This window comes from Lygodium microphyllum, chromosome 19 (assembly GCF_053477565.2).
Source record: "Lygodium microphyllum isolate KBCC chromosome 19, Lygodium_microphyllum_v1.1.10, whole genome shotgun sequence".
Classification (NCBI taxonomy): Eukaryota; Viridiplantae; Streptophyta; class Polypodiopsida; order Schizaeales; family Lygodiaceae; genus Lygodium; species Lygodium microphyllum.
In genome coordinates this window covers 142,137,251-142,281,429 of record NC_141153.1, presented here as the reverse complement: position 1 = coordinate 142,281,429, position 144,179 = coordinate 142,137,251, and the positions used below count along the sequence as shown (strand labels likewise).

Below are 144,179 nucleotides of genomic sequence, written 5' to 3'. Positions count from 1 at the left end.
CCTTTGCGACACCCACAAGCCCCCTAGCCCGGGCTTTGAAGAGAAGAAAGCTACGAGCCTTCTCACCAATCACCCACAAAGCCCTTAGCCCGGACTTTGAAGAAAAGAAGGGAAAGTCTACAAGCCCTTCCCACCAATCATCCCTGGGCCGGGATTTTGAAGAGTAAGAGAGGAAGCCTATAAAGGCCCTTCCCACCAATCACCCACAAGGCCGGTCCTAGGATTTTAGGGAAGGAGAAGAAGAACTCTAAAGCCTCCATTCTTGCAAGGCCCATTCGCAAGAGCCCTTTCCGCGAACATCCTCGTAAGGCCTCAATTGTTGAAACTCCATTCATAAAATCCCCATTTCCAAGAATTTTATAGGAGCCCCATTTCCACAAACCAAGCTCCAACCCCGCAAGGCCTTCCATAAGGCCAAATTCCGCAAGCTGGTATTCTCAAGGATCCACATTTTGAAAGGGATCTCCTGCGTACCAGGGAGAAAAGGGCAAGATCTTGAGGCTGCGTACCAGGGCGAGCAAATTCACCGATCGGGTAAGGGGAAAGGCAACCTGGAAGTCCGTAATTATGTAATGATGGCCCCCAAAAAGTCACAAGACGCGCCTGCGGAAGGATCTTCTCCTAGTATTTACGTGGATATTTCCCGGAGTCCACAAGTCCAGGTTTTATCTATTTGGATTCCACACAAAAGTATTGAATTAATCACGATAACTTCATGGATTAGGAAGCACTCATGCATGTTCAAATTCAACTAGTCAAGTTAAATGCAATTGGAAAATGAATTGGCTATTTGAACATTTACTAGAAATAGCTTAAGATATGAAAAATGATCATTGGTACGTTCAATGGAATGAATGAAAAGAGCATAAGGTGTCTATGCATTTGTAGGACCTTATCAGTAAGTTTCCTTTTGTGCATTCAAAAGTGACGAGCCTAGGACAACTGTTACCTCATTACAAGGTTGAAATTATTGAGGTACACCTTTTTACTAGGCATGAAAAGATTAATGGCATGTCACATTTTTAGATAAATCTTCCTTGTAATGATTCATGAGGAAAAGTTAACACCCATAAGATGTTATCCGAAAAGAAATAGAAGAGCACGAAAATGATCTATGGACTTGCAAGTGGCATGTAAAATGGAATAAGTTAACACTAGCTTTAGTTTTGTATGAACTTCAGTGACTACATTGTAGCTAGGAGAAAGTTGCGTATTGCATAGTCGTCATGCAGAAATGTCATTCATCAGGAGCCGCATTTAGGAAAGGTTGCATGGTTTATCAAAGCATAAGAGTCTAAAGTGTAGACAACAAGGTTGTAGGCATGATTATTTGATGTAAGTCCTAGTAGGACCTAGGAAAGTTAGTGTCCAGATTATCAGGCATTTTTACTTTACCAAGGAAAGATAGGGTTATTGTGAACCATGTGATGCGTAGAAGCAATGAATCGCATGTTTACATGTATTGGTGTAGTTGTAACTATTTTTCCTCCTTTAGATCTAGTTTATTATCCCTAGGAAAGGTTCATCCTTGTCGCAAGACAAGTATATTGAGTTGTCTAAATCACCTAACCCACAAGGGATTCATATGGGCATGGTTCAGTCGACATGACAAATATCCCAAGTGCTAACTAGGGTCTAGCGCGATAAGGATTCGACCTAGTTTTACACTTGTTGCCAAGTCAAAACCCTCAAACCCAAAGATCATACCCACATTCACGAAATGTTGAGTCAATTGGATGCTCATGCATAAAATGATCTAAGGTTTCCATCCTAAGGATCACTCGTTCAAATGATGAAACTCCGACTGAGTTGGAAATTCCTAGGACCGTGGCCCAATATAATTAGGAATGGGTTGGGTAAGAGGACACCCTAAACCCTGGTACTCGGCTGGAGGTAATTCCGTGACCAGAAAACGCCATTCAATGGGTGAAATGATCCCGTGGAATAGATGCAACACATGTGCAAAAAGTTGCAACATCGCATAGACTTGTGATTTGTCCACAAGAGAGTTTTGACATTTCTTGAAATGAGGTTGGCAAGTTATTGCGCAAATTTAACTTACAAGAGGATGAGTAATCATCCTATTACATCACCTTTCTTGGGGAATAATTGACAAGAAAAAGGAGAGTTAGGTATTTGCCTGGAAGCAAATGACCAATCAATAAATTGAAGCGACATGGTCGCCAGGACTTACTATTAATAAAACCTAAGGTATTGGCTAAGTTGGGTTAACAGGGTATGGCCCTAACCCAAGGACAAAAGGTGAACAAACAAACCCTTGGGAATCTTGCCAAGTCGCAATTTGATCCCAGATCGAATGCTGGATGCATTCGGAGAGAAAGATTCACTTTTTAACAGTTGGCCAAATAAACGATCACTGAAATTGATTGTGCTTGTAACAGTTTAGAAAGCACTGTTTGCATTGTTTGCTCAAGGAACTAAAGGATGGAAAGATATATAAATGCTTCAGGTTGAAGGCCTGAAGGGAGAGGCAGCTTCAGTTACCCCCGACTGCCTGCCTGACCCTAACCAAGGGGGTTGTTGACCGCGCCGGGAACGTGGACCGAACCCGCCGCGAGAGGTCTTTCCGTTGAGCTCTACTTGGAGCAGGAGGACGCTTGGGTGCCAGGGGGGGCTCTGGCCGTAAATCCCTCGCCTTCTGGGTCCTGCACAAGAAACTAACGTGACTCGGGATTGGATCTCGAGGCCCGCATACTAGTCTACGGGCAGAAGCTTGGAATAGTGATCCCTAGCGGATTACTGGATAAGCCTTCGGGCGGATTATAGACAAGCCTACGGGCGGAACTCCTTGTATTTCAAAGATAAATGATGATATGATAATAAAGAAGTTGTTTGATATTGTTTTTCTATGTCACGTGATAAAATTACGTGAAGGAACCAGTGCCTAACAGGGTTAATTAAAGAAGCTGATTGTTATATGTCAAATTAATGTGTTAGATAATTACATAACTAAAACAAACCGGGAAAGTGCGGAGGATGGACCATGGGTCCGTCCCACGGATGGGTGGTCCTGGTTAGCCGGGAACTTTTCTCAAAAAAATCTCGAAGAACAGCGGGATGATCATCATCACCAAAGCGAATAATGAGAGCAATAACCTAGAGTTACGTCTTACCCGATTTACGCTGTTTTAGGGGAACGGAATGGGACTATGCCTTATGGCAGAGAGGTTGAGCCTTGCATCCCTCTCGTTTCCCATTCTCCTTGAACCAAGTGCAGCGTGAATCCGCTTCGGACTTGGCATTTCTGCGTAAAGTAATTCGCTCGGGTCTGACGCTAGTTGCTGCTAGCTAATGACCAAACAAGAAAACCCAAATTCAGGTCGATCCTAAGTGGGAACGGCCAAGATACTTCCGCTACGGGGCAGACACGGGAAGACCTAGATTGCAAAACCCGTAACATTCCATGGGAGTGCCGGGCGGAGTTTTCTAGACATCCTTTCCGATGGACTGCTAAGACGTGTCCTGGATGATCCTAGTGGACACGTTACAGTTGGTATCAGAGCAAACCAACAAAGGACTTGTTTTTAGGAAATTTTAATAAGACGAAGTAAAGAAAATGTTACTGTCCCAAACATTTCCTTACTTTCAATGCTGTCTTGCAGAATTATGAAGCATGGAACAGGTATTTAGTGTTCCGAGTCATGTTTATGACCGCGATGCATTCCACGGATTATCGACAAAGGGTTGAGATGATGAACATCCTAGACCGCATTTACAATCCATCGCCTGTATACATGGAACGGAGATGGATGGGTGTTTCAGGGATCTATTACATAACTGCCTATCGACCTGCGTACCTTCAAATTAACTTGAAGAGAATCAAGTGGATGGAGGATTTGAAGATCGTGAAGCTGTTCATCTTTGTTGAGGCTCACGTAAACGCGACCCTACAGGTCGGAGGTCGAAGGGTTAACCAGAATAAGTATGTGTACGGGGAAGTGATTCAAAGAATCCCTGCCGACCGAATCAAGGTTTTGGGGCGTCATGAGAAGAATGGATATCGAAGGAAAAGATACCCTAATCTTTCAATGAACTATCGATTCCTGAAAATCGATGACCCCAATCCGTACTACTACTCAGTTCCTGTAGCTGAATGCAATAATATCTTACTCTCTTCGAATTAATGTATCAACTTGTTCCATCGCCCCAAGAAATAATTGTACCTCGAAAAAGTGCTATGCTGATATGAATGGAATAAAACTTTTCCTAAAAAAAAATTAAAAAAAAATAAAAAAATCAACGATTGTCTTGATTGTGAATATTGATAGAGTAGTAAAGTGATTTGGTCACTTGGCTAAAGGAATACGCGGACGTAGTTCCTGAAGAGTTAACAGAACTCTCGCTTCAAAGTGAAGTAGATCATGAGATCAAGCTAGTAATAGGAGCTGTGCCAATTGAGAAGAGATCCTATAGAATGTCTATACCGGAAGCAATTGAACTGAAGGAACAACTCAACAAGTGCTAGATCAAAGGGCTACATCCGTCCTAGCAGTTCACCATGGGAAGCACCAGTACTGTTCCAGAAAAAGAAAGATGGAACACTTCAACTATATATTGATTACAGTGGGTTGAATCAATCAACAGTCAAGAACAAATATCATATTCCTAGAATAGATGAGCTTCTTGATAGTCTTCAGGGTGCCAAAATCTTCTCCAAGATTATCTTAGGTCTGGCTACTATCAGATAAGAATCAAGGAAGAAGATATCCCAAAGACGACCTTCAACACTAGATATGGACACTTGAGTTCTAGTTATGTCATTAGGGCTTACGAATGTGCCTGCCACATTCAATAGGTTAATGAAGGATATCTTTAGACCATATCTTGATAAACTTTGTGCTCGTCTTCTTTGATGACACTCTAGACTATTCCAAACAGGAAGGAGATCATGAACCCCAACTTCGGATTTTCCTTGAGACAAGGAGGTCATACAAGCTGTATGCTAAGATGACGAAATGTGCATTCCTCAAACATCAAATTGGTTATCTGGGATTCATCATATCGGTAGAAGGAATCTCAGTGGAGCCAGCCAAAGTTAGAAATGTTCTAGGATGGCCAAATACCAACAACTGTCAAAGAAATACTCAGCTTTCTTGGATTGACAAGATGGTATGGGGTCTTCATCAAAAACTATGCTTTGATTGCAGCACCTTTGACAGAATTATTGAAGAAGCAAACGTCCATTGCATGGTCAACTGCCGAACAAACTAGCTTTGATAGGTTGAAGCAAAGTTTGGTATCAGCACCGATCCTAAAACTTCTAGACCACAGTAAGGAGTAGAGGAAGTAACTGATACTAGCATGCTTATATAGAAAAGTCATCCTATAGCCAAATCTTCAAGAAACTGAAGATCCATGAAAAGAATTATGCTACCCATGATCTTGAACTTTTAGTTGTCAAGCTTTGGAGACACTACTTGCTGGGTAACAAATTTACACTAGTGACTGATCATAAAAAGTCTCAAGTGGAACTTTACCTAGAACAAGCTCAACATGAGGCAATGTTAGTTGAAGTGCTGGAGGAGTATGACCTTAAGATCAAGTACCGAACTGGAAAGGAGTATGTAGTTGCTGATGCACTCAGTCGCAAGGCATTCCTTAATTCTCTAAAAATCCATCAATAGCTAGATCACTAGCCACAAAGGTATAAATGCCGAACAACCCCATACTTGAGCTAGCTAGAGAGGAAGGATGCAATGATCTAGCCTATCAAAGGATGCCAAGGAAAATCTCTATTGAGGACCAGGAACAAAAGCTAGAGGCTAAGTATCATGAATTCTCTATCAATAGTGGACTTGTCTACTATGGGACGAGAGTATGTATACCAGCAAGCCAGTCACTTAAGTAGAAGATATTGTGAGAAGCTCATGATTCCCCTTTCTCAGGACATCCTGGCTATGCCAAGACTCTCATTACAGTTAGGAAAACCTAAAGGTTCATAATGTATTCCCTATCAGTCTATTGAAGAATGAAGTATGTACCTAACCCTAACCATGTACTTGATGACCAACAAATTGTAATATTTAGTCAAGGAGTCCTTGAGCTACGGCCTGACGGGATCTTAGATGCTAGGGGAAAAACGACTAAGATCTAGAACCTTGAGCGAATGCCTTGTCCAGTGGAAAGACTATCCTGAGGAGGATGCCACTTCGATCGATGAAAGCACTCTCAAACCATCAATAACCCAGTTCATCTCGAGATGAGGACATCTCGATTCCTCCAAGGGGGAGAGAATGTAATATTTCCGTTTAAAATATTACTAGACCAACCTCCCGCATATCGTAAATTTGTGAAAAAGTTATCTCCATTTCCGGTAGCTGATTTATGATCGTACGCGAGAAATGGAGTACTCCGCATTGGTAAATCGGGTCCAAAGAATCATGACCTCTCCACTGGCAAAACGGGACCGAGGGTTAAATAAACCGCATAACCATAGGTAAACAGCCTCTTGGGAAGAGTCAAGAGGATAAGGTAATTGCAAATTTTTTTTTATTACTTCCCCCAGCCAAGCGTGGCTGAGGGAAGGGGATGGGCTATTATGGCAATTTAAGAGGTGGAGGGGAAGAGGCCATGCGAGGGGCCACGTAGGGGGGAGGTCCTCCCTCCCCTCACCTATATAACCAGGGGGGAGTCGTGGAGCAGAAAAAGGGGGGGAAAAAAAGGAAGGAAAGGCTGCGTGGAGAGAGAAGGCTGCGTGGAGGAAAGGAGTTAGGCTACCATAGCTGTTGCCGTGCAACATGAGGGTCGCCGCCTGTCCAGAAGAAGCGCCATGACGTCATGCTACAGCCGTTGGAAGACGCCACCTTGCCGTGTTCCGCCATGCCCAGACCTGCCGACCAACATTGCTGCCGCCATCCCACCTGATGGCCACCATCAAGGCCTTCCAGCTCATCGATGTCCACGTAGCCATTATTCCTCTCTTTCCACGTGGCCCTGCACACCCCAGAAGCTTCTAAGGGGGCTTCTCTAAGCCCCCTTCCTATTGGATCCACCACAACTCCATATTAGCCCGATTTTTAAGGCCTTTTCCCATGGATTTCCCCACACAAGTCCATATTACCCCCATGGGTTCCTTTTAAACCCCTTTTCCTTTGCGACACCCACAAGCCCCCTAGCCCGGGCTTTGAAGAGAAGAAAGCTACGAGCCTTCTCACCAATCACCCACAAAGCCCTTAGCCCGGACTTTGAAGAAAAGAAGGGAAAGTCTACAAGCCCTTCCCACCAATCATCCCTGGGCCGGGATTTTGAAGAGTAAGAGAGGAAGCCTATAAAGGCCCTTCCCACCAATCACCCACAAGGCCGGTCCTAAGATTTTAGGGAAGGAGAAGAAGAACTCTAAAGCCTCCATTCTTGCAAGGCCCATTCGCAAGAGCCCTTTCCGCGAACATCCTCGTAAGGCCTCAATTGTTGAAACTCCATTCATAAAATCCCCATTTCCAAGAATTTTATAGGAGCCCCATTTCCACAAACCAAGCTCCAACCCCGCAAGGCCTTCCATAAGGCCAAATTCCGCAAGCTGGTATTCTCAAGGATCCACATTTTGAAAGGGATCTCCTGCGTACCAGGGAGAAAAGGGCAAGATCTTGAGGCTGCGTACCAGGGCGAGCAAATTCACCGATCGCGTAAGGGGAAAGGCAACCTGGAAGTCCGTAATTATGTAATGATGGCCCCCAAAAAGTCACAAGACGCGCCTGCGGAAGAATCTTCTCCTAGTATTTATGTGGATATTTCCCGGAGTCCACAAGTCCAGGTTTTATCTATTTGGATTCCACACAAAAGTATTGAATTAATCACGATAACTTCATGGATTAGGAAGCACTCATGCATGTTCAAATTCAACTAGTCAAGTTAAATGCAATTGGAAAATGAATTGGCTATTTGAACATTTACTAGAAATAGCTTAAGATATGAAAAATGATCATTGGTACGTTCAATGGAATGAATGAAAAGAGCATAAGGTGTCTATGCATTTGTAGGACCTTATCAGTAAGTTTCCTTTTGTGCATTCAAAAGTGACGAGCCTAGGACAACTGTTACCTCATTACAAGGTTGAAATTATTGAGGTACACCTTTTTACTAGGCATGAAAAGATTAATGGCATGTCACATTTTTAGATAAATCTTCCTTGTAATGATTCATGAGGAAAAGTTAACACCCATAAGATGTTATCCGAAAAGAAATAGAAGAGCACGAAAATGATCTATGGACTTGCAAGTGGCATGTAAAATGGAATAAGTTAACACTAGCTTTAGTTTTGTATGAACTTCAGTGACTACATTGTAGCTAGGAGAAAGTTGCGTATTGCATAGTCGTCATGCAGAAATGTCATTCATCAGGAGCCGCATTTAGGAAAGGTTGCATGGTTTATCAAAGCATAAGAGTCTAAAGTGTAGACAACAAGGTTGTAGGCATGATTATTTGATGTAAGTCCTAGTAGGACCTAGGAAAGTTAGTGTCCAGATTATCAGGCATTTTTACTTTACCAAGGAAAGATAGGGTTATTGTGAACCATGTGATGCGTAGAAGCAATGAATCGCATGTTTACATGTATTGGTGTAGTTGTAACTATTTTTCCTCCTTTAGATCTAGTTTATTATCCCTAGGAAAGGTTCATCCTTGTCGCAAGACAAGTATATTGAGTTGTCTAAATCACCTAACCCACAAGGGATTCATATGGGCATGGTTCAGTCGACATGACAAATATCCCAAGTGCTAACTAGGGTCTAGCGCGATAAGGATTCGACCTAGTTTTACACTTGTTGCCAAGTCAAAACCCTCAAACCCAAAGATCATACCCACATTCACGAAATGTTGAGTCAATTGGATGCTCATGCATAAAATGATCTAAGGTTTCTATCCTAAGGATCACTCGTTCAAATGATGAAACTCCGACTGAGTTGGAAATTCCTAGGACCGTGGCCCAATATAATTAGGAATGGGTTGGGTAAGAGGACACCCTAAACCCTGGTACTCGGCTGGAGGTAATTTCGTGACCAGAAAACGCCATTCAATGGGTGAAATGATCCCGTGGAATAGATGCAACACATGTGCAAAAAGTTGCAACATCGCATAGACTTGTGATTTGTCCACAAGAGAGTTTTGACATTTCTTGAAATGAGGTTGGCAAGTTATTGCGCAAATTTAACTTACAAGAGGATGAGTAATCATCCTATTACATCACCTTTCTTGGGGAATAATTGACAAGAAAAAGGAGAGTTAGGTATTTGCCTGGAAGCAAATGACCAATCAATAAATTGAAGCGACATGGTCGCCAGGACTTACTATTAATAAAACCTAAGGTATTGGCTAAGTTGGGTTAACAGGGTATGGCCCTAACCCAAGGACAAAAGGTGAACAAACAAACCCTTGGGAATCTTGCCAAGTCGCAATTTGATCCCAGATCGAATGCTGGATGCATTCGGAGAGAAAGATTCACTTTTTAACAGTTGGCCAAATAAACGACCACTGAAATTGATTGTGCTTGTAACAGTTTAGAAAGCACTGTTTTCATTGTTTGCTCAAGGAACTAAAGGATGGAAAGATATATAAATGCTTCAGGTTGAAGGCCTGAAGGGAGAGGCAGCTTCAGTTACCCCCGACTGCCTGCCTGACCCTAACCAAGGGGGTTGTTGACCGCGCCGGGAACGTGGACCGAACCCGCCGCGAGAGATCTTTTCGTTGAGCTCTACTTGGAGCAGGAGGACGCTTGGGTGCCAGGGGGGGCTCTGGCCGTAAATCCCTCGCCTTCCGGGTCCTGCAGAAGAGACTAACGTGACTCGGGATTGGATCTCGAGGCCCGCATACTAGTCTACGGGCAGAAGCTTGGAATAGTGATCCCTAGCGGATTACTGGATAAGCCTTCGGGCGGATTATAGACAAGCCTACGGGCGGAACTCCTTGTATTTCAAAGATAAATGATGATATGATAATAAAGAAGTTGTTTGATATTGTTTTTCTATGTCACGTGATAAAATTACGTGAAGGAACCAGTGCCTAACAGGGTTAATTAAAGAAGCTGATTGTTATATGTCAAATTAATGTGTTAGATAATTACATAACTAAAACAAACCGAGGAAAACGCGGAGGATGGACCATGGGTCCGTCCCACGGATGGGTGGTCCCGGTTAGCCGGGAACTTTTCTCAAAAAAATCTCGAAGAACAGCGGGATGATCATCATCACCAAAGCGAATAATGAGAGCAATAACCTAGAGTTACGTCTTACCCGATTTACGCTGTTTTAGGGGAACGGAATGGGACTATGCCTTATGGCAGAGAGGTTGAGCCTTGCATCCCTCTCGTTTCCCATTCTCCTTGAACCAAGTGCAGCGTGAATCCGCTTCGGACTTGGCATTTCTGCGTAAAGTAATTCGCTCGGGTCTGACGCTAGTTGCTGCTAGCTAATGACCAAACAAGAAAACCCAAATTCAGGTCGATCCTAAGTGGGAACGGCCAAGATACTTCCGCTACGGGACAGACACGGGAAGACCTAGATTGCAAAACCCGTAACATTCCATGGGAGTGCCAGGCGGAGTTTTCTAGACATCCTTTCCGATGGACTGCTAAGACGTGTCCTGGATGATCCTAGTGGACACGTTACATTGATATAGAAAAATAGTGTCAAACAAGTTCCTTTACAATAGGTTATCTTATATATCTTTGGAATACATCCATAAAGTCTAGCCAGCAGGCTAATCCATAATCTGCCCGCAGGCAATCCATAATCTGCCCGAAGGCTATCCAGCAATCCAGAGGGATTACTAATCCAAGTTTTTGCATGTAGACTAGTATGCGGGCCTCGAGATCCAATCCCGAGTCACGTTGGCCTCTTGTGCAGGGCCCAGAAGGCGAGGGATTTACGGCCAGAGCCCCCCTGGCACCCAAGCGTCCTCCTGCTCCAAGTAGCGCTCAACGGAGAGACCTCACGTGGCGGGTTTGGTCCACATTCCTAGCACGGCTAACAACCCAGTTGGTTAGGGTCAGGTAGACAGTCGGGGGTAACTGAAGCTGCCTCTCCCTTCAGGCCTTCAACCTGAAGGATTAAATATCTTTCCATCCTTTAGTTCCTTGAGAAAACAATGCAAACAGTGCTCCTAAACTGTTACAAGTGCAATCAATTCTAGTGGTCATTTATTTGGCCAACTGCTAAGGAGTGAATCCTTCTTTCCAAATGCATCTAGCATTTGATTCAGGATCAATTGTGACTTGGCAAGATCCCCAAGGGTTTGTTTGTTCATCCTTTTGTCCTCAGGTTAGGGCCATACCCTATTATCCCAACTTAACCAATACCTTAGGTTTTATTAACAATAAATCCTGGTGACCATGTCGCTCCAATTATTGATTGATCCTTTGTTCCCAAACAAATGCCCAACTCCCTTGACTTGGAAATTTTTCCCAAGAAGGTGATATAACAGGATGACTACTCATCCTCTAGCAAGTTAAACTTGTGGAAGAACTTGTCAACCTCATTCCAAGGAATGGCAACTCTCTTGTGACCAAACCACAAGACCATGCGGCATTGCAACTTGTTGCACAGGTGTCGTATCTATTTCATAGGATCATTTCGCCCATTGAACGGTGTTTTCTAGTCAAGGAATTATGATTAGATAAGAAACAGGGTTTAGAGTGTCATCTTACCCAATCCATTCCTAATTGCACTAGGCCGACGGTCCTAGGGATTCCAACTCAATCCGAGTTTCATCATTTGAACGAGTGATCCTTAGGGTAGAAACCCTAGATCGTTTCTTGCAAGAGTATCCAATTGTCCCTACATTCCGTGAATGTGGGTAGGACCTTTGGGAATGAGTGTTTCGACTTGGCAACAAGTGCAAAACTAAGTCGACTTGTGCGAAAACCTAGTTAGCACTTGGGTTATTTATCGTATCAATTGAACCGACCTATGCGAATCCCTTGCAGGTTATGTGATTTAGGTGATTCGATCTACTTGTCTTGCGACAAGGACGAACCACTCCTAGAGATGTTAACTTGATCTAAAAGAGAAAACAAGTTGCAACATGTCACAATTCACATAAGCACGCGATTCATTGCTTCTACGTAGGACTAAATTCACAATCCCTAACCTTTCTTGTTAAGACCAAAACGCATGTTAAATTGCGGCATAACTTCCATTGATCCTACTAGGACTTGCATTCAAGAATGTTGCCCACAATTCTTTTTCTAAACTTTTAAAGTTTCATGCTTTAATGAACCATGCAGCCTTTCCCTCAATACACTCTTGATGAATGAAATTTTTCATACGATGAATGTGCAACATGCAATCATTTCCTAACTACAATGTAGTGAAATTCATGCCAAAAAAATCTAGAGTTAACCTATTCAATTTACAATCACATGCCACATGCAAATTCATAGAGTCATTTCCACGCTCTTCTATTTCCTACGGGGTTAATGACTTCCCCTAATGAATCATCTAATGAAGATTTTTGTAAAAATGCGACATGGGATTAAACTTTCCATGCCTAGTCAAAGGTGCACTTTAATAATTTTCGACCTTATAATGATAGGTATCACTTGTTCTAGGCTCGTCACTTTGCAATGCACAAAAGGAAACTTACTAATAAGGTCCTAAAATGCATATACAATTTATGTTTTTTTCGTTCATTCCATTGAAAATACCAATGACCAATTTCATATCATGAGTTAATTATAGTAAATTCTAAATAGCAAATCTTATTTCTAATTACATTTTAGCTAGGTGGATTTGACATGCATAGCTGCATCCTAGTCCATGAAATTATCGTGCGTAATGAAATACTTCTACGTGAAATCAAAATAGAAAAAAACCTGGACTTGTGGGCTCGGGGAAATATCCATGTGAATACTAGGAGATGAACCTCTTGCAGGCACGCCTTGAGACTTTTTAGGGGCCATCGTAGGCGTGAATTCGGCTTCTTGTTTGCCTTCGCAGTCTACGAATTCACTGGCCTTGGTATGCAGCCTCAAGATCTTTGCCCTTCTCCCTCATATGTAGGAGATCCCTTTAGAAGTACGGATCCACTGAAAAAAAATACCGGCTTGCAGGATTTGGCTTATGGAAGGCCTTAGGGGTTGGAGCTTGGGTCTTTTGCGGGAGAGCTGCGAAAATGGATCTTAATGAGTGCTTGCGGAATTAGGGTTTCCACGAGCAGGGTTGTGAAAATTTAAGCTTGTTTGCGCGAATGGGACTCCTACAAAGTTCTTGGGAATGGGGCTTCTATGAATGGAGTTTTTGAAATTGAAGCCTTACTAGGGGGTTCGTGAAAAGGTCTCTTGTGAATGGGCCTTGCGGGGATGGAGGCTTTAAGAGCTTCTTCTTTTTCTTTTAAAATATCGGGGCTAGGAAGGGTTTTATGGGGGCCTTGCAGGACTGGGTGTTAAGGAAGCCCCTTAGAAGCTTCCTAAAAGAAGCTTCTAGGAGCTTTTGGCTACAGACAATAGCCACGTGGTGGAAGATGATGTCGTTCGAGGCGGGGGAAGAAAGATGGACTTGATAGGGGGATGGTGGTGGCCTGATGGCCTATGGCGGAGCTGGCGGCCATAGCCGGCGGCCTGCGGGGAGGACAACGACGGCCTCCTCCTCTTGCGGCGACGACAGCAGCTTCTGAGCTTCACGCAGCACGGCAACTCCTACCTCCTCCTTCTTACCCCCTAGGGGGGGGTTTATAGGTCAAGGGGGAGAGGGGACCTCCCCCACGTGGGTTGTGCATGCAACCCACGACTCCCTCATGTAACCACCTCTCCCACCTAGCCCATCCCCTCACACTCCCTCTCCTCCAGCCGTGCATCGGCTTGGGGAAAGGGATAAATATGTAAAAAAAAAATTGCTTTGATAATATCCATTTTTGCCCCTCCCAAGAGGGTGTTTACCCGTGGTTTGCGGATTTAACCTTTGGGCTCGGTTTTCCAATGCAGAAGTCACGATTGCCACGCATGCGGGTTACGGAATAAATTTTCGGCAATTTCCATACGGAAGATGCCCTTGCTCATGGTTTACGCAATGTGTGGGAAGTAAATATTCACGAGCGGGAATATTACATTCTCTCCCCCTTGGAGGAATCGAGATGTCCTCATATTGAGATGAACTGGGGATATTGTTGGTTGAGAGTGATTTCATCCATTCAAGTGGCATCCTCCTCGGGATAATCTTTCCACTGGACGAGGCATTCTCTCAAGGTTCTGGATCTCAATTGCCTCTCCCTAACATCTAAGATCCTGTTAGGCCGTAGCTCAAGGACTCCTTGGCTAGGCATTACAACTTGTTGGTCATCAAGTACATGGCTAGGATTAGGTACATACTTCTACAATAGGCTGATATGAAATACATTATGAACCCTTAGGTTCTCAGGGAGTTGTAGTCTATAAACATTGGGTCCTAGGCACTTGAGGATCTTGTATGGTCCACAATACCTTGGACTTAGCTTCTTGCAATCTCCTAAGGATAGGGAACTCTTCTTTGGATGGCATACGTGAATGAAGACCATGTCTCTTTCCTCAAAGGTTCTATCTTGACGTTTCAAATCTGTGTATGCCTTCTGTCTATCCTTGGCGGCTTGGATGTCCTATCTAATTGACTTCATTTGGTCTTCCATCTCTTCCAGCATCTGCCTTGAAGATTCAACCCTCAAGGTTGGATCTGAGAAGTTTAGGGGACTTCGACAGTCATGCCCATACAATGATTGAAAAGGGGTCATATGAATGCTTTGTTGGTAAGAAGCATTGTAGGCAAATTCAACCAAAGGCAAGTATTGAATCCACCTTTTTGGTTCATGGCAGCAGTGTGCTCTTAGCATATCCTCGATGACTTGATTGACTTGCTCCGTTTGGCCATCGGTTAGCATACCCTCGATGACTTGATTGACTTGCTCCGTTTGGCCATCGGTTTGGGGATGGTAAGTTGTACTAAAATAGAGTTGAGTCCCAATGGCTTCAAAGATAGCTCTCCCAGAAGTGTGATGTGAAGAGGGAATCACGATCACCAATGATTCTTCTAGGCAACCCATGTAGCTTGAATATCTCCTTGATGAACAACCTTGCAATTTTTGAGGCTTTATAGTTCGTCTTAACATGATCAAGGTGTGCAACCTTAGTAAGCATATCAACCACAACCATGATGGAGTTGTATCCTCCCTGAACTTGGGGTAGGCCAACAACAAAGTCCATACTGATGAATTCCCATTTCATTTGGGGAATGTCAAGTGGTTGCAACTTTCCTGGCATTTTGACATGTTCGGATTTGATACGTTAACAAGACAAACACTCGGTGACATATTTGAGAATGTCACCTTTAAGCCTCTCCCAAAAGTAGCTCTTCCTGACTACATTGAGAGTCTTGGCATAGCCGGGATGTCCTGAGAAAGGGGAATCATGAGCTTCCCACAGTATCTTCTGCTTGAGCGACTGGCTTGCCTGTATACATAATCTCATTCTATAGTAGACAAGTCCACTATTGATAGAGAATTCATGATACTTAGCTTGTAGCTTTTGGTCCTCATCCTTGATAGGGATCTCCCTTAGCATCTTTTGATAGGCTGGATCATGGCATGCTTCTTCTCTAGCTAGCTCAAGTATTGGGTTGTTTGGCATGGATACTTTTGTGGCTAGAGATCTAGTTGTTAATGGATTTTGCAAGATTAGAGAATTGAGGAATGCCTTGCGACTGAGTGCATCGGCAACTACATTCTCCTTTCCAGGCCAAAATTTAATTTCAAAATCATACTCTTCCAGCACTTCAATCCACCGACGTTACCTCATGTTGAGCTCGTTCTGGGTAAAGATCCACTTGAGACTTTTATGATCTGTCACTAGAGTAAACTTATTATCCAACAGGTAGTGTCTCCAAAGATTTAGAGCATGGATGACAACTAACAGTTCTAGATCATGGGTAGCATAATTCTTCTCATGGCTCTTCAGTTTCCTTTAAGAGTATGCTATAGGATGACTTTCTTGCATGAGCACACATCCTAAGGCAAGTGTGCTAGCATTAGTTACTACTTCGAACTCCTTTACTGAGGTCTGGAAGTTTCAGGATAGGTGCTAATATCAAACTTTGCTTTAACCTATCAAAACTAGATTGTTCGGTAGTTGACCATGCAATGGATGTTTGCTTCTTCAGTAGATCTATCAGAGGTGCTGCAATCAAAGCATAGTCTTTGATAAAGACCCTATACCATCCTGTCAATCCAAGAAAACTGCATATTTCTTTGACAGTTGTTGGTATTGGCCATTCTAGAATATCTCTGACTTTGACCAGGTCCACTGAGATTCCTTCTGCTAATATGATGAATCCCAAATATTCAATCTGACGTTTGAAGAATGCACACTTCTTCATCTTAGCATAAAGCTCGTGTGCCCTCATTGTCTCAAGGACAATGCTAAGCTGGGGTTCATGATCTTCTTCTTGTTTGGAATAGACTAGGGTATCGTCGAAGAAGATGAGTATGAAGTCATCAATATATGGGCTAAAGATATCCTGCATTAACATGTTGAAGGTGGCAGGTGCATTCGTGAGCCCGAATGACATGACTAGGAACTCAAAGAGTCCATATCTTGTGTTGAAGACCGTCTTTGGGATATCTTCTTCCTTGATCCTTATCTAATAGTAACCAGACCTGAGATCAATCTTGGAGAAGATCTTCGTACCCTAAAGACGGTCAAGAAGCTCATCTATTCTAGGAATAGGGTACTTGTTCTTAACAGTTGATCGATTCAACCCTCTGTAATCAATACACAATCGAAGAGTTCCATCTTTCTTTTTCTGGAATAGCACTGGAGCTCCCCATGGTGAACTGCTGGGACAGCTGTAGCCCTGATCTAACAATTGCTTGAGTTGCTCCTTCAGCTCAATTGCTTCCGGGATGGACATTCTATAAGGCCTCTTTGCAATTGGCGCAGCTCCTGGCACTAGCTTGATCTCATGATCCACTTCCCTTTGAGGTGAGAGTTCTGTCAGCTCTTCAAGAAATACGTCCGCGTAATCCTTTAGCCATGAAGGTCCTTCACTAGATTCTTGCTTCTGATCTAGCTTATTGAGTTTAATCAAGTAGACAGGTAATCCCTTTCTAACTCTCTTCACAATCCGAGATGCTTTAGCCAATTGAATTTTCAGCTTTCCAGCCTCTCCTTGAGTTGTGACCAATTCCCCTTCAGAGTTTCGAAAGGAAACTTGGACCTTTCCACAATGAATGTGGGCATCATTAGGTTTAAGTCAATCCATTCTGAGCAAACACTCATGGATACCTAGGTTCATGACCCTAAATTTGATTGAAGTCGACTTTCCTCCCAGAAAGAATTCCACCTTAGCAGTTTGTCTGGTACAAGTGACCTCACGACCATTCGCTAATTCCACAAGCAAGGTAGGTGCTTCTACTATGGCTATTCCTAATCTTCTTGCACAAGATAGTGAGATAAAGGAATGCGTATTGCCACAATCAATCAAGGTTTTGAAGCCTTTACCTTGATAGTCTGATGGTGTCTGAATCACCGAAAACTGGCGATTCGGGCCTTTCTTGTGAAGAGCGGCATGGACTGTTGCCCTCTCAAACTTTACTTCCATGGTGAGGTCTTCTTCTTTGCACATTTTCCTGTTGGCAACATAGGTGGTTTTTCCTCTGCCTCGGGTGGCGGCTCCCTGGCCACGGCTGGTTCCTTGGAAAGGAGCTGGACGTTGTCCTATGCGAAGCTTGGGACATTGCCTTTTGAAATGATCGGGCTCGTTGCAGTGGAAGCAATGGAGATTGCAGCCATTGCTTTGGGTAGGGACAAAGTTATTGACATTATTGGTCCTCGCTTTCTTTCTTTGTCCCCCATTTTGACCTTGAACTCTCTTCGCTTGGGGCCTATAGGCTCCTTTGTTGTGATCATTATAAGACCAAGTCTTGTTACTTCTTGGCCTAGCCTACACCTCCTGAATTATGGGCGCAGCTTGAATGAGTGCATCTTGTAGATCTGTTGGGCGCATAGATTCGAGGCAGGTATTTACTGGTGGGTTTAAATCGGCACAAAACTTTGACGCTTGTTGTGTCATATCCATCTGTGGCGCATACTTCAGAAGTGAGACGAATTTTGAGTAGTATGTGTCAAGAGACAAACCTAGTTGTTTTAGCTCGTAGAACTCATTCATTTTCTGCGTGCGATACGCAGGTGGTAAGTATCTTCCTTGCACAACTTTCTTCAACTTTTCCCAGGTAACGAATCCTTCCGAGATCCCTTGGTCTCTGCACCATTGCTTCCACCAAAGCCTGGCTTCGCCAATGAGCTTCAGCTTGGCGAGCATTGCCTGGTTGGCGGGTGCAGTACCAGTCGCTTCAAAGTAATCTTCCATGGACTCTATCCAAATCTCAACATCAGCATGGACCGTCCTTCCTTTTCCATCAAATTCTGATGGCTTAATATACTTGAGAAGAAACTTCTTCTCCTCGATCATGGCCATACTTGATGTAGGGGGCGGACTGGAAACTTGTATCTGGGGTTGTGCCTGGATAGAGGATTCTTAACGTTACAACTCGCTAATTGTTATGATTATATTTCATATCCAATTCATATTTCATCCAAGAAACCTAGCCACTTAACTTTCTATCAATTCTCATAGACAAGACAAACATTGATAAAAGAAGTCTTATTTCATTTATATGGGCATAGCCCTTTCGGAATACAATATTTCTTGGGATGGTAGAGCAATTGGTACATTAGTTCGGGAAGAATAATGTTGTGTTACATTTAGCCACGGGAACTGGATAATAGTATGGTTTCGGGTCATGGATCTTCAGGAATCGATAAGTCATCGGAAGATTAGGGTACCCTTTCCTTTGGAACCCATTCTTCTCGTAGTGTCCCAACACCTTGATCATGTCGGCGGGGATTATGCGGGTCACCTCCTCGTATACATATGAGTTCAACTCAACCCTCTGACCTTCAACATGTAAAGTTGAGTTTACGTAAGCCTCCATGAAAATGAACAATTTCACGATCTTCAGGTCCTTCAACCACTTGATCCTTTTTAGGTTGGTTCGAAGGTATGCAAACCGGTGGGCAGCTATGTAGTAGATTCCTAAGTCACCCTCCACCTCCGTTCCACGTACAAAGGCATTGGATTATAAATACGGTCTAGTATGTTCATCATATCGATCCTTCGTCGATAATCTGTGGAATACATAGCGGTCATAAACATGACTTGGAACACTAAGAACCTATTCCATGCTTCATAGTTCTGCAAGACAGCATCAAAAGTAAGGAAATGTTCTTAACAACAGCATTTGCTTTACTTCCTCTTATTAAGATTTCTTATAAAGACAGATCCTTCGTTGGTTCACTCTGATACCTCGCTCTGATACCAACTGTAAAGTGTCCACCTATTCCCTTTCAGGACATGTCTTAGTAGTCCATCGGAAAGAGAGTCTAGAAAGCTCTGCCTGGCACTCCCATGGAATGTTTCAGGGTTTGCGATCTAGGACTTTCCACGTTTTCCATGTAGCGGAAGTATTCCGGACGTTCCCACTTAGGACCGACCTGAATCAGGGCTTTCCCTAATAGTCATTTTCCTAAACGGCACCTAGCATCGAACCCCAAGCGAACTACTTTACGCAGAACGCAGGGGACAAAGCGGATTCACGCTGCACTTGGTTCAAGGAGAATGGGAAACGAGAGGGATGCAAGGCTCGACCTCTCTGCCATAAGGCATAGTCCCATTCCGTTCCCCTAAAATAGCATAAATCGGGATTCTAATAACCTAAACCTAGGTCAGTGCCCTGGCTGTTCATGTCCTTTGAGAAGATCTCCTTGCTGTCCGTTTCGATTGAGAAAAGTTCCCGGCCAACCGGGACCACCCATTCGTAGGACGGACCCATGGCCACATCCACCACACTTTCCTCAAGGTTGCTTTAGTTGCTTAATTACCTACAACATTTAGTTGGACAAGCATCAAGGAGCTTCCTTAGTTAGCCCGTTAGACACTGGTTCCTTCACATAATCTTAGTACTTGACATAGAAAAACAATGTCAAACAAGTTCCTTTGCAATAGGTTATCTTATTTATCTTTGAAATACATCCATAAAGTCCAGCCAGCATGCTAATCCATAATCCGCCCGAATGCAATCCATAATCTACTCGAACGCTATCCAGCAATCCACAGGGATTACTAATCCAAGTTTCCGCCCGTAGACTAGTATGCGGGCCTCGAGATCCAATCTCGAGTCACGTTGGCCTCTTGTGCAGGGCCCAGAAGGCGAGGGATTTACGGCCAGAGCCCCCTAGCACCCAAGTGTCCTCCGGCTCCAAGTAGCACTCAACAGAGAGTCCTAACACGGTGGGTTCGATCCACGTTCTTGGCACGGCTAACAACCCCCTTGGTTAGGGTCAGGTAGACAGTCGGGGGTAACTGAAGCTGCCTCTCCCTTCAAGCCTTCAACCTGAAGCATTAAATATCTTTCCATCCTTTAGTTCCTTGAGCAAACAATGCAAAAAGTGCTCCTAAACTGTTACAAGTGCAATCAATTTGAGTGGTCGTTTATTTGGCCAACTGCTAAGTAGTGAATCCTTCTTTTCGAATGCATCCATCATTTGATCCGGGATCAATTGCGACTTGGCGAGATCCCCAAGGGTTTGTTTGTTCACCCTTTTGTCCTCGGGTTAGGGCCATATCCTATTATCCCAACTTAACCAATACCTTAGGTTTTATTAATAGTAAATACTGGCGACCATGTCACTCCAATTATTGATTGATCCTTTATTCCCAAACAAATACCTAACTCCTTGGACTTGGCAATTTTTCCCAAGAAGGTGGTATAACAGGATGACTACTCATTCTCTAGCAAGTTAAACTTGTGCAAGAACCTACCAACCTCATTCCAAGGAATGGAAACTCTCTTGTGACCAAACCACAAGACCATGTGACATTGCAACTTGTTGCACAGGTTTCGCATCTATTTCATAGGATCATTTCACCCATTGAACGGTGTTTTTTGGTCAAGGAATTATGATTAGATAAGAAACAGGGTTTAGGGTGTCATCTTACCCAACCCATTCCTAATTGCACTAGGCTGACAACGTTCGGTCCTAGGGATTCCAACTCAATCCGAGTTTCATCATTTGAACGAGTGATCCTTAGGGTAGAAACCCTAGATCGTTTCTTGCAAGAGTGTCCAATTGTCCCTACATTCCATGAATGTGGATAGGACCTTTGGGAATGAGGGTTTCGACTTGGCAACAAGTGCGAAACTAAGTCGAGTCTTTATCGTGCTAAAACCTAGTTAGCACTTGGGTTATTTATCATATTGATTGAATCGACCTATGCAAGTACCTTGCGGGTTAGGTGATTTAGGTGATTCGATCAACTTGTCTTGCGACAAGGACGAACCATTCCTGGAGATGTTAACTTGATCTAAAAGAGAAAACAAGTTGTAACATGTCACAATTCACATAAGCACGCGATTATTGCTTCTACGTACGACTAAATTCACAATCCCTAATTTTTCTTGTTAAGACCAAAACGCATGTTAAATTGCGGCATAACTTCCATTGATCCTACTAGGACTTGCATTCAAGAATCTTGCCCACAATTCTTTTTCTAAACTTTTAAAGTTTCATGCTTTAATGAACCATGCAGCCTTTCCCTAATTACACTCTTGATGAATGAAATTTTTCGTACGATGAATGTACAACATGAAATCATTTCCTAACTACAACATAGTGAACTTCATGCCAAAAAAAACTAGAGTTAACCTATTCAATTTACAATCACATGCCACATGCAGATTCATAGAGTCATTTCCGCGCTCTTCTATTTCCTACGGGGTAAATGACTTCCCCTAATGATTCATCTAATGAAGATTTTTCTAAAAATGTGACATACGATTAATCTTTCCATGCCTAGTCAAAGGTGCACTTTAATAATTTTCGACCTTATAATGATAGGCATCACTTGTTCTAGGCTCGTCACTTTGCAATGCACAAAAGGCAACTTGCTAATAAGATCCTAAAATGCATAGAAAACTTATGTTTTTTTCATTCATTCCATTGAAAATACCAATGACCAATTTCATATCATGAGTTAATTCTAGTAAATTCTAAATAGCCAATTTTATTTCCAATTACATTTTAGCTAGGTGGATTTGACATGCATAGCTGCATCCTAGTCCATGAAATTATCGTGCGTAATGCAATACTTCTACGTGAAATCAAAATAGAAAATAACCTAGACTTGCAGGCTCGGGGAAATATCCATGTGAATACTAGGAGATGAACCTCCTATAGGCGCGACTTGAGAATTTTTAGGGGCCATTGTAGGCGTGAATTCGGCTTCTTGTTTGCCTTTGTGGTCTACGAATTCACTCGCCTTGGTATGCAGCCTCAAGATCTTTGCCCTTCTCCCTCGTACACAGGAGATCCCTTTAGAAGTATGGATCCACTGAAAAAAAATACCGGCTTGCGAGATTTGGCTTATGGAAGGCCTTAGGGGTTGGAGCTTGGGCCTTTTGCGGGAGAGCTACGGAAATGGAGCTTAATGAGTGCTTGTGGGAATTAGGGTTTCCACGAGCAGGCTTGTGGGAATTTAAGCTTGTTTGCAGGATTGGGGCTCCTATAAAGTTCTTGGGAATGGGGCTTCTATGAATGGAATCTCAGAAATTGAAGCCTTACTAGGGGGTTCACGAAAAGGGCTCTTGTGAATGGGCCTTGCGGGGATGGAGGCTTTAAGAGCTTCTTCTTTTTCTTTTAAAATCCCGGGGTTAGGAAGGGTTTTATGGGGGCCTTGCGGGACTGGGTGTTAATGAAGCCCCTTAGAAGCTTCCTACAAGAAGCTTCTAGGAGCTTCTAGCTCTACAGACAGCAACCATGTGGTGGAAGTTGACATCCTTCGGGGCAGGAGAAGAAAGATGGACTTGATGGGGGGATGGCGGCGGCCTGATGGCCTATGGCAGAGCTGGCGGCAATAGCCGGCGGCCTGCGGCTAGCACAACGGCAGCCTCCTCCTCTTGCGGTGATGACAGCAGCTTCTAAGCTTCACGCATCACGGCATCTCCTACCTCGTCCTTCTTACCCCCTAGGGGGGGGTTTTTATAGGTCAAGGGGAGAGAGGGGACCTCCCCCACGTGGGCTGTGCATGTAGCCCACGACTCCCTCATGTAACCACCTCTCCCACCTAGCCCATCCTCTCACACTCCCTCTCCTCCAGCCGTGCATCGGTTGGGGGAAAGGGATAAATATGTAAAAAAAATTACTTTAACAATATCCATTTTGCCCCTCCCAAGAGGATGTTTATATGCGGTTTGCGGATTTGAACCTCGGGGCTCGGTTTGCCAATGCGGAAGTCACGATTGCCACACATGCGGGTTACGGAATAAATTGTCGGCAATTTCCATACGGAAGATGTCCTTGCTCAGGATTTACGTGGTGTGTGGGAAGTGAATATTCACGAGTGGGAATATTACACACTCCTCATGTTGAAATGATAGATCAAGCACTCGTTCCATAACTCACATAATTCAAGGGATAAATTGAAACCCATATCTCACATTCAGTTTAGGAATCGACAAGAGGGATGGTTGAGGGAGTATGCCAATGTGCACAATTCTTGGTGCACCAACGCATCCCAACCCATCTAGCATAGGTGCAAGAATGAAGGCCAAGAAGCCTTATTGTGTGCAATGGACCAAACAGAGTGAGATGTGTAGTGATGATGGAGGAGGCATGTCCCATGTGTGTATAGGGAAATGAGAACGTACTTGATTTTGAATGTTGTAATGTCTCTCAATCCTTACCTCTTAGTTTATGAAAGGGGGAATCAATCATGCTTATAACCCCCCCTTGTCTCATGCTTTATTGATGATTACGAGAGGGAAACCCGTTCCTCACACCCATTGATTAAATCCTTACTACCACTTGTACAAAGGTTGTATGCCTTGTGCACATGATAGTGCAATAGTGCATCCTGCCTTGTGCTAGCATACAATGCAAGCAGGAAGGCCAAGGATCCTTATAGTATCATACACAGTAACAAATCATGCTTTATGCATTGAGAGACCCATTGTGTGTGCATGCAACACTCCATTCACACATCTCACCTCTCATTTGAATATAAAGGCAAAAACTGGTCACTCATCCCACCTTGATCTATCTCACACTCGCCTAATAAATACAGAGGGTAGCCCATACTTACATCCCCATCTGGTTAGGATAAAAGCTCATATCACTCAAGGGTTGTCGATGAAGATCAACTTCATCTGGTTGATGATGTCAACTGGTATTGGTTTATGAAGAGATGTACCTAGGGATGTAGCCAATAAGTCTAGTACTTGGATTGCATGTTGGAAATGTCATCTACTGTAGGAGTCAAAAACACTAATGGGGTTGCAGGATACAATGCACCAAGGAAGGTAGCGTGGAAAATTCATTCTAGAAGAGTGCAACTAACAAGTCAGCTATCTTGGGTTGCACAGTGCTACCACTTTTTCCACAACCATCTTCCCGTGTCAAAGAGTGGTGGTTGCCACCTTGCCTTGGAATGAGGCTTGTTATGACATGGAATTTCTTTCTTTTCTCCCATTATGGATTTGATTTTTGTTTTCTTTTTCTCTCTCCTTTTTATTTTTCTTTCTTTTCTTTTTTTCTACTCTCGAGTGTGTTTCCATCTTTTCTCAAAGAATAGGCCAGCATGATAGGGACTAAAATATTTTTCTCTCATGACCAATAATATATTTTTATGTTTTCTTTTCTTTTTTTTCCAAAAAGGAGAATGGTAGGAGTACCATGTATCAGAACCATCCACACCACCTTTGCTAGATCAGATGGCAAAAGAACAAAGGATATGTGGGAGGTGGCTATGAGGGGTTAGAAAAACGAGGCCACCTCATCAAGATAACCAAGAGGGATATCACAAGAAATAAGCAAAGCCTTACTGATCACAACACGCAAGGGATGAAGGGACTATCAGTAGCACACTGATTGTCAGGATCCCCAGGGAGGATAATACTTCTTGAGGAAATAGCAATTAATCAAGAAGGGATCATCGTAAGCATCTATTGTCTACACTTAGAGAGAGCCATTAAGGTTGATAGTAAGTACCTTGTAAGAGCCCATCCAACATTGTTAAAGCTTGCCAAAATGGAAGTCATAGACTGGGACTAAGTCATCCTCCTTAAGCTCCTTCTGCTTAACGAAGGTATGATAGGACTTTCATTGAGCTTGCATCGCTTCCATGCACTATAGGGCCAACCTGGAAGTCTCATCCAGACATTCCAAGTGCGAGAGATGGTGCTATAGGGAGTCATCATCTCCCCAGCGCTCTTTGATAGCCACACACAAAGAGGGGGTAGCACCAGTTCAACAAGGAAGATAACCTTTATGCCATACATTAGTTGGAAAATGGTCTATCCTATAGCAACCTTAGGGAGATTCTCTATGCCTAGAGGGCCTCTATAATTCAATCGTCCTAATCATGATGATGTGTAGCAATCATACTTATAAGGATTGAGCAAAGGATGCGATTGGTTACTTCAACTTAGCTTTTGGCTCTGGGGTAATAATGCGTGGACTTGCAGTGGCAGATCTTATATAACATATCAATTATTCCATGATCTTGTTGAGAAAGTGAGTACTTTTATCACTAGGGGACTGCCAAAATGGGTGATGATGTTCTTGTACAGGAACATGGCCATGCTATTGCCATCATCATGCTTGAGAGCTTTGGCTTTACACCACTTTGTCACATAGTACGTACAGACTAAGATGTATCTATTATGCTTCCTTTTGGTTTTTGGAGGATCAATGTGACCCAGAAGTTGATTCCTCATTTCTAGAATGCCTTTAGGGGAAGGATGGGTTGCAATGCTATAGCGCTAGATTTGGTAGCCTTTCCCATCTGCTAACAAGCATCACAATGTTTGGAGTAGTTATAGGCATCCTTGTAGAGGGTCGACTGGCTATCACTTCTCCTACAAAGTGTCCTCCACAAGGCTCATCATGATATGCTTTTGGCACTATTCTGATCTCATCTCCTGCAATACATCTTCTCAATACTTCATCCTTTCCTTTCTTGTACTAAGTGCCACCTAAGAGAGTATAAGGGGATGATTTCAATAGAAGCTTCTTTTTCTGACAGTTGGAAATATAGAGGGGATATTGTTGAGTAGCCTCGAGGCTAACTGTGTCTTCTTACCATGGAGTTACAAGTTGGACTAGAAAAAGGGAAACATTAGGAATGTCTGGGTCATCCTACTCCTCTTTGTTGCTCTAAGGGATCCACGATAAATGATCACCCAAGACCTAGGAGTGATCGGGTTTAGTAACCACCTCAAAGTCAAACTCTTGAAACATAAGGAGCCATCTCATCATTCTTCCATTTACATTTTCTTTGTTAATCAAGAAGGACAGGGCCTCATGGTCCTCATAGAATTTAAAGTGAGTCGACAATAGTTAGTGTGTCAGAACTTCTCTAGGGCAAAAAACACCATTGTTAGGTGCTCAAGCTCTTTAAACTGTATAGTTTCTTTCTTGATTAGTTACTTTGAGCTTACATAATAGATAGGTTGCTCTAACTTTTAGGAGATATTTTGGCATAAGACTACTCCTAAACCCTCTATAGATGCATGATTGTGCACATGGATTTGCTTTGTCCAATCAAGAGGCTACAGGATGGGAGCTTCAATTACACACTACTTCAGGGTGTTGAACGCTTCATCACAATCAACAGTCCATGTAAACTCTGCATCTTTTCTCATGAGCTTATGCAGGGGGCTGCCTTTTGCAAAGTGTGCAATGAACCATCTATAATAGTCCGCATGACCAATGAATCCCCTCAATTGTTTAAGGTTGGTTGGCACTTTCAAAGCTTTGATCTTCTCAATCTTGGCAAGGTCTGTTGTTGCTATCCCTATCCCTTGTGTAGAGACAATGTGGCTGAGAAAAACTCCTAAAGAGACTTCAAGGATGCATTTGTCAAGATTGAGAGACATTCCACATTGTTGACATCTATCAAAGCACTGCTCTAGGTGTCCCCAATGCTCACGGATTAGGCTCTAGACACATAAGTCATCTAGGCAGACCTCAGTGAAATGATGCAGATGGTTTTTGAATGTAACCATCATCACTCGTTGGAAGGTAGAAAGAGCATTATAGAGCCCAAACCACATCACTCTATAAGCATAAGTTCTCCAATCTATTGTGAAGGTTATTTTAGATTGATCTTCTTCTACGATTTGGACTTTGTTGAATCCAATGAATCCATCCAAGAGAAAATAGAGCTCATGGCCTACCACTGTGTTGAATAGTAGTTGGTCTGTGAAAGGGATAGGGAAATTATCCTTCTTGGTCTTTGTTGTATCCACTGAATCCATCCAAGAGAAAATAGAGTGCATGGCCTACCACTGTGGTTGGTCTGTGAAAGGGATAGGGAAATGATCCTTCTTGGTCTTGGAGTTCAACTTTCACAACTCCACATATATTTGTTACTTTCCATTCTTCTTGAGTACTACCACGATGAGCGAAACCCATTCACTATTGGTCACACTGGATAGATAAACTTATCTTTAAGGAGTTTCCAAATTTTGGCTTTCACTAGGATGGAGTAATTTGGATTAATGTGTCTCTATCTTTGCCTTACAAGCTTGGTATCAAGCTCTAGGTCTATGTGATGCTGGCATACCCTGGGATCAATCCCCTTCAGATCTTTGTACAACCATGCAAACATGTCCAAGTTCTCTTTTAGAAGATCATACACAATATCGATAGCTCTTCTATTGGAAGACGATACCCACCTTCAGGCGCCAGACTACGTTATTTAGCTTGTCATCAATATTTCCATGACCAATCTGACTAGGAAGGGGACCTTGAGTCACCATGCGGACTTCTATAAAGAGTGCTGCTAGGGTATCAAAGAAGGCTTTTTATGTACTAGCTCATTCTCAGCTTTGATTTTTTCCTTCTCTCTTCACACATACCTCTGGATTTTCTCTAGTGATTTCCTCTTGATCGCGTCATTCATCAGGGAGTTAGATCAACCTAGTTTGTCTCTACTCCATAGCATAGAATTAGAAGAGCTTCAACCTTCTTTGGAGAACTCTTTTGCCAACATTTCTTCTACTTCCTTATTTTCAACGTCTCTGAATTCATCTTTCAAACCACTAATGAGGGGAAGATATTCAATTCTGAAGGTATCAAAACTCATTCTTTTGAGCAACGTTGTGGTGCCATGATCATAGTAATGCCGGCTTCTTATGGTTCCAAGAGTGTATATTGTAAAGAACACTCTATCTACTAGCTTTGAGTGGGTTGCTAATTGGACAAAGAGAAGGTTGTTAGTGCACCACGCATCCCACATATCTTGTTGTTGAGCATCCACCAAAAAATTTAAACTATTTTCCTTCTTGTTCTTGTGAACTTCAACCTTTGACCACGACTCTTGAAGCTTCTTCACAATCTTCCACTTGATGATATTTGGAAACTCTTCAATGGAGGTCAAATCTCCCATGGATGTCATTCTCTCTATTTCTACTCTTTAGTTTGCTCTCAAACAATTTTCCACCAAGATGTATGTCTCTATTTCTTCAACAGCAGATGGTAGGAGAGGAAATAATCCACCACATAGAGTGTGCATCAGAATGGTAATATGTTTCTACCATTGTCGGATAATTTTCTTGTAGAAAGTGGCTTTAACAATGAAGATTTCCAATTCTTCACTGGTTAAAGAAACTTTGCAAGAATCCATTGAATTCTTCTCCTCTCAACAGGAATGCCATTTCCTTCATTTTTAGCCCCTTCTCATGACTCTTGATGGAAGTTTCCCGGGATTGTGTACAGAAAACGTGGAGCCCTTGTTGAGATTTACAATCACACCCATTGTGGCCTCTTTGTATGAGGTAGTTTAGGCTTAGGACACATAGGCAGATTGAATCCCATATGCAAAGAAAGAGAAAATGCTACCCAACAACTATAAAGCATTGTACTTGACTACCACTTTAATATATGATGAATGCAATATCATGATGCTTTTCCATTTCAGTTTTAGTGTCTTGGTCCTTGTCAGTCTTATACACAAGATTGTGCTTATGAGTCCAAGTCTTAGTATTGGAACCTAATTCACTTGTGTAATAGGTCAAGTCAGGTATGCATCATCATGAGCTTAATCTTCCTTTTCGATCCACCATAGCCACTGCCATGCTCTAGATCCCATGTCTTTTCACATGGTATCAGAGCCCAGTCGGGCATGGCTCAACGGGCATGGATTAGCTCAGCCTAGCTCTTCTCTACACTCTCTCAGTACCTTTTTAACTTTGGTCAGCTCAGTTCTAGCCCATGACTTCATCTCTCAACTCTACCTTCACTTGAGCTTCCATGGCAACCATAGCCAACTCCACCTTGTCAGCTTGAAGCTCTTATTTCTCACTCCATAGGTCAAATCTCCTAAATCTTCCTTCTAGAAAAGTGTTATTCTACTTCAAGATCTTCTTCTTGTTACCTCAATCATTGACATCAAGTAACCATAGGCTCAGCATTGTAAAAATTCTCAGTCGCTGCTATAGCTTGCAGTTGTGAGAGTAGGACACACCCTACTTGGAGTCCCTAGATCTCTCAATACAAAGCATATATCCTCTTGCTTTCTTCTAGACGATCATTTCTGAACTCAAGGTGCAGCATGTATCACACAAATCATTAGCATTACTGCTCCCTAGCCATGGCATTACAAATTTTTTAGATCGCTGACAAAAATGTGCATGTCTCCGTTTTGCCCTTGTATTTGTGACGAGCTGTAACCAATCTTCAAGATGCTCATAGGGCTTTGATAGAGCATCAATTCAGCTTCATTTTCATTAAAAATTTTCAAAAATCATCAAGTATAGCACCTTCAAAATGTCAAAAAAACTAGGCTACTGTCAAAAACCCTAACTGTGACTCCATAGCCATTTTCACCTAAGCTAAAAAATCTGATCATTTTCTCTCTCCTACCACCTAGAGCAACCCATTGCCACTCTGATCTATTGTGCCAGTATCAAATCAACGAGGGGAAGGACCTAGAAAGATGGAAGAAGGATCGACGACCTCGAACTAAGAAGATTCAAGTTCGACATCAACTCAGACATAGTCTTTACATAGTGTGTTTTCACATTGTCATTACTTGTGTCTCTCGACACACAGTAATATGCTCTTTGCACTAATAAAATCTGAGAGTTCTGGAGTTTATTTGCTGATGATCCTTGGTCATGACAATGATGAGCAAGAATATCTTAATGCAGATGCAAAGCAACTTTACTCTTGTTTCTCACTTGTAGTACATAGACGTCTTGTTTGCGTCACTTGTAGGTAATGTTGGAGCTGTGTATACCAAAGAGCAATCAATGATCTTATCTAAAGACCTTGAAGATGCTCCAGACACTCTACTCAACATGCTAAAGAATGAGATATCTTTGCTTAAGGGGGACATGGACATGAAGATTGAAGCTGCAAGCAAAGTGAAGAACAAGTACAAAGATCAAAGAGAGCAAGTTGGACTACACCGACAAGAAGACTTGCAATGAATTGAAGATCTATGTAAAAAGAAATGCTGAAAATTGCAAGGACCTCACAGTCCTTGACCCAATTTTTTACTGATTTTTTTAGTCTTGTATTACCTATCCCAAAATGCTCCTATCATAAGCTTGTAAACTCCTCATGTAGCCTTGTACTATAGCCTATGTGCACTTTGTGAGGCCCTTGTTACAGCCTCTGGATGTCCACCATGATTGTGGTACCCACACTTAGCCTTTTCTATGACAGCCTGTGGTGTTTTGCCATGTTTATAGTGTGCCCACACTTTGCAGGTGTTGCTTTTACTAAAGCCTCTACACACTTTGTACTTTCTAGTTGTGATTGAGGAGGGGTGTTGAGATTTACAATCACACCCATTGTGGACTCTTTGTTGACACCCATTGTTGAGATTTACAATCACACACAGGCAGACTGAATCCCATATCCAAAGGAAGGGAAACTGCTACCCATCCAACAACTATAAAGCATTTCACTTGACTACCACTTTAATATATGATGAATGCAATATCATGATGCTTTTCCATTTGAGTTAGTGTCTTGGTCATTGTCAGTGTTATGCACAAGATTGTGACATTAGTGTTAGTGTCCATGGTTCAAAAATATTAGATTTTTGGACAAGTTTAGTAAATTTTTGATATTTTAGATATTATCTCTTGTAAAAATCCATAAAACTATAGAGAACTTCCAGATTAGAATGACATGTAAAATAAAGTAGGTAGCTCTCAACCATTTTGAGAGGATGTTATGTAAAAAGGGGGATTGGCAAAATCGCGCGATGCCCAAATGTTGTTTTCAAGAAGTGAACAACACTCCGAAGTGGGAGATGAAGAAGGAGGGATCATGCAGAATTCTGGCCAATTGTGCTGGTATTTTACCCCCCTTTGGAAGCCAATGGAAGCATGATATTGGCAGCCTGAGCAACATAGAGGAATGCATTTTTTAATACACGTTTTTGTGTACAAGAAATGTGCTTCTCATAATTCAAAAATAAACTGAGAAGCTTCTACTCTATGAGTATTTTTCTACATCTCCTATTTCTTTTTGTGACTATTCTTTTAGTCTTCTATTTCTTCGAGCCCCTCTCTTCCGTCTACTCCACTCCTTGAATTCCCCTTCACCTTACTATCTCTTACCCCCATAATAGACTTTCGACCCCAAACGTTCGGATAGTGGTGAACTTGACATGAAAGTCGGCAATAGAGGTGTGTAAAGATGGGGGATTCTACTAGATCAAGTGGTAGTGATGCTTTACAACAAATGATTGCTTTGTTGCAGCAACAACAATATCAATATTTATCGCTACAACAACATATGCAAACTCAAGAGGAAACACAAAGAATTGATTCCTCAACCATGAATGCATTGTAGGCAGTGGGATAAGAATTGAAGCACTTCAAAGGTTAAAATGTTTTGGCCTTCATCCGGTTGTATGAAGAAAAGATGTTATTTGATGGAGTACTGTAGTATGCATGGAGTTGGTATTTCTCCTGTTTGGCCATGCATGCATTGCATGATCGGATTGATGAGTTACATAGAAGAGATGATGATTGGGTAGCTTTTAAGAAAGCTTTGAGAGGAGAGTTTTTCTTGGAAGATGCAGGATTGGTAACTAAAAGGACATTTATAGATTTGATTGAAAAGCCCAATAAAGGGTTGGATGCTATTGCTTTGCTCCATGAATTTGAAAGTCGATATGCGTAGTTGGATGTCGATGAGCAGCAATCATTGGAGAGTCAAAAAATTGATTTGTTTCTGAAGGCTATAGATCCTGTCTTGCGGGAAAAGATGATTGATTATTTAGAAGATGCCTCTTCTAAAACATGGCTAAAATGAGATTGGGCTAATGTAACTCAAGCAGTACATATGTTGGTAAAGAGAGAGCAGATGAAATTAAGATAAGGTACAGGAACCACACCTTCCAGTGCTTAGAAGGGGGCCGAAATTGGAGCCTAGGCACCTGTAGTTATGGCAGAACAACCAGTTATACCTATTGGTCCGACTCTTAAAGGTGATATTGTGGATGAATTAATCAAAGGCATGCGTGATTTGAGGTTGATTTTGATGGAAATCTATGCTAAGGTTGAAAAGTTGGATGTCAAGATAGAAGAGAAGGGTCGGGCAACAACCCAAAGACTGTATAGAGAAGGATACAAGAGAATGTGTATTTGGTGTGACATTTTTCAGCATGAAAAGTGAGATTGTACAAGTTTTGGTGAAGTGGAAGGAAAAAGGTTAGTCTTTTGGAAAGATGGAAAAATACATGCAAAAAATTTCGGTCTTCCAATAGAGCCAAACTTTGAAAATGGGGGCATGTAGAAGAGGTTGGAAGATATGGTTGCTAGGACAACATTTGTTGCCATAGATACAACCACATATGGGTTGAGGATTGAAAGAACGGATGAAGCTCGTAAAGGAGGCATGGCCGAAGCAAAATCTTGTGTTTGGATGCAAGCATTACATTGCATGGAAAAGGGCAAAACAACAAAGTCTGAATTGGCTTATGCAAGTCAGAGTATAGAGGGAGAACAAGATGGAGTGCACCAATGGATTCATTTTCAGCGTGTGTTGGCTGAGGTTCATAATCAAGAAGCTCTTGTGGAAGAAAAGAGAAGAAGAGATGAGGACACTACTAGTCCTTCCTCTTCAGGCACATCTAAACACATAACATGAAGTGAAATGGAGCAGCAAAAAAAGGCTGAAAAAGCCATACCTGAGCATGTTATGGAAGATGCATCTCAAGAGAAGAAACAAGAAGGAAAGAAAAGGGGCAAGTAGCCCGATTACAGGTTACAATCAGATCTTATGACTGCCACAAACCTTAAAAAAGTCTTGGAAGATCGCATACTTGGTAGTAGAGTGGAATTCACACTTGGCAAAGTTCTTGGAATCGCAAAACGCGGATTTCATGATGCAATCATTGATATGATGAAATGAAAAAGATAGTTTGATGGTGAAATTTTTCAAGCATTGATGCAGGTTGACAAAGACATAGAGAAACATCTTCAAAGGGAATATGATGATCCATGTCATGCTATTTTGGAATAGGATGATGCTGAAAATGGGCTAAATGGGAGTAGAGACAACAAGCTTGTGGCTAAAATTGATCTTATGGGTAGCACTAAGCATATAGAGAAGGTTATGTATAATGGGAATGTCCATCAAAAAGCACATGAAGAAGAAAATGCTCATTTTATTCCAAGTAGTCATTATTCACGAACACATTGGACTCGTGCTACAACAGAGAAAATTGTTAAAGTGGGAGAAAGAGAGATGCATTGCATAGCTCTCTTGGATCATGGTTCTAAAACCAATGTTATGGCACACAGTTTGTATGAGAATGGAGGATGGCCGATTGATGTAGATCTGGGATGGCACATGCAAGCAGGAAACAATTCATCAGGGATCTTTATGCAATGTGTCCAAATGTACCCATGACTATTGGAGATGTTAGGGATTAATATCATTTTTTTGTGTACGATTCATGTAGTTATCTTGTGATTTTGGGGCAACCCTATATTTCAGAATCAAGGCTGGAAACAAAAGCCTTGGATGATGATTCTTCATATGCTTCGGTTTGGAGTAAAGACAATACAATGGCGGTATCGTTTCTCACTGCTTGTGTGAATCATCTCCACAATCGGGATAGGCTAGGGGATAATCCCATGCCACCTAATGCATGAGAGTTTAAGGGTTTTTAGATAGCAATGCTGTAAGTAGAGGCTATGGCAGTGCCTGTAGGAAGATAATTCTGTCTCCAAGAAAGGGGGAAACTGTGTTTGTATCTGGACTGCAAGAATGGACAACATGTAGTCTTGGAAGTTTTAAAAATATTTTAGCCATGTGTAAGGCTGCAAAGAAATATGTAGGATGGGCTGAAAAAGAGCTAAAGACATATGGTTTGATGGTTGCAAATGAAGGTATTTCAGGGCTATTTTTAAGGCTGGTTGATGTTGATACAATGGATGAAATTTTTGTAGCAATTAATGCTAAAAACAAGGCAAAAAAAAGGTTATTTATGTTGACACTTTAGAGATGTATGAAGTCATTGAGGAATTTGCTAAGCATGAATGTTATGGGCTGCAAAACAAGACTGAAAAAAGGGTGGATACGAAGTACAAAACAATTGCAAAGAAGGTTAAGCTTGTGGCTTTTCCTTTACCACACCTGAAAGTGATGGATTGGCTTAAAAAGTGACTCAACAGCCTAGTTTACGGAATCCACATGGAGTACGACATAAATTTACAGCAGAAACTTTTCAAAAGCTGAGAATTGGTGATACAAGCTTTATTTTACCTAGAGAGAGCTTGTTTCTTGTAGATGTTGACAAGGCATGGAAAAGCCGTTGCATTTTAGCTAGATGAAATTGGATGTGTTGATCCAACCATAGTTGCACCTATGGTGATCTTTACAATACCTCATGTGCCATGGAATTTAAAGCCTATTCTAGTACCTCGGGCGTCTAAGCTATCAGAGCTTTTGAACAAGAAGATCAGTATTTGGATTTTGGAGCCCTCTTCAACTCCATATTTGAATTCATGGTTCACTGTTCCAAAGAAGAATGGTTCTTTTAGGTTTATATAGGATTTACAACTAGTGAATAAGGTCACGATAAGGAATACTGGATCAAGCCTGATAGTGGATGAATTTGTAGAAGCATTTGCAGGAAAAGCAATTTGTTCTATGGGAGATTTATATTCAGGATATTCTATCTTACATTAGAAAGCCAGGATATCACTACCATGAAGACACCACTTAAATTGGTTAGAATGTATACACTTCCACAGGAGTAACCAATTCACCGACATATATGATAAACCCTTTCTTGATGATGTGCTGATCAAAGGATGTGATATCCATGGAAAGAATGAAGAGTTGAATGAGCAGGGATGTAGAAGATTTATGGTTGATCATATTGCTGATTGTGACATGATTTTGAGCCATCTTGAAGAAGTGCATTTGACTCTGTGAGGAGAAAAGTCGGCTTTTGGAGTGGAGGAAGTATTAGTTGTTGGGCACATGTGTAGACTATATGGAAGAAATCCCTTACCAATAAAGATTGATGCCATAAGCAGGATGCAGGAGACATGTTCAAATGTATCCGAGGTGAGAAGATTTTTGGGTGCATGTATCTTTTACTTGATATGGATTTGGTATTTTGCTCATATGGCTAAAAGTTTATATCAAATCTTGAGAAAAGAGCAAAAGATTTGGTTGGGGAAACAGCATACGAAGGCAATTCAAAAGTTTAAGAGCTTATTGATTTCAGCCCCAACACTAAAGAGAGAAAACTATGAGAATGGGCAACCTATTATTCTCACTGTGGATATAAGAACAATTGGAATTGGTTGGGCCGTGGGTCAAGATGATGTTGATGGGAATAGATATGTCATTTTCACCATGAATACAAGACCAATTAGCATTGGTGGGGAAGTGGGTCAAGATGATACTAATGGGAATAGGTATGCCATTCGGTTTGGAAGCAAAGGTCCTCAATGAATGGCAATGGCGGTATTCTCAAGTCAAAAGAGAGCTTGGCGTTGTAGTGATAGTCCTTAAGTGTGATAGGGAGTATTTTATGGGAGCTCATGTAGTGGTAGAGACTGATTGTCTACCTCTATTGGGCATGATAGTGAATTCCTCAACTCCTTATATTGCCATGTTATGGTGGATTGCATATATAAAGTCACTTAACCCTGATTTTCAGCATATTGCAAGTATAGAAAAACTCATGGTTGACATGCTTTCAGGAGCAAGGTTTGAAGATGAAGAGGAGTTGATGGAAGATGAAGAAGATGATGTGATAAGTGTTGAAAATGACTTTACAACAATAGGAAATGAGTATGCTATTACTATAGGCACAATTGTTGCAACAGGGATTTTACAGTAAGAGAATAACCGACAGCCATGAAGAAGAGATGGGCAATAGAGAGAAAGCATCATCAGTGTTATGCTTCAGTGAGAACACAATTTTTGGAAGATTTATATGAGGATGATTGGTCGAAAATAGGCCAATATCTCAGCCTCATGACAAAGAAGACTGAATGGTCTGAAGCTGAATTCAAAAGGATTAAAAGAAAAGCTTATGGATTTTTCTTAAAAGATGGATATTTATGGAAGCATGCAAAGAAAAAGAGAGGAGCTCCAACGGGTGTATTGGGAGATAGAGCTTCTCAACAATAGGTGATGTAGGATTTTCATGAAAGCTTATGGGTTGCTAATAGAGGAGTTTGGGGCACATTTGCCAAGATCAAAGAGAAGTATTGGTGGCAAAACATGTATAAAGATGTGGAGCATTATGTGGAATCATGCAATGTCTGTCAGATGTATTCCATGGTAAAGCATTAAGATGGGTTGCAACCAACCTATCCATTGTAGCCGACTGACGAGCTGGAGGGGGAGGGAAATAGAAGGAGTTGTAAGCTCCTTGGTGGAGCCTGTGGAGGGAGGGAGGACATGCGAGCCGACACGCCATGAGGAAAGATCCCCCTCCCTCCACTATTTAAACAAGGGGAGGGGGCCGCTGTACAGTGGAGAGGCGGAGCCGTGAGAGAGGTAAGTGCTGCCGTGCTGCATAAAGAGTGAGGGAGGAAGCCGCCGACGTTGCCGCACTGGAGAAGGCGCCGCTGGGGAAGCCATTAGCCGTCGGACGAGGGGAATGCCATCGCCTGTGGCGTCGACAGCCGCCGCCATCCCTCATGCCGTCATCTTCCACGTTGATCTGCCGCACTAGAAGCTTCTTAGAAGCTTCCTTAAGAAGCTTCTAAGGGGGCTTTCTTAACCCCCTTCCCACTAATACTCCTTAAGCCCCTTGTTCTTCCCCCCCCCTCCTGGGGTTTTAAATCCCCCCTAAGCCCCTTGTTCTCCCCCCCCCCCCCCCCCGGGGTTTTAAATCCCCCCCTAAGCCCCTTGTTCTCCCCCCCCCCTCCCAGGGTTTTTTTTAATCCCCCTAAGGCCTAGTTTTTTTCCCCCCTCCGGATTTTTCTTTAGACTATTCAAGTCACACCCATAAGCCTACTTTGTCCTTAGGCTACCTTGCAGACTTCCATTCTCTTGCATTAATTCCTTCACTCACTTTTTAGATCTTTTTGTGAAATTGCTCCCTTAGTTGAGCTCTGTGATCTTAGTTTTATCAAACAAACCGGTGTCCACACACTCCCATGTCCTAAAAATCCAATTCATCATCATGGCCTCATATGATATCCCGTAAGGAAGAAATAGTCGTGAGATAGAAGATAGGGAGGGAAGTAGAGGGAGTGAAAAGAGGGAGTGAAGGAGGAAGAGTGGGAAAAAGGTAAAAGAAAAGGAAGGAGAAGACGGTGGAATTCCAAGAAGAAAAAGGAGAAGGCTATCTCACATTCGAACTATGATGCCGCCGAAGAAAGTCCAAGGTGTAGCTGCGGGAGGGTCATCTCCTGGTATCCATGTGGATATCTCACCTCAAGGCCAGGTTTTTCTTCTTGGTGTTAATTCAGTTTTAAGTCAATCATGCAAAGAAAAAAATTGTTAAAGAAAGATATATTTGTTCAAGTTATTTTTAACGAAGGAGTTAGCTTATGAATGACAATGTATACAAATTAGCTTTCTTCAAATTGCATCAAGCATTATAAAATTATAGGCAAGATTAACCATTTACTATAGTAATATATTCCTAAAGTGTAGAAATTATATCTTGCACCCTTAGTCTCATTCCTTTCGCAACGAATCATGGTAAAATGGCTAAATTCATGAAAGGTTTCTTTCGATGCTCAAATTACTAGGGAGTTATCTTTGCTAGTTGCACATCTTAGCAAGGCAACTGTTGTTATTTGGCATGAGTTCATCTTTAAAGAAAACGGAAGTTAAATGTTAGGAATTAGCAAGTATAAAAATTAGATATACGAACTCATTTGGAAAGAAAATGTAATGGGGAATTGCTGGATGACACTCTATTAATACTTTTCCCCTGCTATTTGAGGACTTGGAACTAATAAAGTGTGTATACACCAATTTCTCAGCTAGGACTTTTGTCCCAAGGAGTATTGTCGTCTTTGTATCATCTTGGCATTATGCTATATGCCAAATTAAACTGTATTGATTAGGAAGGTTAATTGTCACAAGGATAGTAAAACCGTGACAAGACGAGTAAGATTACCTTCCAAAAGATAACCAAACCAATCTAAACATAGAAACATTCATACCCTAAACACTTGACTACTTTCCTTACCGTAGGGACAATAAATTCATAAAGATAAGAAACTAGGGTTTGTCCCTAAGGTTCTTAAATGAAGAAACCCTAGGCCTGACATACGTCAGCTTAAGGAATCTAAACAGATTATTCCATCGCAGGACTTGCGCAACATGTATGAAATCATTTTGTGATCGATTCACAAGGAGAAAAGGGAAAAACCCTCTTCAAGGACGGTAGATCCTTACGCAAGTTATCTTGCAAAAAGACGTAGTTTTGGATATCCTTCTAAATAAGGAAAGTTGTAAAATAGAAACTAGCATATCTAAGGTACCTTAGGGTTAACCAAGTTGGGTATGCCCTACACTGGAATATAAGGGATCTTGCCAAGTTACAAGACACCTTGAGAACGAGTGCTGATACACTCAAAAAGGAAAGAACACTTCCTTAGCAGTTTGCCATACAACTGGGTTGATTAATGGAAATGTTTGTGCTTGCTAGAGATTTTAGGGCTCTGTTTGAATTATGAATTACAAATTAAATAAGTACCTATACTTCAGGTTAAAGGTCTGAAGGGAGAGGTAGCTTCAGTTACCCCCGACTGCCTGCCTGACCCTAACCAAGGGGGTTGTTGACCGCGCCGGGAACGTGGACCGAACCCGCCGCGAGAGGTCTCTCCGTTGAGTTTCTACTTGGAGCAGGAGGACGCTTGGGTACCACGGGGGGCTCTGGCCATAAATCCCTCGCCTTCCGGGTCCTACACAAGAGGCTAACGTGACTCGGGATTGGATCTCGAGGCCCGCATACTAGTTGACAGGCGGAAGCTTGGAATAGTGATCCCTGGAGATTACTGGTTAGCCTTCGGGCAAATTATGGACAAGCCTACGGGCGGAACTTCTTGTAATTCAAAGATAAAATGATGAGATGTTAAAAGAACTTGCTTGATATTGTTTTTATATGTCACGTGATAAGATTACGTGAAGGAACCAGTGCTTAACAAGATTAATTAAAGAAGCTGATTGTTATATGTCAAATTCATGTGTTAGATAATTACATAACTAAAACAAACCGAGGAAAGTGCGGAGGATGGGCCATGGGTCCGTCCTACGGTTGGGTGGTCCCAGTTAGCCAGGAACTTTTCTCAAAAATCTTGAAGAACAGCGGAATGATCATCATCATCAAAAAAGAATAACGAGAACGATGACCTAGAGTTACGTCTTACCCGATTTACGCTGTTTTAGGGGAACGGAATGGGACTATGCCTTATGGCAGAGAGGTTGAGCTTTGCATCCCTCTCATTTCCCATTCTCCTTGAACCAAGTGCAGCGTGAATCCGCTTCGGACCTGGCGTTTCTGCGTAAAGTAGTTCGCTCGGGCCTGACGCTAGTTGCTGTTAGCTAGTGACCCATTAGGAAAACCCTAATTCCGGTCGATCCTAAGTGGAAACGGCCAGGATACTTCCGCTACGTGGCAGACGCGGGAAGAACTAGATCGCAAAACCCGTAACATTCCATGGGAGTGCCGGGCGGAGCTTTCTAGACATCCTTTCCGATGGACTGCTAAGACGTGTCCTGGATGATACTATGGGACACGTTACAGTTGGTATCAGAGCAAACCAACAAACAGAATTGTTTTTATGAGATCTCAATAAAATGAAGTAAAGAACTTGTTGCTGTCCAAACATTTCCTCATCTTCAATACTGGCTTGCAGAACTATGAAGCGTGGAACAAGTTTTTGGTGTTTCGGGTCATGTTTATGACTGCAATGCATTCTCCGCTTTATAGACAAAGAATTGGGATGATGAACATCCTGGAGCAGATTTATAATCCATCACCTTTATACATAGAACAAAGATGGACGGGGTCTTTAGGAATCTACTACATAGCTACCCACCGGTTCGCTTATCTACAGACCAACCTAAAGAGGATCAAGTGGTTGGAAGACTTGAAAGTCGTGAAGCTGTTTATTTTTGTGGAAGCTCACGTAAATTCGACTTTACATATTCAAGGACGGAGGGTTGAAATGAACTCATATGTATATGAGGAAGTAACCCGTGTAATCCCAGCCGACAGGATTAAAGTGTTGGACCACCATGAGAAGTATGGATTCCAACGAAAAGGGTATCCTGAACTTCCAATGAATTATCGATTCCTAAAGATCCATGACCCAAAACCCTACTGTTACACAGTTCCTGTAGATAAATGTAATACAACGTTGTTCTCCCCAAACTGAATGTAATGATTGGATTATCATCACACGAGACATTGTATAAGGCTACGCCCATGTAAATATAAATAAGGACTTCTTTTATCAATATTTGGCTGTGCATCAGAGTTGTTAAAAAGTTAAGGAGCTTCATGATTTACGAGATAGCTGAACTAAAGATAAGCTAACGTCAATTATCATATAATAACGTTAAGAAAACTTTTATCCAGGCACAACCCCAGGTACAGGTTCCAAATTTTCCCCTACATCAAGTACTGCTGTGACCCAGGAGAATAAGTTCCTCCTCAAGCAGATAAAGCCACCCGAATTTGACGGGAGAGGCAGATTCGTCCAGTCTGATGCTGAAATTTGGATTGAATCTATGGAGGATTACTTTGAAGTAGCTGGTACTGCACCTACCAATCAAGCCGTGCTCGCCAAGTTAAAACTCACCGACGAAGCCAGACTTTGGTGGAAACAATGGTGCAGGGATCAAGGGACTTCAGAGGGGTCCGTTACCTGGGAGAAGTTAAAGAAAGCCATGCAGGGGAGATATTTGCCACTTGCATATCGTACTCAGAAACTGAATGAGTTCTACGAGCTAAAACAGCTAGGACTCACCCTTGACGCATACTACTCTAAATTCATCTCACTTTTAAAGTATGCGCCACAGATGGACATGACGCAGCAGGTGTCCAAATTTTGCGCAGGCTTAAATCCACCTGTAAATACCCGTCTCGAATCTATGCGTCCATCAGATCTGCAGGATGCACTCATTCGAGCGGCGCCTATAATTTAGGAGGTGCAAGCTAGACCAAGGGGTAACAAAACTTGGTCCTATAGTGACCCGAACAGAGGAGCATTCAGACCTCAAGTGAAGAGAGTTCAAGGTCACAATCAGGGACAAAGGAAGAAAGCAAGGACAAATAACGTCAACAACTTTGTTCCTACTCAAAGTAATGGTCGAAACCTCTGATGTTTCCACTGCAACGAACTCGGTCACTTCAAGAGGCAATGTCCCAAGCTCAGCGGGGGACATCGTCAAACGCCTTTCCAAGGTGCAGGCCGCGGTCAAGGAGCCACCACCCGTGGAAGAGGAAGAACTGCCTGCATTGCCAATAGGCAAAGATGCGAAGAAGAAGAAGAGGAAGATCCGAATATGGAAGCAGAATTCGAAAGAGCGACAGTCCATGACGCTTTACACAAGAAAGGGCCGAATCGCCAGTTTTCGGTGATTCAAACACCGTCAGACTATCAAGGTAAAGGTTTCAAAACCTTGATTGATTGTGGCAGTACACATTCCTTTATCTCACGAGCATGTGCAAAAAGATTAGGAATAGCCACAGTAGAAGCACCTACCCTGCTTGTGGAATTGGCAAACGGTCGTGAGGTAACTTGTACCAGGCAAACTGCTAAGGAGGAATTCTTTCTGGGAGGAAAGAAAACCTCAGTCAAATTCAGGGTCATGAATTTAGGTATCCATGAGTGTCTACTCGGGATGGATTGGCTTAAGCCTAATGACGCCCACATCTACTGTGGAAAGGGTCAAGTTTCCTTTCGAAACTCTGAAAGGGAGTTTGTCACAACTCAAGGTGAGGCAGGAGTGCCAAGAATCCAATTAACCAAAGTCTCTCGGATCATAAAAGGAGTCAGAAAAGGATTACCCGTTTACCTTATCAAACTCAACAAGTTAGATCAAAAGCAAGAGTCTCATGAAGGACCTTCTTGGCTAAAGGAATACGCTGACGTATTCCCTGAGGAATTGATTGAACTTCCGCCTCCAAGAGAAGTAGATCATGAAATTAGGCTAGTGCCTGGAGCTGCACCAATTGCAAAGAGACCTTATAGAATGTCCATACCAGAAGCAATTGAGTTGAAGGAACAGCTCAGGATCAGGGTTACATCCGGCCTAGCAACTCACCGTGGGGAGCTCCAGTACTATTCCAGAAAAAGAAAGATGGGACACTTTGACTATGTATTGATTACCGAGGGTTGAATCAATCAACAGTCAAGAACAAGTATCCTATTCCTAGAATAGATGAGCTTCTTGATCGTCTTCAAGGTGCAAAGATCTTCTCCAAGATTGATCTCACGTCAGGTTACTATCAAATAAGGATCAAGGAAGAAGATATTCCAAAAACGGCCTTCAATACAAGATATGGGCACTTTGAGTTCTTGGTTATGTCATTCGGGCTTACAAATGCACCTGCCACCTTCAATAGATTAATGCAGGATATTTTTAGACCATATCTTGATGATTTCGTGCTTGTCTTCTTCGATGACACTTTAGTCTATTCTAAACAGGAAGAAGATCATGAACCTCAACTTCGGATTGTCCTTGAGACAATGAGGTCCCATAAGCTGTATGCAAAAATGAAGAAGTGTGCATTCTTCAAGCGTCAGATTGAATATCTGGGATTCATAGTATCATCAGAAGGAATATCAGTAGACCCAGCCAAAGTCAGAGATGTGCTTGAATGGCCAATACCAGTATCCGTCAAAGAAATACGTAGCTTTCTTGGCTTGACAGGATGGTATAGGGTCTTTATCAAAAACTATGCTTTGATTGTAGCACCTCTTACAGACTTACTAAAGAAGCAAACTTCTATTACATGGTCAACTCCCGAACAAAATAGCTTCGACAAATTGAAGCAAAGTTTGGTATCAGCACCTATTCTAAAACTTCCTGACCTCAATAAGGAGTTCGAGGTAGTAACTGATGCCAGCATTCTTGCCTTGGGGTGTGTACTTATGCAGGAAGGTCATCCAGTAGCATACTCTTCAAGGAAATTGAAGAGTCATGAAAAGAATTATGCCACGCATGATCTGGAATTATTAGCTGTCATCCATGCTCTAAAGCTTTGGAGACACTACCTGTTGCGTAACAAGTTTACTCTAGTAATCGATCATAAGAGTCTCAAATGGATTTTTACCCAGAACAAGCTCAACATGAGGCAACGTCGGTGGATTGAAGTATTGGAGGAATATGATTTTGAAATCAAGTACCGACCAGGGAAAGAGAATGTACTTGCCGATGCACTCAGTCGTAAGGCATTCCTAAATTCCCTAATCTTGCAGAATCCATCAACGGCCAGATCTCTGGCTACAAAGGTATCTATGCCAAACAACCCTATACTTGAACTAGCTAGAGAGGAATCATACCATGATTTGGCCTACCAAACAATGATAAAGGAAATATCTACCAAGGAGCAGAATCAGAAATTGCAAGCTAAGTATTAGGAATTTTCCATTGATAAAGGACTTGTCTACTACAGAACAAGGCTGTGTATACCAGCAAGCCAGTCACTTAAGCAGAAGATATTATGGGAAGCTCATGATTCTCCTTTCGCAGGACATCCTAGCTATGCAAAAACTCTTAATGCAGTTAGGAAGAGCTACCATTGGGAGAGGCTTAAAGGTGACGTTCTCAAGTATGTCACTGAATGTTTGTCTTGCCAACGTATCAAGGCCGAACATGTCATGATGCCAGGGAAACTGCAACCGCTTGACATTCCCCAAATGAAATGGGAATTCATTAGTATGGATTTTGTTGTGGGCTTACCCCAAGTCCAAGGAGGATACAATTCCATTATGGTTGTGGTTGACATGCTTACCAAGGTTGCACACCTGATTCCAGTAAAGACAAACTATAAAGCCTCCGACATTGCAAGATTGTTTATCAAGGAGATATTCAAACTACATGGGTTACCTAAAAGAATCATTAGTGATCGAGATTCTCTCTTCACATCACACTTCTGGAGAGCTATCTTTGAAGCTATTGGGACTCAACTCTGTTTTAGCACTGCCTACCATCCCCAAACGGATGGACAAACAGAGCGAGTGAATCAAATCATTGAGGATATGCTTAGGGCATACTGCTGTCGAGAGCCAAAGAGGTGGATTCAATACTTGCCATTAGTTGAATTTGCCTACAATGCTTCTTACTAGCAGAGCATTCAAATGACCCCTTTCCAGGCATTGTATGGTCAAGATTGTCGAAGTCCCCTAAACTTTTCTGATCCAACCCTAAGAGTTGAAGCTTCAAGAAAAATGTTGGAGGACATGGATGATCAAATAAGGTCAATAAGACAAGACATACAAGCAACAAAGGATAGACAAAATGCATATGCAGATTTGAAACGTCAAGAAAGAGTCTTCGAAGAAGGAGACATGGTCTTCATTCGGGTACGCCCTAAAAAGAGTTCTCTATCCCTAGGAGAATGCAAGAAGCTAAGTCCAAGGTATTGTGGGCCGTATAAAATCCTCAAATGCCTAGGACCCAATGCTTATAGATTGCAACTCCCTGAGAACCTAAAGGTTCACAATGTATTCCATATCAGCCTATTGAAAAAATATGTACTTGATGACCAACAAATTGTAATGCCTAGTCAAGGAGTCCTTGAACTAAGGCCAGAAAGGATCTTAGATGTTAGGGAAAGACAGTTAAGATCTAGAACCTTGAAAGAATGCCTTGTCCAGTGGAAAGATTATCCCGAAGAGGATGCCACTTGGGTAGATGAAGGCACTCTCAACCATCAATATCCCCAGTTTATCTCGAGATGAGGACATCTCGATTCCTCCAAGGGGGCATCCTAATTTCCGTAAATGAATCATGCACAATTGCAATATTACGACGTAAACAAAATTCGGAAGAAAACCTGGACTTGTGGTGAAATGTCCACATGGATGTTAGGAGATGATCCTCCTGCGGTTGCGCCTTGTGCCTTTTTAGGGGCCATCATGAATTCGACTTCTTGCCTTGGCCACAGACTTATGATCTTGGCCCGTTTCCCTCGGACGGGAAATTCCCTTGAGAATCGACTTCCTTGACCGACGCACCATCTTTCGGAATCAGCCTTGGAAATGGGGACTTATGAAATTCTCCTTCCTTTCATAGAAGCTCAAGGGAATGCAATTGGTCTACACGGAAAGGGGCCTAAGAAAAATCCTGAGGTAAAATGGCTTGAGGGAGTTACGAAGGGAAAGGGGTTAAAACCCCGGCTAATATGGCTTTATAAGAGTCCACGAGAAGGGCTTTAAAAGAAATCCAAGGGTAACGTGGACTTAAGAAAATCTAGTGCAAAAAAAAGGGGATTAAAACTAGCTGGGGGAAAATCCACGGGAGGGATTAGAGGACTTGTGTGGGAAGGATTTAAAAGGAAACCGGGGTTGTAAAAAGGCTTTGTGGGATTGCTAGGCAAGGCCTTTAAAACCCGACTAGTGTGGCTTATGGGGGATGCAAGGAGAAAAAGTCTAATTCCCGAGGATATAAGAGACTGCTTGGGAAGGGCAATAGAAAGGGAGTTTTAAAGGAACCCCGGGGTTAAAATGAACTTTTGTTGGACTTGCAATAGGAAAGGGGCTTAGGTGGAACCCCACAGAAATGGGTGCTCAAATCTCGAGGGGGGGTATATAAAAACCCACTTGGAAGGGCTTATAAAAGCCCATAGGAAGGGGGGCTTCCTAAGGGCCCTTAGATGCTTCCCAAGAAGCTTCTTGGAAGCTTCTGTGGCCCACGGAATCCACTACGTGGAAAAAGAAGAATATTTGACGACGCTTCGCAGAAAGTTTTGTCCCTCTCCCTTCACGGCGGTCTTCAGCAGAGTCACGACAGCTTTGGATGTTGGCAGCGGTGCAACACATCAATGCCCTTCGGCTCCTCACCTCCACGGCCTGGAACAATAAGCACACGACTCTCTCCTTCAGCCCTTTCCACAATCCTCTCAGACCGCAGCGTTATGGTCCTCTCCTCCTTACTCCCCCCCCCCCCACAGGGGGTTTTTAAAGGGTAGGGAGAGGAGACCTCTCTCTCTACGTGGCCAGTTGCATGGCCCTTATCCCTTCCACGAGATCCACCAACGAGCTTAGTCATCCCGCCTCACTCCCTTCCCTCCAGCACGGCCTTCGGCTGGGGGGAAAGAAGGCTAATAATTTAAAAAAAAAAACAGTCATATATCCATCAATTATCCTTTTGGCCTCCTACCAAGAGGAATTTCATATGTAAATAAGCAGGTTTGTTTTTCTTTTGTCTCGTTTATGCCAATGGAGAGTGTACCATTTAAAGACCGCATCGTCCGTGACCACAATGCTGGGATTGTCATATGCCCGAGACTTCACACATCCTCGTAATATTTTCAGCAGAAATATTACAGTTTGTGAGAGATGCATTGAGAGAGAGGAAGGGAGAGAAATAGAGAGAAGAAGGGAGACGAAAAAGGGAGGGAGAGGGATAGAGAAAGAGGGAGAGAAAGATTGAGAAAGAGGAGAAGGGAAACAAAGAGGGAGAGAAAGGGAGGGGAAGAAAGAAATAGAGAGAGGGAGAAAGGGAGAGAGAAGGGTGAGGAAGAGAAACAATGAGAAAGAGAGGGGAAAGGGAGAAACAAAGAGAGAGGAAGGGAAGAAAACAAAGAACGGGAAAGAGAGAGAAAGAGGTGTGGGAAGAGAAATAGAGAGGGAGGAGAGAGAAAAATAGAGAGGAAGAGAGAGGAGAGGGAGAGAGAGGGAGGAGAGAGAAAAGAAGGGTGAGGGAAAGAGAGGGAGGAGAGTGAAAAGAAGAGAGAGGGAGGAGAGTGAAAAGAAGAGAGAGGGAGGGAGAAACAAATAAATATGAAGAGGGAAAGAGAAAAAAGTAGAGAGAGGGAGGAAGAGAAATATAGAGAGATGAAAGGAGAGAGAAAAAGAGAGATGTAGGGAAAGATAAGAATAGAGAGTGAGAGAGCGAGAGAGAAATAGAGAAATAATGAGAGAATAAAAGAGATAAGAAACACAGAAAAGCACGGACTGGGGAGGAGAGAGAGATAAAGAGAGGGCGGGAGACATTGCTTTCCATTTTTTGTTTTTCTAGAGAGAGGAAGAGAGAAATAGAGAGATGGAGAGAGGGAGGGAGAGAGAGAGGGGATAGAGAGAAAAAGAGGGAAAGGAAGGGAGAGAGACGGGAAGAGAGAGAAGGGAGAGAAAGAAAAGAAAGGGAGAGAGAAATCAAGAGAGAGGAAGGGAGAGACAAATAGAGAGATGGAGGAAAATAGAAAAATAGAGTGAGGGAGGGAGAAAGCTATAGAGAGATAGAAGGAGATAGAAAAAGAGAGATGGAGGGAAAGAGGAAAATAGAGAGAGAGAGAGAGAGAGAGAGAGAGAGAGAGAGAGAGAGAGAGGGACACACAAAAAGAGAAGGATGAGAAAGAAATAGAGAGGGAGAGGGACACAAGTAGAGAGATGGAAGGGAAGATAAAAATAGAGAGTGAGAGAGAGGAAGAGAGAAATAGGGAAACAAAAAGAGAATGAGAGAGAGGGGAGATCAAAGGGGGGAAGAGAAAGATAAAGAGAGGGAGAGATATTGCTTTCCATTCTTTTGTTTTTTAAGTTTCTTATTTTCTCTCTTTACTTTTGTTTATGGAGAGATACAGGCACATCGAGAGGGTTCTTTGGAAATATCACTTCCTTCGCTGAACAGTTTAGTGTCCGGGGATGCCATTCCTTTTCTTTGTAACAACATCCAGAGTTCTATTGAACTCTTAGTGACATCTTGTATTCAATAGTTATATATTTCTTTCTATAAGGAATTGATGCAATCCAAAGACCAGATGCATAAGGAAACCACAGAGTTAGTCTTTTCTAAAGACACTCTTGCCGATCTGAGCAAGCAGATGGAGGAGCAGACACAAATGATTGAGACCCAGAGAGAAGAAATATCTTCTTTGAAAATTCAGTTATAGCAGAGGCTCATTCAGAGGTCACTAGAGTTTTGGAAGAGAAAGAGAAAATGTCTAAAGAAGCTCAAGAGTTTAAGACTCTTTTAGATACGAAACTCTCAACTTTGCAGACTGCTCATAATACATTGGAATCCCAAGCTTTCCGTATTAAGCAGTTAAAGGATCAGCTGGCACAATCACAACCCATTCCTGTAAGCCCTAGTGTCCCTATGATTCCTTCTATATCTCAGCAGCACTTGGCAGTTCTCCAGAGATAGGCCACATTATGTCCGTTGTCTCAAAATAAAGTGAAAATATTGAAGTCCAAGATGGAATTATTATGGTCTAAATTTGAGCACTTTCACGACTATGTTCCCCCTGACCATTCCTTTTTTGTCCATTATCGGTTGCAGAAGTTGACCTTCTATATTAAGCTCTCAATGATGGATCTCCCTCTTCCAGAGGATGGTTGGAGTGGGGCTTGGTCTTCTGATTTGCTGACAGAAGTTGTCCGTATGGTCTTTGAAGATTCTGTAATGACTGATACCATGTTGTTGTCTTATATGTATCTACGAGGTGATCTTTTAATTTCAGATGATATAGATCTAGCTTGGTATATGGGGGATGTGGTCTTACAAGTTGCTTTATATGTCAACTATTTGGAGTTGAGGATAGATGACATGTTCCAGTGCTAATCTTCTAAAGTGGCTACTTGTCCTGACACTTCATGGCATTCAATGATTGATTCTGTAGTCCTGAACCAATGCCAGAATATAGCTTCTACTTGTGTACAGAGCACTAACCAACTGGGTGGATCTCCTAGCTTATCTTTCCAAGAACCATCCATTTGATTCATCCTTCTTTGATGCCTACCATCGACGATTTGTTTTAGGTCCCTCTGTTCCTAGCTTATTCTACTATCAACAAATGGCCCATCGCTATGATGCTTATTTTTCCATTTATCAATCCAACTCAGCAGCTATCTTACCTCTCCTTTTCCAACCTCAGGGTTTTCCTCAAATTCCAATCTTTATCTATTGTTCTTTCATTGAAGATCGAGTCTTTTCCCCTTCTCCGCCATGTCCTTCTTCATCTATCCATATACCTTCTACTTTTCCTACTTATCAATTGACACCTTTCCTAACTAATTTGCTTAAATTTTCAGCCTCTCCTTCTTTAGCTTATTCCTCATTTTATGATTTTTCCTACCCATCTCTTCATCCTCTGTTACTTATTTCACTTCTATCTCCTATCACTTCTATTTCTCAACCCCCTCAGTTGGTTAGTGTGTACGAAGGATTTGATCAGTAGATTCCAAGAAGAAGAGGATGGAGCTCAACTGATTCTCTCACGAGGCCACAGATTAATTGGCCCTTAATTCTAGGGGACTGGACAATTGCTAGTCAAGCATACGAAAATTACCTCCATTTTTCTAAACAATATTCACAATCTTGAGATCCTTCAGTGAGATTGACATCCCATTTTTCTTGGTACTTAGCATATATGCATAGGCATTCCCATAATGATCAAAAGGACATTCCAAATCTTTGTATGAATGTCAATGTGAACATTGATTCCCAACAGTTGGATGTCCTATATTTTCATGCCCTTTGTCTACCTAGTAGATACCTTGTTTTACTAGAACTGATGTGCTGCTTCAATTCTTTCAGAATCCTCCAAAATCTTTTGTAGATGAGTCTTTATCCCTGGATGGCTTTTGAAATCATCAAGCTTTTAAGAGGGATTATCTTCATTGATACCCCTGGATGCATCTTTTGTACTTCTTAATGAGACATTTTTTGGAGGTGCCATTCAGATGGTTATGTTTATGTGCATGTTGTAATAATTTGTATGTGATGAGTTCGTTTTGGTTGAATAATTTGTTCGAGAGCTCTCTTTTCAACTATTGATGGTGATGGTGGATGACAAGTCTATGATGGAAAGTTGAAGAACCTCTTATTTCCTTTACAAATTTTTTATGACTTTCTATTGTTTATCAGATGTGTGAATGAATAACGAAGTTTTGCTTTAGTAGTATTCTTTTCTAGAGATACAAGTGATAAGTTGGGTTCGTGGTTTGGAGTGATTATTGAAGATATTGAAGAAGATAAACTTGAGCTCTTTACTGAACTTATCTTCTTCTTGTCCTTAGGTCGCGAGGGCGTTTCCTTTCTAAGTATGGGGATATATTGAGAGTAGAAAGAGACTGAATTTTTGACTGATTTTTGTTGTTTTTGAAGTTTGAATGATTAATTTTTTATGGATTTAGAGTGATGTATGGTTGTTAATGATGGAAGTGTTTGAGAGTGTTTTGGATGATATTGATTATGTTTTGGAAGCTCATGATGATTTTTAATGGAAATATGAAGCTTTGTGATGTTCTGATAGGTTCTGTTGAGGTTCTGATTGGTTCTGATACCTTTTGTATAGCTTCTGTTTTGTTCTGATTTTCTTCTGTATAAAACATGGATTGATGATTGATAAAGGTTGAAATATTTTAAAAGCTGATTGAATAGTTTTTGATAGTTTGGAATGGTTTTAGTATGAGTTATAAGGATTTGATGTTCTCTGATGACCTTCTGTAATTCTCTATAAACCTTCCTTAGAGCTTATGTCTGTGCTCTGTCTCTGTTCTGAAGAATTGTTGTTTTCTTTGTTTTGGTCATCAAAAGAATGAAATAAAAGCTTTTTGATGTTACAAGATAGATTTTCTTGCAGTAGAATCCCCTTTTCCTTGTGCGCGTGGGTCGGGGGTGCGCTCCTCTTTTAATGGCCTTCAAAACCAAAATACACCAACCAACACAACCATTTAAACAAAAAAAAAACAAAAAAAAAACAAATAAACACACAAACAATAAACAACCACCAATTTTAAAAAAAACACACAAAATAAACAAATTTAAAAAAATAACAATAGTAGAACCAAAATAACAAAAATAAAAAACAAAAAACCACAAATTTTATTAATTAAACAAAAACATTAACAAAAAAAAACTTACCTTACCTGTTCGTTGCCTCGCGGCCTCCTCCTCCTCGTCTACGTCTTTTCCTTCCTCCCGTCGTAGCGCTCGGAGCCGCCCCACTTCATCCTCTCCCTCCTCCCGTCGCGATCTCCTCCTCTCCTCCATCCTTCCTCCTGTCCGCTGTCGCCCCAACTCGTCCCCTCCTTCCTCCCTTCGTCGGCTCCTTCCTCTCGTCGTAGCCTCCGCCGCCTCCCTACCACGCCCCTTCTCCCTCTCCCTCCACCACACCTCACCCTCCGCCTCCTCCCTACCACGTCACAGTTCACCCTCTGCCGCCTCCCTACCACATCGTGGTCCACCCTTCGCCGCCTCCCTGCCACATCGCTCCTCCCTCTCCCTCCACCCTGCCATGTCGCAGTCCACCCTCCGCCGCCGCTGTCTCTACATCTCCTCCTCCCCTTATGCCACCGCTACCGTCTCCCCACCTCCTCCTCCTCTTACGCCGCTACCATCTCCCTACCTCCTCCTCCTCTTACGCCGCCCGCTGGCCCTCTGGTTAACTTCTCCCTTAATTCAGTTAACTAACTAACTTAACTTAACTCCCCTTAATTTATTAACCTCACTTAACTAACTTAATTCACCTTATTAACCTAACTCACTTAATTAACCTGATTAACCTAACTAACTTAAGTTACTTACCTCACTTAATTCACTTAACTAACCTTGGTTACTTAACCTAACCTAACCTCACTTAGCTCACCTGATTAACTAACCTCAACTAACTACCATTTCCCCCCATTTTAGCCCCCTTTCCTACCCCTATTCCACTCTTCCCCCACCCTCCTCACGCAACGTGGGCGTCCAGGTGTGCCTATGCGTACGGGAGTTGCTCGCGGATGTTCGCGCATGAGGGCGCGTGTTTGGTCTTCTCTGTGCAGTGGTGCATGCCGTGCGCGAGCACACACAGTTGTTCACACACAACATTGAAATCAGAAGCTTTTGGCACACCCACAGTGCCAAGAAGAAGAAGAAGGGGGATTCTTCTTTTAACAATAAAGGAGGAAGAGGAGACGGATCTCAAAAAGGGGGAGGGGGGTTTCTCTTCAAAGAAAGAAGAAATAAGTGGCTTCCTCTTCACGGATGAAATCCTTGCATAGTCAATCACAAAGAATAAGACGGAGAATAATAGTGTGGGAGCAATTGACAGAGACAATGGATTGGTCAAAGTAGAGCTATGGATAAAGCAAAACAAGAACCATTCATTTTCCCCTCCTATGCCCCTCTTCTTCTCTTCGATATTGCCCCATCGAAAGTGACTCTCTCTCATGAAGCTCCCTACTTGAAAACAAATAAAGTGAGAAGTATAGAGAGAGTGATGGCTTCTTGATATTAGGACTTTTTTGGTTGAGAGGAGAGAGAGTTGTACCCTACTAAGGAAAGAAGAAGAAGGGAGAAGAAAAGAGATAAAGAAAGAGATGGATGATGTAGAGAACACCCATGGCTTGTTTCCATTAAATTTGCAAGGATGCCATGGATGACAGAGAGACTATTATTCAGTCCTATAGCATTTTAACAGTATCTTTTTCATCTTCCTCTTCTCCATGAGGCTACCCAAATAGTGAAAAGGCAACAACACTAAAATTCATGGCAAGAAAAAGAGGAAGAAGTTGAAGAGGGAATGTTGGGCCCAAATTGCTATCCTGATAAGAAGCAAGACGATATGCCTGGGACCTGGATAGGAGATAGAAAATGAATCAGACATGTGTATTGCATGAAGTATTGCAAGCTCAACATTAGGCGTAGAGGATGCTGGTGGAAATACAGTAGTAGAGGAGAGCAAGCAGAATATGAAGAAGAAGAATAGAAGCGTGCACGCATGCAAGGGGTTGCCACAAGAAGCCCCTTCCTATCTCCCTCCCCCTTCTCCTTGTTCCATGCCCCTTGCCCTTCACCACTCCACCTCTTGGACCTTTCACCTTTTCATTTTCCTACCTGTATTTTCAGCGTTGCGGTGGGGGATGAAGATAAGAAAAAGAAGAAGGGAGAATGATGATGAGGCACTGGGGTTGAGCCATGCTGAGGCAGTAGGTGTGGCATCATCACCATTACCATCATTCAACAACTTCAATAGTAGCAGCATCATCAGAGAGCCTCTCCTTAGAGCAATACATGAAATTAGAACATAAAGGGGGGAAAAGATGAGAGTCATAATTTTTTTGCGAAGAATCAGAGTGTTGGGTTGTTGTTATATATGGGTGGGGGTTGGCAAGACCACCTGATGGTTAGTGGCATTGAGAGGGAGAGGGAGAGAGAGAAGAGGCATAGAGGAACCCTGTTTTTGGTGTATCCACTTATCCTTCGATTGTTTTTGGTTCTCCTCTTCCCTTTGCCATCATCCGTTATCAGAAAGAATCAACCCCAATCGCTTCATCGTCGGGTCTATTAGAGCATGGGATGATGTCTAGGGAGCGATACCATTATTAATTGCCTGTCAACGTGTGACAACAACAATAGTAATAGAAACTTCCATAAATGCATCAACATCAGCATCATTCATCCCGTGCATTTCAAGATGCTCTCCCATGAGGCCTCCCATCTCACCCGTTACAAGAAATAGTCACCATCATGTCGCGAGAGATCCAAATGGCCATCCACCTCATCTCGCTCGGGGAGCTTGCTAAGCACTCTGTGTTTGAGGGCATGAAGGCCGTCACCAACTTCACCAGTGCTTGAAATCAAACATAAGCACAAGGAAGAAGAAGAAGCAAAGTAACAAAGAGAGAGAGAGAGGAGATTTCTCTCCAGCTTTTTCTCTTTACTTTTTGGTGTCTTTTGTCGATTGTGGGTCTTCAAGACATCACCAGAAAGCTCTCTTTGCTCCATTGCTCCTCCGCCTCATCACCCCACAAAACCCAATAACCAACAAAAAATCAAACACAGAGGGAGTAGAGAGAGAGAGACGTAGATCGGAATCCATGCCTTTGGCTGCTCATTGGCCACAATGACTTGGATCCTAATGAAGACCTATAGCAAGAGCATGATCAAGAGGAGACAAGTTAACAATCATCATATGCAACAACCATGAATGAATCACTGCAAATTAGGAAACCCATATAGATGAGTCAGATTGAGGATAGGGATAAAAGGAAGCAAACGAAGCACGAAAAGAAGAAGAAGAGGAAGTAATCGAAATCCAAAACCATGCAGAGAGGCGCACAATTCATTTGACCTCGTACTTTTGATGCAACGAGAGAGAGAGGTGGATTTGCTAAAGCACAAGGAGCATTCATGATGGGATACATGCACTTCGGGATGGAGAATGTCTCCAGATCTGTGCCGAAATCTATCTCATCCCTTGAAAATCAAGTGAAGTAGATGAGTCAACGAAAGATGCATCTTGCCACCACAGAATACAGCCCTTATCTCCAAAATGAGAGAGAGAGAGAGAGCCAGAGATAGCCAATTCTATCAAAATAGTGTATCTATATGAGAGATTAAGAGAGAAAACTATGAAGACATTGAAGATGAATACTAGGTGATTGATTTCCATTAAAATGGTGTATTATTTTATGTTCCTTGTCCTATTGAAGGATTCTATGAAGATGTTAAGATTATGGTTGATTTTAACATATCCTTCGGAGATATCTACTATGATGCTGCATGAAGAATTGCTATTTTCTTTGTTTTGGTCATCAAAAGAATGAAATAAAAGCTTGTTGATGTTACAAGATAGATTTTCTTGCAATAGAATCCCCTTTTCCTTGGTGTTCCTCTTAGGGCTCCATGTTTTTGGTGTGCATCATACAGTGCACAAGGGAAATTCACAAGACTGTCATGTCAAAACTCACTGCTGGTGGAGTGAAGAGGGGTTCACATGCAAAAAACACAAAAAAGACACCAAAAAACACATGGAAAAATTAATAACTAAAAATCCGATAGTCGAAAGAGGGGGGAGGAAAAAGGAAAAAGTGGGGGAAAGGCTGATGGGACATGGCTCTCAAATTAAATGGGATGTCCGGTGCAAACAGGGCATGTGCACATGAAAAAACTGTGAAAATTATGCACAAAAAGGTCCCAAAAACCCATAAAAATTAATAGCGGACCAACCGTGCATCGAAAGGACATGGAGTAAAAACAAAAAATATCAAGGGGAAGGAGGTTGTCAGGGCGGGCATGTTGAATCCTAGTTCCGAAGCAATAAGGGTGCATTCACGTGGAAAACCGTCCAATTTGTGGAATATTACTTCAAAAATTAATAACTCAAGAACCATTGGTCAGAACAAGGGTTGGTAAAAAGAAAAATAGACAGCTCTAAGGGAAGAACATGGTTGTAAGGTTGGATTTGGAGTCCGGTGAATGTAGGATACGTTCACATGCAAAACGTCAAAACAAGGGAGAAAGGGAAAGGGGGAAGAAATGGCCCAAAAGGTGGGGTAAAGTTAGATGTAGAAAGAGGTCATGGTATACATGCATGATCAAATTGAGGCATATGTAGGGGATATGCATATTAGATTTGTAGGGATGTGTTCCCACACTTAAAATTTGTTGTGTGTATTTTTCTTGAAGTTTTGACCATCTGGCTAAATATTTTTCTATGGAGACCATAATGAACTTTTATCCTTTTTGTCATGTGAAATACATACAACAAAGATTTCAATCATTTGACTATGTTTTCTCCTATGGGGATCACAAATATTTTTTATATTTGCTATGGTATGGAATACATACAATAGATTTTTGACCAGGTGGCTAAATCTTTTTCTATAGACATTATAAAGAATTTTAATCATTGTTCTCGTGTTGAATAGATATAGTACTATATTTGAATATCTGTTATATCTTTTCCTAATCAGAACACACAATGAAGTTTTTGCTTACTCAAAGTTTAGCTAATAAAATAAAGTAAAATCAAACTAAAATAATAGAAGAAACTTTTCTTCTTTACTTTAGGGCATAGTTCATGAGAAAGTTTGTTTTTGGCCACATGGTCAAATCTATCCCCTTTATGTACTATGTTTCCATTAATACTTTCTATTATGGATGTTGGACTCATTCTATCTAATGTTTAAGTAATTTTTTTGTTTCAATAAAATTTGATACTTCATTGTATTTAGCAATTTCATTACTATTTTCTTCTTTCTGAGAGGTGACAACATACAAATTATAAAATCTCCATTTTCTCACTTGTACAGGTATCATGAATAATGAATTTTATTTTGAAAAAACTGTGAATTTACTAGTTGATCATGAGATTGTTGCACTTGGGAGAGTGCATGCAATACATCCAAATGAGACATGCCATGGAGAAACACTTGAAGATGGATATATTTCAGTGGCTACTGATAAATGTCTAAATGTAGCAGCATATTTTCCATTCCCAACAATTGACGCAATGAAGGTTCATGAAGCTATAGGTGGTTTTGCAAAATGGGAAAAGAAAGATGTGGTGGTTGTTTCAAATTCAATAACACTTCATGGCAAAGGAGATGATTACGAATCAAACCATGTTCTACCTTCTGAGGATATTGATGTGCTTAGCATTTGTGAAAGTTGGAGAGAACTTAGAGTGATGCTATGGACAGAAGGCAACACAATGTGTGTTGGGACAGGGGCTATATTATTGGATTTTCCATATGATGTGATAAACTTTGAATTGCTAGGAGAAGAGGATGTTGGTGTGGTGGTAGATAAAGCCCTTGATCAAACCACATAAGCATACATAGATGAAAACCTCCACTGTGTCACTTTGGAAAAATGGCCTATTAAACATGTAACCTTTGATGATGAAACATCGGTGCTACAACAACAATTATACATGCAATTTATCTCTACAAATGGTTGTGCCAAAAACATGGAAGATATCAATGAAGATATTGTTTCTGCAAAAAATAAATTTTTGTTCAAAAGAGATCATATTGCATGGTCAATAGAAAGCCTCGAATTATTGTGCCTAAAGGTGAAAACTTGAGGACTTCTATGGGCTCCATTTCACAGGTTTCCATGATTGATTGTTGCCAAGAAAAGTGTTGTCAGTTTGTTGATAGAGAAGAAATGCAACAATTACATAAATACTTTTGGGGATTGCAATTTGAAGACCGCACAAACTATGTTTATGACAAGTTTGAATCATCATGCAGGATTAATAACTTGGGAACAAAGAAGTACAGCTTCATCTTCAATGGACAAGTGGTATGTGGAAGGGCATGGTATGAGATTCATGGAATCCCAAATACATATTTTTATAGGTACAAAAAATAATTTCAGCATGGCATGAGGAGGGCAATGCATGGAAACAAGGGGAGTTCTCCAAATGTAGTATTTTCTTAGAGATCAAAGAGCAACTTGGAGCAACAAAGTGTCTTCAAGAGCGAAATGTGCTTTTAAAGAAGCATCAATGTCACATGCTACAACAACAAAGTTGTTGAAACATATACTACAGTTGGCGCTTGGCCTCAGAATTAGATCCAGATAAAAACCTGTGCATCATATATGATAAAATGGACCAGCAAAAGACAACTATCTCTAGGTTAAGGCTTCGATCAAAAGAGATTGAAAGATCTACTCAACTATCAATTTCTTTAACAGACATGATTGCACATGGACATGGAGAAGGTAGATATGGACATTTCTCACTCGATCTATGGCCTCACGATCCTAACTTTGCAATTGCCTCATTGTCATTGTGCTTTAGGAACTTGGAGCGACTACACATGCATGCAAATGGTGATCTGCAAGTAGATGGAATGCTGAGATCAACCTCTGTGCTACTAAATGCCCTCAACTCAAAAAAAGTAGTAGACCACCATCAAGGTGTTGCACAAAATAAATCATGCATGGAATATAATACACCACAGGATGGCCATCATCATTTCAAACGATTGCTACAGAACTTACTACTTTAACTTGATAATTGTGGATCACAAAATAAAAATTGATATCTCTTTGCATATCTATCATTGCTTGTTGCATGAGGAACATTCAAGATGATCTAGCTTGGGTTTCTCATGGTGGGTCATACACATGAAGACATTGATACAATGTTTAGCAAATTTTTAGAGAAGCTAAGGATGAGCATGACCTTCACTTTTCCTCATCTTATGCAACATTTTCAATCATGCTAGATGACAAGTCCTACACCTTTCTTATTGACACATGTACTGGACTTTAAGAGATACATTGAGGGATACTTGTGTGATTCCAAGGATACACTTGTTGGTCACTCAAAACCTCTTCAATTTTGGTTTTATATGCAAGGAGATACACCTATCATGAATACAAGTTGCATCCAAAGTTCCTAGACTGCCTAAACATCAGAGCCTACCACCGAGGTACATCACTTGAATTGGGGTTCATGGGCATTGGCTTTGTTCGTAGCGGGCTATTGGCATAGAGGCTTGGAGGGTTGTAACAAATCACAACCCCCCTCCTTAGACTTGGATGCAGGTGTTTCTACTGGTCAAGTAGCGGGTTTTGTAGGAGTCGCGTAGACCTTGTTGAAAGCTCCTACTATGAGGATATTGCCAATGGCTAGTTGAACAAGCTGCGACTCATAATCGACATTGCAGTGAGCTTTATTTTTAAAGGTTTGACCTAGTAGCAACTCCGTGCTTGCATCTTTAGTGTTTGGCAACACATAAAACGTCATAGCTATGCTCTCAAACTCGATAGAAATTGCGGCCTTGCACTTTCCTAGGAATGCGTATGATTGGCCCCCATATGGGCTCAGCTTGGTGGTAGTGGGATGCTGTAATTGTGGTTTGCCAATATGGGTCCAATGATCGTGGGCTAAGACATTGAAGTTTTCTCCCTCATCAATCAAGGCATTGAGAGTCCATGTCTACTTGGCAGTGATCGTGATGCGGAGATAAGCAAGTTTTATAGCTTCCTCATCTTCATTGTCAATGTTCGTGATTGTGGCTGCTCGTACTTTTCATGGGGGTTCTAACATTGGTGGTTCGTGCAAAGGTGTGGCATTGAATTATGGAAGAGAGACCTTACAGGAAAGCCTACTCTTCCAAAGGGTGTTCCAATGTTGCTTCCCATGTTTGAGTACGTTAAGGATTATCAAGAAGTAATAAGTGGAGTTAAAGATTATTATTTACAAGGACCTGAAGTAGAGTTCACAAAGTTTATAACACAAGTGATTGATTATTGAAAACATATGATCTACACTCTTCAAAATCCAAATGTCCAAGAAGATTTATTTTTCATAGATTTTTTGGCCAAGAACACAAAGTGATGTAACCAATATAGATGTAGATAATGTAGATGACTTTATTGGATTGGAAGAGTTGAATGATCACTATTGTGGTCCTCTCAACAAATGACCCAAACATGCATTTGAACTAATGCTTGACGTTAAGACAGATGACTTTGTGCTTGTTAGACGTTCAAATCCAGTATATCCAATATGGCTTGGTGTTGCACAAAGTGAGGTCGATACAAATAGAAATTCCAAAAACTTCAACAAGGTACATATACAATATTGGGCACCAGTTTGTAATCATCAAAATGCTACAACTGCAGAGGTGTATTTTAATTGTTGGGATAAATATTGGATGTGCAACAAAAAAGATCCTGAAGCGTGTGAAACAATAGATAGCATTGTCTTCTCTTGGATAAAGAAAGATACAAAATCTCCCAAAAATTTTAAATTTCGCCCAAAGGTTGTATTGAAGGCTAAAGAAAGTCTACAAGAATCCATCAACTGAAGATTTTCCTTAAATATTTTCAAGGATATTAAAACCAAGGTGTTTATTAACACCACATTTTTGAGTTTTTTTCAATCTCTTGGAAACAACCATAAGTAGTAATATGTTCCATTACACCAAGTTCCAATTAATGAAATTCCCAAAATTCACGAAATCCATTTTGATTTGGAATTCCCATATTGATGGGAAATTCCCAAATTCCTGAATATGGAGTTCATAGCATTTATAGGCCTTCCTGTCCTATGCATAACCAAAAAACACGCTCTTGACAACCTCAAGATCCAATTTCTTCCTTATTTCATTAGGAGTATGCATGCATTCAATGCAACCAAAGACCTTTAAGTGCCTAATGTCAGGCTTAAAACCATATAACCTCTCATAAGGTGTTACACCATGATTTCTTGTTGTAGGGGTTCCATTCAACACATATATAACAATCACCACTGCTTCACAGCCCTAGCATCAGGCAAACACTTTTCATTCAGCATAGCTCTAGCTGACTCCATTAGTATCCTTCTTTTCCTCTCTATTACACCATTTTGTTGTAGTGTCTAGCTCTAATTAAGCTGTCTTCTAATCTCGTACTTTGCAAGATATCTATCAAAATCTTTAGAAACATATTCTCCACCTCCATCTAACCTAAGACAAGAGATATAGCAGCCCAAATCATTTTCAGCATGCTTCTTGAAATCTTTGAATGTATCAAACACTTCATCTTTATGTTTCAATATGTACAACCAAGTGTACCTGCTAAAATCATCAATGAAAGATACATAGTAACGAGCACCTCCAAACGAAGCATTATGAGATGGACCCCAAACATTAGAGTGAATCAACTGCAAGGGTCTCGAGCTATTATTTACATGTGTCATAAATGGAAATTGTGCATGCTTTCCAAACTGACATGCAAGGCATACATTGCTAAAGTCATTATACTTGAATTTGGGCAATCTAAGTACCACTTCCTTCTGCTGCATAGATTTCAACTTTTGTACATTAACATGGCCAATCCTTTTATGTCAAATCTCAACATCCTGTGGGTCAGGAGGAGCCAAAGGTAAGAGCAAGAAAGGGGAGAAGTAGAGGTTGTTGCATTGAAGCTAGAGATCTATATGGGCCTAGTGTAGAGCCTATGAGAACTGATAAGTGTAGAGTTTTGCCGCTAGGATCTCCAAGTAGTAAGTGCCAAGTTGTGCAACTTACTGGAGATAATCACACTCCACTCTTACCATTACGAGTTGCTGTGTCAATTTCTCAATCCTTTCATCTTAGAGCGTGTAGATGTGTATCATGTGCTTAGATGTTAGGGCTTCAAACTCCATTAGTCTCCCTTTCAGTTGTTGACTTCGATATATAGCTTGATGTCGTGCTCCACCTATTTTGTCTTTGTGCACTAACTCACCATTTTTTCCTCTATGCATTGGTCTTCTCCCCCCTTCTTAGACTTCTTTTGTAAGATAAATGTATTTTGGAATGTGGCAAGATTAATGGACATATGGGCTATTGTTGGGGTTGTGGGTATGACTCTCATGTAGGAATGCAAAATACACCCCCACTCACAACAATTATTTTTGGAGGCACTCATCACAACGAGATCTAATAGGGCCTCATGAATAGGCGTAAATTAGATGCTATCCTACTCTTGAAGCTCTTCTTGCTACTATTGGTGGACTTGGGCCTACAGGGCCTTATTTTCATGTTGCACTTGTTACACTTATATTCAAAGTGTCTTAACCTACTACAACATTAGCATGTGCCATTGGAGACCTCTTGCTACATAGTTGATGTAGCATAGTAGGATTGACTTAGATGGAAAAGCACATAAACAAAGAATCAGTGGGTATAGATTCAAGAAGTATGTATCTAGACTAATGACAATAAAATTGGAAGAGTGGAGAAGACATAAGCAAGAAGAGCAAAAAATGAGGAAATTGAATGGATGATAGATATAGCATTACTTTATGAAGGCTAGTGTTGTGCACAAATGCTTGTAGACTAGGGGTGGGCTAAATATGTCACATATTTTTGTATAAATTGAAAATCCCTAGTCATGCATCTTGTAGGTAGAATTTTTTTTATTTGATTGTTTGAGTGACTATATATCTCATTGGTTTCTTAGTTAGATTTTTTGTATTTGATTAGACTAGGAATTATTTTTGTCATTATTTTGAAATTGTTGGGCATAAGAACTTGATTATCTTGGTTAAGATTGGTGTTTTTCTAGATAGATTGGAGCTAGATTTTGTTAACACTACAAGGGTACACACATATAGCAGCGCTAAGTAGCGACGTTTTTTTTTCGGCGTCGGTATTAGCATCGCTATTAGCGTGGGTATCTGCGTCGCTAAAAACATTGCTATTAGCGTAGCTATTTAGCGACGCAAATAGCGACATAAATAGCGACGCTAATAGCGACAAATTACTGTGGTAACATTTTGCGAAAACCCGAATGTTTCTTTCAAACGCGCGCGCGATGGCAGAGAGAAAGAGAAACGGAGGTGAGCAAGAGAGGGAGGTGAGCAAGGAAGCAAGCCGTGAGCCGCATGCGAGGAGAGGAGCATCGCCTGCATGAAGAGGTCATGGAAGAAGAAGAGAGCACGGTGGTATGCTCTGTTTTGGTTTCTTTACAATCTTTGTTTTGCTTTGCAATGCAGGTTAGAAAGCGTTGGTTTCTCTTTGATCTTTGTGTTGCTTTGCAATGTAGGTTAGGAAGTGTTGAAAGAGAGAGAAATGGAAGCGAGTGTTTTCAAAATTTTTCTTGTGTTGGTTTTTATTCTTTGCAATGTAGGTTAGAAAGTGTTGGTTTTTCTTCAATCTTTGTGTTGCTTTAATTTGCAATGTAGGTTAGGAAGTGTTGAAAGAGAGAAATGGAAGAGAGTGTTTTTATATTTTTTCTTGTGTTGGTTCTCTTCAATCTTTGCAATGTATATAGGGTAGGAAGTGTTGAAAGAAAGAGAAATGGAAAGGAGTGTGAAGGGGGATGCTTGTTTTACATGATTATAATTTTAGAGACAGAGTGAGAGAGATAGAGATGTAGTGAAAGAGAAATGAGATGATTGTTTTGTTTGGATTGTATCTTTTGCAAGATCTTTCTAAACTACATATTCATCCACAATGATATTTCTAGATGTAGAAATACTTCTTTTTCTAGGATCATAAAAGTAAAATGCTTTGGTGATGTTACTATTACTCATGAGAATACGTTTGAGAGATTTAGAGTCTAATTTCTTTCTATGAGCATAAGTAATGCTTCCAAAAACTTTCAAACAACTCACTACTAGCGTTTGACCAATAAAGGCTTCAAAAGGAGTTGTGCCTTTCAAGGCATAGTGGAAGATCTATTAACTGTTATAAAAATGTATGTGTGTGAGCATAATTTAGAGCCGACCTCAAAGATAGATAAGTTTAGAGCCGAAATCAAAGAGATAGGTACAAATTTTTTTAAAAAAATACCTGAAATATATATAGTGGAGTGGTCCCAATATATAATATAGAATCATTATTAAATTATCATTCCATTACATCGCAGTCAAGATGTCTAGCACTCATGACCAACATGGTGGTGATCATGAGGCTTGGCTCAATCAACGTGTCCCCTGTCCATGCACGCAATGCGAGATAACTAACTGTCTCATAGAAGGTGATAACTCTCAACCCCCTTCCATGGGTGAGAATGCTGGAGACATGGATGATCCTCCTACTTTTTTGGAGCCCGAGTTAGAGGACATGATCGAATAATTGCTTCCAATGGACTCAGAATCCCAAGATCCTTTAATTGCGGAGGCTGCCATTCCATTGTATGATGGGAGTGGGGTATCCCGTTTGAAGACACTTCTTGCATTGTTGAGCATACAAACAAAGTATGGATGGAGCGATGCGAGTGTGACAGAGCTATTTAGGTATATTATGATGTGTATGATTCTTTATTGAAAACCATTAAAATGTTCTATGTAATACTCTAATAACATGCTTCATTGCAATTTGTAGAATGTTGAAATCTTACATTTTGCCTACCCAAAACACGATGCCTGAGTCTCGTGATGATGCAAGACAAGTGCTGCAAAAGCTAGGCATGGACTATAATTGCATTCATGCTTTCCCCAATGATTGTGTTCTCTTCCGGGGAGAGTTTGAATTGTTGGCCACATGTCCCAAGTGCGGTGTGGACAGGTATCGAAATGACTTGCAAGGACAGACTGTTCGGCAGAAGGTTTTGAGGCACTTTTCGCTGATATCGCGTGTTCGTTACATTTTTTGGACCAAGAGTTTTGCAAAGTTGATACATGGCATGTGGAAAATCTATCCACTGATGGTGTACATCGTATACCAGCTGACTCAGAAGCATGGCATCACATTGACAAGACTTTCCCTGACTTTGCAAAGGAGGTGAGGAATCTACGATTCGGTCTTGCCACCATGGATGGGGTAAATCCTTTTGGTTTACGTTCCACCTCCTATAGTGTATGGCCCGTGGTCCTTGTTAACTACAATATACCGCCATGGCTTTCCACCAAGAAAGGACACCTTTTGCTCAGCTTGCTTCTGCTTGGACGATAAAAAGTCAAGAATATGGATGTCTACCTCTCTCCACTGATTGATGAGCTAAAGGAGTTGTGGGAGGGAATTGTAGTGGAGGACATGAGCAAACATATTGGTAGGTGATCCGCAACTATAAGGGCAATTCTTATGTGGACCATGCATGACTTTCCACGTTATGGAGAATGCTCTGGTAAAGCGTGTTTTCTTGTTTTGCTAGCCTTTTTCTTTGAGCAATGTTGGTGTTATGACATGCCTCATTGTACATGTGTGTTCTGCAGGGCTAGTCACGTCAGGTTAACATGCATGTCCTCTGTGTGGACCAAGGTTGGATACTCGTATGTCAAAATTTATGAAGAAGATGGTATTTGAGGGACATCGAGCTTTTTTTCCAGAGGGTCATGTCATGAGAGAAGGATTTCTTGGTCACCCTCCTGCGAGAATGAACACACTGAGCTGGTTTGATCGCAGGATGGTGGACCAAGACTCGCTTCCCAGTGGAATGCGGCGCTTCTCAATTTTCTACGAGCTGACTTATTGGGAAAAACTGAAAATTAACCACCTTTTAGATCCCATGCACATTTTTAAGAATGTGGGTAGCTTGCTATGGGACCACCTCACTGGGCAGCGAGACACACTAGGAGCGAGGATGGATTTGAAAGCAGTGGGAAATATTGAACCATATTGGCCTGTAAGTGGCGTCGACGGTCGAGTGCAATTGCCGCGCGCTCCTTGGGTTTTGTCTGGCAATGAAGTGCCACGAGTAAAGGAAAACATCAAGTCCTTTCGCACGTCGGCTGGCCTAATGCGTTCTCTCAAGACAGCATTCACAAAGGATAACCAACTGACAGGACTCAAATCCCATGATTGGCATAAGATGTGTCAGGTATGTACGGTATGAGGCTGCGTATGGCATGATTCTGCATATTAGATTTCAGAATCTCCGTTTGTTTATACACAATATTAATTACATGGTTTTCACAGTTCGTATTGCTGATCGCATCCGCAGGGTCTTTGTGGTGTGCAGATCAGATGCTGTACGCTCGCGTGGTGAATGCCGGAAGTCCCCAAGAACAATAGAACTCTACTTTTTGCACAAAATTCAATGTAAAAAGCATGTACGACATGAACAAGAGACCAATTGGGTGCAATCTCCCCCCATGCCTTGTGTGAGCGCTCTACAAAGCATGTATTTTATGTATTAATCATCTTCAAGCTCAAATAATAGCCCAAATTACAAAATCGCAAGCTTTTAGCTTTTGAGTTTGCTTTAGCACAAAATAGGAATAAAGCGAACGGATGGTGCCCAAAGAGTCTGGCATGCCCAATACAATGTCCAAGTACAAATAACATAATCGTGCGCCCATGCGCATACAAAATAATAATAAATATCCAATGCCTCAATAAATAGGTGCGACAAAATATAGGCGCCATGCCTAAGGTATGCGCCGATCAAAATGTAATCAATAAATCGAATACTCGCTATCCTCCAATGCTTTCCTCTGCCACTGCTGCTATCTCTACACATCAACTGAAGCATTCACAATCGTTAGTAAAATAATACAATTAAAGCGACAAAAGTGAATACCTAGCAGTCTTCAGCTACATAAATAAATCAACTGGTTAGAAATCAATCCTAACCTTAATTTATTACGAGTGCGCACTCTAAACTCATAAACATTTATTAATTTAATATGCATTTTGCGGAATCACCCGCTATGGAATCACCCATGTACACACTAAATTAATGAAACGCCCGAAAAGGACAGGCGTCCCCATCAACTTCTTGCACAAAGAATCCACTTTGTGTATGAGCCCCGGTCATCAAAGTTTACGGAATCCACCGTAAAACCTCACGGAATCCACCGTGGCACAAAATCCACCGTGAAATATGCCTCCTGGCATCATACCCCCTGGGTGGGATAGCAATTGACCTCAATTGCTATTAGCTCAATGTGGAGCTAACAGAGTGGGGAAAGCGTTTAAGTCTCTAGCGTGCATCCATTGTGCTTCCTCTACAGGATGGTTCTTAAATTTAACTAGATATCTAGATTATCTTCGGCCAGTTCTAGTGGTCATAAAGTCAGTGTCTATGATAGCTTCAGGTTCAAGTATTTCAGTCTCTTCCTCTAACAAAGGTGGGTTTTCATAAACAGGGTGTACAGGTAATTGGCCTCTAAAGGGTCGTAATAAACTAATGTGAAATGTGTTGTGAATTTTCCAATGAGGTGGTAATTCTAACTTGAATGCATTGTCATTAATTTTATGAATGATCCTAAATGGTCCATAGAATCTAGGGGCTAATTTCACAACTGGGTGTCTATCTACACTTTGTAGTCTATGTTTTTCTATTCTCAACCAAACATAGTCATCAACTTTGAAATTCATTGCTTCTCTTCCCTTATTGGCTTGTTTGGTATATGATTGCTGGGCTTTGGCAATCATAGCTTTAACTTCATCAAAAATAGTATTATGCATACTAGCAATATCATCAGCTCTCTGAATTCTATTTGATAAAGATGCAATAGGTGTAGACAATCTATAACCATAAATGACTTCAAATGGTGCTTTCTTTGTAGATGTATGTGGTGTATTGTTATATGCAAACTGTAATAAATGCAAATGTGTATCCCATGTCTGTGGTTTAGAAATAGTATAAGCACGTAAAAGATCTAGAATAGTGCTATTAGTGGCTTCTGTTTGTCCATTAGTTTCAGGATGAAATGCAGATGAGAAATCAATCTTTGTGCCAAGGTTAGCAAACAGAGTAATCCAAAAGTTGGTACAATATCTAGAATCACGATCAGAAAGAATAACTTTTGGTAATCCATGGTTAGTGAAAATAGTTTTCAAAAACAATTGTGTTGCTTGTGATGCTGTTAAAGTTTTCTTACATGGAATGAAATATGCTTGTTTACTAAACCTATCTACTATTGTCAAAATCATATCATGGTTAGATTTAGTATTAGGTAAACCAGTAATGAAATCCATAGAAATTTGTTCCCATGGTCTAGATGGAATAGATAAAGGCATAAGTAATCCATACTGTTTACCATGATGTCTCTTAACTCTTTGACAAATCAAACATTTAGAAACAAAGTTAGATACATCAGTGTCCATATGCGGCCAATAAAAATCTTCAGTTAATGTACGTAAAGTAGATATGATACCTCTATGACCTTGATATGGGGGACAATGAATCTCATTCAAAACAAAAGATCTGAATGGAACTGTAACACATAATCTCTTTTCATAAAACATGAATCCATCATTATAAGATAGTGAATCAATAGGAATCAAGTTATTTTGAACTAATTTGTTCCAATCAGCATGAAAAGTAATATCCTGATGATAAGTATCTTTCATAACAATCAAAGAATCAAATGATATAACAGAAATATTATGAATGGCAAGTCTTCTACTTAATGCATCAGCCACTACATTGAGCTACGCTAATCCCGCTAATTTGATTTTGAGAGTGAGAGGTCTTTTGAGTTTTGCAGGATGACAGAACCACATATGGATGATTTAATGGCTGAAGGCGACCTACCTGAACCTACGATGGAGCAAAACCTGGACTTAATTATGATGCAATTGGATGAAGAACGACGAGCTAGGCAAGCATTGCAAGTTCAATTGGCAAATTTACAAAGATCCACTACCGACAAAGAGGAACCTCAATCTGAAGATCTTATTCGATGTACCATTGACGCGTCTCTCGAAGCTCAAACCATCCGCAAGGAATCAAAGACAAGTAAAAGAAATTTCAAATTCCGTACTTTCAATGGCACTCGAGAGGGAAAAACTGTTCTTGCATTCATTAGTCAGTTTGACGACTACTTTCATGAGGAAACCTATGCAGAAAAAGATAAAATCAAGTGTGTCACTAATCATTTAGTGGATAGAGCATCTCTTTGGTGTACTGTGGTACGCAAGAGTATAGATTGTCCCACTACCTGGGAGAATTTCAAGAAGAAGTTTATGCAGAATTTCCTCCCTCCACAATTTAATGAGAAAGCCATAAAGCAATGGGAGCTTCTTCAACAACGGGATTGTGAATCTATTCCTCAGTACACAGAGCATTTTTGGAATGCATTACTCTAGTTACGCATGCTTGAAGACGTACCTGAAGCGACACACAAGTGCAAGTCTGGCACTACATTCTATATGAGAAGGTAGTTTTCTATACGAAGGCGGAGGGGCTTAGATTGCTGATGAACAAGCTACAACTGCCTAATCGTTTAGCAAAGTGGTTAGTCACTTTGCAGGAGTTCGATTATGAGATCAGGAGTAAGCCACCAAAGTTGCAGGGTATTGTGGAATGCCTTGTGGATTTCAGGGACCCGAAAGAGACTTTAGTTGAAGGAAGTGATATTGAGAAAACATTGAGATTTGATACGGCCTCGATTCGATCTTGGTATGCTACTATCACCATAACCTATCAGTACGAGAGATTGGAGCCGATTTATCAAAATTAGAACAAAGGAAAATTAGACAACATGCTTTGAAATATTCCTTGATCGTAGGAATATTATATTGATAGGGGATTGATGATATCTATCTCTGATGTGTGATGCCTGGCGAGGTTGCATTTATTTTGGAAAAGTGCCATGCCTTCACTTACGGAGGGCACTTTGCTGGGTAGCTAACTGCAAAAAGACCTTTAAGAGCTGAATATTGGTGGTCGTTCATTTTCCAAGATGCATTCGAGTATGTCAAGAGATGTGATACTTGTCAACAACATGACAGTAGGGAGAATAGGAAGCGACCACTTACTCCAATTATGGCTATACTTCTATTTGAGAAGTGGGGCATCGACTTTGTGGGCCCTATTACCCTGTCTTCTTCTACATAGAAGAGATATATCATAGTAGCGAGTGACTATTTTACAAAGTGGTCAGAAGCATGAGTGACAAGGAAGGATGATGTAAAAGGAGACTCCGAGTTTTCTATTAGAGTAAATTAAGCACAATATGATTAAAATCTTGACTAAAGTGTGTCAATTTAAGCACAACAGGACAACTCCTTATAACCCATAGGCGAATGGGTAAGTTGAAAGTACTAAAATAAGCAACTTGTGGGTATTCTATCAAAAATAGTGTTAGAAAAGAAGCGAGACTGGGATAAGAAACTATATTTGGTGGTGTGGGCGTATAACACAACATTTAAACGAGCCATTGGCCATGCCCCATTCAAGTTAGTCTATGGGGAGGAGTGTGTTCTGCCCCTAGAGATTGAGTTGCCAACTATAAGATTCACAATCAATCATACTTTGAGTGACGAGGATGCCCTCTTCGAGTGCTTTAAGACTCTAGCCCACTTAGATGAGCTCAAATTGTAGAGTCTGTTGCACCAAGAAGTAGCTAAGCATTGGATGAAACAATTGCATGATTTTAAAGTGAAAAAGTGTACTTTTAAGAATGGATAGTTAGTTCTATATTACGATGCACGTAGAGATCTATTTCCAGGAAAACTTGAGCCCAAATGGGATGGTGTCCCTACTATAAGATCGTAAGAATAGGGAAAAATAAGTCCACGGCATTATTGACTCATCTTGAGGGAGTGGAGTTTAAAAATAAGGTTAATCTTAATAATATTAAACCTTATTATTTCTAAATGCAATAACAAAAAAAATACCTTGCATGCCAATGTTGGGTTGATCAAAAACCTGCAAGAGAAAATATTGGTTGATGGGGCGGCTTATTCCTTACTTAGAACACCCATACTTGGAGCAGCGATATCATCAGGGAAACCTTATCCGGTGGAGTAAGGGATAGAAAGTGATTAAGCAAGAGGACAGATCATTAATTTGGGAAATCAAAGTCTTGTGTCATCACTGCTTATGACTTGTGTCAAGCATCCTTGTTATATTCAACAAAGAAGGTGGGATGGAGTCTTTAGTACATCCTTTGAATATGCTAAATTTTGATTATCATAATTATGAGTAGAGGTGACGATGGTTGGCTATGTGAACCCATTGTGGATATACATAATGTACTTTGATGGAGCGTCCAGGGGTCCCAACAAGAAAGGGAGTATAGGGGTAGTTATTAGAGATCCCAGACGTAGAGTCCTAATGAAATTAGTTATTTATCTCGAGGATGGATTTACCAATAACATGGTGGAATACAAAGAATTCATCATGGGCTTGAATATTGCTAAGAGAGGTAGTATCCATCAGTTGTTAGTAAAAGGGGATTCCCAATTGATATTGAGCCAACTAAATGGGACTTACACAGTATGAAATCTCATTCTTTCTATGTATTATCGCATTTCTATGACCTTACTCGAGGGATTTGAGAGAGTGTGTCTCTTAAGCTGGTTCCACGTTATTGGAATTAGTTTGTGGACTCACTAGAAAACTTCGCTTATGAAGAATACATTTTCTTCAGTTGTGGTCCTAGATTGGATATATCTATTAATGATGAGATAGAACCTGGTCAACTATAGGGGATTTTATTAGAACATGCCCAATATGGCAGGTGATGGTTAGTATGGGTGATGCAAAGAGTAGCCGAGACCCATTTTTCTTTGTTATCTTGGACCCATAGGTTGGTCAGACGACACCTTATACGTACACCTCTTTGCTACGTATGCACGAGGCATGGGTCACAATCTGATGCATTTAGTTTAGGGCAAGAGCCCTACTTCCTCCTTGGGATGGAGCATCTTGTCATATATTAGCAAGATTTCAAAAGGGGGGTTGTATACAATCTATTTTGTTCTATTTCATTATACCAAGAGGGCCGGTTCTTTTTAGGGTTTTAATGCTTAATTTCATTAGGCCAAGAGGGCCAATTAGGTTGTAATGAAATGTTTTATTTCATTAAGCCAAGAGGGCCATATGTTTGTTTGGTGCAAGTATGTTTAATGGTTTTCTGTTTTAGTGATTGCATCACACAGGTTGGACAAAGTCACTGGAGGGAGCCTTTGCTGTGAAGGAGCTTCTTGTGGCCATTCTAGGTGGTATCGTCCCCTTTCCAGGTTTTTTCCTTAAGTATAATGTTATATATGTATGTGGGGGTAAATTTCTTTTCATTTGTTTGGGGACCGGCAAAATTAAGGCATGGATTCCTAGAATTTGGTTAGGTATATCTAAGGGAGATTTGAGCAATTCTCTACCTCCTGCTAGAACATTGTCAAGCAATAAGGACCTGTGATCGAGGGTAGTCTTAGTGACCTTGTTCTGTTGACCTGCTAGGTGACTGTTGTAGGAGTCCGTGCTAGTGTGGGGTAGTTAGCGAAGCCTGCGAAAATATGAAAAGAAGAGCAAGTTCTAAATCTATCTAAAGATACAAGTTACAGAGGTGTGTACAAATGGGATCTAACCCCTCAATAAGACAAGAAAAAGGAAAAAAAAATCATAGAAGTAGTTGCTTATCGCCTTACAGAGGCTTGGTAGGTTTCTGGGGATGAGTGAGTAGACTGAGGACCGATGCCTTGTCTTCCTAGGAATGGCATCTAGCTGAAAAAGAAGGAAAATAAGGAAGGTTGGAGTGAAAATAAAAGTGAGCCTTAGAAAAAGGATTACGTGTCGCCTCGCGTGAGCTTGGTAGGTTCTTGGGTACCAAGCGAGGACCTGAGACCGATGCCATGTTCTCCTTGGGTCACTCTATGCTCAGATCTCTCCTTTTTACATGCTTGAGTGTGAAACCTTGAACGGAACATGGGTTATAATAAGAAACTATGATGACCATGTTGCTATAGGAGATCCTGGTCTAGTTGTCCTAAGTTAGGTAGGTAGTTTCAAACCACCACTAGGATGACCTCTTTGATAGGATTTTTAGTGAGTCTGTGTTAAAGCAGTTGGTTAGAGACTTGCTCTAGATTTCTGCCAAATTATGATGGGCCTATCCCTTGTGAATTTCATGCCTTGGTTTTGTTAGGGGGTAGAGTGAGAGCTATGGAGCATTTAGTCGTGTACTTTTTGTATCAGCTTGATGCTCTCAAAATATCCACTTGCGATCCAGTGTGAACATGCCAAGCTAAACTGGTTCTTTTAATCATTTAACCTTAGGCTTATTAAAAGAAGCCTAAAACTCATAAAAAACTAACGACAAGGAGGGGGCGCAAAATTTTTTGTGCCCTCTCCAAATCCGATTGATGTCTTTCAAATCAACAAGTTTTTAAAGAGAGAGAGAGAGAGAGAGAGAGATTCCTGATCAAGGCAGAGAGAGGAAGGAGATGGTTGTAATCTTGCCTATTTTCATGGAGAAATGAGCAGTTTGATCTTTTAGTATTTCTCTCTCCTCTCTCCTCTCTCCTCTCTCCTCTCTCCTCTCTCCTCTCTCCTCTCTCCTCTCTCCTCTCTCCTCTTTGTTGTTGTTCGTATGCATCAATTCAAGAGGGAAGGGGGAGGGGTGTGATGAGGAATCTGGAGCAAATGATGATGCTGGAGCAATGGAGGATGTAGATCGGGACTAAGACAGTGCATCAGTGGCAAAGAAGAAGCAGGCTTGATTGAGGCTTAATCCTCATGCTCCAGCCTTGTTATACGTTTCATGAACATAAAATGTGTTTTTTCCTAAAATTTTAGGCACAAAAACTAATTTTTTCTTATTTTCCCTATTTTTTACTATTTATTTATTCATAAAAATGTGATATCTCAAAATTATGAGTTCTTATTGATCAAGGACACTCATTATCATTTTCATACCAATTCTTATCCCATATGACCCCAAAACACTCAATGAAAACCCCAAATTCCATTATTTTTATCAAAACAGCAACTTGTGGGTTTTGCATGTTTTGTGAGAAATATTATATCATTGTATTTTCTAGTTTTCTTTCATATTTTTTAGAGAATACAACATGCAAAATCAAGAACAAACAAAATTAAGCAACATTGGTCCAAGTTTTCTTTAGAATTGTCGAACCTATGGGATAATCACTTTTGATGAAGTCAACATTACTTCTATGGACTCAAGGTTAGCGAGCCATATTCATGATCTTGCCAAAAGAATCTTATCTTCCATGCAATGTTCCCTAACAATAAATATGCATTGAAACAAACTTCATGCTTATCCACTCATGATTCAAGAAAATATGCAATGTTGGATCCATGCAATGCAAGCAATCAAACAATGCTCCACACAAAAATTATGAATACACCAAAGCGAATATGCCTAGCGTAGCTACATGTGCTCGTGCATCAGTCCATGAACAAATATATTTCCCTATCCGCTAATTGATCCAAAATTTGGTCAATAAACGGAAATGGGTAATAATCTTTAACAATCTTCTTATTCAACTCTCTAAAGTCACACAAAGACAGATTTGATTATTCTTCTTGCCTTACTTTCTAACGTACACGACGGGTACCTTCCTTTACAGGAATAGTATGCACAGCTAGACTGGGAGGAATACCCCGAAGTTTGTCATAACTCCAAGCAAAGATATCGTAGAACTCTTGAATCAGGGACACATAGTCATCTCTCTCTTCCGAACTGAGCATGGACCCTAATTTAATTGGCAACGAATCATTTAGCATACCAAGATCCAGCTCAGAAGATTTTGCGTTTGTACCCAATATGTAGTCCAACGTTCACCTTCCCTTCTCCTCAGAGGAGATCCCACATATAGACATAATACCTCATAATACACACATAGGGAAGCACCTCTCAGCTGATTGTCGTGGCTCCATTGCAACTCTCCTACACCTCAGGGATTGGTCCCAAGATGCGTCGCTAACACATATAACATTCGCACAAACTCCACTCTTTCATAATTCAGCATTCCACGAGGTTTTGATTTGCCTCACAAAACTTTCCCCCACGGAAGCACCCGTTTAGACCTACAGCTTGGGTTTCCTATCCTCTCAGCGTTGGTCAAAGTTTATTAAACAAGTGCAATGCATTCCTGACATATGATTTTTGGTGTCGACAAGTGCTTAAAAATAGCCAAAAATTATGAATATCAAGGGAAACAATAGACTTCGTCAAAGGCGGCGGTGGCAATCAGTACGATTTTAAGCAGCAAGTCCCTAAAGCACTAGTGTTTATTTTCATGGAGAATCAAATGGTGGCGGATGGCCGAGCTAGAGTTTTCCTAGATGTAAACTAACATTAAGAATCCAACGCAAGTATCAGATCTCCATTCCGAGGTCATTTGATCCCCCATTTAATCCCCGCAAGGTTTGGGGTTGTGAAGTAGCTACTAGATCTGGAAGCGGGGAAGAGCATGACAGGGCCCAACTTTGTAGATTTCGATGCCATGGAGCCACCCATCTAGACGGATCTCGAATCTAATGTCATTTGCCCCTTCAAATCTGAAAAATCCATTTGGTAGAGGTGTGAAACCAAAGTCATGAACTAGATATTTGGGGATTAATCCTTAAAGCTCTTAACAAAGAGCTTGAGGCTCAAAATCCCACGAAAATGAAACGATTGGGGGGGCGCCAGTTTTTTGCGCCCCCTCTTTTCTCCCAAAATCATGATTTGCTGATCTCAAGAAGTAGGAGGAATGCTCATGGGCCGAGAATGCTCCTATCCTTCGCCCTTCATTGCCACAAACCAATCGAAGAATGATGCACTAAGTGAAGAGAACAAAAACTAGTCATTCTCTCTCCTTCCTCTCTCTCCTGCATAGAGGCTATTGATGTGCAATAAGTCAAGAAGAAGAGGGGCTAAAGAATGCTTGTCCAGCTATGATTGGATTGCTTCAAGATGAAGAGGAGGCTGAGGAAATAGGTTGAGCACTGAAGAATGGTTGTTGGTCGGTCTGTGGGCTAATCAGAATAATGATTAAAAAACCTGCAACACGCAAGACACGTAGTATGCTTCAATTTTACAAAGAAATTTGATTGTTTTTGTTGTTTCATGGTCCAAATGTTGTTCATATGCAATGAAATTTTGTTTGAAACTAGTTTACATCATGATTGAGGGCTGGAATTACAGAAATGCAAAACCTATAATGATTTAGAGTCGTTATTAATTCTTTAAAACTTGTAAAATGTCATTTTTAATGGAAATTAGTGGTTTTTTTAATTTTGAGTTGGAGAAAAGGGATGGAAATGGAATAAAATCAGAGAAAATGTCAAGTTTCACTCAAAATGATAAGCCAATACAAATAAATCAGAAAATACCAAATTTTCATGAATAATAAATAGAAAAAATAGCAAAAAATAGGGAAATTTAGATTTTTCGCGGTTAAAAAAAATGGAAAAATAAGATGCATGTGTGTAAATGTTTGGCAAGGTTGAAGCATGGGGTTAAGCCTCAGTTTGGCCTTGTCTTTGTGTTATAGTCCGTATTCATCGCTTTTTACATACAAAAATGATATAAAATAACTATTTACACCTATGCATTGCAATAACATCTAAACGGTGAGCGGGGGATAAAGTTTGTGTGATGATCTAATTGCTGAAAAGATACAAATTTTGATTTCCCTCTTTGTGCATAGCATTTAGGGATCGTGTCATAAATAAATATAGGTGACTAGTAGCATGGAAGTTTCGGTATTAGTCCCTAAAGCAGCGCAGCACATGTAACGACTAGTTAAAATCCATGAAAGGGCTGTTTTGCGCACCTCATATGAATGGTTTTTTTAAAATCATAAAGTGGTTGTGAACAATTGCCATACACCTTGCATTAAGCATGCCATGTGATATCTCCTAGAATGGATTGCACTTGTTTAATAAACTTTGACCAACACTGAGAGGACAGGAAACCTAAGATGTAGGTTTAGACGGGTGCTTCCATTGGGGAAAGTTTTGTGAGGAAAATAAAAATCTCTTGGAACACTGAATTATAAAAGAGTGGAGTTTGTGCGAATGTTGTATGTGTTAGCGACACATCTTGGAGCTAATCTTTGAGGTGTAGGAGAGTCGTAGTGAAGCCACGACAATCTGCCAAATGGTGCTTCCCTATGTGTGTATTACGAGGCATTATGCCTATATGTTATGGGATCTCCCTCTAAGGGAAAGGGAAGGGGAACGTTGGACTACATATTGGATACAAATGCAAAATCGTCATAAGTATTTAGTGCAAAGTGAGTTTTAGACACTCCTGGCCCGCGAGGCCGTGTGGTGGGATTGTTTATTGTATGCATGAGGTCCGACTAGTGCCATAGCTAGTATCGGCCCATTTTAGGTCCCATCAGTGGTGCATCTGTCGGGAGCCACCAACAAGTGGTGGTTCTCGAACCTAGGGTTTTTAGGGACCAAATAGTTGGTTTATGTCTTCTAACAAGGACCGTCAAGCCGAAATACAAAAAGCAGAATGTGCTGTGAGAGGGCTAGATGACGGTTGGAGATTGTAAGACGCTATTCTACTCAAAGGAGCATCCCAATATACATAAGTGGCAGTGGTTCTAGTAACCTAGGTGTTAGGAGTAGTTCTTTGAGTATAAGTGGAAGTCTTGGTACTTCCCTATTTCCAATTAATCAACCCACAACAAGTGGGGGTGTAGTGTTACCTACATAAACTCCTGTTGTCAATCCGGTTGTAGCCATGGCACATCCTATCGCAGTTCCAGTAGGTACACCAAATTTACCGACATTAGGAGCATCGTTGCCTATTTTCCATGGGTTAGTAGAAGAAGATGGAGAACTCCACATTAAGAAGTTTCAAACGCTCACGTTTAACTATCGAATCCAAGACGAATGACACCTAATGATGTTCTTCAACATGACGTTAAAAGGAAGAGCAGCAATGTGGTATCACGGTCTAGAAGCTGGAACCATAGCTAGCAGTGCCCAATTCTTTATGGCTTTCCATAGGGAGTTTGCCCCTGATAAGGGTGGGCAATATTGGTTGCGTGTTCTGAATGTAACACGCCAAGAGACAAATGAGAATGTCCAGGAATATGTCAAGAAACTAAAGCAAGTTCTTCGCAAACTTAATGCTTATATTCCCATTCCAACGGCTACACAGTTGCAATTTTTTCTACATGGATTGGATTTTAATATCCAGGTGTAGCTGAGTAGTGTTGCTTTGGCTAATATAGACACTACCATTACCCAAGCAGAAGGAGTAGAGTCGCGCTTGCAAGTGGCTTATGCAACAAGGATAAATTGGAATGGTAATAATTTGGCCTTGACCAATGGGAGTCAAGGGGACCCCATGTTAAATACGAGTGGCAGAGGGAGTATTATGTCAAATTTTCCTATGTTGCCAGCTCCTCCTGGCATGACTATGCCTATGGCTAGTCAGATGGCTCGCTAAACAATGGTGGAAACCAAACAATCAGTCCTAATGTTGTCCTAGTTGGTTAGCGGAAAATTCCTAATCAAGTGGCTAGGCCCATGGGGCGATAGATTGATGATCGTGGCTATGAGTCGAGTGCTTCTAATGTCCTTGGTGAAGTTAAGGACATGATGAAATACTACACCGATATGATATTTGAACAGTATCGAAAAATAGATGTGGATCTCAACTTCCTTAAGAAGCAACAGAATTTGATGGGAAGCCGACGCCCTGAAGAGGGTGACCCCTCAAGATTTAGCTATAAGTGGTGTGGTGGCCAACATTTCCCTAGGAATTGCCCGAATGTCAAATGTGATATTTGAGGGAAGTCTGGCCACTTAGCTGCTACCTATTGGAGTAAGATCAGTTCTCTCCAACAAGGGAGTAAACAACCGAGTCCAGTTAACCATCGTGCACAAGGAAACAATCTCCAGCAAGACAATGGACCAAGGCAGATACTCCAAAGAGGAAAGGCTGTTGTAGAGGAGTTACCTCATGGCAGTGGAGTCAGTCTTATTGAGGCTGTATGTGTCAATGGCATTGAAACTTTTAATCTACGAGCCGTAACAAGAGGTCAAAAGATTTAAGAGGGTGACAAAGGAATTGTAAAACCTGTCGAGGGAAGCCCTAAGCAAGATGCTAGGGAAAAGAAAGTCGTGAATCCTGATATGAAAGGTGGACCATTAATACCTGTTTGGCAGTAAAGTCGATCCCAAGGAGGATAAAGGATTTCCAAGAAAGAAGGTAAAGGCTAAAAAAGAGGCACCAAAACCGATGGAAAGACCAAAGGAGAGAATGGTTTGGCATGAGAAGAGAACTTTGGCTAATTACCACAACTTTGATCTAGCAAGTTCCCTTTGCGAAGTCAAGCCAAATGTGAATCTCCTGCAATTGATTAAACTTTCTCCAGGAGTACGCAAGGAATTCATGAAAATCCTACGTATAGGGTATATAGTAGAACCTTTGGGTATAGCTAGAGTGGGGGAAGATTGGTTCGATCATGCTGAAAAGCATTGCCCTAGGGTTCCAGCATATGTGGATGGAATATTAGTGGAGCACACTATCGTGGACACTGGATCCTCCATCAATATCATAAGTTTAGATTTGATGGAGAGGTTAGATCTAGAGATCCAAAAAGACGGCTCCACACTTCGTAGGATGGCTGATAATAGTCTAAGAAAATCTGAAGGTTGCATTACTAAGGTCCACGTTATAGTTGTGAGCATGGAATGCTATATCTGGACTTTAGGGTGATAAGGTTTGCAGGACGTCCTAGCTATCGAGTTTTGCTAGGAAAGCCATGGATTCTACGAACAGACTGTGAAGTCGATTTACCCACTGGTCGAGTGATTTTTGGTCGAGGTGCCCATCGTGTAATAGTGGATGCTTCCTCAGTCTCCTCAAAGTGAGAGAGCTCCACTATCCTCCACTGAACTAGAAACAGTAGATGATCCATCTGGTAGTGAGGCATCATCGAGCGATGGATCTAAGGAAGGGTCCACTACAGAGGATATTTATCAGATAACCTTGAATGAGCCGATAGAGCCTCATGATCGAATAAGAGATGTGGACGTTATTGAGTTGGATCTTGGTATGCTAAATGATTCACGGCCAATCAAATTAGGGTCCATGCTCAGTTTAAAAGAAAGAGAGGATTATGTGTCCTTAATTCGAGATTTTCATGACATTTTTGCTTGGAGCTATGAGGAACTTCAGGGTATTCCTCGCAGTCTAGCTGTGCATACTATTCCTGTAAAGGAAGGTACCCGCCATGTATGTCAGAAAGTAAGGCGTATGCCTTTTGAATTAAGGGACGGGTTGTATGAGGAACTACAGAAGTTACGTAAAGTAGGTTTGATCTTCCCTATTCAACATACTGAATGGTGCTCACCAGTTGTGATCAAGAAATAGAAGAATAATCAAATCCGTCTTTGTGTAGATTTTAGAGAGTTGAATAAGCAGATAGATTTTAGAGAGTTGAATAAGCAGACTGTTAAAGATTACTACCCATTGCCATTTATTGACCAAATTTTGGATCAACTAGCAAGTAGGGAAATCTATTTGTTTATGGACTTCTTTGCAGGGTATAACCAAATGGTGATTGCTGAGCAAGGCAAGCTAAAAACAATGTTTATTATAGTCTTTGGTACCTTTGCGTACCATGTGATGGCATTTGGGTTGTGTAATGCACCTGGTTCGTGGCAAAAAGCAGTCGACAAGACCTTTGGTGACATCTCCCTTGAGGAGCTGAAAGTATTCATTGATGATCTGGGAGTAGTCACCATAAGGGATAGACCATTGATCATTTTGTGCAAGTGTTTTGAGCATTACAGACAATTAGGAATAGCTTTTAACCCACAGAATTGCGTCTTCGGAGTTCCTTACGGGCTCTTGTTAGGCCATGTGGTCAGTTCCATAGGGATTGCGACTGATCCATAAAAGATCAAGGTCATAGTCGCCATGAGTTTGCCATCTACTCCAAAGGAAGTGCATATCTTTTTGTCATCAATAGGCTACTATCGAAGGTTTATCAGTGCGTTGGCAAAAAAGAACATTACCGCTGACAAAGCTATTGTCTTTTAAGTGTCAATTTTCATGGAGTGATGCTTGCAAAGTATCTTTTGACGATGTGAAGTAGGAGCTTGCCAAAGCACCTGTTTTAAAAGCACCAAAAAGGGGTGAAATGTTCTATATATTTTCAGTAGCAACCATGTATAGTATCAGCTGTTGTTTAGCTCAAATTCGGGAGGAAAAGTGGTACCATCCGATAGCTTTTGCTAGTTGGAAGTTGGGCATATCGAAAATTAACTACACCTATATGGAGAAGTTGTGCCTTGCGATGGTATTTGCGACCAAAAATCTCAGGCACTACATTCTTTATGAGAGGGTGGTTTTTTTAATGAAGGCGGAAGGGCTTCGATTGTTATTGAACATGTTACATCCGCCTAACCATTTAGCAAAGTGGTTAATCACTTTGCACGAATTTGATTATGAGATTAAGAGCAAGCTGCCGAAGCTTCAGGGCTTTGTAGAGTGTCTTGTGGATTTCAAAGAACCAAAAGAGGTCGTGGTTGAGGAAAGTGACATGGACACTTTGTTCAAGATTGATACGGCGTCTATTCCCTCTTGGTATGCTGCTATAATGCACTATCTTTCTATGGGAGAGATTGGAGCTACTTTATCAAAATCGGAGAAGAGGAAAATTAAACAACATGCATTAAAATTTTCTTTGATCCCAAGCACATTATATCAATAGGGTGTTGATGATATTTATCGCCGATCTGTGATGCTTGACAAGGTCCCCTTTATTTTGGAAGATTTCCATGACTCCGCTTGTGGAGGGCACTTTGCTGGGCAGTTAATGGCACAGAAAGATTTAAGAGATTCCTTTGAGTATGTCAAGAGATGTGATACCAATCAAAGGCATGACAGTAGAGAGAATAGAAAATGCCCACTTATGCCTATTATGGCTATCCTTCCATTTGAGAAGTGGGGCATTGATTTTGTGGATCCTATTACCCCATCGTCTACTACTCAAAAGAGGTACATTATATTAGCAACCGATTACTTTACCAAGTGGTCAGAAGCAAGGGCAACGAGGCAGGACAATGCAAAAGAGACTGCCAATTTCCTACTTGAGCAAATCATCTGCCGTTTTGGTCCGTCAAAAGAAATAGTCTCGGACTGTGAAACTCATTTTTTAAATAAAGTGATTAAAAGTCTAACTGAAGCTTGGAAAATCAAGCATAACAAGACGACCCCCTATAATCCGCAAGCAAATGGACAAGTTGAAAGTACCAATAAGCAGCTTGTGGGTATCCTATCCAAGATAGTCTCCAAAAAGAAGCAGGATTGGGATACAAAATGATATGTGGCAGTTTGGGCATATAATATGATGTTTAAATGTAATATGTCCACTTGATCCCTTTCAAGACACGTCTTAGCAGCCCATTGGAAAGAGAGTCTAGTAAGCTCCGCCCGGCACTCCCATGGAATGTTACGGGGTTTGCGATCTAGGACTTCCCGCGTCTGCCACGTAGGGTAAGTATTCTAGTCATTCCCACTTAAGACCGACCTGAATCAGGGTTTTCCCTAATGGTCACTTTCCTAAATGACGGCTAGCATCAAACCCCAAGCAAACTACTTTACACAGAAACACCAGGAATGAAGCAGATCCATGCTGCACTTGGTTCAAGGAGAATGGGAAACGAGAGGGATGCAAGGCTCGACCTCTCTGCCCATAAGACATAGTCCCATTCCGTTCCCCTAAAACAACATAAATCGGGATTTTAGTAAACTAAACTCTAGGTCAGCGCCCTTGCTGTTCATTTCCTATGAGAAGAGCTCCTTGCCATCCATTCCGATTGAGAAAAGTTATCGGCCAATCGGGACCACCCATCTATAGGACGGACCCATGGCCACATCCACCGCACTTTCCTCAAGGTTGCTTTAGTTGTCTAAATTACCTACCACATTTAGTTGGACATGCGTCAAATAACTTCATTAATTAGCCAGTTAGACACCGGTTCCTTCACGAAATCTTAGCACTTGACATAGAAAAACAGTGTCAAACAAGCTCCTTTACAATAAGTTATCTTATTTATCTTTGGAATACATCCATCAAGTCCAGCCCGTAGGCTAATCCATAATCTGCCAAGGAAATCCATAATCTGTCCGAAGGCTATCCAGCAATCCACAGGGATTACTAATCCAAGATTTCACCTGTAGACTAGTGTGCGGGCCTCGAGATCCATTCCCGAGTCACGTTTGATCTCTTGTGCAGGGCCCAGAAAAAGGAAAGGGATTTACAGCCAGAGCCCCCCTCTGGCACCCAAGCATCCTCCTGCTACAAGTAGCGCTCAACGAAGAGACCTCACACATCGGGTTCGGTCCACATTCCTGGCGCGGCTAACAACCCCCGTGGTTAGGGTTAGGCAGACAGTCGGGGGTAACTAAAACTGCCTCTCCCTTCAGGCCTTCAACCTAAAGCATTAAATATCTTTCCATCCTTTAGTTTCTTGAGCAAACAATGCAAACAGTGCTTCTAAACTCTTACAAGCATAATCAATTCCAGTGATCGTTATTTGGCCAACTGCTAAGGAGTGAATCCTTCTCTCAGAATGCATCCAGCATTTGATCCGGGATCAATTGCAACTTGGCAAGATTCCCAAGGGTTTGTTTGTTCACCCTTTTTTCATTGGGTTAGGGCCATACCCTATTAACCCAACTTAACCAATACCTTAGGTTTTATTAACAGTAAATCTTGGCAACCATGCCGCTCCCAAATTATCGATTGATCCTTTGCTTCCAAGCAAATACCTAACTTCCCTTAACTTGGCATTTTTCCCAAGAAAGGTGATATAACACGATGACTACACATCCTCTTGCAAGGAAAACTTGCGCGAGAACTTGCCAACCTCATTCCAAGGAATTGCAAAACTCTCTTGTGATCAAACCACAAGACGATGCGACGTTGCAATTTGTTACACAAGTGTCGCATCTATTCCAAGGGATCATTTCACCCATTGAACGGTGTTTTTTGGTCAAGGAATTATGATTAGACAAGAAGCAGGGTTTAGGGTGTCTTCTTACCCAACCCATTCCTAATTGTAATAGGCCGACAACGTTCGGTCTTAGGGATTCCAAACTCAAACCGAGTCTTAACATTTGAACGAATGATCCTTAGGGTAGAAACCCTAGATCATTATTAGCATGCGCATCCAATTGTACCTACATTCTGTGAATGTGGGTAGGACCTTTGGGTATGAGGGTTTCAACTTAGCAACAAGTGCGAAACTAGGTCGAGTCCTTAACGTGCTAAACCCTAGTTAGCACTTGGGGTATTTATCGTATCGATTGAACCATCCTATGCAAATCCCTTGCGGGTTAGGTGATTTAGATAATTCAATCTACTTGTCTTGCGACAAGGACGAATCATTCCTAGAGATGTTAACTTGATCAAAAGGAGAAAACTAGTTGCAACATGCCACAATTCACGTAAGCACGCAATGTACCACTAAATTCACAATAACCCTAACTTTTCTTGTTAAAATCAAATCACATGATAAATTGCAGAATAACTTCTATTGAACCTACTAGGTCTTACGTTCAAGGATCATACCCACAATTCTTTTTCTAAGCTTTTAAGATTTTATGCTTTAATGAACCATGCGGCCTTTCCCTAAATATAACTCTTGATGAATGAAATTTTTCGTACGATGAATGTGCAACATGCAATCATTTCCTAACTACAACGTGGTGAAATTCATGCAAAAAAAACTAAAGTTAACCTATTCCAATTTACAATCACATGCCACACGCAATTCATAGAGTCATTTCTGCGCTCTTCTATTTCCTACGAGGTTAATGACTTTCCCTAATGAATCATCCAATGAAGATTTGTCTAGAAATGCGACATGCGATTAGTCATTTCATGCCTAGCCAAAGGTGCACTTTAATAATTTCAACCTTATAATGATAGGCAATAGGTGTTTTAGGCCATCAATTTGACATGCACGACAAGGCAACATACTATTAAGGACGTTAAATGGATAGACAATTTCTTTATATGGAAAATACTAATGACCCAATTTTATGTCATGAACTAATTCTAATCATTGATCAAATAGTCGATTTAATTCCACTTGCATTTAACTTGACTAGGTGAATTTGAGCATGCATAGGTGCTTCCTAATCCATGGAGTTATTGTGATTAATGCAATACTTTTGCATGGAATCAAAATTGGTAAAAACCTGGACTTGTGGGATCGAGGAGATATCCACGTGAATATTAGGAGAAGAATCTCCCGTAGGCATGACTTGTGACTTCTTGGGGGCCATCGTGGGCTTAATTACGGAATCCCTGGTTGCCTTTGCCCTTACGCGATCGGTGAATTTTCTCGCCTTGCTACACAGCCTTGAGATTTGCCATTATCCCTCATACGCAGGAGATACCTTCACGGAACTTCGGATCTTTAAAAGGCCAGGCTTGTGAGACTTGGGCTTAAGGGATTTGGAGCTTTGCAAGGGGGTTTGCGGAAAGCCTCTTACGAATGGTGCTTGCGGGAAGGGAGGCTTTATGCGCTTCTTTAGGAAAAACCGAGGTGGCTAGGAATGGGCTTACGGGGGCCTTGTGGGAATGGGGTTTAAGGAAGCCCCCTTAGAAGCTTCCTAAAAGAAGCTTTTAGGAGCTTCAGGCTATGGACAACAGCCACGTGGAAGAGGGGGTAATAAGAAAATGATGTGGAAGATTAGGATGATGTTTATGGCGGCGGCTGTCAGTGCTGCAGGCGGCGACGCCCCTCAATCCGGTGGCGATTGGCTTCCATGGCGGCGGCGTCTCCAGCACGGCGTCCTCTCAGTCTCTTTACTCCATGCAACACGGCAGCACGGCATCATCTTCCCCAGTCCGCTTCTTACCCACCCACTAAGGGGGGTTTTTATAGGCCAAGAGGGGAGAGGGGAGCTCCACCACGTGGCCACTGCATGGCGTCCCCCTCCTCCTCATGCAGCCCACATCTCCACTAAGCCCATCCCCCCACACTCCCTCTGCTCCAGCCCTGCATATCCATTTTGCCCCTCCCAAGAGGGTGTTTACCTGCGGTTTGTGGATTTGAACCCCCAGGCTTGCTTTGCCAATGCGGAGGTCTCAAATTCTCGCGTGTGGGTTACATATTACACTGTTGGCAATTCCAATATGGAAGATAACCTTTGCACGAGGTTTACGCGGTGTGCGAGAAGTCAATATTCACAAGCGGGAATATTACATTAAACGAGCCACTGGCCACATCCCATTCAAATTAGTTTATGGGGAGGAGTGTGTAATGCCCTTAGAAATTGAGTTTCCGACCATTAGATTCGCAATCAATCATTCTTTGGGTGATGAAGATGCCCTATTTGAGCAGTTTAGGACTATAGCCCACTTACACGAGCTCAAATTGCAAAGTTTGTTGCACCAAGAGGTAGCTAAACGTTAGATGAAATGGTTGTATGATCTGAAAGCGAAGAAATATAATTTTAAAAAGGGGCAGTTAGTTTTATATTATGATGCACGTAGGGAGCTATTTCTAGAAAAGATGGAATCTCGATGGGATGGCCCTTACAAGATAGTTCGGATAGGTAAAAATAAGTCCATAGTTCTATTAGCTGATCTACAAGGAGAGGAATTTAAGAATAAGGTTAATCTTAATAAGATTAAACCTTATTATTTCTAAGTATGCTAATGCGCAAAATGCATTGCAGGTCCATGCTGGGGCTGATTGGAGACATGCATGAGAGCTTAAATTTGTTGATGGGGCAGTTAATCCCTTACTTGGAGCACCCATATCTCGAGCAAAGATATCATCAGGGAAGGTTTATCTGGTGGAGCAAGGGATATAAAGTAATTGAGCAAGAAGACGGTACCTTTGTGTGGGAAATTAAAGTAATTTTTTGCCATCACTGCTTACAAATCTTGACAAGCATCCCTGTTGAGTTTAATGACCAAGGTGCGATGGAGCCGTCAGTTCATCCTCTAAATATGTTGAACTTTGACTATCATAATTACGAATAGGGGAGTTCTTGATGGCTGGGTGTGTAAACCCATTATGGACGTATACATTATATTTTGATGGAGCGTCCAAGGGCCCTAATAGAAAGGAAAGTGTTGGAGTAGTTATCTGAGATCCCCGATGTAGAGTTACAATGAAATTAGCTGCTTATCTTGGGGTAGGATTTACTAGCAACATGGCGGAGTATAAAGCCTTGATTATGGGATTGAATATTGCTAAGAAAGGTGGCATTAGGTGGTTGTTAATAAAAGGGGATTCCCAACTGATCTTAAATCAACTCAATGGGACATATATAATCTGGAATCCTCTCCTTTGTATGTATAATCGCACTACTATAACCCTACTTGATGAATTTGAGAGCATATCTCTTCAGCTGATTCCACGTTGTTGGAATCAGTTTGCGGATTCCTTAGCCAATTTTGCTTATGAAGAGGACCTCTTTTTCAATTGTGGTCCTAGTCCAGATGTTGTTAGTGATAATGAGACAGGACCTGGTCGCTTGTTGGGGATGTTATCATACCATGCGTTATATGGCAGGCGATGGTTGATATGGGTAATGCAAAGAGTAGTCGAGACCCATTTACCGTTACTATTTTGGACCCTAGGTTGATTCGAAGACATGTTATGCGTACACCTCTTGCTATATATATAGGAGGTATGGACCATAATTTGATGCATTTAGTTTAGGGTTGCGAGCCCTATTTTTCTCCTTGGAATGTATCGTATTTGCTTATATCTGCCTTCTTCCAAGGAGGGATCTCTATGAGTTGTTTTGTTTGATTCCATTAGGCCGAGAGGGCCAGTTGCTTTAGGTAGTTAATGCCTGATTTTTTAAGGCCAAGAGGGCTGTTGTTTGATAATCTATCTCTTTAGGCCAAGAGGGCCCATTAGTTTGCAGTGAAAAGTGCTATTTCTTTAGGCCAAGAGGGCCCTATCTCTATTTGGTGTGGGTACATTTAATGCTTTGTTGTTTTAGTGATTGCACCATATAGGTTGACGAAGTCGCTAGAGGGAGCCTTTGCTACGAAGAAGCTTCTTGTGGCCATTCCAGGTGGCTTTGTCCCCTTTTTTTAGTTGTTTCCCTTAAGCAATTAATGATATATGTGCAGGTGAGGGTTTTTTTCTTGTTGGGGACCGTCACTTAAGGCATGAAGTCTCAGGTTTAGGTTAGGTATGTCTGGGGGAGGTCTAAGTAGTCATTGCCTCCTGCAAGGCATTGTCAGGCATTGAAAGACCTATTTTAGATGGGAGTTCTAGTGACCCTATTATGTTGACCTGCTAGGCGGCCGTTCTAGGAGTTCCTGTTAGTTGTGAGACAGTTAGAGATGGTGCACAGATCGGATGCCGTAAGCGCGTGTAGTGAGCGTTAGAACTCTACTTTTTGCACACAAATCAATGTAAGAAGCTTGCACGACATGAACAAGAGACCAATTGGGTGCAATCTCCCCCCATGCCTTGTGTGAACGCTCCACAAAGCATGTATTTTATGTATTAATCATCTTCAAGCTCAAATAATAGCCTAAATTACAAAAAAAAAAGCACGCTTTAGCTTTTGAGTTTGCTTTTGTGCCAAATAGAAATAAAGTTAATGGACGCCTAAGAAGTCGGGCATACCCAAATACAATGTCCAAATACAAATATCTAAATCATGCGCCCATGCGCATACAAAAATAATAAATAAATATCAAACACCTTGATAAATAGGCGTGACAAAATATAGGCGCCATGCCTAAGGTATGCGCCCATCAAAATATTGACGATAACTTGAATACACGCTATCCTCCAATGCTTTCCACTGCCGCCGCTGCTATCTCTACACATCAACTGAAGCATTCACAATCGTTAGTAAAATAATACAATTAAACGACAAAAGTGAATACCTAGTAGTCTTCAGCTACATAAATAAATAAATTGGTTAGAAATCAATCCTAACCTTAATTTATCACGAGTGCGCACTCTAAACTCATAAACGTTTATTAATTTAAATATGTATTTTGCTGAATCACCCCTATGGAATCACCCATATATACACTAAATTAACAAAACGCCCAAAAAGGATAGGCGTCCCCATCGACTTCTCGCACAAAGAATCCACTTTGTGTATGAGCCCCGGTAATAAAAGTTTACGGAATCCACCGTAAGACCTCACGGAATCCACCATGGCACGGAATCCACCGTGTAATATGCCTCCTGGCATCATACCCCCAGGGAGGGATAGCAATTGTCCTCAATTGCTATTAGCTCAATGTGGAGCTAACAAAGTGGAGAAAGCATTTAAGTCTCTAGCGTGCATCCATTGGGCCTCTTCAACAGGATGGTTTTTAAACTTGATCAAATATCTAGAGTATCTACAGCCAGTTCTAGTGGTCATAAAGTCAGTATCTATAATAGCTTCAGGCTCAAGGATTTCAGTCTCATCATCTAACAAAGGTTGGTTTTCATAGACAGGGAGTACAGGTAATTGGCCTCTAAAGGGTCGTAATAAACTAATATGGAAGGTGTTGTGCATTTTTCAATGTGGTGGTAGTTCTAGTTTAAATACATTGTCATTGAGTTTGTGTATGATCTTGAATTGTCTATAAAATCTAGGTGCTAATTTCACAACTGGGTGTTTATCTACACTTTGTAACCTACATTTTTCTATATGTAACCAAACATAGTCATCAACTTTGAGATTCATGGCTGTCTTTTCTTATTTACTTGCTTTGTATATGATTGCTGGGCTTTGGCAATCATATCTTTAACCACTACAACATATAGACCCAATAGCGACGTTTAAAGCGATGGAATTATTCATGGAAAAAATTATCCCCGTCATCGCTATTCGCGTCGCTATTAGCAACGCGATCGATTCGTCGCTATTTGCGTCGCTATATGCGTCGCTATTAGCGTTGCTATTTTGCGTCGCTATATGAGTCGCTATATGCGTCACTATTAGCGTCGCTATTTGCATCGATTAGCGACGCTAATAGTGATGCTAATAGCGACGGTTGTAGAGTAAATTTGCGACGCAAATAGCGACGGTTAGAGAGGGGGGAAAAAATAGGTGGCAGGGCATACAGCCCTGCCACCCTTCTAGCTATATGCACTAAATATTCTTGCATAATTCATTTGCCAATGTCAGCTACATCTAATGTCCAAAAATTGTGTATCATATTATTTAAAAAAAAATGAATCCTTTGATTGCAAAAGCAAGATATAATTAATTCGAAAAGGTATTTCGCAAGGAGCTTTTTCATCACTTGCTTAGGCCCGAGAAGAAAAAGAGATTGTGATTACGAAAGCTAGATATAATCAATTCAAAAAAGTATTAGTAAAGGAGCTTTTTTATCACTTGTTAGGCCCAAGAAGAAGAGCTTCACTTCAAGCTTTCATTATAGTCAGAACCCTGAGGTATGAATAAGTCCCGTTGATCTTCCGCTTACTCCAGCTTATTCTCCCCCTTCTCAAACTCCATTTCTTAAGCTCAGATTAGTTACTGTACTCCAAGTAGATCCATAAAACAAACAAATTTCTCTTTACCAAGTGATTTGGTAAAGATTTCGGCTACCTCGTCTTGTGTCTTCACATGAACTAGATCAATCTGTCCTACAAGTAGCATTTCTCTAATGAAATCATAATGAATTTCTATGTGTTTGGATCTAGCATGATAGACGGGGTTGCTAGCTAGTATCCATATACACCTCAGGTTATATACATAACCCTCATGCTACTCCATATATACCTCTTCAAGAAAGTCACCACTCATGAATGCATTTTTGACATCCACTTTTCATAATTTTTAGCCCCTAGAAGCCACTAATGCAATCACTATTCTCACCATTTCCATCTTAGCAACCGAGCTGAAAGTCTCCTCATAATCTAGGCTGTATTGATGTGCATATCCCTTTGTAACGAGCCGGGCTTTATACCTTTCCAACGAACCATCTGACTTGCATTTCTCTTTATAAACCCATTTGCTTAAAGACATCGAGTACCTCATCCTTGTACTTCCGAATGTACAGCCATGTGTATCAGTTGAAATCATCTATCTAACCGACACTAGATTCTTGCAAATTTCATTCTGCCATCTGTCCAATCGACAATAGATTCTTGATAATAGAAGGCACATGTAGTACATCATGTAGGATCTTCTTTCTAGTCTACCTTCCTACTGGTGGGCTGTCTGACACTCGTGCCTGGTTTCCATCTCCTCTTCTTCTCTAGTGGTCATTGTGCTCTATGGGGAGTACCTATTGCTGCACTAGAGGAGGCTCCACCTTGTACTCCAGGTGACGGGCTTTGGCATGAGGCCTCTCCATGTCCGAGAAACGGGGACATGCTTGCTTGGTGCCTGCCATGCAAGCTCGAGGAGGGCAAGATGGAGAAGAGACAGAGGTTGGCTTCTCCTTTGTAGTTGTCCCCTCTCTTTTAGTGGATGTGGTGGCAATGGTAGTGGCAATGGCAGTTTCTCTCTCTCTGTCTCTCCCTCTCTCTCATTTTCCCTTGTGTTGATCTGTCTCCCTTCTTCTCTCTATACATCTCTTCATCAACAAAAATAAAAAGAGAAGTAAATAAAAGAGAAAAACAAAGAGAGAAGATATAATACATTTACCTCAAACCTTGAAGAAGAATCCTTTCGCGCTTCTCTCCTTCTTCTTCTTCTCCTTCATGGGTTCCCTCATTCTTCTTTGCAGTTGTCCCCTCTATTTTTGTGGTGGATTGGCGGTGGCAGTGACCTCTCTTTCTCTCTCTCTCTCTCTCTCTCTCTCTCTCTCTCTCTCTCTCTCTCAATCTCCCTTGCGCACGTTGATCTTTCTCACTTTTTCTCTCTATACACTTCATCAACAAAAAGAAAGAGAGAAGTAAAGAAAAGAGAAAAACAAAGAGAGAATAGATAATGCACTTACCTCAAAGCTTGAAGAAGAATCCCTTCGTACTACTCTCCTTCTTCTTCTTCTCCTTCACGGGTTCCCTCCTTCTTCTTTGCAGTTCTCCCCTCTCTTTTTGTGGTGGATTGGTGGTGATAGTGACCTCTCTCTCTCTCTCTCTCTCTCAATCTCCCTTGCGCACGTTGATCTCTCTCACTTCTTCTCTCTATACACTCTTCATCAACATAAAGAAAGAGATAAGTAAAGAAAAGAGAGAAACAAAGAGAGAATAGATAATGCAGTTACCTCAAAGCTTGAAGAATAATCCCTTCGCGCTACTCTCCTTCATCTTCTTCTCCTTCACGGGTTCCCTCCTTCTTCTTTGTAATTGTCTCCTCTCTTTTTGTGGTGGATTGGCGGTGGCAGCGACCTCTCTCTCTCTCTCTCTCTCTCTCTCTCAATCTCCCTTGCGCACGTTGATCTCTCTCACTTCTTCTTTCTATACACTCTTCATCAACAAAAAGAAAGAGAGAAGTAAAGAAAATAGAAAAATAAAGAGAGAAGAGATAATGCACTTACCTCAAAGCTTGAAGAACAAAGAGAAAAACAAAGAGAGAATAGATAATACACTTACCTCAAAGAGAAAAACAAAGAGAGAATAGATTATGCACTTACCTCAAAGCTTGAAGAATAATCCCTTCGCGCTTCTCTCCTTCTTCTTCTTCTCCTTCACGGGCTCCCTCCTTCTTCTTTGCAGTTGTCCCCTCTCTTTTTGTGGTGGATTGGCGGTGGCAGCGACCTCTCTCTCTCTCTCTCTCTCTCTCTCTCTCGCAATCTCCCTTGTACATGTTGATCTCTCTCACTTCTTTTCTCAATACACTCATCAACAAAAAGAAAGAGAGAAGTAAAGAAAAGAGAAAAACAAAGAGAGAATAGATAATGCACTTACCTCAAAGCTTGAAGAAGAATCCCTTCGTACTTCTCTAATTTTTTTCTCATTTGGGAGTTCCTTCCTTCTCATTTACACTTGTCTCCTCCCTCTTCATGGATGGTGGCAGTGGCAACGGCCTCTCTCTCTCTCTCGCTTGTTTAAAAACCTGTAAAATGCCATGCTCGGGTTTTGACAAATTTTTATGAAGCCCCTCTCTCTCCTGTTTTTTATTTCTCTCCATCTCTCTCTTCCTTCCCCTCCCTTCTTCTCTCTATTTCTCTCCCTCCTTCCCTCCCCACTCTCACTCAACTCATCTCATTGCAAAGACAATCAAAGATAGAAAATAAAAAGCTTAAGAAACAAAGATATTGAAAGAAATGTCACCCCACCTCTCTTTATCTCTCTCTCCCCCCTCTCCCTTTACTTTTCTTTATTAACCTTCTCTCTCATTCTCTCATTGTTTTCCTATTTCTCTCTCCCTCTCTCTCGCTCTCTATTTTTTCTATCTCTCTTTCTCCCTCTCTCTCTCTCTTCTTTTCACTCTCCTTCCTCTCTTTACCTCACCCTTCTTTTCTACATCCTCCTCCTCTCTTCCTTCCCTCTCCCTCTCTCTATTTCTCTCCCCCTCTCTTTATCTCTCTATTTCCCTTTCTTTGTTTCCTCTCTCTTTGTTTTTTCCCCCTCTCTCTCTCGTTGTTTCTCTCACTCATCCTCTCTCCCTCTCTTCATCTCTCATTTCTCTCTTCCTCTTTCTCTTTATTTCCTTTCTCTACCCTTTTCTCTCTTTCTCTCCCTTCATTCTTCTCCCTTATTTCCTCCCTCCCTCTCTTTCCATGTATCTCTTTGCAAAGAAAAACAAAAAAAGAAAACAAGATAATACAAAAATAAAGCAAGAAGAGGCAATGTACCTACCTCAAAGGCCTGAAGATGAAACCCTTTGTACCTTCTCTTTGCACCTTCCCTCCCTTTTCCGTTGCACACTGCTCTTTCTTCTTCATATGTAGTGGCGGCGGCATGGTGATGAGCTCCTCTCTCTCTCTCTCTCTCTCTCTCTCTCTCTCTCTCTCTTCCTCTCTCTCTCTCTCTCTCTCCCTCGCAAAGCTTTAAGCTCTCTCACTCTCTCTTTCATTCTTTCTCGCAAATGTTCTCTCGCCAAATGTTACGCTCGGGTTTTTGAAACTTTTTTCCCAGACCGGCGTCGCTATTTGCGTCGCTATTTGCATCTCTATTTTCGTCGCTATTTGCATCGCTATTTGCGTCGCTATATGCGTCGTTATTTGCGTCTCTATTTGCGTCGCTATATGCGTCGCTAATTTGCGTCACTATTTGTGTCTCTATTTGCGTCGCTATTAGCGTCGCTATATGCGTCGCTAATATTAGCGACGCATATAGCAACGCAAATAGCGACGCAAATAGAGATGCAAATAGCGACGCATATAGCGACGCTTTTAGCGACATCGCTTTTTTGCGTCGCAAATGGCTGTCGCTATTGCCCCATTCCCTTGTAGTGAACTTCACCAATATCATCAACAGTCTGAATTCTGTTTGATAATGATGCAACATGTGTAGGCAATCTATATCCATAAATAACTTCAAATGGTGCTTTCTTTGTAGTTGTGTGTGGTGTATTGTTATATGCAAACTAAAGTAAATGTAGATATGTATCCCATGTGTGTGGTTTTGAAATAGTGTAAGCACGCAAAAGATCTAAGATAGTACTATTAGTAGCTTCTGTTTGTCCGTTAGTTTCAGGATGAAATGCAAATGAAAAATCAATCTTTGTTCCTAAGTTAGCAAATAAAGTAATCCAAAAATTATTACAAAATCTAGAATCACGATCAGAAATAATAACTTTTGGTAAACCATGATTAGTAAAAACGGTTTTCAAAAACATTTGAGCTGCTTGAGATGCAGTTAAAGTTTTCTTGCATGGAATGAAATATGCTTGTTTGCTAAACATGTCGACAATAGTCCAAATCATATCATGGTTAGCTTTAGTGTTAGGTAAATCAGTAATAAAGTCCATTGAAATCTGTTCCCATGGTCGTGATGGAATAGATAATGGCATTAGTAAACCATACTGTTTACCATGATGTCTTTTAACTCTTTGACAAACTAAACATTCAGAAACAAAGTTAGATACATCAGTGTCCATATGTGGCCAATAAAAATCTTCAGTCAATGTACACAAAGTAGATATAATACCTCTATGGCTTTGATATGGAGGACAATGAATCTCATTCAAAACAAAATATCTAAATGGAATTGTAACACATAATCTCTTTTCATAAAACATGAATCCATTATTGTAAGACAGTGAATCAATAGGAATCCAATTATTTGCAGCTAATTTATTCCAATCAGCTTGAAAACTAATATCCTGATGATAGGTATCTTTCATAGGGATAAGAGAATCAAATGATATTACAGAGATATTATGAATTGTTGTCCTCTACTTAAAGCGTCGGCTACAACATTCTCTTTTCCGGGTTGATATTGGATAAGGGGATGAAAACTTTGAATGAAATCTGTCCATTTAATATGTCGGTCAGATATTTGGGGTTGACTAAGGAGATGTCTAATACTTTGTTGGTCAGTTTTAATCATAAATTCAGAACCCATTAAATAATGTTTCCATTGACGTAAGGCTTGTACTACAGCTAGAAATTCTTTATTATATGTAGAATATTTAAGTTCAGATGGTTTCAGTTTACAGCTAGAGTAGGCTATGGGATGGTTATCTTGCATAAATACGGCTCATATTCCAGATCCACTAGCATCAGTAACTACTAAAAAGAATGGTCTATTGAAATCAGGTAGTTGTAATACAGGAGCATGGGTTAATGCATGTTTCAATAAATCAAAAGATTTTTGTTGATTATCAGTCCAATTATACACAATACCCTTCTTTAAAAGTTTCGTCAAAGGTAATGCAAGTAATGAAAAATTTCACACAAACTTTCTGTAGAAACTAGCAAGACCTAGAAAAGAACGTAACTCATGCACATTTTTGGGTATGGGCCAATTTAAAATTGCTTCTATCTTTTTAGGGTCAACCTTAATACCTTCTGATGAAACAATATGACCTAAATATTCAATTTTTGTTTGAAAGAATTCACTCTTTTCTGGATTAGCATACAATTGATTATCTTTTAACAACTTGAAAACTAAAGACAAATGTTCATAGTGCTCATTCTCATTTTTACTGAATACCAATATATCATCAAAGAATACTATAACACAATGCTGATATTTTAGAAATATGCGATTCATCATTCAACTAAATATAGTAGGTGCATTAGTTAAACCAAAAGGCATCACTAGAAACTCATAGTGTCCAAATTGTATTCTAAATGCAGTTTTGAATATATCAGATTTATCCAATCTCACTTGATGATAACCAAATTTAAGATCTATCTTACTGAATATGGCAGAACCTTGTAGTTTATCCATAAGATCATCTACCCTAGGTATTGGATATCTATTCTTAATAGTGATTTTATTCAGGGCACGATAATCAATGCACATGCGATAAGTATTATTCTTTTTCTTTACTAATAAAACAGGTGCGCCAAATGGAGAACTACTAGGTCTAATTAATCCTCTATTATGCAATTTCTCTACTTGATTTTGAATTTCTTTCTGTTCAATTTGGTTATGCCTATATGGTGCTTTACAGGGTGGTTGTGTACCACGAATTAAATCTATTTTGTGATCTTCAGGTCGTGAAGGTGGTAGTCCAGGTGGTAAATCATCAGCAAAATAATCTTTAAATTGAGAAAGAAATTGTGTATGCCTAGGATGCATATGTTTTTCTTTAGCTTGAAGTTCATTCATCCAGCTTAAATAAGATTTGCTACTTTTACGTAATGCATGCTTAGCTTGAGTATGAGTAAGCAGTGGAAAATTATTGGATGCATGCATACCATGCAATGTAATTTGTTTTCCTTGAAAATAAATTTTAATTGAATGCGTAGAATAATCTATGTCAGGATTATACTGATGACGCCAAGGCATACCTAATATAATATCACTAGACTGCAAAGGTACAACTAGGAAATTCCTTCGTTCAATGTATTCACCAATTTTAATTTCTAAGTTATGCACCTCTTGTGCTCCATTATATCTTGTGCCTAGAAATGCTGCTTTAATGCGATAATGGGTAGAAACAGTTGGTAAATTCAATTCTTTCACTAACTTTGCAGGAATAAAATCATGTGTGCTACCATCATCATGCAAAATAATCTTTTCTTTACCATGCACAAAACATTGCATTATCAACAAAGAATGTGGAGTTGGCATACCTGGCAAAGTATCCAAAGTAGTACCAACGTCGTCATCATCTTCTGTAAAGTCAGGCATTTCCTCACGTTCTTCATCTTCCATTGCTCCAAGATAATTGATATGGACAGGTGGCTATTTCGATTGGCAATTGGCTGCTAGATATCTAGGTTGATGGAATTTGTAACAAACTATGGGTTTGGCTTTGGATACATTGTTTGCAATGGCAGGAAGTCTAGGAATATTAGGATTTGGCTGTGAGGATGGCTTAAGTTTTGGCTTTAGATACATTGTTTGCAATGGCAGGAAGTTTAGGAATTTTAGGATTTGGCTGTGAGGATGGCTTAAGGTTTGGATTGGTATTTGATGGCAAAGCAGGTGGTCGTGTCCAAGACTTACGAAATGAAGATGGAATAAAATGACTTTGATTGAATCTTCTAAAATTTGAATTGAATAGCTTGGAACCATAGTTACCATTAGCTTGAAATTGTTGTGGACGCTTGTCTCTTCCTTGAATCTTGTCTTCAGTGTCATGAGCCAAAGAAATTGCATCTTCAAGGGTTGTTGGCTTGAACATATTGACTTCAACATTGTAATGTCCAAGTAGGCCAGACATAAAATTGCGTTTGTGAGTCGCTTCAGGTATATCTTCAAGCATGCGTAGTTGCAGTAGAGCATTCCAAAAATGTTCACTGTCTTGGGAAATAGGTTCACGATCTCTTTGCTGTAGAAGATCCCATTGCTTTATGGATTTTTCATGGAACTGGGGAGGAAGGAAATTCTGCAAAAAATTCTTTTGGAAACTCTCCCAGGTAGTGGGACAATCAATGCTCTTGCGAACCACAGTCCACCATAGAGATGCTTGATCAACTAAATAATTAGTGACACATTTAATTTTGTCTTTCTCAGCATATGTCTCTTCATGAAAGTAATCATTAAACTGACTGATAAATGCAAGTACAGTCTTTCCATCTCGAGATCCATTGAAAGTACGAAATTTGAAGTTTCTTTTACTTATCTTTGTTTCTTTGCGGATGGATTGAGCTTCAAGCGTCGCATCGATGGTACGTCGTATAATATCTTCGGGTTGCGCTCCATCTTTGTTGATGGTAGATCGTTGCAAATTGGCAAATTGAACTTGCAAAGCTTGTTGGGCTCTTCGTTCTTCATCAAGCTGTATCATAATCAAATCCAATTTTTATTCCATCGTTGGTTCGGGAAGATCACCTTCAGCCATAAGATCGTCCATATTTTGTTCCGTCATCCTATAAAATCCAAAAGACCTCACACTCTCGAAATCTGATTAGCGGGATGAGCGTAGCTCAAAGTCGGGTATACAAGGCTTATATATTTTGTTTGGCTTTTACGGTCTTTGTCTTTTGCAATTGCGGTATTCATTATCTTCGTAGAAGTTGCGTATAATCTTCGTATAACCTGCGTATGAACTTATGTGTTTGCTGAAACTGGTTCAGCAAGTGTGCAAATAGGAACAGGGTCTTTTAGAGAGCGATTCTGTGATTCTGTGCTTCTGCGTATGAACAGTATTTATGGGAATAGTTGGATAAGTCTTTGTTGACTTCTGTGGACTTACAAAACTTGCAGGAGTAAGAGAACTTGATGAACGTGAGTGATTAAGATTTTTCAAAGCTTAATTGACTTAGCTTTAGGAAAGAATACTGATCAGGCACCGTTTTTTTTCGATTTTAGGGGGGGCATTTTTCACGCCGCCGGCCAGATATCAGGATACCGCGTTCAAATTCGAAAAATTTGGGAGCCCTTTAAGCTTTGTAATAAGCTTTTTAAGCTTTAAGATAAAACTTCTAGACTTTTTGGCTATGGAAGTAAAGCTTACTGTCTCTATTCAAAATGACTTGTAGAAGGAGATGTTGATGTGGTCCTTCGCCTCCTCAGGCCAATCCTTCGCGATCAGAGGCTGCAGATAGGGGTTCTTGACCGTCAGGAAGTCACCCGTATTGACTGTTCGCGATGAAACTGACTATAGAGCTCGATCGTTCCAGGAGCTCCGCCTTCGTGCAAGATGGTAAGCGATTGGAAGCTCTCGATCTCAGCTTCGTCTGATACCACTGGTACACAGATCGGATGCCGTAAGCGCGCGTAGTGAGCGTCAGAAGGTCCCCAAGAACAAAAGAACTCTACTTTTTGCACACAAATCAATGTAAGAATCTTGCATGACATGAACAAGAGACCAATTGGGTGCAATCTCCCCCCATGCCTTGTGTGAACGCTCCACAAAGCATGTATTCTATGTATTAATCATCTTCAAGCTCAAATAATAGCCCGAATTACAAAAAAAATAGCACGCTTTAGCTTTTGAGTTTTCTTTTGTGCCAATTAGAAATGAAGCTAATGGGCACCCAAGAAGTCAGGCATACCCAAATACAATGTCCAAATACAAATATCTAAATCGTGCACCCAGGCGCATACAAAAATAATAAATAAATATCAAATGCCTTAATAAATAGGCGTGACAAAATATAGGGGCCATGCCTAAGGTATGCGCCCATCAAAATATTGACGATAACTTGAATACACGCTATCCTCCAATGCTTTCCACTGCCACCGCTGCTATCTCTACATATCAACTGAAGCATTCACAATCGTTAGTAAAATAATACAATTAAACCGATAAAAGTGAATACCTAGTAGTCTTTAGCTACATAAATAAATTAATTGGTTAGAAATCAATCCTAACCTTAATTTATCATGAGTGCGCACTCTAAACTCATAAATGTTTATTAATTTAAATATGTATTTTGCGGAATCACCCCCTATGGAATCACCCATGTACACACTAAATTAACAAAATGCCTAAAAAGGATAGGCGTCCCCATCGACTTCTCGCACAAAGAATCCACTTTGTGTATGAACCCCGGTAATTAAAGTCTATGGAATCCACCGTAAGACCTCATGGAATCCACCGTGGCACGGAATCCACCGTGTAATATGCCTCGTGGTATCAAGAAAAGCCTATTAAAATAATGATGAAAAGAGACAAAACCCTAAAGCTCTGAAAGCCAATATATGAATATACGGAGATGTGTAAAAAGGGATTCTAACCCCCATAAAAATAGAAAAGGAAAGAAAGAAAAATACTTGAGATATTGTTCATCACCTTACGAAGGCCTGGTAGGTTCCTGGGGATGAGACAAGACCTGGGGCCAATACCTTGCCCTTCCTTGGGGTGACATCGTACCATAAAAAGAAGAAAACAAAAGAAGGTTGGAGCGAAAATAAAAGTGAGCGTTAGAAAAGGATTAAGTGTCGCCTTGCGAGGGCTTGGTAGGTTCTTGGGTACCGATACAGGACCTGAGGCCGATGCCCTATTCTCCTTGGGTCACTATGCTCAGCTCCCTCCTTTTTACACGCTCGAGTATGGAAAATTAAAAACCTAAAAAAGAAGTGTAATGTACTAAAAGAAAATATTTCTTGATCAGGCTATAGGAGTCCTCGCCCAGGAGGAGCTCTTGGCTGAGTTGTCCTTAGGTAGGTAGTTCAGACCACCACTTAGGATGACCTCTTTGATAGTTCTTTTTAGCTTGGCTGTGTTGGAGCAGTTGGTTAGTGACTAGCTTTGGGCCTTCTATCAGGTTATGCTAGGTCTACTCCTTGTGGATTTCAGGCCTACTCCTCGTGGATTTCATGCCTTGGTTTTGTCAAGGGGTAGGGTGTGAGCTGTGATGTGTTGTGTTGTGTATTTTTTTGTATCAGCTTGATGTTCCTTTTTTGTTGTTTATGTGCATATCTATTCGTGGGACTCGACAGGCTGAGTCGCCCTATCCCGTAGTCGGCAATGACAGATGATTTTTTATGTCGAGAAGTGCTTAAAAATAGTCAAAAATTACGAATATCAGGGGAAAAATAAACTTCGTCGAAGGGCGGTGGTGGCAATCCGTACGATTTTAAGCAGCAAGTCCCTAAAGCGCTAGTGCTTATTTTCATGGAGAATCAAACATTGGCAAATGGCCAGCTGGAGGTTTCCTAGATGTAACATGACGTCAGGAATCCAACGCAAGTCTTAGATCTCCATTCTGAGGTCGTTTGATCCCCCATTTAATCCCTGCAAGGTTTGGGGTTGTGAAGTAGCTACTGGATCTAGAAGTCGGGAAGAGCGTGACGGGGCCTAGCTTTGTAGATTTAGATGCCACGGAGCCACCCGTTTAGACGAATCTCGAATCTGATGTCGTTTGCCCCTTGAAATCTGAAAAATCCATTTGGTGGAGGTGTGAAACCAAAGTCATGAACTAGATATTTGGGGATTAAGCCTTAAAGCTCTTAACAAAGAGCCTAAGGCTCAGAATCCCACGAAAATGGGGGGAGGAGGGGGAGGGGGGGGCATCAGTTTTTTGCACCCCTCTTTTCTCCCAAAATCATGATTTGCTGATCTAAGGAAGCAGGAGGAATGCTCTTGGGCCTATAATACTCCTATCCTTTGCCCTCCATCGCCACAAACAGATCAAAGAATGATGCACTGAGTGAAGAGAATAAAAACCATTCTTTCTCTCTCCTCCCTCTCTCTCTTGCATAGAGGCTATTCATGTGCAAGAAGTCAAGAAGAAGAGGGGCTGAAGAATGCTTGTCCGGCTGTGATCGGATTGCTTCAAGATGAAGATGAGGCTAAGGAAAGAGGTTCAACACTAAAGAATGGTTGTTGGTCGGTCTGTGGGCTGCTAAAAATAATGATTAAAAAACCCTCAACACGCAAGACACACAGTATGCTTCAATTTTACAAAGAAAGTTGATTGTTTTTGTTGTTTCATGGTCCAAATGTTGTTCATATGCAATGAAATTTTATTCAAACCTTGTTTAAACCATGATTGAGGGTTGGAATTACAAAAATGCAGAACCTCTAATGATTTAGAGTCATTATTAATTCTTTAAAACCCATAAAATGTCATTTTTAATAGAAATTAGTGGTTTTTTTCGATTCTGAGTTGCAGAAAAGGGATGGAAATGCAATAAAATCACAAAAAATGTCAAGTTTCAGTCAAAATGATAATCCAATACAAATAAATCAGAAAATACCAAATTTCCATGAATAATAAATAGAAAAAATAGAGAAAATTGGATTTTTCACGATTTAAAAAAATGGAAAAATAAGATGCATGTGTGTAAATGTTTGGCAAGGTTGAAGCATGGGTTTAAACCTTAGTTTGGCCTTGTCTTTGTGTTATAGTCCGTGTTTATCACTTTTTACATACAAAAATGATATAAAACAACTATTTACACCTATGCACTGCAAGAACACCTAAATGGTAAGGGGGGGGATAAAGTTTGTGCGACGATCTAATTACTGAAAATATAAAAATTCTGATTTCCCTCTTTGTGCATAGCATTTAGGGATCGTGTCATAAATAAATATAGGTGACTAGTAGCACGAAAGTTTCGGTGCTAGTCCCTAAAGCAACGCAACACGTAACGGCTAGTTATAATTCATGAAAGGGCTGTTTTCAACACCTCATATGGATGGTTTTTTTTAAATCATAAAGTGATTGTGCACAATTGTCATACAACTTGCATTAAGCATGCCATGTGGTATCTCTTGGAATGCATTGCACTTATTTGATAAACTTTGACCAACACTAAGAGGATAGGAAACCTAAGCTGTAGGTTTAGATGGGTGCTTCCGTTGGGAAAAGTTTTGTAAGGAAAATCAAAATCTCCTAGAATATTGAATTATGAAAGAGTGGAGTTTGTGCAAATGTTGTATGTGTTAGCGACACATCTTGGGGCTAATCCTTGAGGTATAGGAGAGTCCTACTGGAGCCGCGACAATCTGCCAAGAGGTGCTTCCCTCTGTGTGTTTTAGGAGGCATTATGCCTATATGTTATGGCATCTCCCTCTAAGGGGAAGGGAAGGCCAACGTTGGACTACATATTGGATACAAATGAAAAATCGTCATAAGTATTTAGTGCAAAGTGAGTTTTAGATGCTCCTGGCCCGCGAGGCCGTGTGGTGGGGTTTTTTGTCGTATGCATGAGGTCTGACTAGTGCCATAGCTAGTGCCGGCCCATTTTAGGTCCTATCAATTCCAAGAAATACCACCTGGAATGCTTGATGCAAGGTGTATGACGATTGTGCACAACCATTTTATGATTTAAAAAACCAGCCATGTGAGGTACGGAAAACAACCCTTTCATGAATTTTAACTAAGCATTACGTGCTACGCTACTGTAGGGACTAGCACCGGAACTTCCGTGCTACTAGTCGGCTATATTTAATTATGGAACGATCCCTAAATGTTATGCACAAAGAGGAAAATCAAAATTTATATCTTTTCAACCATTAGATCGTCACACAAACTTCCTCCCCCCCTCACCGTTTAGGTGTTGTTGTGGTGCATATGTGTAAATGGTTGTTTTATATCATTTTTTATGTAAAAAATAATAAACATGTACTATAACACAAAGGACGAGGCCAAATTGAGACTTAACCTCTTGCTTTAACCTTGCCAAAAATTCATGCACATAAATCTTATTTTTCCATATTTTTTTAGCGTGAAAATCCCAATTTTATTCATTTTTTGCTATTTTTTCCTATTTATTATTCATGGAAAATAGATATTTTCTTATTTATTTGTATTGACTTATTATTTTGACTAAAACTTAACATTTTCTCTGATTTTATCCCATTTGTACTCCTTTTTCCCAACTCAAAATTTAAAAAAACCACTAATTTCCATTAAAAATGACATTTTACGAATTTTAAAGAATTAATAATGGCTCTAAATCATTACAGGGTTTTGCATTTCTAAAGTTACAGCCCTCAATCATGATGTAAACAAGGTTTTAAAAAAAGTTCATTGTATATGAACAATATTTGGACCATGAAACAACAAAAACAATCAAACTTCTTTGTAAAATTGGAGCATACAACATGTCTTACTTGTTGTGGGTTTTTTAATGATTATTCTGGGCAGCCCACAGATGACCAACAACCATTCTTTAGTGCTGCACCTCTTTCCTCAGCCTCCTCTTCATCTTGAAGCAATCTGATCACAGTCGGACAAGCATCCTTCAGCCCCTCTTCTTCTTGAAGCAATCCGATCACAGTCGGACAAGCATCCTTCAGCCCCTCTTCTTCTTGATTTCTTGCACATAAATTGCCTCTATGCAGGAGAGAGAAAGAATGGTTTTTTATCTCCACAACCAGGCAGCCAATTGATGCACGGTCTGGAGCGATGGAGAGCGAAGATAGAATGTGGATCATGTATCCGGTTAGTTGGGGGGTTATTTACAGGCCCCATCTTCCATCTCTCCCTCAATTTGTGGATATGGCGCCTTCTCTACACTAGCATGAAAAAAACGCAACCCCCCCTCCCCTATTTTTGGATTTTGGGCTCCCCAAAGGGAGCCCCAAAGGGTCATACCCTTTGGGCTCTCCCAAAGTCTATTTTCACACTTGCCGTTTTGGCCTTTGGCCTTCCGGGCACTCCCTTTTCCATGTCCGGTGTCTGATTCTTGGTCTAAAAAAACTTGGGCATCCGTATGGAAGTCTTCCACTACGAGCATCTCCCAGGGTCTCATCTGTCATGCCAAAAAATTATGAAAATTCTTTGACCGCCGTCGAGTGGTTCTTTTAAGCATTTTTTGGGCATTGCTGCTTACAATCATATTCATTGCCACTATCGCCTTCGACGAAATCTATTTTTTTCCTGATATTCGTAATTTTTGGTTATTTTTAAGCACTTCTCATCATCAAAAATCATCTGTCATAACATTGGTAGAAAGGAGCAACATAAAGCCCTCCACACAATCAGGATGCAGATTTTTGAAGTTGACACAAGTTGTATCCCAAGATTTGATGTTTTAATCTTCCCTTGTGAGCATAGCTTGACTCAATGATGCTCTTAATGATTGTGTGTCAAGTGGTTAGTTGCAAGGCGCTTCATGTAAAGAAACCCATACAGGACAAAGCTTGTGGTAAACATGGCAAGTGAGAAGGCAAAGAGTTGGCGCAAGGAGTATCCATGGTGGTGACGATGATTTATATACTTCTTCGTTGTGTCATCACAACTAGGTGCAAGATACTCATAATGATAGGGTGACGACAATTCACAATGACACACCAGGTGTCTCACGCAAAAAAATCTTTGGGATAATCATATTGGCAGTCGTATCCACAACCGTTTGAGTCCTCATGTTAAATTAAATTCCGTGAGCTATAGCTCATAGATGAGCTCCTTTAGAACATGGGCTTTGTATGGTCATGATACTTTGACTTGTTGTCTTTATAAGCATTAATTCCTTTAAGATAGTGATTTTTGTTTAAAATAAACAATAAAATAGATTGTTGAGCTATAGTGTGGAATCATCCATAGGTATCTTTGCAGCTTTAATCTCATGCTTTGTACGATCTTCCTTCTATAAGATTATGTGATTGATTTGACGTAAGTCGAAAAACACCACACATGCCTATGGTATGAAATCTAGAAGCTCTCCATAGAAGAGGAAAATATGACGAGACCGTCGTAGAGAAATTTTCCATATCTCTTTAAGGCAAGAAAGGGATCCCTAGTGGCCAATCGAAAGTCAAGGTCATAGTCTTGATCAACCTTGCTACCCTGATAGCTTATGATGCAGACATTGTTGGGACATTCCTTCTTCCTCCCTTAGATGCACATGATGATGAAAATTGCTGAGGACGATCCGCTCCCCCTCCCACTCGTGACCAAAGCTGTGCTTTTTTATAGCTTTTTCTTTCTCTATCAAGTTCTGCGGCTCCCTGTGATTTTCATTGAGCCAAGTGGGAACTTTTTTCCCTGAAAAAGCTTCAGAAAAGCTTTTGTTATTGTCTATATCTTGGCGTCAATGACTACGTTGTCGAAGGGTTTCGAAAGCAAAGTCACGACCACAGAGGTTCTTAAGAAATTCCAAGATAGAAGATTAAACAAGTGAGATCAGGCTATGCCATAGTAAACTCCAAACTCTTCATATTGAATGCAAAGATTGCTGATTTAACATGCATATGTACAATAAACTTGCTGTTCACAGCCTGAAGAGCTATTGAATCCAGACACCACCGGTTCCAGTAATTAAAGGCCAGTTTCTGAGCAACAGTTATTTGACTCTGCGCAAGTATGACATACACTATGGTACTACTTTATTGTTGAATTCCATGACTCTGCTGAAGATGTGGATTTTATTACCATGGACAACCAGTGATATAAAGGCTTCTTTAATCCCAAGTGTTTTTCTTGCTTTGTAAAACTCTTCAGATGTAAGAACTGCTCTTCACTGTCTAGATACCATTCAGAAACAAGGATCGTACTTAATAAATGAAACCCGCATGAGACATAGCTATGCTAAATCATTTGGAAGGCCTGGAATCAAAACTCCAGATTGAGTTGTTTCTTCTGTGCACAAAGACTCTGATGAAGAAAGCCAAGTCCACTGACAATTGGAAGGATCATACGGGTATGGTTGATCCCAATTTGTTGCTCTTGTAGACGAGTTCCACTCTAGATTAAGAGGGGTAATTGGAAATTCCTCACATGGAACATAATCAGTTGACGGAAATCTAGACCAGCATCCTGGAAAAGAAAGCTAGGAATGGACTCTAAAAGAGAAGGGCTATAGGGAGATATTGAGCCATCTCCAAATGAAGCACGAGATCCTGTCATATAAGACTTCTCAGAATCAAAGGATTGTCCTACTGAGTTTGATGGAAACCTTTCCAGAATTGGGGTACATGGAGAGACATCAGATGAGATGGCAGAATTTTCTCACAAATTTCAGAAAAGGATGTTACTGTGCTTATAACTTCACTGAAACCAGAACTTGCAGGTGTAATAACTGTAATTTCTCCTTGCAGGTCTCCAGATTGATGCAGCGTAAAGGCCTTCACTCTTGCTCTGGATATAGCTTACAAGGACTTCCTTTTGCCAGATCAACTAAGAAAGGTATGCACCAAGGTTGATCTTCCTGAGGCTGCTTCCTCATTCCTAACTGTGATGCCCAACCCCGAAGGCGATAAGCTCCAGTCCCTTCAGTTCAGGATTACAATTAATCATTTTCTCGACTTCTTCTGGATCAGGCGTGGAGCCTGGGTAGCTCATGGGTAGCGCGACAGAGCCTCACTCTTGCTGAGAGCACTTTCATTATGCTTCCACCGTTTCCACCATTTCCCGTTGACATAGACCCTCCACTCTTTGGTATGCACACTCGACCCCGCATTACTGGCACCGCTTGGAGCACTGGCCGGCCTTCACTCCTACACGGAGCCAGGCTTCGACGATGGAGGGGAAGCAGGAGGCTGCTCGAGAATGGCAGAATTGAAGGCACAATGGATGGTTATCTGCCAGAAACTCTCACATAACCAGGAAATTGTAGCCTTCTTTCATCGGATGATACGACAGGAGCTAGCGGGAAGAGAACGGAGCCGCCATGGAGCATTCTTTAATAGACTTTGCAAAAGCAACCCAGTATCATTCTCCTTCAGTCTAGCTCCGCCCTCGAATTCACGAACTTCTTTCCCCTCCAAGCAGCCTACAACACAGACCGATGAATCGTTTCCTTAAGCAGGCTTTCCATGATGCTTTTCTTCCTTCGTCGCTCATCTCCCGTCGATTCCCCAGATTGCCAAAGCTCTCTTCTTTTTCCCAGTTTTGAACAGAGCTAATTGAAAATTTTCCTGCTTAATAAAACAACTCATATAATGCCTCCACCTTGACCGATCTGCAAACCAGCTCTCCTTTTGTTTCTCCTCGTAGATTCCCGAATGCCTGTTTTTCTGCGTTTCCTTCCCTTCCCCCCAATTAGCATCGCCTTCCTTCCTTTTCGTAATCTGTCGAATCTTCCCTGTTTTTTTTTAAATCTGCTCTTTCCCTCCCTTGTTTTTAGCCACTCTTTTCTTTCCCTTTTGACAGAATTAGTGGCCCTTTTCTTTAGCTCCTATGCTAGCACAAGCTTTCAAGATGCTAACAAAGGTGACACCATCCGGAGAGACACCCTCCAATTGCACTCGCTCAAAACATTTAAGTGCTTGGCTACCATGTCCATATTGGCTATAGCCTGCAATTAATACACTCCACAACACTACATTACGAAGTGGAAGCTTGTCAAACACATCTTGTGCTCTTACAAGCAAGCCACATTTGACATATACATCAACCAATGCCGTGCCAACAGCCACATCTTTTTCTAGCAACCCCTTCATAGTAATCTCAGTATGAATTTCCCCAACCTTTTCTGTGGCTCCTATGCTGCCACAAGCTTTCAAAATACAACGAAAGGTTACTGCATTTGGAGATACCCCATCAAGTTTCATCCACTCAAAATGCTTCAGTGCTTCTTCACCATGCCCGTGTTGTGTATAACCTTCAATTAGTGCACTCCAAGAGACCACATTCCGGAAAGGAAGCTTGTCAAACTCATATTGTGCTTTTACAAGCAAGCCACATTTTCCATACATATCCACCAATGTACTTCGACTTGCATCTCTTGGAATTAGTTTAGTACTTCCTCACAAAGCCCATAATCGGCATATCTTGAAATAAGTGTAGCCCATGAGATTTCATCTCGAGTTACCAATCTACCAAAAACTCCCTGTTCTTCTCCGTCTTCAGCATAGAATGAAAGAGCAAACATAACAACTAAGTATGTGCAAAGTATCAAATCACACGCACAACTTTTGGGTGGTTTCACACCTCGAATGCGCAGCAATACGACATCCACCCCCTCTAATCCTGCGCATCCTCCGGATGGGCCAACTACCCATGATCGTTATCATCAAGATCCACAAACAGATCAATCTCTTCATTATACATTTCCGGTATATCAACAAGATTATCTGTCATATCATTTGTCTCTTCTATTGGAGTTTCTTCTCGTTGCTCTTCTCTTGAAAATTCTTCCAATGCATAATCCTCATCATCTCTTTTCTTGAAAATCTTGATTCTTTTTCCAGCAATAGGCACTCTAACCACTGTTCCATCCAATTCTGTCAGCTCATATGTTGCATTATCAAAGACATGTCTGACTATGTACGGCCCAAACCATCTTTTCACCATCTTTCGAAGTGCAGTATGCTGATTTTCAAGGTTGCTATCAAAGACCAATACCCAATCTCCCTCTTCTATTGCTCTAGGCCGCAAGCGATGCCTGCTGTCAAACTTGTTCTTATTCCTTAGTCTAGCAACATTCAACCTATCAATAGCTAACTGAATATCCTCAGGTCTCCTCTCCAACTGTCGAATCCGAAGAGCTAAGAGCTCTTCTCTCGCCAAATCCTCCTGCCAAGGTAAAACTGACCAAGTCAAAGCACAAGTCTCAGTCGGCATAACAGGTTTCTGACCATACATCAACTCTGCAGGCATATATCCTGTGGTAACACTATGAGTCATACGATCAGCCCATAAAGCAAATGGTAGAAGTCTCGGCCATTCTCCAATCCGTCCTCTGCATGCTTTGGCTAATGCTTTCACTATCGGCGGATGTCCCCTTTCACTCTTCCCATTTCCTTCTGGATTGTATGCTGTAGTTAGAGCCAACTTGATTCCTACCTGAGAGAAAAACTCCCTAGCTTCATCTGCATCCAATTCACCACAATCCGCAGTGATCTTACCTACACAACCATACCTGCAGAAAATTTCCTCCAATAAGAACTTACACACTGCACTAGTGGTCTTCGTTCTCAAAGATCTGCCCTCAACATGATTGGTAAGATCCTCTCTAGCCAAAACAATGTATCTCATCTGCCATAGACCCATAGGCATGGTAACCAAATCAACTACCCACTTATAATGAATGCATAGCGGATAGGTCGGATGAAGCTCATCTCGATGACGCACTACTGAATACATCTGACAGTCTCTGCAAGTCTCAACAAAGTGAGAAACATCTCTGTACATGCCTTTCCACCAATATTTCTTCTTGATTTTCTCATAAGTAGCCCACACTCCTCTATGACCAGCCCAAGGACTCTCATGAAACTCCCTCATCACCTGTAACTGTGTCTCTCTATCGCAGACAACCCGCAAAGGTAATCCGCCTCTTTTCTTCGGATGCTTCCAAAGAAATCCGTCCTTGAGAAAATAACCATAGGCTTTCCTTCTGATCTTCTTGAACTCTTCATCTGTCCATTCATCTCTTTTGCTTAGTGTACTAAGGTACCTGCCAATCTGCAACCAATCTCCAACATAGAGTTCTTCTATAAAAGCCACAATATCATAGACATGACAAACATGATCAACCATAGTGGCTGAAATTTCTGCATCATCCTCTTCTGCAAGTAGAGTCTCCTCATCATCATATCTGGCTCTAGACAACATATTTGCCACTGGATTATCCTTCCCTGCTATGTGTTTAAATTTCGGGTTTAGTGACTTGATGTATGCAATCCATCTCAGCATGGCTATATCCGGAGTAGAGCAACTCGTGATCATACCAATCAATGGCAAGCAATCTGTCTCTACCACAACTGAAGCTCCAATAAAGTACTCCTTGTCACATTTGAGAGCCGTAACAATCCCCAGTAGCTCCCTCTTGGTTTGCGGATATCTCCTCTGTCTCTCGTTTAGGACTTTCGCCCCAAACCGAATAGCATACCTATTTCCATCTGCATCATCTTGACCCACAGCCCAACCTATGCCAATTGGACTAGTGTCAACTATCAATACAATAGGCTTTCCACAATTATAATCTGCTTTCTTGAGCGTAGGAGCATTCTGCAATAACTTCTTCAATTTTCGCATGGCTCTAGTGTGGCTCTCATCCCAATAGAATTTCTGCCCCTTTCGAAGCAGTTGATACAAACAATCTGCTATATGTGCAAAATGAGGTATCCAAATCATATAAAACACACAAGCTCCAATGAATCTCCGTACCTCTGAAGTAGTAGAACAATACTCCGCAATCTTGCCTATAGCATTCACCTTATCAGGTGAAGGTTTCCTGCCATAATATCCACACATATGTCCAACAATGACAACCTCATTCACTCCAAAAATAGATTTTTGCCCTGAAAGTGTCAAGTTCACTTCTTCTAACCTAGCCAAAATCTTCTCACATGCTGAAATATGATCAGCCACAAAGTATCTGCATCCCTGCTCATTTAGACTCTCATTCTTCTCTTCTTCTACACACCCCTTAATGGGCACATCATCCAAGAAAGGCATGGTAAGCTGAGGTATGTAATCACAAAGGACCTTATGCATGGCATTCATCATATGCGCAACAGAATTAGTGGCACCTTGAGGCAAGGTACACATCCTGACAAGCCCAATAGAAGTTCTCATGGTGGTTATGTCCCTGCTTTCCAAAGCCAGCTGAAATTGATCATATCCTGAATAGAAATCACCTAAAGAATAGATGGCACGTCCAGCAAATGCCTCTGCAAACTCATCCACAACTGGACCTATACCAACATTCCTGATAGTAACTCTGTTCACTGGCTGCATGTCTTGAATAAATCGGAGAGTACCATTCCGTCTTCAGCATAGAATGAAAGAGCAAACATAACAACTAAGTATGTACAAAGTATCAAATCACACGCACAACTTTTGGGTGGTTTCACACCTCGAATGCGCAGAAATACGACAACGTCATGAATATCCCAATTATTGTCATCTTCCCATCATCAATGGTGGCATGCATTGCCTATTATTAACAAGTATATCTGCAAAACATTCGGCCACTAATATGGTGTGTGTCATCACTTGCCTAGCTTTTTTATAGAAGTTGTCATCATCCTTCAGAGTATATCTTCATGTGCACATCTTCATGGCAAAAACACCATTTTCACCTACCCCAATGATAGCAAATAATACATTGGACTTGTCAAACGAGAAGTATCAAACGTAACACTATAGTGGGATACGTTGATGCCAAAGCTTTGTGATAGTTTCTTTAGAAGGTTTCCATGTATAGAGTTCAATACTTTGTGATGGAGGTGTCTCCTCCATTGTAGAGCTAGAAATATAATTGGCACCTTCTTTTTCCTCATTTACATTATTAGCTGTAAAAATGAGCTTTTATACAGGGACGCATTCTACTCTTTGGCCTATAACATCAATGTTGGAACCATTATAATCCAATAAGAAATCTCCTATAATTCTTCAAATTTCAACAGAAAAGGAAGCACTAAGCATCATAATTTTCATTTCACCCTCCTCTATTATGAACCTTATTTTGATATTCAAACCCCATGTCAAACATTCACTCAGTTTCTTCAAGTTTCTTTCCCAACAACAACTTTTCCATCCAGGCCTCTTCAGATTTCTGAAAGGAAGTCTGGCAATAGCCAATGGTCATAAGATAGGTGTTGTAGGAAGAACTAGGAGTGGAAAATCAACATTGGTCCAAGTTTTCTTTAGAATGATCAAAATTGCTAGTGGGAGAATCAAGAGAAAGAGAGATATTCACTTTCAATTGGAGGATGAATATGCACCAATGTTCAAAAGAACTATGGAAATGGATGATGCAATAAGATACAGGATGCAACAAGAAAGACATGAAGGAAAAAAAAAAAGTGGATCTTTGTGTGACATTCTCGATTTCTAGGCACGCATTCCTCACATGAACCTCTACTTAATAGGAGGTCATTAATTGAATAAAGGCAATTTTTTTTTTTAAAATTATCCCTCTCTCCTCCAGCCAACTGTCGTGCTGGAGGAGAAGGGAATAGCAAGAGCTATTAAGCTCCTTTTTGCTGGAGCTCGCAAGGGGATGAAGGCATGCATGATGCCACGTGGGGGAGGGAGGACCCCCTCCCCCTCACCTATTTAAGTGGTATGGGATAGCCAGGAAGAAAGGCTGCCGTGAGGGAGGGGCCCGTGAAGAGGCTGCCGTAAAGAAGGCTGCCGTGAGGGAGGGGCCCGTGAAGAGGCTGCTGCCGGGAGGAAGGAGGCCGTGCTACATCGTGTGAAGGAGGGATGTGAGGAGGCTGCCGTTAAGAGGCTGCCGTGAGGAGGCTGCGATAGGCTGAGAGGACGGCACTAGATTGTGGGAGTTGAAGCTGCCATTCTTGACAGTGAGGAGGAGAGGGAGCCGCTAGCCGCCATGCCAAGGTGTGGGAGAGGGGAGAGCTGCGGAATCCGACGTGGAGGGAGAAGGAGTTGCTGTAGTTCGTGGAGCTGCCGTGCTGGAGGGAGCCACCAGTTGTCACGTCGCCACCTGTGGCTCATTAGCCACCGCCAGCAGAGCCGATTGGATTTACCATTGCCATCTCAAGGACCTCCCCACACTCCACGTCACCACCACTCCTTTCCTCTTCCACGTGGGTATCATCCTTTCCCCCCCTCTACGTAACTATTACCCTCCCCTTTTCCACGTGGACCTGCACACAACCCCCCAGAATCTTCTTAGAAGCTTCTAAGGGGGCTTCTCTAAGCCCCCTTCCTACTGGATCCACCACAAATCCATATTAGCCCCGATTTTTAAGGCTGTTCCCATGGATTCCCCATCAAGCCCATTTTACCCCCACGAGTTCCTTTTAAACCCCTTTTCCATTGTAACACCCACAAGCCCCCTAGCCCGGGCTTTGAAGAGAAGAAGGAGAAGCCTATAAGCCCCTTCCACCAATCACCCACAAGCCCATTTCCTAGCCTCAGAATTTTGAAGAGAAGAAGAGGAAGCTTATAAAGCTCCCTTCCCGCAAGACCCATCGTAAGAGCCTTTCCGCAAATAGGCTTCAAAGCCCACAAGCCATCCGTAAACCCATTCCTAGCCACCACCCCGGTTTCTTCCTAAGAAGCTCATAAAGCCCCTTTTTCCGCAAGCACCGTTCATCTGAAGTCCCGCGAAGGGATCTCCTATGTACGATGGAGAAAGGCAAAGATCATAAGGCTGCATACCAATATGAGTAAAATTGGTAGACCGCGAAGGCAAACCACAAGCCGAAATCATGCCTACGATGGCCCTAAAAAGTCACAAGGCGCGCCTGCGGAAGGATCTTCTCCTAGTATTTACATGGATATTTCCCGGAGTCCACAAGTCCAGGTTTTATCTATTTGGATTCCACACAAAAGTATTGAATTAGTCACGATAACTTCATGGATTAGGAAGCACTCATGCATGTTCAAATTCAACTAGTCAAGTTAAATGCAATTGAAAAATGAATTGGCTATTTGAACATTTACTAGAATTAGCTCAAGATATGAAAATTGGTCATTAGTACGTTCAATGGAATGAATGAAAAGAACGTAAGGTGTCTATGCAATTTTAGGACCTTACCAGTAAGTTTCCTTTTGTGCATTCAAAAGTGACGAGTCTAGGACAACTGTTGCCTCATTACAAGGTTGAAATTATTGAGGTACACCTTTTACTAGGCATGGAAAGATTAATGGCATGTCACATTTTTAGATAAATCTTCTTGGTAATGATTCATTAAGGAAGTCGTTATCACCCGTAGGAAATAGCAAAGCATGGAAATAATTCTAAGGCTGCATTAAATAGGTTAACTCTAGCTTCAATTGGCATAAATCTCATTTAACTACGTGTAGTTAGGAAAGGATTGCATGTTGCACACTCATCGCACGTAAGAATTTCATTCATTCAGTGTAAGAATATTTCTTTCAAAAATGTAGTTAGGGAAAGGCTGCACGGTTCATTTTAACATAAAACCCTAAAAGCTTAGTAGCATGAATCGTGAATCCAGGTCCTAGTAGGATCAATGGAAGTTATGTGAATTTTAGCAAGTGCTTGGTCTTAACAAGAGTAGATAGGGATTGCGAATCTAGAGGAAATGAATCGCGTGCTTATGTGAGTTATGACGTAATGCAACTAGTTTTTCCCCTCTTAGATCAAGACAATATCTTTAGGAATGGCTCGTCCTTGTCGTAAGACAAGTAAATGGGTTTACCCAAAACACCTAAACCGCAAAGGACTCATTTAGGATGGTTAAATCGATACAATATACTCCAAGTGCTAGCTAGGGTTTAGCACATTAAGGACTTGACCTAGTTTCACGCACCTGTTACCAAGATGAACCTTTAAACCAAAGGTCCTACCCACATTCACGGAATGTAGGGCACAATTGGACGATCATGCATAAAACGATCTAAGGTTTCTACCCTAAGGATCACTCGTTCAAATGACGAAACTCGGATTGAGTTGGAATTCCTAGGACCGAACGTTGTTGGCCTAGTGTAATTAGGAATGGGTTGGGTAAGAAGACACCCTAAACCCTGCTTCTCGTCGATAATTCCGTGACCAGAAAGCGCCATTCAATGGATGAAATGATCAAATGGAATAGATGCGACACTTGTGAAAAAGTTGCAACGTCGCATAGACTTGTGATTTGTTCACAAGAGAGTTTTGCCATTTCTTGAAATGAGGTTAGCAAGTTCTTGCACATGTTTTAACTTGCAAGAGGATGAGTAATCATCCTGTTACATCACCTTTCTTGGGGAATAATTGCTAAGTAAAGGGAAGCTAGGTATTTGCTTGGAAGCAAATGATCAATCAATAAAATGGAGCGACAGGGTCGCCAGGATTTACTGTTAATAAAGCCCAAGGTATTGGTTAAGTTGGGTTAATAGGGTATGGCCCTAACCCAAGGACAATAGGGTGAACAAACAAACCCTTGGGGATCTTGCCAAGTCGCAATTGATCCCGGATCGAATGCTGGATGCATTCGGAGAGAAGGATTCACTCCTTAGAAATTGGCCAAATAAACGACCACTGGAATTGATTGTGCTTGTAAGAGTTTAAAAAGCATTGTTTGCATTGTTTGCTCAAGGAACTAAAGGATGAAAATATATCTAAAGCTTTAGGTTCAAGGCCTGAAGGGAGAGGCAGCTTCAGTTACCCCCGACTGCCTGCCTGACCCTAATCAAGGGGGTTGTTGACCGTGCCGGGAACGTGGACCGAACCCGCCGCAAGAGGTCTCTCCGTTGAGCTCTACTTGGAGCAGGAGGACGCTTCGGTTCCGGGGGGGCTCTGGCCGTAAATCCCTCGCCTTTCGGGTCCTGCACAAGAGGCTAACGTGACTCGGGATTGGATCTCGAGGCCTGCATACTAGTCTACGGGCGGAAGCTTGGATTAGTGATCCCTAGCGGATTACTGGATAGCCTTCGGGCAGATTATGGACAAGCCTACGGGCGGAACTCCTTGTATTTTAAAGATAAAATGATGAAATGTTAAAAGAACTTGCTTGATGTTGTTGTTCTATGTCACATGATAAGATTACGTGAAGGAACCAGTGCTTAACAAGGTTAATTAAAGAAGCTGATTGTTATATGTCAAATTAATGTGTTAGATAATTACATAACTAAAACAAACCAAGGAAAGTGCGGAGGATGGGCCATGGGTCCGTCCTACGGTTGGGTGGTCGCGGTTAGCCGAGAACTTTTCTCAAAAATCTCGAAGAACAGCGGAATGATCATCATCATCAAAACGAATAACGAGAACGATGACCTAAAGTTACGTCTTACCCGATTTACGCTGTTTTAGGGGAACAGAATGGGACTATGCCTTATGGCAGAGAGGTTGAGCTTTGCATCCCTCTCGTTTCCCATTCTCCTTGAACCAAGTGCAGTGTGAATCCGCTTTGGACCTGGCGTTTCTGCGTAAAGTAGTTCTCTCGGGTCTGACGCTAGTTGCTGTTAGCTAATGACCAAACAAGAAAACCCTAATTCCGGTCGATCCTAAGTGGGAAATGGCCAGGATACTTCCACTACGTGGCAGACGCGGAAAGACCTAGATCACAAAACCCGTAACATTCCTCGGGAGTGCCGGCCGGAGTTTTCTAGACATCCTTTCCGATGGACTGCTAAGACATGTCCTGAATGATACCAGGGGACACGTTACAGTTGGTATCAGAGCAAACCAACAAAGGACTTGTTTTTAGGAAATTTTAATAAGAAGAAGTAAAGCAAATGTTATTGTCCCAAACATTTCCTTACTTTCAATGCTGTCTTGCAGAATTATGAAGCATGGAACAGGTTCTTAGTGTTCCGAGTCATGTTTATGATCGTGATGCATTCCACGAATTATCGACAAAGGGTTGAGATGATGAACATCCTAGACCGCATTTACAATCCATCGCCTGTGTACATGGAACAGAGATGGATGGGTGTTTCAGGGATTTATTACATAACTGCCTATCGACCTGCGTACCTTCAAATTAACTTGAAGAGAATCAAGTGGATGGAGGATTTGAAGATCGTGAAGCTGTTCGTCTTTGTTGAGGCTCACGCAAACGCAACCCTACAGGTCGGGGGTCGAAGGGTTAACCAGAATAAGTATGTGTACGGGGAAGTGATTCAAAGAATCCCTGTCGACCGAATCAAGGTTTTGGGACGTCATGAGAAGAATGGATATCAAAGGAAAAGATACCCTAATCTTCCAATGAACTATCGATTCCTGAAAATCGATGACCCCAATCAGTACTACTACTCAGTTCCTGTAGCTGAATGCAACAACATCTTATTCTCCTCGAATTAATGTATTAACTTGTTCCATCGCCCCAAGAAATAATTGTAAGGGCTATGCTTATATGAATGGAATAAATTTTTGTTAAAAAAATCAACGATTGTCTTGACTGTGAATATTGATAGAGAAGTAAAGTGATTTGGTCACTTGGCTAAAGGAATACGCGGACGTAGTTCCTGAAGAGTTAACAGAACTTTCGCTTCAAAGAGAAGTAGATCATGAGATCAAGCTAGTAATAGGAGCTGCGCCAATTGCGAAGAGACCCTATAGAATATCTATATCGGAAGCAATTGAGCTGAAGGAACAACTCAAGCAACTACTAGATCTGGGCTACATCCGTCCTAGCAGTTCACCATGGGAAGCACCAGTACTGTTCCAGAAAAAGAAAGATGGAACACTTCGATTATGTATTGATTACAGTGGGTTGAATCAATGAACAATCAAGAACAAATATCATATTCCTACAATAGATGAGCTTCTTGATAGTCTTCAGGGAGCCAAGATCTTCTCCAAGATTATCTTAGGTCTGGTTACTATTAGATAAGAATCAAGGAAGAAGATATCCCAAAGACGACCTTCAACACTAGATATGGACACTTTGAGTTCTAGTTATGTCATTAGGGCTTACGAATGCACCGGCCACCTTCAATAGGTTAATGCAGGATATTTTTAGACCATATCTTGATAACTTCGTGCTCATCTTCTTTGATGACACTCTAGTCTATTCCAAACAGGAAGGAGATCATGAACCCCAACTTCGGATTTTCCTTGAGACAAGGAGGTCACACAAGCTGTATGCTAAGATGACGAAATGTGCATTCCTCAAACATCAGATTGGTTATCTGGGATTCATCATATCAGCAGAAGGAATCTCAGTGGAGCCGGCCTAAGTTAGAAATGTTCTAGGACGACCAAATACCAACAACTGTCAAAGAAATACACAACTTTCTTGGATTGACAAGATGGTATAGGGTCTTCATTAAAAACTATGCTTTGAATGCAGCACCTTTGACAGGCTTACTGAAGAAGCAAACGTCCATTGCATGGTCAACTACCAAACAAACTAGCTTTGATAGGTTGAAGCAAAGTTTGGTATCAGCACCAATCCTAAAACTTCTAGACCACTGTAAGGAGTTTGAGGTAGTAACTAATACTAGCATGCTTGCTTTAGGATGTGTGCTCATGCAGGAAGGTCATCCAGTAACATACTCTTCAAGGAAATTGAAGAGTCATGGAAAGAATTATGCCACGCATGATCTGGAATTACTAGCTGTCATCCATGCTCTAAAGCTTTGGAGACACTACCTGTTGGGTAACAAGTTTACTCTAGTAACCGATCATAAGAGTCTCAAATGGATTTTTACCCAGAACGAGCTCAACATAAGACAACGTTGGTGGATTGAAGTATTAGAGGAATACGATTTTGAAATCAAGTACCGACCAGGAAAGGAGAATGTAGTTGCCGATGCACTCAGTCGCAAGTCATTCCTAAATTCCCTAATCTTGCAGAATCCATCAACGACCAGTTCTCTGGCTACAAAAGTATCCATGCCCAACAACCCTATACTTGAACTAGCTAGAGAGGAAGTATGCCATGATTTGGCCTACCAAACAATGATAAAGGAAATATCTACTAAGGAGAAGAATCAGAAATTGCAAGCTAAGTATCAGGAATTTTCCATTGATAATGGACTTGTCTACTACAGAAGAAGGCATGTATACCAGCAAACCAGTCACTTAAGCAGAAGATATTGTGCAAAGCTCATGATTTCCCTTTCTCGGGACATCCAAGCTGCAAAGGATAGACAGAAGGCATATGCGGATTTGAAGTATCAAGATAGAATATTTGTGGAAGGAAACATGGTCTTCATTCACGTATGCCCAAAGAAGAGTTCTCTATCCCTAGGAGATTGCAAGAAGCTAAGTCCAAGGTATTGTGGACCATACAAGATCCTCAAGTGCTTAAGACCTAATGCGTATAGACTGCAACTCCCTGAGAACCTAAGGGTTCATAATGCATTCCATATCAGTCTATTGAAGAAGTATATACCTAATCCTAACCATTTACTTGATGACCAACAAGTTGTAATGCCTAGTCAAGGAGTCCTTGAACTAAGGCTTGATAGGATCCTAGATGTTAGGGAGAGAAAACTGAGATCCATAACCTTGAGAGAATGCCTCGTCTAATGGAAAGATTATCACGAGGAGGATGCCCTTGCGTAGATGAGAGCACTCTCAACCACCAATATTCCAGTTTATCTCGAGATGAGGACATCTCGATTCCTGCAAGAGGGAGAGAATGTGACATTCCCGATTTCTAGGCACGCATTCTTCACATGAACCTCTACTTAATAGGAGGTCATTAATTGAATAAAGGCAATTTTTTTAAAAAAAATTATCCCTCTCTCCTCCGTGCTGGAGGAGAAGGGAATAGCAAGAGCTATTAAGCTCCTTTTTGCTGGAGCTCGCAAGGGGATGAAGGCATGCATGATGCCACATGGGGGAGGGAGAACCCCCTCCCCCTCACCTACTTAAGTGGTATGGGATAGCAAGGAAGAAAGGCTGCCGTGAGGGAGGGGCCCGTGAAGAGGCTGCCGTAAAGAAGGCTTCCGTGAGGGAGGGGCCCGTGAAGAGGCTGCTGTCGGGAGGAAGGAGGACGTGCTACGTCGTGTGAAGGAGGGACGTGAGGAGGCTGCCGTGAAGAGGCTGCCGTGAGGAGGCTGCGATAGGCTGAGAGGATGGCGCTAGATTGTGGGAGTTGAAGCTGCCATTCTTGACAATGAGGAGGAGAGGGAGCCACTAGCCGCCGTGCCAAGGTGTGGGAGAGGGGAGAGCTGCGGAATCCGGCGTGGAGGGAGAAGGAGTTGCTGTAGTTCGTGGAGCTGCCGTGCTGGAGGGAGCCGCCAGTTGTGACGTCGCCACCTATGGCTCGTTAGCCACGGCCAGCAGAGCCGATTGGATTTACCACTGCCATCTCAAGGACCTCCCCACACTCCACATCACCACCACTCCTTCCCTCTTCCACGTGGGTATCATCCTTTCCCCCCCTCTACGTAACTATTACCCTCCCCTTTTCCACGTGGACCTGCACACAACCCCCCAGAAGCTTCTTAGAAGTTTCTAAGGGGGCTTCTCTAAGCCCCCTTCCTATTGGATCCACCACAAATCCATATTAGCCCCGATTTTTAAGGCCCTTCGCATGGATTCCCCATATAGCCCATTTTACCCCCACGGGTTCCTTTTAAACCCCTTTTCCATTGTAACACCCACAAGCCCCCTAGCCCGGGCTTTGAAGAGAAGAAGGAGAAGCCTATAAGCCCCTTCCACCAATCACCCACAAGCCCATTTCCTAGCCTCGAAATTTTGAAGAGAAGAAGAAGAAGCTTATAAACCTCCCTTCCCGCAAGACCCATCGTAAGAGCCTTTTCGCAAATAGGCTTCAAAGCCCACAAGCCATCCGTAAACCCATTCCTAGCCACCACCTTGGTTTCTTCCTAAGAAGCTCATAAAGACCCTTTTTCCGCAAGCACCGTTCATCTGAAGTCTCGCGAAGGGATCTCCTATGTACGATGGAGAAAGGCAAAGATCATAAGGCTGCATACCAATATGAGTAAAATTGGTAGACCGCGAAGGCAAACCACAAGCCGAAATCATGCCTACGATGGCCCTAAAAAGTCACAAGGCGCGCCTGCGGAAGGATCTTCTCCTAGTATTTACGTGGATATTTCCCGGAGTCCACAAGTCCAGGTTTTATCTATTTGGATTCCACACAAAAGTATTGAATTAGTCACGATAACTTCATGGATTAGGAAGCACTCATGCATGTTCAAATTCAACTAGTCAAGTTAAATGCAATTGAAAAATGAATTGGCTATTTGAACATTTACTAGAATTAGCTCAAGATATGAAAATTGGTCATTAGTACGTTCAATGGAATGAATGAAAAGAACATAAGGTGTCTATGCAATTTTAGGACCTTACCAGTAAGTTTCCTTTTGTGCATTCAAAAGTGACGAGCCTAGGACAACTGTTGCCTCATTACAAGGTTGAAATTATTTGAGGTACACCTTTTACTAGGCATGGAAAGATTAATGGCATGTCACATTTTTAGATAAATCTTCTTGGTAATGATTCATTAAGGAAGTCGTTATCACCTGTAGGAAATAGCAAAGCATGGAAATAATTCTAAGGCTGCATTAAATAGGTTAACTCTAGCTTCAATTGGCATAAATCTCATTTAACTACGTGTAGTTAGGAAAGGATTGCATGTTGCACACTCATCGCACGTAAGAATTTCATTCATTCAGTGTACGAATATTTCTTTCAAAAATGTAGTTAGGGAAAGGCTGCACGGTTCATTTTAACATAAAACCCTAAAAGCTTAGTAGCATGAATCGTGAATCCAGGTCCTAGTAGGATCAATGGAAGTTATGTGAATTTTAGCAAGTGCTTGGTCTTAACAAGAGTAGATAGGGATTGCGAATCTAGAGGAAATTAATCGCGTGCTTACGTGAGTTATGACGTAATGCAACTAGTTTTTCCCCTCTTAGATCAAGACAATATCTTTAGGAATGGCTCGTCCTTGTCGTAAGACAAGTAAATGGGTTTACCCAAAACACCTAAACCGCAAAGGACTCATTTAGGATGGTTAAATCGATACAATATACTCCAAGTGCTAGCTAGGGTTTAGCACATTAAGGACTTGACCTAGTTTCACGCACCTGTTACCAAGACGAACCTTTAAACCAAAGGTCCTACCCACATTCACGGAATGTAGGGCACAATTGGACGCTCATGCATAAAACGATCTAAGGTTTCTACCCTAAGGATCACTCGTTCAAATGACGAAACTCGGATTGAGTTGGAATTCCTAGGACCGAACGTTGTTGGCCTAGTGTAATTAGGAATGGTTTGGGTAAGAAGACACCCTAAACCCTGCTTCTCGTCTGGAGATAATTCCGTGACCAGAAAACGCTATTCAATGGATGAAATGATCAAATGGAATAGATGCGACACTTGTGCAAAAAGTTGCAACGTCGCATAGACTTGTGATTTGTTCACAAGAGAGTTTTGCCATTTCTTGAAATGAGGTTAGCAAGTTCTTGCACATGTTTTAACTTGCAAGAGGATGAGTAATCATCCTGTTACATCACCTTTCTTGGGGAATAATTGCTAAGTAAAGGGAAGTTAGGTATTTGCTTGGAAGCAAATGATCAATCAATAAAATGGAGCGACAGGGTCGCCAGGATTTACTGTTAATAAAACCTAAGGTATTGGTTAAGTTGGGTTAACAGGGTATGGCCCTAACCCAAGGACAATAGGGTGAACAAACAAACCCTTGGGGAGCTTGCCAAGTCGCAATTGATCCCGGATCGAATGCTGGATGCATTCGGAGAGAAGGATTCACTCCTTAGAAATTGGCCAAATAAACGACCACTGGAATTGATTGTGCTTGTAATAGTTTAAAAAGCATTGTTTGCATTGTTTGCTCAAGGAACTAAAGGATGAAAATATATCTAAAGCTTCAGGTTGAAGGCCTGAAGGGAGAGGCAGCTTCAGTTACCCCCGACTGCCTGCCTGACCCTAACCAAGGGGGTTGTTGACTGCGCCGGGAACGTGGACCGAACCCACTGCGAGAGGTCTCTTCGTTGAGCTCTACTTGGAGCAGGAGGACGCTTAGGTGCCAGGGGGGGCTCTGGCCGTAATTCCCTCGCCTTCCGGGTCCTGCACAAGAGGCTAACGTGACTCGAGATTGGATCTCGAGGCCCGCATACTAGTCACCGGGGGGAAGCTTGGATTAGTGATCCCTGGCAGATTACTGGATAGCCTTCGGGCAGATTATGGACAAGCCTACGGGCGGAACTCCTTGTATTTCAAAGATAAAATGATGAAATGTTAAAAGAACTTGCTTGATGTTGTTTTTCTATGTCACGTGATAAGATTACGTGAAGGAACCAGTGCTTAACAAGGTTAATTAAAGAAGCTGATTGTTATATGTCAAATTAATGTGTTAGATAATTACATAACTAAAACAAACCGAGGAAAGTGCGGAGGATGGGCCATGGGTCCTTCCTATGGTTGGGTGGTCCCGGTTAGCCGGGAACTTTTCTCAAAAATCTCGAAGAACAGCGGAATGATCATCATCATCAAAACGAATAACGAGAACGATGACCTAAAGTTACGTCTTACCCGATTTACGCTGTTTTAGGGGAACGGAATGGGACTATGCCTTATGGCAAAGAGGTTGAGCTTTGCATCCCTCTCGTTTCCCATTCTCCTTGAACCAAGTGCAGCGTGAATCCGCTTCGGACCTGGCGTTTCTGCGTAAAGTAGTTTGCTCGGGTCTGACGCTAGTTGTTGTTAGCTAATGACCAAACAAGAAAACCCTAATTCCGGTCGATCCTAAGTGGGAAACGGCCAGGATACTTCCGCTACATGGCAGACACGGAAAGACCTAGATCACAAAACCCGTAACATTCCTCGGGAGTGCTGGCCGGAGTTTTCTAGACATCCTTTCCGATGGACTGCTAAGACGTGTCCTGAATGATACCAGGGGACACGTTACAATTTGGGTTGATGGGTGTATTTATCTATGTGATCCACTCACTCAAAGGCCACCACAATTTGAAGGGCTTACATCATTTGTAAAGTTTTTTTGTGAAGGCAATGAAGGATTTTATGGATACACATGCAGACTTGTCACACAAGGACTAGAAGGGGTTCATCAAGCCTTGAAAAATATGCAAACAAGATTTCCAAGGAATATGTAATCTTTGATGGAAAAGGATAGATTATTGGCAGAGAAGGATAGGAAGAACCAGAACCTACAACAAGCAATGTCTATCACTGAAGATGCTATACATACTACACACCTATAGAATATGGAGTTACAGTCTAAACTTATGGACTTGGAGAAGGAGAATCAAAAAATAAAGAGGAAGCTCACAAAAATTTTGGAGATTGGGCCCACTTTAAAAACCAAAGAAGCACATTGGTGCATCCGATTAGTTAAACCAATTCACCAATTAACCAAAGGAAGTGGACAATATCATAGACGGTTCAATCTACTACAGTACGAAATATGTTCCCTCATGTAGAGAACGATACTATTACCAAATTCCTAAACAAGGATATAGTCCAAAATGCATTGGAAAATCGTAAATTCAGGGACATTGTAGATGATGTTGCAAGTGAACATCTTAAGGACGTGAGAAACTTATTTATTGCTATAGACTCTCAAGGATCATGTGACAAGGTGAGAATGAGTTATGAGTCATACAGTATGCTCATTTGGATACACGTTTTAAGAAAGTCTTCAAAACTAAGCGAGTAATGTCTGTACCAAAACCATTTCATGTGAAAAAGGCTTGGAAACAACTAAATGATAAAGTTTTAGAATAATTTGTGAGCCTACGCATCTGGAACACACACACATATTGAAGTATGGTTCCAAAGAAGTTGCCTTTGTATTGAATGCATCCAATAACTTTGTATTGGATATATGTAGGGTTCAGATTGTTATGGTCAAGTTCTACAATATGTCTATGGAAGAATGTAGAGGCAAGCTTAAGTTTTTCCTCAAACTTGATGAGAGTGAGATTATTAAGGGGCAAAAACTTGAACATGTGAGTATAACACTTATGAATGATGAAAACCATCCATTATACTTCAATGTGTGATTAGAGAATGAAATATGATGGCTTGCAACATTTGAAGTACCAAAGGAGGACCATGAAGTACTTAAAGTTTTTTCTAACCTCACTAATATATCCAATGCTATTCAACAACAAAATAATGGAGTAATTTTACATGTCGAGGGGTTTAGGGACTATCAAGATAACTAAATGGCATCTTGCACGTGATTTAAAAACATTGAAGTGTATGTTTGGTTTATCAAATGCGGTGAATGCAAAATTTATGTGCATATATTGCATGCAAACTAGGAAGAAAGGGAAATATGGAAAGAAAGAATGGCTTGTCAAGGCAAGACAATAAGGTGCTCCAACACGTGCTTACAAAGTCATGAGAAATGGAATGCTACCTCCAATGGATCTAAAATGTTGTCCTATTTTGGAAATACCATTAACAAGGATTCACTTTTGCACATTGCATTGTTAGGTTAGAATAATTAAGAAGCTAATATATGAATATATATGCTTTCCATACAAGATGTAGCCCACATCAGAAGTTGATGCTACATGCATGAAGATAGAAAGAGTCCTCTATGAAGTTGGATTGCATGGGGTCCAAGTAGAAATAAAAAAGGACAAGAAAAAATCAGGAAAGAGTGGAAATATCCCTTGTAAACCATTCTTTGGTAGACCCAAGGCTAGGAAGTTTATATGTCCACCTCAAGATGAGGAAGGCAATATACTTGTAAAACAACCAGAGAAGTATGAAGCAAAAGTTGCACCCCTTGCAGTTTTGGAGTGGAGCAATGGGAGACAAATGAGGATTGTGAATGCACAAGTGTGGATACACCTAGATAGATTAGTAGCTCTCTTATGAAAGTTTAGGTTTAGGGATGGTGATGCCAATACATTTAAAGAGACAAATGCTAAATTTCATAAGTCCATGCTGGAGGGATGGACTACAAACAACATAACACACTACATGGTCAGTATTGTCATCACTACAAAAAATATCATCATTTTGAATTAGTTTGTATTTCTAATCTCTCTTCTTGTGTAGCATATACTTGAAGCACATGGTCCATACTTTGCAGATCAAGGAAGTTTGACACTATGGTAAACTTGAGGCATGGAACAATCTCACTAGTAAGCTTGCTGCACTTTTCAAAAGGCAACTGATCATGGAGGTGGCATCAATGATTCCAATTCTATGAGGCAACTATTCCAATGGTGGTATATAATATTAGAGATACAATACGAGGAAAAAGAAAAGAAGTTCAAAACCTCTCAAGCAAAATCTATAAGTAGGGAAATATATGAAGTGAGAAAAGCAAGATATGAAAACAACACACATAGACAATGCCACATATAATGGTTGGCTAGGGGGGTTCACTATATATATATTCTCTATATAACGTGCGTTCATGGCCTATTTATAAATATCCTAATCTATGAATTTTCTTGAATAAAAAACAACCCTTTTCTATTCAATCTGTAAGTAACCTCTTTATATGACAACCTTTTGTATGTAAAAAATGTATAAAAATTGTATTTTAAAAGCCCCTTATTTTGAACTCACGTTATATGTACATATACTCATGAGTGACCCCCCCGAGATGGTTGGCAACCCAACAGTGAGATGGAAAGAAATGGAGACCTAGATAAAGATAACAGCTTTGATACATTTAGAGTCCATGAGAGAGAACACGTACTAAGGATATGACACATCAATACTCCTATCTTTAACATGAGATGTCTTACAAATTTTGTTTAAAATTTCAAAGGTTTTTCACTATTTTTTTCAAAGTCGATTTTTAACTATGTTTTTTAATTATAAAAAGCCTACTTCAAAATCTTAAGACGGAGATATGAGAATTCCAAACCTTGGAACATTCATTGGCCTAGGGAGAGAGGGGCATGAGGGGGGTGGCAAGAGATAGAGAAAGGTAGAGAAATGAAATGAAATAATAGTTTTAAAGTTCATTTATACCACATTAAGTTTAAAAGTTTCATATTTAAGCCAAGTCTCTCCTTTCATTTTTTTCCCATTACTCTTCACCCTACCCTCAACCTTTCTATCCTGCATCATCACAACCATGGCATGTTCCAACCTTCCTATCAAGAAGGCACTTGCAAGAGCAAGAGCTCAACACTCTACCAAATCTAGTGAGCATACTATGAGTGACAAAGGTCCCCTAGTGGGCCGACAATGGTGGCCTTACTATAGCTAATAAAGGTGGCACTACTGCTGCCCTAATGTGGTCAATAATGATGGTTCACCATTGTCTAGAAATGGTGGTTCACATGCTCCAATTTCTCCACCTCCCACTACTACTGTAGCTATTAATACACATCCTCCAACACATAAGGAGAAAAGATGGAGACCAAGCACAAGTGCACTACATGAGATAAGGAAATTCTAGAAGAGTGCCAACTTGATTATTCCTAAGGCACCATTCTCGAGGTTGATTGTTGTGAAAAATACTGCAAGATCTGTAATCAAGGCATCATCACAAGTTCTTTTCAAGGAACCAGGCAAGAAATGTGTGGTGATGGTCAAGCCTTGCTTACTCTCCAAGAACTAGCCTAAAAGCTACTCGATTGATCTAAAAAGTGATTGTCAATTTTTAGCCATTCCTACCCGACGTATCACTATTAAGCCCATAGATTTGGTTCTTGTTTATAGGATCCTCAACAACAAGGATGCATTTAATCTTGATGTCAACAATATTCTTTGAGAAGCTACCTTGTAATTGGATCTATGGTTTCAGCTCAGGTTTGGTTGTAGAGTGTAAGGAGCTTAGTTTTGGGTTATCTTTCTAGTAAACCTTCAAATATTTAATAGCAGTGGCCTACAAAATGGAGCTAAATTTTGCCTAGCTCTAGTTGTACTTGGTGCGATACACTATCAACCATTTATTTCATAGTTTTATAATGCTAAATTGATATGTGATATTCTATTTTGAACCATGATTTTCATTGTGCAAATTATTAAGTTTCCAATTTTGTAAGTAGTTTCATTGAGGATAAATTCAATGCGCAATCACACACATATTAGTGATCAGTTATACATGGGCAGATGCATTATATCTTTAGTGTATTTAGTGGTTTGGCAACACTATATCTGATATGTGATATTCCATTTTACCCTTGATTTATTTTTGTGAATTTTTAAGTTTCAAATGTTTCACGTAGTTTGGTTGATGACACATTTAATATCTAGTTGTGCGCACTCGTTGGTGAGTTTTTCTATTATAGTGAAGTATAATCCAATTAATGCATTTTCACAAAAAAGATTGAACTATCAATTTTATAAATCGGATGCTGGTGAAACTTCACCGACATGTCTGTCATCATAAAACCTCATGGATATTAAAAAATTAGCCCCATCAGAAGCCTTTGGGACACATGTTCAGAGGCTTGCATCTAGGGCCCAAATCTGGGAATTAGAAGCCTCTGGGGCATTTTTTCAGAGGCTTGCATTTGGGGCCCTAAATCCCTAGATCTAGGGCCCTAGATATGAGCCTCCAAATAGGTGTCCTAGAGGCTTTTGATGGGGCCAAGTTATTTTGGGTAGTTGATATGTCCTAGAGGAGTCCACAAGTAAAATTTAACATCAATTAGATCACTAGTCATATTTTTCCAAAGACTAGATACATTAATTCAATTTTAAGGGTTTTTAGAAAGTTTGGCTATAAGTTTAAAGTTTCACCTCATTTTACACATTTCACTTTTGAGTTTTGAGTTTTCTCTCCTAGAAGACATGGCACGCACAAAGCAAGTGGCCCAGAGACACCCCTTAGAAATCCCATGCATAGGCCGCCTCCCCCAGTTCCACGACTACCACAACCATGCTAGCATCACAAGCATTGAAGGAAGCGAGGCACATTAGCTCTTCACAAGATCCACCATTACCAAAAAACCATGCACATCTTGATGTCGAAGGCTCTTCCAAGATGGAGCACGCTTGGAACAACCCAATTGTTGGAGTGTTGTTGTAGGAGCTCATGCTCATCGGCCAAGACTACGGACCACTTATTGCTTCAAGTGTTTCAATAGAGCACCAATGGCTTTCTCTCATCTAGCCAATGCACCTTCAATCCTACGGGGGTATAGTGAGCTTACCTTGATGCCTGAATGACTAGCCTCCTCCCACAAGAAAATACCACCTCCAAGCTCCATCCTCCATAGCCATGCACTATCGTGACACTATGCGTCCACCACTTTAAACCTAAGGGTGGAATTTTTGGCCAAGAATTTGAACTCATTAATCAACCTTATTAATCTATTTTCTGTTGTGTGTGTCTTTTTGTTTGCATGATGCATGAGCACATGTAGTTAGGCTAGGCACATTCTCTTTAGTGCATTCATAATATTTTTGTGGAGCATCGTTTGATTGCTTGCATCACATGGATCCAACATTGCATATTTTCTTGGGCACATTGCATGGAAGATAAGGTTCTTTTGGAAAGATAATGAGTATGGCTCTCTAACCTTGAGTCCACAGAAGTAATGTTGACTTCATGTATGTCCTGCAACTGCATTCTGCAAAGAAAAATGTATACCAATTTTAACTTGGATTAACATTCAAACCACTCAATTACACCCCTTTAATTCACTGTATGTGTGTTCTTTTTTATCTAGTTAGATCTTGTCTCTTTCTCTTGATTATAGTCATGATAGACCCTAATCAATCCCTAATCAGCATGTAATATTAGCTTTTAATCTATCTCTAATTAGAATCAAATCGTATCTTCTGTTCCATCCAAAGTATTCTCTCTCTCTCTCTCTCTCCCTCCCTCCCTCAATAAGAATTGATCAAATAAATTCAAACTTATTTATACATAAGCTTGGCTAGCGGAGAACAATAACATCATATTATCTTTTGCCCTAATTTACTCTGTGTCACTCTATCACTTATTTTCTTAGTTTATCTGATATAGTCCTCTCCCTCCCTCCCTCCCTCCCTCCCTCCCTCCCTCTCTCTCTCTCTCTCTCTCTCTCTCTCTCTCTCTCTCTCTCTCTCTCTCTCTCTCTCTCTCTCTCTCTCTCTCTCTCTCTCTCTCTCCATGAATTGATGATTAAGGATTAAACAACAACGGTGAAGAATAATAACATCAGAGAGATTTAAAAAATAATGATACCTCCATTATCACTTGATTGCTTATAGTATAGACTTTTGAAGAGGAATATATCTTCTTATAACATAGTATCGAAGAGGTAGAGTACTTGTAGTAGAGTAGAGAGTGTTGTAGATAAAGGTGATTTGATTTTAGCAAATGGTATCAAAACCACTCTTCAATGTTGCTTCATAAGAATTCGTATGCAAGAAACCATATTCTAGAGGAAAGGAGAAGAGTACACAAAATTTGGGACAAAACTAGAGCTTTCAGAGGAGTGAATGAAAAAATGCCCACAAATAGGCATATATTTGTTCAAAAAAGATTAAAATTAACAAGGAAACTCTCAAGTCAAAAAGGTGTCTCTAGGTAAAAAATAATCTTAAAATATGATATGTACATAATTTTATATCATTTTTTAAGTTCTACCCTTTGAAGAAGCAAGAATGACAATGATTCTAATATATTTTAATGTCAAAAAGTCATGAGTGCATGAAAGATTAGTATATCAATGATTGGATCTATTTTTAGAGAAAATAGAATTGTATTTTTCAAGTTATGAGGATTTTGAGAAAAAGTGATCTTATCCTAAAATTTGGGAATAAAATAATAAGTGAAATCTATTGAAAATAAAATACAAGATTTCTTGATTATAGAAGATCTCTTATTATAATAATATTTTGGAATCTCTTTTTAGAGAGAGAGAAAAACCCCTTAAGGGGAAAAAAAGTGAGTTCACATTTCTCCTAATGAAAAATGTGAAAGGCATAGCTTGTAAATAATGGAGAAATTTCTTAATGGTGTATACCATAGCTAAGCCTTCCCTTTTCATAGTGGAATAATTCATTTGTGCCTCACTGAGTTGGCGGTTAAGGAAACTCACAAGAAAATCCATATTGTGTTTACCAGGCTAGCATGGTACTGCTTTAATTGCAAATTTGCAAGCATCTATATGCATGTGGAAAGTGATTGACCAGTCTAGGGTTTGAAAAATGGATGCAATGATTATCAAATCCTATTTTAGTGCCTCATAAGAAGCTTGGCACTCATCAATCCACTCCCAGACTACTATTAGCTTATACAAGGGTTGAGCAATAGCGACATAGTTAAGCACGAAATGATGATATATTACCTAGTTTACTTTAGGAAGCACTATACTCCTTTAGTGTTTAAGGGTGGTGACAAGTTCATAATAATCTTAATCTTGGTACTAAACCAATGGCAATACCATTTTTGGATATAATGTGGCTCAAAATGATGCCATTTTTTACCAAATTCGGCATTTAAGGGGACTGAAGGACAATTGGTATTTTCGGCATCTTTCCAAAACAAGCCAAAGTTTCTCAAGGTGCTCTTTCCAATTGGAATGAATGCATAAGTCTTCTATAAACACCTTAAGCCACTTCTAAAGCATGTCCTTGAAGATGGTACACATGAGTCTTTGGAATGTAGCAGGTGTGTTAGTCAACCTGAATGGCATAATGATGTAGAAAAAGACTCCCCATTTTGATGCAAAAGAAATTTGAGGTCTATCATCATGATGATCCTGGGCCTAATTATACCCTAAAAATCCACCTAAGAAGCTATAAGTTGCTTGCTTGCTATCCTCTCCATCATATGATCAGTGTATGATGGTAGGAGATATCCCAATCTTTGATTAGTCGTGCATTATGTATCCACGGTCAGCCAAGTAACAAGTCATAGTCTACTCCTTTCATCACAACAAAGTTAACCTTGAATAAGGTTTTAGCAATCTTGATTGGCTAGTCCATGAAGAACTCCTAAGGGGTGAACTTTATTGATGCCAGGAGGCATATTCCACGGTGGATTCCGTGAGGTTTTACGGTGGATTCCGTAAACTTAGATGACCGGGGCTCATGAACAAAGAGGATTCTTTGTGCGAGAAGTTGATGGGGACGCCTGTCCTTTTCGGGCGTTTCATTAATTTAGTGTGTACGTGGGTGATTCCATAGCGGGTGATTCCGCAAAATACATATTAAATTAATAAACGTTTATGAGTTTATAGTGCGCACTCGTAATAAATTAAGGTTAGGATTTATTTCTAACCAGTTGATTTATTTTCGTAGCTGAAGACTGCTAGGTATTCACTTTTGTCGGTTTAATTGTATTATTTTACTAACGATTGTGAATGCTTCAGTTGATGTGTAGAGATAGCAGCAGTGACGGAGGAAAGCATTGGAGTCTAGCGAGTATTCGACCTTTGGATTATATTTTGATAGGCGCCACGCCTATATTTTGTCATGTCTATTGAGGCATTGATTATTGATTATTATTTTGTACGCGCCTATGCGCACGGATATGTTATTTCTATTTGGGACATTGAGATTGGGTGTGCTAGACTCTATGGGCACCGTCCATTAGCTTTATTTTCCTATTTTTGTAGAAAGCAAACTCAAAAGCTAAAAGCTTGTCATATTTTTGTAAATTGGGCTATTATTGAGCATGAAGATGGAAATATACATAAAATACATGCTTTGTGAAGTGCTCACACAAGGCATGGGGGGAGATTGAACCCAATTGGTCTCTTGCTTCTTGTCGTTCATGCTTTTACATTGTTTTTTGTGCAAAAAGGTAGAGTTCATTGTTCTTGGGGACCTTCCGAGATTCACTACGTGAGCATACTGCGACCGATGTGCGCACCAGTGGTATCAGAGCGGAGCTGAGATCAAGAGCTTCCAATCGCTACCCATCTCGAGCGAAGGCGGAGCTCCAGGAACGATCGGGCTCTACAGTCAATCTCATCGTGAACCGTCGATACAGGCAGACTTCTGGCGATCAAGAACCCATGTTTCTACTGTCAGATCGCGAAGGACCAGGCTGTGTAGGCGGAGGACCACGCATCCATCTCCTTCATCAAGTCGTGGAAAAAAACAGAGATAAGCTTTCTTCATGTCATAATTAATTGCATCAACAAGGCTTAAGCTTAAGCTTAGAAGCTTCAAAAAGCTTCAAGCTTCACAAATTTTAGTCGTGGTATCTGAGGACCCCCCCACGTTTTTTGCGCCGTCACAAAAACGCCCCCCCCACGAAATCTGACGACGCCTTCCTTAAGCTTTTTAAGCTTAATCTCCTAAGTCAAAGCTAAGCTCTGCAAGTCACACAGGGCAAGAAAGTCACCAAACTCCGGGTCCTGCGCATCAGAAGTCAAGTCCTGCAAGTCGACTGGAATCAAGTCCTGCAAGTTCATCAAGTCGGCCTAAGTTCTGCAAGTCTGCAACTCTGTAAGTCGGCTAAGTCTGCAACTCTGCAAGTCAGACTAGTCAACTGGAGTCAGAACTGACTAGTGCTCAAAACTCCTAGAAGGCTTGTTCCTGTGTAAAAACTCTGAACTGGAAAGTTGTTCGTGGCAAAGTATTCTACCCATCCACAGGTCCACTGAAGCATTTTCAGCAAACGAAGAAGGAAATATTGCAGATTTTCTGAAAATTGAGAAAGAAATACCCAAAAATACATTGCTTTGTGACCCCGAATTTGAGCTACGCTCATTCCGCTAACCTGATTTTGAGTGAGAAAGGTTTATTGCGTTTTACAGGATGACGACCCCACATATGGATGATCCTATGGATGAAGACGACTTACCTGAGCCTACCATGGAACAAAAGCTGGATCTAATAATGCTGCAATTGGAAGAAGAGCAAAGGGCTAGACAAGCATTGCAAGCGCAATTGACAAAATTACAAAGAGCGTCTACCGACAAAGAAGAACCTCAAGCTGAAGATTTGATTCGACGTACCATCGACGCCACTCTTGAAGCACAAACCATTCGCAAGGAATCAAAGATAAGTAAACAAAGTTTCAAATTTCGCACTTTCAATGGCATACGAGAAGGAAAGACTGTTTTATCTTTCATTAGCCAGTTTGATGACTATTTCCATGAGGAAACCTATCCAGAAAAAGATAAAATCAAGTGTGTTACTAATCATCTGATAGACAGAGCATCACTTTGGTGGACTGTAGTACGCAAGAGCATAGAATGTCCTGCTACTTGGGAAGATTTCAAGAAGAAGTTCATGCAGAATTTCCTTCCACCGCAATTTCATGAGAAGGCTATCAAGCAATGGGATTTACTTCAACAACGGGATCGTGAGCCTATTCCACAGTATACAGAGCGTTTTTGGAATGCACTCCTACAGCTACGCATGCTTGAAGACGTACCAGAGACGACACATAAGCAGAAGTATATGTCTGGACTTCTTGGACATTACTACGCTAAAGTGAACATGTTCAAGCCTGCTACCCTTGAAGACGCCATCTCACTAGCTCACGACACTGAAGATAAGTTACGCGGAAGAGACAGACGACCACAGTCATTCCAAGCCAATGGTAATTATGGATCTAAACAATTCAATTCCAATTTTAGAAGGTTTAATCCAGGTCGTTTCTCATCACCATCTTTCCGCAAGAATTGGGCTAAACCACCTGCATTACCATCCAATGTCAATCCAAATCCTAAGCCTATTCCACAAGCAAATCCAAATGTACCCAGACTTCCAGCCATTGCAAATAATGTAACCAAAGCCAAGCCAATAGTATGCTATAAGTGTCACCAACCTGGGCATCTCGCAGCAAATTGTCATTCAAAGAAGCCACCAACACATATCAACTATCTTGGAGCCATGGACAAAGACGAGCATGAGGATATGCCTGATTTCACTGAAGATGAGGATGATAGTACTACTACTTCCGACACTTTACCAGGTATGCCTACTCCACATTCATTATTGACTATGAAATGTTTGGTGCATGGAAAGGAAAGAACTATCTTGCATGATGACGGTAGTACTCATGACTTTATTTCAGCAAAATTGGTAAAGGAATTGAAATTACATACTGTACCTACGCATTATCGCATAAAAGCTGCATTTTTAGGCACTAGGTACAATGGCACACAAGAAGTACAAGATTTAGAGATTCAAATTGGTTCATACATTGAAAGAAGAAATTTCTTAGTTGTTCCATTACAGTCAAGCGACATTATTTTAGGAATGCCTTGGAGACATCAGCATAATCCAAATATAGATTATTCCACGCACAGAATGAATATTAATTTTCAAGGAAAATCTACTACATTATATGGTATGCATGCATCTAGTATTTTTCCACTGCTTTTGCATACTCAAGCAAAACGTGCATTACGCAAGAGTACTAAATCATATCTCATTTGGGTGAATGAATTGCATGCAAAGGAAAATCATATGCACCCTAGGCATAAGGAATTTCTTGCATATTTTAAGGGCTGTTTTGTAGAAGACTTACCACCAGGTTTACCACCTTCCCGTCCAGAAGACCATAAGATTGATTTAATCCCTGGCACACAACCACCTTGCAAAGCACCATATAGGCACAATCAAATAGAGCAAAAAGAAATCTAGAGTCAAGTTGAAGAATTACTAAATAGAGGCTTAATTCGACCTAGCAGTTCTCCATTCGGTGCACCTGTACTCTTAGTCAAGAAAAAGAATAATACCTATCGTATGTGTATTGACTACCGAGCTTTAAATAAGATCACTGTAAAGAATAGGTATCCTATACCTAGAGTTGATGACCTTATGGACAAACTGCAAGGATCTTCTATATTTAGTAAAATTGACCTTAAGTCTGGATATCATCAGGTGAGGCTAGATAGATCTGACATATTTAAGACTGCATTCAGAACACAGTTTGGGCATTACGAATTCTTAGTCATGCCATTCGGATTGACTAATGCACCTGCCACTTTCAGTAGAATGATGAACCGTATCTTTCTGAAACATCAGTATTGTGTGATTGTTTTCTTTGATGATATTTTGGTGTTTAGTCAAAGTGAAAAAGAGCATTATGAGCATTTATCATTAGTTTGGTTGTATCAACAGGAGTGGCCTAGGATAATGAAAGCCTTGATTTTATTGCATATATATAAGGTTAGGAGAAAAAAGCATGTGAGGGGCTTTGGAATAAACAATTCCATGGCCTAAATGTCCACAATTAGTGCACACTTGAGGTGGCCTCTATTGAGATATAGAGGAAAAATATATGTAAAGATGTGAGAGAGAGAAGAGAAACATCATGTACACTCCCAAAGACTATATCATATTGATCACAATCTATATGTATATACATACATACATATATATATATATATATATATATATATATATATATATATATATATATATATATATATATATATATATATATATATATATATATATATGTGAGACCTGGTCTAGATAGGTTGAGCTATATATAGCTCCAAAACCCCCACTCAAACAAAGGTCTTTAGTTGTGCAAATGAGAAAAGCCTTAGGGAGCACAAGGGAAAAACCCGAGCTCCTATATATAGATGTACAAACATGATCAAGAACAATTATTGTGTGCATCTAAAGTGAATCTGTGCATGTGAAGTGAAACTCAATATGTATGTACAAAGAAGACCAAGAGATTTAAGAAGTATGTGCACGTGTGAAGTGCATGCTTCCTACAAGGAGTATGTACAATGGCACTACAATTTCATAGTAAATTAATTTCCAAAGATTGAATTTTGAGAGAACTCCAAGTTTTGAGTGCAGCAGAGTGAAGTGTGCTTCATTCAATCCTTTGGTGAATATATTTGGAGAGTCATGTGATCACTTGGACAATGTTCAATCATGATCGTGCCTTTTTTTACTTCATATCAAATATAACGGTAATGCATTGCAATATGTTTAGACTTGTTGTGTTGAACATAATCTTTAGGAAATATACACTCTTTCCCATGCATGTACCGTCTATGTGCATAACCGTCAAGGTAACCTTATATGCTTTTCATGCTACATATGATTTTGTCACGTAGCTCCGGGATGCAATGATTGTATTTGGGTGCAAGGATTTATGCGAATCTCAATGTGCTATATGCATAAATCTATGCAAGGTCATTTATGGTTATGGAAAACCTAACGCAGAAAGAATTATCCTATGATCCCCTATGAGTTCATTAACTATTGAAAAATAAAGTCAAGCTACTTGTTAAAATGAATTCACGTGCATGACAAAGTGATATAGCCTATGTCTCAATGAATAGTGGAGATGGCAACTAATACGTGGGTATTCAACAATGAATTATCCATACCCAATGTTGTATTTGTATTAATTGCAACACCCTTGCTACTGGCTCTATTTCCGGATGTGAGATTACCTTTGGTGCTTACAGATGATTTTTGATGTCGAGAAGTGTTTAAAAATAGCCAAAAGTTTTGAATTTTAGGGGAAAAATAGACTTCTCGAAGGCAGCAGTTGCAATCAATACGATTTTAAGCGGTAATGCTCGGAAGTGCTTAAAAGACCCACTAGACGACAGTTGGTGAATTTTCATAAATTTTTGGCATGTCAGATGAGACCCTCAGAGATGCCCCACAGTGGAGGACTTCAAGATGGATGCCCAAGATTTTTTGGACCGCAAATCGGATACTGAACGAGAAAGAGGGAGTGCCGAGAGGCCAAAGGCCAAAAGGCCAAGTGTAAATAGGATTTAGGGGGCCCAAAGGGTATGCCTTTTGGGGGCTTCCCCTTGGAGCCCAAACAAAAAATGAATTTGGGGGGGACGTCCGTTTTTTGCACGCACACTGAGAGGAGGCACCATTATTCTATTTGATGGAGAGGGGGGAGTATGGCACTTACAAACAACCCCCCCAATTGATCTCATGCCTGAGATGCATCCTCTCTTCGCTTCTCATTTCTTGTCTTCACACGTGGAATGGCTGCCTGGTTGTGGAGATACAGTTTCAATCTTTCTCTCTCCTCCCTCTCTTTCTTGCATAGAGGCACTTCATGTGGTAAGAATCAAGAAGAGAATCGGGTGATGGATGCTTGTCTAGGAGGCACTGGATTGTTCCAAGAGGCTGAGGAGACTGAAGGCTAAAGATCTATGCTGAAATCCATGGTTGGTTGGTCGATACACAGTCCCAATTAAATATTCCAAAAACCCAAAACACGCAAAAAGGTGGTATGCTCTTTTTTATGAAAGAATTTTGTTTGCTTTTTATCGTTCATGGTCTAAATGGCGTGCGCATGGGCTGAAAATTTATTTGAATGTTCCTTGCATTATATTTGAGGGTTGCAATCACTGTTATGTAGAACCAGTATTGATTTACAGTAATTATAAATTTTCAAAACGCGGATAAACACTAATTTTTATGGAAATTGATAGTTTCTTTGATTTTGAGTGGGAAAAATAAATGCACATGGGATAAAATAAGAAAAAATGTTGAGTTTTAGTTCCAATGATTTGTCATCAGAAAAAAACCAGAAAATACCTATTTTCTATAAAAAATAAATAGAAAAAATAGAGAAAAATGGAAAAAACTAGGTTTCTTGCGTTCGAAAAAAATGGAAAAATGAGATCTATGTATGTGAATGTCTGACGGGGCTAAAGCATGAGGTTAAGCCTCAGTTTTGACCCTTGTCCCTTTTGTTAAAGTGAGTATTTATTGTTTTTACGTATAAAGAATGACATAAAAGAACCTCTACACCTATGCACCGTAGCAAAATTTAAATAGTGAGGGGGAGGATGATGTTATACCATAGTTTAAGCGTTGAAATAATACAAAGTCTGATTGTTCTCTTTATGCATAACATTTAGGATGCGGTTTATTTGGAAATAATGGATCTAGCAGCACGAGGTTCGCCTTGGTGCTAGGTTCCTGCAACAAAGCATTGCGTATTAGCATAAATTCATTAAAATTGTTGTTTTTGCACGATGCATAGGCTGATTTCAAACCATAATTGTTTGTGCACAATAAGGCATCTACCATTGCATGAATCATACACATGGTATCTATTCCTAGCATGCATAGCAATTGGTTGAATCATAAATGACCCACGCTGGTGAGAGTAAGGCACCCAAGTTGTAGGTCTAGATGGTGGGTCTAAGGGGACAAGTAAGTGAGGATAAAGTCAATACGTAGAATAGTCTCAGGTTCAAGGATCTCAATTTCTTCTTCTAACAAAGGAGGATTTTCATAGACAGGGTGGACAGGTACTTGGCCTTTGAAAGGTCGTAACAAACTGATATGAAAAGTATTGTGGATTTTCCATTGTTGGGGTAGTTCTAATCTAAACGCATTGTCATTGATTTTGCGAATGATTTTGAAAGGCCCATAGAATCTAGGAGCTAACTTTACAACAGGGTGTTTCTCAACACTTTGGAGTCTTCGCTTTTCAATGCGTAACCAAACATAATCATCAACTGTGAAATTCATAGCTTTTCTTTTCTTGTTTACTTGTTTAGTATATGATTATTGGGCTTTTGCAATCATATCTTTAACTTCATCAAAAATAGCAGCATGCATATTGGCAATATCATTAGTAGCTTTAACTTTTCTTGACAATGAAGTAATAGGTGTAGGCAATCGATATCCATAAATGTTTTCAAAAGGTGCTTTCCGTATAGTTCTATGTGGAGTGTTATTGTATGCAAAATGAAGTAAATACAAGTGTGTATCCCATGTTTGTGGTTTTGAAATTGTGTATGTACGTAAAATATCCAAGGTTGTGCTATTTGTAGCTTTCTTTGCCCATTTGTTTCAGGATGAAATGCAGATGAAAATCCAGCATTTGTTCCTAAATTAGCAAACAAAGTAGTCCAAAAATTATTGCAGAATCTAGAATCATGATCAGAAATAATAACTTTTGGTAAACCATGGTTAGTGAAAACAGTTTTCAGAAACAATTGAGCAGTTTGAGATGCAATTAATGTTTTCTTGCATGGAATGAAATATGCATGCTTGCTAAATCAATCTACAATAGTCCAAATCATATCGTGATTAGCGTGAGTGTTAGGCAAACTAGTAATAATAAAATCCATTGAAATATATTCCCATGGTCGTTCTGGAATTGGTAAAGGCATTGACAAACCATATTGCTTACCGTGGTGTCGCTTACAAATCAAACACTCAGATACAAAGTTAGAAACATCAGATTTCATTTGTGGCCAGTAGAAATCTTCAACCAATGTACATAAAGTGCAAATAATACCTCTATGGCCTTGATATGGGGAATAATGAATTTTTTGTAACACAAATGATCTAAATGGAATTGTTACACATAACCTTTTCTCATAAAACATAAATCCATCAGTATAAGACAATGAATCAATTGAAATCTAGTTATTGGCAATTAATTTATTACAATCATCTTGAAAAATATGGTCTTGGTCATAGGTATCTTTCATAGGGATTAGAGAATAAAAAGATATCACAGAGATATTATGAATAGTTGGTTTTCTACTCAAGACATCGGCAACAACATTTTCTTTTCGAGGTTGATATTGGATAAGTGGATGAAAACTTTGAATAAAAGCAGCCCATTTAATATGTCGGTCAGAGATTTGTGGATGACTAAGGAGATGTTTGGTCAGTTTTAATCATGAATTTAGATCCCATTAAATAGTGCTTCTATTGACGTAAAGCTTGTACTACATCTAGCAATTCATTATCATAGGTAGAATACTTAAGTTTAGAGGGTTTGAGTTTGTAGCTAGAGTAGGCTTTGGGATGTGAACCTTGCATAAGGACAGCTCATATTCCAAATCCACTAGTGTGAGCGACTACTAGGAAAAATGGTCTATTAAAGTCAGGGAGTTGCAATACAGGAGCATAGGTTAAGGCATACTTCAGTAAATCAAAAGACTTTTGCTGATTTTCAGACCAATATACACAATACCTTTCTTTAATAATTTTGTCAAAGGTAATGCAAGCAATGAAAAGTTCCTTACAAAATTTCTATAAAAGCTAGTAAGACCTAAGAAAGAATGTAATTCATGCACATTTTTAGATATCGGCTAATTCGAAATCGCTTCTATCTTTTAGGGTCAACTTTAATACCTTCAGATGAAACAATATGTCCTAAGTATTCAATTTGGGTTTTGAAAATTTCACTCTTTTTAGGATTAGCATATAATTGATTCTCTTTCAATAATTTGAAAACCAAGGATAGATGTTCATAATGCTCATTCTCATTCTTACTGAAAACCAATATGTCATCAAAGAAAACAATGACACAATGCTAATGCTTTAAAAATATGCGATTTATCATACGACTAAATGTAACCGGAGCATTAGTTAAACCAAAGGGCATAACAAGGAATTTGTAATGTCCAAATTGAGTTCTACATGCAGTTTTGAAAATATCAGATGTGTCCAGTCGTACTTGATGGTATCCAGACTTAAGATCTATTTTACTGAATATTGCAGCCCCTTGTAGTTTATCCATGATGTCATCTACCCTAGGAATCGGATATCTATTCTTGATAGTGATTTTATTTAGGGCACGATAATCAATGCACATCCTATAGGTATTTTTTTTCTTTTTAACTAATAGGACAGGTGCACCAAATGGAAAACTACTGGGCCTAATGAGTCCTCGAGTTAACAATTCTTCAACTTGAGTTTGAATTTCTTTCTGTTCAACTTGATTATGTCGATAAGGTACTTTACATGGTGGTTGAGAACGTGAAATTAATTCTATTTTATGATCTTCAGGACGTGTGGGTGGTAAACAAGGTGGTAAGTCAGCAGCAAAACAATCTTTAAATTGTGAAAGAAATTGTGTGTGCCTAGGATGCATCTTATTTTCTTTAACTTCAATTTCATTCACCCAGATTAAGTAAGATTTGCTACCTTTTCTTAATGCACGTTTAGCCTGTGTATGACTAAGCAATGGAAAATTATCAAAAGTGTGCATACCATGCAATGTGATTCATTTCCCATTAGAATGAATCTTCATTGAATGCATGGAATAATCTATATCAGGATTATATTGATGAAGCCAAGGCATTCCTAAGATAATGTCAGTAGATTGCAGAGGCACAACTAAGGAATTTCTACGTTCAGCATAATCACCAATTTTAATTTCTAAGTCATGCACTTCTTGTGTTCCATTGTATCTAGTGCCTAAGAATGCAAACTTGATGTGATAATGAGTGGAAACAATATGTAAATTCAATTCTTTGACAAATTTTGTAGAAATAAAGTTGTATATGCTCCCATTATCATGTAAAACGGTATTTTTTAAACCACGCACAAGACATTTCATCGTTAATAAAGAATGGGATTTGGTATACTTGGTAAAGTATCTGAAGTAGTGCCATTATCGTCATCGTCTTCCATGAAATCTGGCATTTCTTCATAGTCTTCATCTTCAGTCGCTCCCAAGTAGTTGATGTGAACAGTTGGCTTTTTGGATTGACAATTCACCGCTAGATGTCCAAGTTGATGGCATTTATAACAGACTATGGATTTGGCTATAGAAACATTATTGGTAATAGCGAAAAGTTTAGGAATATTGGGATTTGGCTGAAAAGATGGCTTAGGATTTGGATTTGTGTTTGATGGTAAAGCAAGGGGTCGTATCCAAGATTTATGGAATGAAGATGGAACAAAGCAATTTTGATTGAATCTTCGAAAGTTAGAATTGAGTTGCTTTGTACTGAAGTTACCCATTGTTTGAGAATTGTTGTGGTCACTTCTCTCGTTCTCGAATTTTGTCTTCAGCACCATGGGCCAAGGAAATCGCATCCTCGAGAGTCGTTGGTTTGAACATGTTCACTTCTACATAGAAGTGACCAAGTAAACCAGACATAAACTTGCGCTTTGTTGAGATGACAAGCTCAAAACATGCAAACATTAATGATGGACCGCCTCGTTAGATGGGTCCATACATCTACACTTAGCATGCCAGTGGTCATTATGACTCTCACATGGCCACTGACTCATTACTTATTATATTCAGGTTGTTACACCTATTTACATCTGGCATAGTTATAGCACCAATCAACTAGTGTAGTCAGTTATGCATTGTTTGACTTAGTAGGCCACTTTCCTTTATGTTGTATCTTATCTATACTTTGTGTACATTGAAAAGTGTGTGGAAGAAGAAGAAAAAACCAGCAAGAAAATGTTTTGGCCTCCATCTCTCTTCTTGTCTCTTGAGTGAGCTTCTCCTTGTGCATTCTGTGTGTTCGGCACAACATCTTGAGCAAGTCCCCCCACCACGCGATTCGTGACATGGTATTAGAGCTACACCACTGATTGAGGCTGGTTTTGAAGGCTAAAGTGAAGGAGAGAAGCCAAGGATTCAAGCAAGCAAGCAATGGGTAAGAAGCTCTTCCATTCTCTACTTCTTCTCTTGGACACAGTGCCTGTGGAGGCAACGGAAGCAGGGCAGAGCAAAAATCTCCGATTGCAGTGAGATTTGTGTACGCGAAGAGCGCATGTATTCTGAAAATAAGCCCTTTAAGGCTTCCCCACTGCTAATTTGGCCATCCGAGGTCATTTCAGGCCCCGTTTTAGACTTGCAAAGTTACAGACAACAATTTGAGGTATCCTACAATTTCAGCTGTGTCTGCTATATACAGGTGCACAGGTTATAGATTTCAGATCTATAAGTTCAAAGCTGTTTACCAGCAAATAAACACAAGGTTTATCTGCAAACTAGTTACAGATTGCATGTATTGTTGAGCAAAAAGTGAAAAAGGCTGTCTGGTGTATTGTTGTGCACTACAGGTCGAGGGTTGCAAAAGATTTGCTTGCTGTTTGGTATTAGTTTTGTGATAATGGCAGAGAACAGTGGAAACCCCATCATTGAGAAGCTCGACAAGAACAACTACCCTTCATGGAAGTTTCGTGTCACGAACTTCCTTATTGGAAAAGGCCTCTATGAGTTTGTTTCAGGTGAAAAAAAGGAGCCAGAGGTAAGTGATTCTCCAACTGCAGAAGAGACAAAGGCATGCAAGGAATGGAATGCAAAAGACAAAAGGTTCATGTATTTGTTGTCTGCAATAATTGACAATAATATGCTCGGACATATTATTCTCCAACTGCAGAAGAGACAAAGGCATGCAAGGAATGGAATGCAAAAGACAAAAGGGTCATGTATTGGTTGTCTGCAGTAATTGACAATAATATGCTCGGACATATTAGAAATGCAGAGAATTCATATGCAACTTGGACCATACTTGAAAGTATGTTTTTCGTAAATACAAAGGCATGAAAGATTCAACTCAAGCAAGAGTTGAATACATTGAAGAGAGGAAGATGTCTATCAATGAGTATGCACTGAAGGTAAGGAGCATTGCAAATGCCTTGGTAGCAATTGATGCAATGCCCGATGATGATGATTTGATGTCATCTACCTTGGGTGGACTTAACAATGAAAAGGCTTGGAAGTCTTTTGTAACTTCCGTATATGTCAGAAAGCCATTTCCAGATTTCGATGAGTTGGTCTCCCTTATGATCACTGAAGAGATCAACATGCAGAGTGAGACATCTGAAAAAAGTGGTGAACAGGTCCAAGCTTTCTACTCCAGTTCAAGAAGGGGACGTGGCAAGTCCTCTTTAAGAGGCCGTGGTACAGGACGTGGTAGTGACAACCGGCAAAACAGATTGAATCAGCAATTTGGCGATATGCAGG

The 144,179-nt window shown here is 40.8% G+C and overlaps 1 pseudogene; it reads right to left on the bottom strand.

Annotated features, from left to right (window-relative positions):
• Window positions 1-107,480: 107,480 nt before the first annotated feature.
• On the bottom strand, window positions 107,481-108,023 carry LOC148020449 (putative pentatricopeptide repeat-containing protein At3g28640 pseudogene; annotated as a pseudogene).
• Between the last annotated feature and the right edge of the window lie 36,156 nt (window positions 108,024-144,179).